The following is a 144,179-nucleotide window of genomic DNA, read 5'->3' as shown; positions in this document are numbered from 1 at the left end:
GTTCCTTGATCAGTCGAGAGCCCCTTGCCCTGTGGGGGTCAGACTGGACAGGCCGGGGCTTGAAGGTTTGGAGAATTCCCCCCACACCAGATCACAGAGATAAACCCCCACCGCCACCCAGGGTTACCCATTCCCGCCGGGCAGATCCCCGCGTGACAGAACAGTTTGATAGAACGAAACGAAACAGCCTTTTCCCGTGGAAGTAAGTAGACAGTTGTAATGCATCTGGCGATTGGGAAAAAATTGTAATGTTGACGCCAGGGTGCATGGGAACGGTCACATGTGTAGAGTTTGGCAGGTGCAGTTCCACTCAGAAATTAATGCAGCTGGACAGTATGCTTTCACATGTGCAGTGGGCACCATATTTTCTCCTTGGCTACCAGCATCTGAAAAGATGTGTCGGATGCACCCAGTAGCATCACATTGCTAATTTACTCCTGTATTATGTTACGGTTTTAAGCAGCGGGGGTTTTTTTAACCAGTTTTAAGTTTATTCGGCAATAAGGCCAGCTATCTGTGGCTCAGTGAAAAGCTGAACTTCCATTCAAATTCAAGCCTTAACTTTATTGGCAGACGATCGCAGGCCATTCTGATGAAGAATATATGTAATGGAAACAAGAATTATACTGACAGCAATATCAGCAATAATAATAAAATTGACATGACATGAGGTCCTGTTTGACTTCTTACTGTCCCTCTGTGGTTCTCTGCCACATAGCAGAGCCCCCCCCCCCCAACATTTTTCTTGCTCAGTGATTAAGTTCCTTCCTTCAGACTGTATGAAAACAGTGTGGGTTCCAGGCTAAGCCAGTCTGTTAAGGTGATTCCGCAGTGCAGTGACACTTAGAAGGGTTTATTATGTGATTGCTAGAGACCCATCCCTAGACTCAAAGATTTAATTGGGGATAAAAGGAACAGTTTATTGCTCAACTTCACCTCTGAAAGACAGGCATTCCATTGTCATTTCAGATGTCACAATTTAGTTGTTTTCTTTGTTATTCAGACTGCAATTAATTTGATAGTATGCCTCTTTATATTCAGTTTAGTTACACGTTGGAATGAGAAAGGGGCAGTTTGTTATGGTTTGGGGTGAGCTCTTTGTAAAATATTATTTATATTGTTCCATACCATTCGGACAGTGGATCGAAGTTATACAAAGTCACTGAGAAGGGAAAATATGTCTGTGTTGTTTTCCTCAATTGTGCTGCCATCTAGTGGCTAAAAACTATACTGACGTCAATATCTCAGTGAAGCTAATTGAAGTACGCCTGGGGCAAGCTTTGCTAAGTTCATTAGTAGCGCAACACCAATTTCAAAAAAAGAAATTTAGCTTGTTGAAGTAAAACCACTTACTTATCTTTTCGTGTCATCGGGAATTCAGACACCGTTTCAGCACCAAGACACTTGCACGAATTACTGCGATAACTGACACGGAAAGACCTACAAAGCTGATCCCAACGTGTCCTGTTCTTTCCTGTTTCCACAACAGCATTCCCACCTTTTTTTTTTTTTTTAAACTTTCCAACCCTGTCAAAAAGAAAAAACACATCTCACTCCAAGACTTGTAAACATTTAATGCTTTTATTAAAAAAGAAGTTATTACAGTTTATTTATACACAACTATTTAAGAGGTTATAATCCTTTAGATAGAGGGCATTCGTCTCCGGTGACAGCCATGCCCACTACATAATCACGATGCAAAGAAACGGGAACAAAACGAAAGAAAGAGGAGGGGGGAGGATGAGCTAAACGCAGGACGGATCAAAACGCCCTTTTCACTTTTCAAGTATCACACGCTAGGTACCAAAGACAGATATTTTTTTTTGTAATGTATTTATTTATTTTTTTTTATCAAAAAATAATGGCTGTTTCCCCCACGCTGCGCCGACCCCTAACGCGGCGCAGGTGTCTTTCGCGGTCGAGAAGCGGAGAAAAGGACACAGAAAGTTTGAACGCGGTTGAGCCTCGACTCCACACCAGACGCATGCACATGCACTGAACCGCGAACCGCGACGTGAAGCCCGGAGCTGCTGACGGAAAAAAACGCTTCCTCTTCCCATCGCCGCAGAAAACGAGAGGCAGCCAAGCCACAGCAATCATGATGGACTCGTGCCGTGTGTATGTGTGTGTGTGTGTATGTGTGTCTGAGGAAGGGGGGCGCGTTTAGGATCTCGGGGGCAGGGGGGGGGGGGGGGTTCACCGACGTCGTTCCTCGGACCCCCCTAATACTTGATGTGGGCCGTAGCCGCGTCGCTGTGTAAAAGCGGGTCGCATCCTTGCTGACCTCTGTTGGTGAAAACAAAATCCGGGAACGGACATTTTAAAATTAATTCTTTATTTCGTTAAGATACAAGGGAAGCACATTTATTTAAATGTCAGAATTTAGGATTCCTGGTAGCTTAAGTCCTAGACTTGAGCGTTAAAAACAAACAAGCAAAAACAAGGTTAGATATATCCGTCCCGTTAATTTGGCTACAAATGTCTGTGTGCGCGCGTGTGTGTGTGTGTTGGAGAGGGTGCAAATGACATGCTGATGACTCATAGATTATAAGGATTGTCCCATATCACTGTTTTAGCGCTATGTGCATGTTATATTGGTCACAGCAACACAGCGTGGTGGAGAGAGGGTTCTCTGTAGTCCGTTGCGGGACACTGACATCGTTGGCAACACACCTGTGATATCATTCGATGGAGTACAATACTGCATAAACTTGAGGAAATAAACACATAAAACCTGCGAGAATACTTTAAAATGTTCTAATTCAATTCAAGTTATAATTCAAGTTTACCCTCCTGCTACGGTACGATCTGAACGATCCCCGAACGCCGGCGTTTAACGATGGCGTGCATAAATGATCAGGTTTGTAAAAAGAAATTGCCACCCTCCACATGGCAGCTCAGGGTACGGTACGATCGGACGCCGACAAGCCGACCGAGCGACGCTGTAACACTGTTCAGCGCTTGCACGCTCCATTGCTCAGACTCTAAAACGTGGGAACCCGCACCAACAGGTTGACCTCATTCTGATCCTGACCCGAGACCAGGCCTCAATATCCAGATGCCTTTATAACGGCCAGGGCTCAGAGAACAGTGAAAACGGGGGGGGCGGGGGGGGGGGGGCCGACGCGTATCTTTTCTCTCGGCGTGGCATTGATCGCAGCGCACGGGTTCAGCTTCCAGCCCCTGCATGTGCGCAGTGCAATCTACTGCACCTTACAGCAGAGCTCCGAAATGCGCTACCTGAAGTTAAAAAGCAGAATTTAAGATGAAAATAGACATGACGTGACCTGTACAAGTCTCGCTGCGATTGCATAAAGGGACAAGCAGTATAAGCTTTGGAATCTTTGGAATATCCTTTGAAAACCCCACAGGAAAGACGAAACGTAAATCTAATGACTGTACCTTCTCCATTACAGGACATTATCTCAGACGAGCCATTTCTTTATGTGATAAAAGCATACGTGAATGCACCACCCAGCAATCTGAGCTACCCCTATGCAAGTCAAACACCAATAATAGTTCAGCACAAGCAACAGGCAATTTCAATAAGGTAAGAGGGACAAGCCAAGTTTAACCCTTCCCCCTCCCCCCACCCCCCTGCAGATATCACCTTCTAGTGAAGCCCCACCAATGCAAACCACTACACTGAACAAACGCAACTCTAGCCTCAAACAGAAGCCACACCAAGCTGCCTTTTCTTTTTTTTTTTTTAAGAGCACTAGCTCAAAGCTCCTACAACTTCACTTCCGTATCATGCCACAATGTACAAAAGGGTGTGTGATGAAGAAGCATGTTTTATGAAAACTCAAAGAGGGGGTGGGGGGGAAGTGGGGGGCCACAGAAAGACTGTTTGCTCATTTCAGTGACACGAAAATCGAGAAACGTCATTGTGCTTTGTGGACGCCAACGAGCAGCCGCTCAGCCTTCTGCTGTCGAAAGAAAGGTAACGGGGGAGCGGGGGGAAGGGGGCTGGCTGCGCAGACACACGCTGCTGTGTCCTAGCCACTGCTCTTGGCTGTGCAGCTGTGCACTGCAGACCTGAGTGGCTAAATGCTGGGAGATGGCCGTTGGGCACAGAGAGAGGACACCGGCCTGCCTTAGCGCCCGCAGAGGTCTACAGTACTCTCCCAACAGCAGGCCCGAGTGCCTGCCGAGTCCAGCAAGGCCAGGGTGTGGCGCTATATACGCTAAGACAACACCCGAAATATTTGCTGTTGTTGTATAGCATTGTATATCATTAATATCGGGTCCAATACAATTTCTCTACTGTCTATAGCGAGAAATAATTTTTACAAAACTATTTCAATGAAAATTAAAAAGCTTTGAACGTCAGTAGATTAACTTCCTTGTCACCCATGGTTTCACTCTAAAAGATCTTCTGGAGAGATCTGTGGATGTTTGATAATGGCTTATGGTCGATAATGCTCCGATAAGAATGGAAATGAATCTGGTGTAGGTGGGTGAACGCTCAAAGTAACAGGCCCCTTCCAGGCCTATCCCAAGGCAGGCAAAGACGCACGTGACAGAATAGGGGGTTCTACCCCCTTCTCTTTTTTTAACGTTTAAAATAGGTAGCCTCCTTACGATGAAACTGAACACCAAGCAGCCACTAATTGCGCTAAAAAACATGACCAAAGTATGAGGTGGGAATGACCAGCGAGCCTGCCAGTGAACAGCGTTTAACACCCAATCCGCTTTTAACAATTCCAGAAAAAAATTTAAAGCCGTATCGCGACTGCCAGCAACTTCCTCGGTTATTCCTGCGTGCGTTGGTCACAACGAGAGGAGGAGGAGGAGGAGGGGAGGCACGCTCCCCGTGGCCTTCCCAAAAGAAGCCTCCGATTTACCCTAGAGTTCACTCACAGGTTTGGTAGACCGTGGAGGGGGTTGGAGGAGGGGAACAGCGATCACATGCATTTGGGCTACGAGGCTACCAAAGTGGAATGTGGCCAGTGCACCTCGGGCGGGGCGGAGAAATGGATCGAGAAATGAGGTGGGAAACACACAGAGGGCGAGATATACAACAACGCTATATCCATAAAAATCCTTGTTTAGTAATAAAAAAAACAAAAACAAAAAAAAAAAACAATCGCCTCGTTTAAATATGAATATTATAAGTCTGCTTCTCGTGGTTAGGAAATCGCATAGTCTCTGTGTTTAGGGGAGGGCGCGCCGCCGCGCGTCACTACAACTCCATGTCCTGCGCCTCGTCTTCCGAGAAATCCGACATGGAGCTCTCCGACGAGGAGTCCCCGGCGCCCTCCTCCTGCTCCTTCAGGGCCTCCTCTGTTGCATATCTCTGGATGTACTCTGCGGGGTGGGGGGGGAGGGGGGAGAAGACAGAGAGTTATCGAGGAGGACAGACATGCCCCTTTCATACATTAACACAGACACACAGAGCAATGCATAGACAAAGATAACAACGATGAGCCTTATACGCCGCACTGTGAAAGCCTCAGACGTTGCAGGTGCGTGCTCTGACGTATAAAGAAACCGAATTCTTGCGTGATTCAGCTTTTTTGTCTTGTTCCTCCTCTCTTACAACATAGATTTCCTCACTGCGACACATCTTTTCAGTGCTGGTTTCTAAAGTGACCTTCGTGCGGTTGATGGATAGACAGTGACATCCGAGCCCCGATGCAGCTCTGTTGGCAGTCCGGCTTTCGCCTTCTCTCCTTTGCTCCGGGACTTGATTTTCAAGGACTGCTCATTCTTGCGGGGCAGTGTTTTTGAGTGCCCCCGGTTCTGGGTTTGCAGTTTATTGGCGACGTTTCTCGGTGCTTGTTGATTACACTCAGGATTACGCTTTAGCCACACCCTGAAAGTCGTGCGATGTGAACGTCTGACCTTCTTAATGCAGTAATTCAGTTCTATAGAAATCTTCTTATGCTTGTAAGAGGATGTGCACATCCGTGTATTTTCAAGTCCTGAACACGCCTGCGATGTCAGAGCGGCTGGCTGTCCCTCTGCTATGTAGCTGTAATCTTACTGTCGCATCCGCTGTCTGTTCTGGCCCTGACATGGAGGAACGAGCCATCACGGTCAGGACATTGGAGTCACCGACCACCTTCCAGACCGGAAACCCAGCTCTTCAGACTGCACCTTGGTTCCCATTGCACACCATAACTCACCTTCTCTGATTTGTGAAGTTTTACTATAGGGTATGTTGTGGCATTACTGTAAGAAATGTAGTTTCACCACAGGGTCCGCACTCATGCATCAAATACACTGCTGTGTATTTGCTACATGTAAGGGACCAATGTATGACTCACTCCTGCATGCCAACTTCACCCACATGCACGGCATGATGGGATTGTCTGTAGGAGACTTTCAGAGACTGACCTTTAATTTTCTGTTTGTACTCCTCTGGCCGGTGGAGGTACATGGCCGCCGCGTCTCCGTTTAGGGGGTCGATGGGGTTGGGGTACGCGAGCAGCTGAGGCAGGAACGATTCGAAAATATTGGTGAGATCTGCCAAGGGAACAGGAGAGAGGAAATCCATTCATTATGTCGGGCTTGACATGAACAGGATGAATGGCTGTAAAAGGGATTTGCAGTGCAAGAAGTGCTCCCCCTCCGAAATTTTTTTGCTAGGCCTAGATAGGCCTCTTTCATGGGTTGTGCATGAATAGCTAATCCCCATCTGTTCAGTACTGCAGACTTCCACCAGGTGTCTCTGTAGAGCAAACGATCCATCTCATACCTGGCTTAGACAAAAGAATATCTGTTACTACCTGCAGGTAGTTGTAGTCCTGATAAAATCAGATACACTACCAATTGATTCAGTTTATACTTCATGTTTTCTACAATGGTAAAATATTAATTCTGTTCTTAATCCAACTTCTCAAAGCCAATTACACTAGCATAAGGGAATATCTATCTTTAAATCTAATGTTCGACTGATGAAAAATTCTAGGGATAAATTGGAACGCTTTCTCTGTGGGGGGGAAACACCTCCAGGACTTTCACAGTATGTGAATTACAATGTATACTGGGGCACCTTCCGTAGCAAAGCTTGAAGATATTAATACTCTGTGATGACCCAAATTTGTGCTGCAAATTATATCTGGTACGTGACCCTTGCAACCAATCTTACAGCCACAGTAAATGTGAATGTGGTATCTGATTTTTCTTGTGCCTAGAGATGGTGGCGTCTTGTTGTCGTGGAAACTGAGTGACAGTAGGAGACAGGGGAATTGGGGGATGAGCAGAGTACGGCGGAGTCCTCTGTACCGCCGGGCCGGGAAGCCTTTGTCACCACTAAAGCGGATCTCCGCCCTCGTCAGGGAGGGCAGGGCTCTGCTGACCTCGATCGCTCGAGGAATTACCTCGTCAGCTTCGGCGTCGGGGCGGTAAGAGGATCAGGTGCGACTGCACCGAGTCTGGGACCAGTGCCGCACCATGCCGCCATCTCGGTATAGCTGCCTAAGACCCGCTCCCTAACGAGTCCGATCAACTCACCGTACAGCGCTGTCCACGTCTGGTTGATCACATCTAGACACACGGTTCCCGACCTGCAACAGACCAGAGGCAGCATTTTACAGGTCTCTCCACCATGACCCGTACCTGTTCCAGGGAGACGTCTGCCCGAGACAGCAGGGTAAACGCAAACAGGTCTAATGAATGGGGATTAAGAGCATGGGACCTCCCGCTGAGACCCCCCCCACACCCTACCCCCCCATCCCCCGTGCTTCCACAGCCCCATCTCCCTGAACACTTGTGTGCTACATCAGCATACTGTATAAGCATACAAGGGTTTCATAAGGGTTTTAGCAGCCTGATAGCATGGAACCTTCGGCACAGATCGGGGGGGGGGGGGGGGGGGGGGGGGGAATCTGAATAGGTTTAAGGCCTGGAGTTATTGGCTGGACCCGACAAACGAAACAGCCAAAGGCAAGTTTCTGTGCCAAGTGGGGCAACAGTTTGGAATGTCCCATCAGGTCAGTGAATAAGGACGTTAAGCACCAGCAAGTGGGTAGGAGAGACAGTGGCAGGCCGCTTTTTTCTGAGCTCAGCTTGTGTGTCAAATTAAATGTGAGCGGCAAATCGGTTTGTACTCTGTGCCTTTCAAGATAATGAACTCAACTTACGCTTCATCGATGTTGGGATGAAAAATTTTATTCATGAATCCTGCAGGGGAACAGAGAACACAAGACAAATCATAACTGACACATAACAGGTGACAGAGCAGAAACAGTTTCTTTATGCAAAATATAAAACTTCCTGCTTTGAGGTAATCATTACCGCTATTCAGACAGTAGCCTTCTATGCATTATCTTGACTTGTTCTGTTACAAATGGAAGACTTCCATGGACTTAAGGTTTGCTGAGTTTGAGTGTGTAATGTTAACTCTTTAGCTTTTCTGAAGGTTCAGTTCCAGCAGTAGGCACTCAATGTCTGAGGCCCTCCTCTTGTTCTTGAATTTGAACAGAGAGTGAACGGGCTGATTAAATGAACGCTTTGACATTCCAGCTAATCATCTATCCCAGCCCCAGTGCTGTGTGGTTCAACCACTCTGGGACCATGCTGAACCAGGTCACCTCCCCACAAATCAAACTGTCGTGCAGCAATGGTGATGGTGGCGGTTTTCCGGAGAGGTGACCTGGTTCACAAAATCACTACCATCACCATTGTGGCACGCTGGTTTAATTTAGCCACTGCTGCAGTGGGAGGGTTATTAAAATCATCCAGGGCAGCTGCTTGCGTCCTGTGCCAGTCACAGCACTGCTTGAATTTAAGGCCCAGAAATCAGCTGTGAAGTCATTTTGATATTAAAGTCCAAACAATGACCGCACCTGCAGATGACAAACATTGTAACCATGCACATTTTACCATGAGATATCAAAACACCTTAAATCCATGTCTTTACCTATAGATGGAGATTTGAACGGGTACTTGTCCGGTAGATCTACTCGAACCTTCCACACGCCTCCTTCATACGGTGCTGCGAAGACAGAGGAGGGGGACACAAGTCAGGGGGTGGACACAAACAGGTGTCTGAAAGGCAGCGGCCTTGATGAGGACATGTAATGGAAAGATGTAAAGACTTACTTCCTTGTGGTCCAAAAAATTTCACTACAAATTCGTTGAGCCCGCTCAGGATTGTGACTTCGTGCTTGCTCTCGATGCTGAGACAACCGGTTAAGGCTCGTCACTTATGTTCGCTTTCATCTGAATAACGAACTCGAAGACCAATTAAGCACAACAAGAGAAAACATTCAAGTCTCTTATTTTCAGGCCTGTGTCTTCAGGGGTACACCAAACGCTTTACTAGGAGCTGGTCTGAAACATCGTTCTGAGTAACAGTTGCAAGATCATATCAAACAGTACATGAAGCAGACACGTTGGTGGCCGGTAAATGTGGATGACTTTATTTTCAGCGTGGCAGGAACTTCCTCAGAGCTGTGAAGAAAATAACATGTAATGGACCCACTTCCTCAGAGACAGAGGGGGATATGCGTCAGACTGTGCTACGGGCATCCTGGTCTACTAAAACCTCCCTCCCATGCGGACAAGCAGTACCATGCATGGCATAGCTTAGCATAGCGAGTTTAGCACTAGAGCAAAGCAAAATGGTGGTTTATTAAAGCCTGATCTTTCACATGAGCTACACGTTCAGAGAGGCAAGAACGACAAGCCAGCCTCTACCAGTAGGTTTCCAACTGCACTGTGAAAATCACAACAAGCTTTGGGCCAGTTCCAGACTTGGTTACTCCAGTCTGGCTAGGTCATCCCAAGCAAAACAAGCCGGAAAATTCAAAAGAGCAGAGCGACAGCTGGTCCTTCACAAACGTTGCCCTTGATGGACCTCACAGTAACGAACTCGTTACACAATGGAGCGGGAGCCACCGGCCTCTCCGCAGCCAGCGAGCTGTACACGCCACCTCAACATACACAACCTGACAGAAAATGTGCATTTGGTGGAGATGAACAGAGACGGCCGGGAGCACAACATTAAACGGACTGCTATCGGCTGGAGATCGCCAATTCTGACACATCATTAGCTACGGCTGCTAGGCTGTCACGTCTTATGCTGTTGATGGTAAAAACAAAGCTCCACTCAGAGTTGCAGCACACTACGAACCAGATCAGGGAAAACCTCAATTTTACTCTATCATAGATGGAATAACTGATTTACTGGGCACTTTCACACATGCCATACAGATCTTAACAGATCTCAACCTTATTTTACTGATTCTGTGGTTCCCTCTTTTGACTGTGGATTTCCACTTCACCAAGTAAAAGGATTCCAAATGTCTTTAGAGTCTTTAAAGCTTGGGAGCCAGTTACCCATACTGCTTCTCAATAATTACTCCTTCCTGAGAAACTGGAAATACCCCCACATTCAGAGTTGGAGGAAAGCAGCTGCCTTGAAAGAAAGTTATTTTCGAAGGGTGACGGTTTTAGCAGCATGTGCGTTTACGGAAGAATACCATTTGTTTGTTATGTACCCAGCTGAAAACAGTAGGATTATGGGATACTTTTTCACTATGTAATTATTACACACATCTGGCGTGTGAGATTATTGACTTCCCACGAGAACCGTGTAATCTTCCCTCTCCCTTGGATCTCGGTGTTCTTGGATGGGTGTCACGACATCCAGTGCCCGAAATTTGAGTTGTTTACCCATAAATAAATTACAGTACAGTCTGCTTTTGGAGAGGCACGTATATTAACCTCTTAAAGTGCAAGTCAGCTTGCGTGGAGAGACACCGAGAACCTAAGTGGAGTAAGTGGTCATGCAGCATTAGGCCTATGCACACACTCCCTGAAGCTCCTCGGAACAGGAGTAAGCCAAGACAAATTCAGCCAAAGTGAAAGGAGACAACTATAAGAAACCATTCACAATATTGGGGTTAACAGGGATTAATATCCTATACGCGTAGCTGCCTAGCTAGGTATCTGTAGCCTTTTTGATTCAGTTGACTTTGTACGTATTCTTTTGCTGTTTAGAGTCCACACATGTGAAACTGAACAAAGCAGCATTCAGAAATTGTGTAAAAATACCAAATTATGCAGAGTACAAGAAACCACAGCAGCTACAAGTCTGTGACAGGACCTTGTCAAGGGCACAGAGACAGTGGCTTTCAAAGAGCCCAATGAAACTGCACTTTTATTTTTAGCAGCGCCCATTTGAGTCATAGCACATGGGAAGCGCATTGCTCATTCTGAAAGGAAGGACGCGTGCCTGGTGACCACTTTTACATTATTCACACCCAAACCGCAGGACCAAATGAACAGTTACGTCAGGCCAAGCCCCGCGCCCGGTTACGACAGTCCGCCCACCTGTAGCACGATGCCCCTGATTCACTGCTGCCGCAAAGACCGAGGGCCCAGTGTTACCGGTATTACCTCCCTCAGCAAGGCATTGTGGGAAGGCGTAGCCTCGGTAAGACAGCCTGGCAGGCTGTGTGAGGGCCAGGTTGAAAGGGGAGAGGCAACCAGAGGCGTTCAAACGCCTCACCTCGGGAATCTCAAAGGCAGGACCACATTACTCCATATTTCATCATCTCCTCCGCGCTAATCGCTTCCTTTCTCATGCCCCTCTAATCCGATACACGTCAAAGCTAAAAAACTAGACATTCTTCTGGTTGTGTTCCGATGCTCTAAAGGAAGGCAGACCTAAACAGCCCTGTACTGCATACTCTACAACACCGCTCAGCCCTTGAGGTGACCGTGTTAGCAAATTACCAGCTGTTACAGATGGGAAACCCAGCAGGTTGGTCAGTGTTATCTAAGCCACAGGAGAGCTACTCAGGTCCACTTTCAGGCAAATTCAACGACGTTGCTGTGGTTTCCTGGGTTACTTGAGCGCAGGGTGTCATTTTACAGAGCGCTACAGTGTCACAGATTTCTGCCATACAAATCATACATAGTGTTGAAAATCTGGCTGAAACGACACTGAACGCTGTGACCGGATCCAGTACCATTATTTCACTGTATTCACTGAGACCACGGGAAAGAAGCGTATGTAACGTAGACTCGCTCCCCCACCCAGCACAGCACAGCACAGCACAGACACGCTGCCACAACGCAAACATTATTTAATGCCCCACTCAATCCCGCCTCATTACGGTTTAGCCATTCATCCAGCTACCAGCAAACAGCCCTGGAAAATATAATTAACCATCGTATGCTGAACACTCAAACAGGTCCCAGATCAGCACAGGCAACTTCTGCCTGGTGCGCGAGAAACTGGCAAACGCTGGGACTTGCAAATGGAAAGAAAGGAATGCACATGCACATGCACCTGTACACTCCGACTCGCACACAAAGGCCTAAGTGAGGGAGGGCCCTGCCCCTCAGAGCTGACACGCTGTAACGCGTCCGTACGCTGCGGCTGGAAGGGTCGCCCCCCAGCCGCACTCCGCTGTCGGCCGCGCGCCCGGCCGTGCTTCGTCGCGCCTGACGTTCGGAGCCGCCGCGCGACGCTCCGCGGGTGATTACATCGACCGCGATCCCTAACGGCGAGGCTTTCGTTAGCGCGCATCTGCACAGGACGTCCCCCGCGCCAGGGCGCTTCCTCCAAAGCCGAGCGCATCCCAGCACAGAAGCCTATTGTGTGTGAGTGTTACGTAAACTTAGCCTTATTGTACAGTGTCTTCGGTTGTTTTCAGTTAGCCGTGTTTTCTAATTCATGGCAAATAAATAATACAGTGAAGTGTTTCTGGTGTAACACTGAGGAAGACATTTTCTCCTTTGTTCGGATTTGACGGCAGTGTTGATGGGAAAGGAGAAGGAAAAGGAAAGAGAGGGAGAAGGAAACAGAGGGAAAAAGGAGGGAGATTGGGAAAGCTACAGAACAGAGGGAAGCTGGCTGAGCTCAGTCAGCCTCTAAGCCTGAAACTGTCACTGGTCTTCATTTTTAGCACAGCGGGCCATATGAAAGTTTTCACAGAAAACCGAAAGTGACACAGAAGGTAAATTAACAGCAGATGCTGTCAGTTACAATTCAAAGCAATTACGTTGGCGGTTATGTAATTCAGCTGTGGTGAAAGTCCTGGCAACAGGTTTAGGGGGCGAGTTCCCAAAGTGGATTTCATAATGAATTTCTGTTTCCATCCCTGATTAAAATTGGGGGAGGGGGGGGTTCCCCGAACACCACCTCCCCCCCCCTTGCAATAGTGATGTTAGAACAAACGGTCCAGGCCGTGGGACGGCTCTGCTGGGACAGCTCTGCTTATGATTCCGTCCTCTCCCCCGAAGCGTCCAGGCTGTCCGTTTCCATTTTAAGCGCTGCCGATGGCCGCGCTGCTCGCCGGCCGTCACCACGCCGCGCTCGGCGCTCGGCGCCCGGCGGAAATCAAAGAGCCCGCAGAGGAAAGGCAGGAAGTGCTGCTGTCGCTCCGCGGGCAGAAATACCGGGCGGCGATGAGGGCACGTTACAACACCGAGGGTGGAGAGCTACCCCGAAATCTCGCCTCCTTATGTGACAAGACAGCCTGAAGGCCTGACCAAGGCCTTTAGCGGGGAAATGAACAAGGGTGTTGGTTCCAGATCCGTGTCTTACTCATCTTAACAAAAGAACGCCACGCTATCCATCTTAGCTGAGACCATCATCTTAACTCCCAGTTCTGATCCTGGCCTTGCTGGGAGAGCACTTCGTCGTGCCAACAAGGCTCACCGCAAGCTCAAAAACAATGGGCAGATAAGAGTAAAGCAAGTGCACGGGTTATCTTGTAAGAAAACTGGCGCGAGTATGATCACACCACGCCCTTGACCAACCTCTGCAGCAGCGTTATCCCCCGTTCTCTTTAATTGGTCAGTAATTAACGTGCTTATTTAATCAGGAATAGACTGGAATGCGTTATCTGCAGTTTCTGCTGGAGGATTGAACAGACGGTTTGTGTAGGAATTAGCAGCCTTGATCTGCACAAAACACATTTGCATTCGCATCCGAGCGGCTGCTAGGGAATTCAGAGCCGACTACACAGCTGTGTCCTTCATTACAGGGCTGTGAAGGGGTTTAACCCCCTGTTCACCTGTACAGTTGCAGCTCAGGTACATTCCTGCATGCAGTTAAGACTCAATGTTCTGTGTCCTGTGTCACCTGTGACCAGGCTTCGTCTATGGAAACCAGACTGTCATCATGAAGAGTGAACCCCCCTACAAATTAAATGACAGGAAAATGTAGCCAGCAGGGTTATTCCAGATGAGTGCATGAACGTTTGCTTAAACCTTATTGGGAGGATCTTCAATGGTTTTTCAGGTCTTTTCCACCAAGCTCATCTCTAATTTTATAAAGTGTATGTGTATATATGTATGTGTAATGGAATTGTAAAAACACATTAAATAATAATAACAATAGATACTTATGGAATTAAAATTTAATGCAACATCCATGAACAACCGCAGTGTCTCCGCACCCAGGCAGTTCCCTGTAGCAGTGGTGAAGATCAGAGTGTACTACAGAGATTCTCTATAGAAGGCTGTGGTGATGGTAATGTTCCGTGACAATGTCATTCCATAGAACAGTCTGTTCTTCAAAGCTACATATGATGAGCTGGAATATGTATCGACAGTGACACTCAAATACCTGCTTCTTTTGAATGTCGCTGGCTAACTGGCATGGAATTCTGTGCATTTATATTTTAACCGTCTGGCTAAACACTTAAATTAGAATGTAGGCGGCGCCTACAACACAGGTCCCGCCTCCCTTCGAAATCTCCGGCGCCTCCCCAGGGATATGCCCTCACCCTCTGAAAACCTCAGTAATACGTCAGTTTGGTGCTCAACCTTACGGAGGACGACGTGGTGTCCTAGCGCTGTTTCAGTACCGTTCCACTCAGTATCACCGAATTCCTGCACAAACCTGGACAGACCAAACAAATGCTTCACACTCTTGGCTGATACTGAAAGAACATTTGCCTTTCTGCTGTTTGCAACCATGCATTATCTTTCACCTTGTGAAAGCAAATTTATTCATGGCTTGCGGTTTCTTGCACATATGTTGTGGCTCAGATACTCACACTTCCATCATATTTTAAGTTTTTGACTGGTGTTGCAGGATTCTTATTAGAGGGTAACAGATTCCCAGAACTGAAATTTCCCACCAACAACTCAAAAGGTGAAGAAAAAGGGCTAATTCTGAGCAATCAGTGTTCTGTTTGAAGCAGGCCCCTCCGGCAGGTCAGACAGTGGCAGGGAGATTAACAATAGTGAAACTGTAGGGGGGGTCAGAGAGCATTGCTGCCTCACCAACAGCCTGCCACAGGCTGACATGTCCGGACCCGTCTCTCTCTGCACCACGCTGGGCTCAGCACCCCCGCCCCACCCCTCTCAACGGGACACAGAGGAGGCAGGAGGCCCCATCTCTGGGACACAACAGAGATAGGCTCGTCCGGAGGCCCCGTGGAGAAATAGTATGTAGCACATGAATGCTTGTGCCCCAGTCCTCCGCTCTCCATTGGACCAGACCCTCACAGGGCCCAAAAAAAGGGGACCTTGGAACCAGAATACAAGCCCAAATCACCTTCAACGGTTCACCAGGACTTTCCCCCAACACCAATACCTACGTCAGCCATGTCTTTTCATTACATTCGGATCAAACCATTCTGTACGAAACGGGACCTGACAAGCAGATTGAGCATCAATTATAAAATGCTCCTCCTGAAAAGCACTCCAACTCTAAACTATAAACAGAGTAATAAAATGTGCCAAATTACAAACACTGGAAATAATGACGGATTCAAATCCGCGAAGTGAGTGACAGAAAGGAACATCGGATCCGGCGTCCTCTTGTCACCGGCGTTTTCTGGAACGTAAATGTTTTCAGATGTCTGCGTTTGTTTAATACGCCTGCCCACAGAACGCAGGGCTTCCCTTTTAATCAGAGGCCTGTAGCTGATGTCATTACCGGCTGGATTAACATGATATTGCAGCGCTGCTGGGCGCGCTAGGGAGGGTCTGCTCAGCAGGACAGAAATCGAGTGGAGCTGGGCCTGCCGTAGCGTTCGGACACTCTTGCCATGTTTGCATACGCCGCGGAGAGCGTCGTGTAGCCCATCGAGTCTGATTAAGTTCCGAGATTAGCATCTGATAAATACACGCCCGCTTGTCATGAGTGTCTGGTAGCTTTATGGTTACTAACATTGATGCTGTAGATAAGGTACATGGTCATCTATGCAAGGAAGCTACAACAATTGCAAATGGAACAGAATGGATGTTATCTGGATGATAACAGGATGATCTGACAATCAGGTGATTGAATATGAACACTGTTGCTTCCCCTGCATAACTTCTGAACAATCTCCCATTTTGGTCTGAGTTTTGGCAATTACTCTGTGTGATTCTGGTATGGACAAAAATGGCTATGTTATAATCAAACTACTGTCAAATTAACTGGCACAAGCAAATATATAATTTGGACATCTGCAATGTATTTTTCTGCTCCTCTATTTCTCTGCCTCAAATGTCCACGATTTATCTGTGAAACAAATTAACAGTAAGTTCCCGTGTTGGTTTTAGAGTTCTGCAACACCCGGCCCAATTACCGCGCATAACCACTGACACAGCAGGGGGACGGTTTGAAACCACGAGCCGAACTCAACCGAGCTACCCTACCATGAAGCAAAAACAAAAAAGAAGCCTGACATCTTGATCCGTGAAAGGAGCTCTACGTCCATCTGTTTTTCAGAGAGAAGGAAGCCAAGCGTGCAGGAAGCCCCACTGTTTTTCCAGAGCTGTGGGGGCCCTAAATCTCCCTCAGTCAGGGGGGAATCAGGTCAGAGAGGGGCAGTCCTGTCATCCCCCCCCCCCCCCTTTTACCCCCCAAAATTTTTTCTGAGCGAATGAGCGAATCACCCTACTTAAGTAAACATGAAGCTGTTTGGCAGCGCCTCTATTTTTTGGGAGGTTGGCCCGCCCTGGCTCGCCCTCCACAGGTGTGAGTGTAGCTGGGTACAGGTTCTGGAGCTCAGCCAGTTCTGATCGCTCCCGCTGGAATATTCCCCCGGTCGCCTTTCGCCTTGCAGCCGAAACGCCAGCCCTCTTTCCCAAAGCCCAGCGGATAAAGCAGGCGGACGGCCTTTTCAGCACGCTGGCGATCTGTTTATTTCGGCTGAACAAAAAGGACATGAACTGACGTGGAGTTGAGCAGGCAGAGCCGGGGGGACAGTTCGTCTAGAGAGACAAAGCCATGCTGATTAACAGCGGATGTCAGAAGTGAGAGGAGGCGGGTGGGGGTGGAGGCTGTGTGGAAGGGGACAGATAAGCCCTGGACTGGTACGCCAGCCAGGGCCTGTCCCAGCTGAAACTTGACACAATGTAACAAGTGCCTGGAGTCTCTGCGTTGCGCCTCTGATGAATTTGTCCTCCGATAACTTCCAGGCCTGCTTCAGCCCGCCCCATCTTGCGTAAAGGGGCTTTTCCATGCCCGGAACCTGAGACGCGGGGAACGGGAACCGCAAGCCGTGTCCTGCAAATCAGAGAGCTGGCAGGGCTCCAGCTGGCCTTTCCACTGGGTTTCCTTACACAATACAACTCGCAGCTGCTCCCGCCCACCGCCAGGCTCGGCCAATCACGGGTGGCTGAGAGGTATCAGTTTCATTTAATGAGATATCGGATAATTGCCAGACAGTGAAAGGGGTAGTGAAGAATTATTGTGGGAAATCTGTGTAAACTCTGGCTGTTAACCATTTTAAATATTTATCCTTGATCTGTCATGAGATTAGCCAGCTAAAATGTGCTTGCTAACACCTTAAAAATGCCTGTTTTCTAAAAGGTTCCTGCTCCCAGAATTTGGACATTTCTCTTGCTGCACAGACGATTCACCACCGACCTTACAGCTGTTACCTTTCTGTCCAACCTGAGCAGCCCGCGAGTGGCTAAAGCAGGTTATAGTGGACTTCTGAGCAAGTAGCTATTTTGAGATTCTGGCAAGCTAAGTGCACATCTTTGATCACGGACACCAAATCAAAGGAAAGCACTCAATACTTCAGCAGCGATGTGGGTCTGCGCTTTGTTCTGTTTGCCAACAGCAGAAAAATTGAGCAAAAGACAGCAACAGAGTTGCACATTTCATGTTCCTGGTTCCAGCTCTGAGAGCAGAACTGGAACTGGGCTTATACAGCATCCCTGATTTTACCACATGAAGCACTGAAATAAAACCACACATCAGACGCAGAGTGAACTGCAGATAAATCTCAGATCAACAAGGGTGCTCACTCTTCACACAATTTATCTAACAGCATATCCTTCAAAATGCTTAATTGCGGAGGGGGAGGAGGTGGCGGACAACTAATGAGTGACCGTTTATGTTCGCGTCAAATTTAGAATGGAAATACTGAGTCGAATATGGCATCAGCAGGGCTTTGAGAAGCGGTGCGCTCCGGGCCGCATGCAAATCTACAGGAGACACCTGGCAACGGACCCGTCCCACACGCCAGACTTAAACAAATGCCTCGAAAGCAGGAAGCGTGTTGGTCCGACGCGTCCACCACAGAAACGCGTCTGTGCCGATACGCCACACAGAAAAGCGCGGAGTAGATGGTAAAGCAAGTGCTGATTCAGCCCACCATCTAAGCTACGGCGGTAACCTGTTGCTAACAATGCATGGCAAACCTTGAAGGTGACAACTCTCGGAAATTCCGACCCAAGAGGTGCCCCTCCCTGTGCAGAGAAATGAGGGGCGCTCCAGAGCACCGTTCTCCGTGACAACCAAGGTGGCCCGTAGCTTCTCAAAAGCCACCACCGGCCAAGCCCACCAATGGGAAAGCTGGGTGTCCGGATGTTGGTCCAGATGTGTTAATTCACATGTATGCCTGTACGCCTCACATCTCTCCAGATAAACTACTGACATGGCTTTCATTACATTACATTATTGGCATTTAGCGGACGCTCCTTATCCAGAGTGACTTACGTCAGTTTTTTGTTTACAGTGTTATCCATTTATACAGCTGGATTTTTACTGAGGCAACTGTGGGTTAAGTACTTTGCTCAAGGGTACAGCAGCAGTGCCCCAGCAGGCAATTGAACCTGTAACCTTTTGATGACAAGTCCTGCTCCTTAACCACTACGCTACGCTCAAGCAATGAAAAAGATGTTTTGGAGCCTGAAAGTTCTTTTGCACGCTAAAACATAATTACTGTTTTGTTTTCAGTTACAACAACAGTCCTGTACCAACCCTCGAGCCCTTGTGGAAGGGAAAGGAACACTTTTGAGAGTTCCCGTTGCCTGAACACGCAAGGCTGGCTGAAACAAAACAATACCAGAGGATTTAATGATAAAACCGCGACAAGATTTCCCTCCATTGAACAAGCATGGCATGTTTATTGTCCGCCTGGCAGTGAAGAGGAGACCTGGAGAAATCCCCTTTTCTCCTCAACACTCCCTGACGTCATAATCGGCGGTCAGCGCTGATTTATACCGGCCTCCGGCGCCCTCGGTGTGCACAATCGCCGCTTATTGTTCGGCACCCGAGGCAAAGGGGGAACTGCGCGAATGGACGCTTTCCGATGAATGAGCGGCTTTACAACGCGGATAATGTTACCAGACGTGCTGCTCAGAATGGCTCTGACTGCAGGGGGGGGGGAAAAAAAACTCCTTTCCCACAGACTGGAACAAAACCAGGTCACGTGACCGCAACGACACCGTGCGTAGAACATTATATAAATGAGCAAATGTTATATGTGTGCAAGTGTTACTCAAGTGGAGTGCAGTATGTACATAACCTGCAGTACAAATATGCAGTCCAAACTCCTATTCTGCGAGTGATCAATGATTACACAATTACCAAAATATAAGACTTCAGCATGCAGACCTGAAAGTGTGGAACACTGGAAAAGTGGATCAAAGAATGATCCGGTTTCTTTTTATTTCAGCATTAGAATTAGCGCAGAACGGCATAATATCAAAAGAAAAATTATTTCAGTAGAGATTAGACAGTTCTGTAATTTAACCCAGAGCTGGGAATGCCCCCGAAAAATCAATCTGTAGACTGACAAAAGGCTTTACAGACATCAGATCTAAACTGCCGCTGCTGAAAGTGTAACCTAATTATGTGGGGAAAGAAAAAATGTTACATAATCCTCAGAGGTCTGAGCCACAAACCATACTTTTACAACCTACAGCTCATCTCATTGTCAGCCGAGACCTGTTTGCTACAGCCTGCTGTGCCGTATTGATACCAGGGGTGTAAAAGTGGCAGATCACTATCTTTCACTGGCTTATCTTACTCCATTGCTGCACACATAAGTCATCCTGACATTCATCACCTGGGTTTCCCCATGAGCACTTCCCATAAATCTCTCCTCTGCCCACAGGAGCGTGAGCTCGGTTGGCGGTATCGCCTCGCCAGAGAGCCGGTCTCTCACGTTGGTATGACTTTCAGGTTCCGGTTACATATTGAAAAGTTGGGATGTGGCGAGCTAAGGGGGCAGAGAGCGTGCTGGTGCAGTCCCAACCCCCACACGCAGCCCCCACACTTACACACACACACACACACACACACACACAAACACACAAACCCCTTATATGTGCCTTCCCTCAACAGCTGGCTTTCCCCAAACCTGCTTCCAGCCATCACTGACAGCAGCAGCTTATGGGAGGTTACAGCTGACTAGACTGTCTCTCACACTGCGGGTCTCAATGGCAACAGGGGGATTTGATGGTGTTCTGCGCTGTGCCACATCTCCCCGTGGCTTTAGACTGAAAGCCAAATAGCGCTTTGGCCAGAGAGAGACCAAATTACACCAATGCCTAGAGAAAGCACACCAGGAGGGGGGCCTCTGGGTTTCAGGACTTACCCCTGTGTGCCTCTCTTTTGCCAGAGCTGCTTGAAATGTCCAGCAACTGAGTGCACGATACAAAGCAAAGCACAATCCCCTTTGGAAAGCCTAGGCAACCTAACTTCACTTACATTCCACATTGTATCCTCATCTTGGTGGAAAACACACCATCGCATGGGCTGCTCATGAAACAAGCATGTTTCTTTTCTGAGAAGCAAAAAGAGGACTGGAATACATATTTGCCACTCTAGTATTTACAATAGCAAGTCTAGTATCCATTTTTAAATCGAGGATCAAATGTCACAATGAGCAAGTGTGACATGTAAACAAATATGCAAGGTTAATCTACCCAAGCTTCCAATTTACAATTCTAAATTACAGACTGCTTAAAAACCTGTGTATGCATTGGGCCTTAACTTGAGACTAAATGTTTTCAGTTATTCTTATTATTACACCTCCAACAACTATTTTCAAAGTATTCAAGAAAAAAAACGAATAAACATAAAACATGTTCTGGGGTAGAGATCTTTGTGGGCAACAGGCTATACTTTAAACTAATTTTTCTAACTAATTTTGTACAGGAGTTAAACTAAGGTATATTCCTGTTAAGTTTACCGATCCCTGACCAGCCACAAATTGCTGCCTGTATGAGCACGTTTTGTTGCAAATCCATCAGCTGTTCATTTAGGCCCACCCTCTACTAGTTTCCGGGTAGTAACAGACCGGCCAATCAGTATGCAAGTTCTCACTGCAAAAGGACGAAAACAAAACAACTTGTTCTCAGCCCTCTGAATCTTCCAGAGAACTTCAGTAACTAGTAACACTGTGTTCAACTTTTTACGTATGAAATCAACCATACGTTGACACACTGTAAAGCCCAAAAAAGAAACCCAATAAGCAATGTTAGGGGATGTGGTTTGTGGACCACTTGATTTAGCCTAGATAATAGCATTTAACCTTGTGTTTTTAACTTTGGTCCCGTTTATTCCAACAAGCTTCCATGTCATTTTAAGTACGCTAATAAGTGACTACAGAGTATACAACAGAGTGACAGGTCGCCATTGATTACCATCAGTTGGAAATAGTTATGGTGCGGGAAAAGGCCTAAGCAGAAATGCTCGCTAAGCTAACGTTGGTTAACTTAAAGTAGCGTTATTGCTAGTGAACAAGCTGACTTTGTCCAAACCAGCCTCGTTAGCTATAATCGTGAGCACATAGTGGAAATAGATCTTCAAATTGCGTAGCTGAGAAGCTGAACAAAAGTTGTCGACCCTTGGTGACCATAAATGGACTTGGTGACCGAAAATAATCGACAAGATACAAATAAAACCCCTCGACGATGGATTCTGGCTAATGTTATTCATTTGACAGGTTACAACGTTTGTAGATCTTCAGAGAACATACATAGCTTGCTAGCGTCGTAAAACTGGGAATATTAGCTGCTAGCGCACTAACGTAAACTTTTGTTAAAAGATTAACAGAATTAGCTAGGCAAACTCACTTACAGGTCTGTTGTAGCTAGCTACGAAAAAAGTGATTCATATGTTATTTGACGTTCTGTATGTGGTGATGTAAGCTGAAAACGTGTATAGGTAGTACAAAAACATTTTAATGTTTTGACGGAAGGTAGTGCAGCACATGAACTGAAAAATGACACTGGTTCTAACGAGTTGGCTAGCTAAGTTACATGATTATATTATTTGCTCTCAGACCAAGAGAGTAATTTGATTTGCACAAACTTTAACTTCCAACGCAAAAACAAGTCGTGGCCAGTTAAAATGTTAGATGGCTGGCTAGCTGATTTTGTTTGTTTGTAGTTGTTGTGGTTCCCACTTCCTACGATTCAACGACAGAAAATAAAACAGGCTGCGATAATGAATACAACATTAGCCAGCTAGATGCTTCTGCAGAAATGTGACAAGTATTGGCCTTTGCTAACATTAACAATATGCCCCATCTAGCAATAAAAAATGTTAGCATGGGTGAAAATAAAATCCAAAAATTGCATGTAATAATCCAATCCCAATAAAAGTCATTTCATAAACTGAATGGCCTCATGGATAGTAAGTATATTTAAACAACACATTGAGTAGTCAACAGCTGAAAATGTCCAAATACAAAGGCCTGACGCTTTAGGTCGTGTTTAGTTTTCCTAGCCAGCCAGCCAGCTTAGAAACTGGTAATCTAAGTTACCTGGCCCTTCAGCTAACTGTCTTAGCCATCTTGCTAATTATGTTCTTTATTATCAACTGTTATGTTTGCATTATTTGCTTTATAATTAATGAGGAATCATAAACAATGTGGCCAGCTACATAGCCAGCTCGCAATACCCCAAATACTGCATCACATAATCAGACAAACTTGCCAGCTTGCTAGCTATAAAATCAATTAATATGATAACACAAACTATACTTGGCCAACTATTGATGAGGCACTTTCCTATCGACTGCTGGTTGTGCTGCAACAATACCTTTAGACAGTCTACTCGGCAAACAAATGACAAAAGCGTTCAAAAATCACATATCTGACGTTGCGATCTCTTACCCAGTCAAGACATTTAAAAGAATATGACCAGGCATCTGAATTAATTAACGTTACACAGCTAACGTTACCTATCATTATGTAGAATCATTGGCGAATATACGAATAGCATTTTTCACTTTTGTTGTCATAATAACCACAGCCACCTCAGTCTAGCTACTGACGTTACTATTTACTCATACAACACATTCAGCCAAACAACTGTCACACATGGATCGTACACGTTAGATCTACCATTTTAACACAGCTGTCAGTACGGGTTCTCGTACACAACAAGATCTTTTTTGTTTCTGTTGTTTATGTTCTGTAAAGGATACAGTTTCACCACGTCGGTATCCATTCGCCTTTTACCCGGACTTGGAGACGACATTTTTATATCTTCTGCAGGATAACAATACAATAATGTCCTCTGTCGGTCGTTCAAACGCTCTGCTTAGGTATTATTTACTATTTTTCATTTGTCTGCCCAAACGCAGACCGTGTCAACCCGTCCAACGTCCCCTCACTTTCTCTCCGCAGCTATTTCTCTATCTGCTTCCTCTGTCTCTCCCCTCTCTGCCCTGAAGCTTCTATCCCTCCGCTGATTACGTCATACATGCGCGCCAGAAGCAGAAAGAGGGCTTGCGTCAAAAGAAAACGCGTGCGTTGATTTGTAGTTTTTATAGTTACGGGGACGGTATACTGTCCGTTAAGTTATGGTTTGGCGAGGCATAATCGATACCCATACAACACCGACAGTTAGGCCCTTTTAGTCGCAATGACCACAATGAGATGTAATTCTGACTCATTACAAACGTTTACTTCTGTCTAATCCCATTTAAACACACAGCATCAGATCAGATACATCTGCTATGACTGCAGAATAAACTTGGTCCAATTTCACTTTCTTGCATATCTTCTTTTTCTCTTCATCTTATTCCTCTGCTTATACATCCAAATTTTCCCTCTACGTTACATTCAAGCAAATGCTCAGCTGCAGTGTGCGTCTCATACAGCATGTAATTGAACGTTGAATGAGCGTCTTTGTTGTCAGTTTTCAGTTCCTATGTGTTTGACTTTGTGTGTACATTTAAGCTTATTAGTTTTTGAGAAGCATGCCATGAAAAGGAAAGCATGCTTTTTCATTATTCAGTTCAGTTTTATCAAAAATCCTGCATCAGGAATAAAAAGGGGTAACCAACGATCAGACGCCCGGACAGTTTAAAAAAGCTAGAATTGGTTATCAGGCAGAAGCACACATGCATATGTCACTTTACTGTAATGACACACAAGTTTTGTGCTAAGGGAAATAAAGTTTATTCTGTGGGGCACAAAGCATCTGTGATGAACAAGCATGTTGCAAAACACATAAAAAGACATTGAACACAATTTGAGAGATACACCAGAATTATGGTTCAGTCCAGATGTAGAAACGGCAGGAGTTAAGTGTCAAATGAAACTGACAAAGAAAGATGGTTGTCATTTATTCTTGACTCTACTGTCACAAGTACGGAGAGTACAAAATTAATTATTTGACACCACTGGCATGTCTTACAAACTGACTGTGCATTGGCATGTCTTTCCCCACAATTCTTCTCTTTCTGTTTGCGTGTCATTTGACTTTTTCCAAGAGTGTTGACCACATTTTCCCAGGGGAGCAGGGAGTAATTTACCAATTTCCCCTAATGACTCTGGGTTTTTTGTTTAGTTCCTCTTTAAAACATGTTGTATACAGCTCAGTGATTACTGGCAATGCTGACTTAAAATGCAATCGAACAAATCCGGGCTTATTTCGTATGGCCTGTAACTTTAGTGGTATGCTTGTACGTGCTGATGTTTAAGCTCCTTCAAAACCTGCATTCCCAGATGTTTTCCATGCATCCAGTGTGCAGCCTCCAACAGCTTATTAAAGAAAGCTCTTACACATCCAAGAATGAGCAAATGATGTAAGAGTTCATACAGCATGCAAATCTAAGAAAGTTGTTTACTTATTAATGTGCCTGTGTGGTATGATTTACATGGGGAAAAAACAGACAATTTAAAACAACAGTGGGGGAAGCTGACAATGTGTACACCCTTTACTTTATGAATTGCCAATTTGGTTTGGTGTAGAAATGAATATATCTGCACACCTTGGTAACACCCAAGTGAACACTTAATTAAATGATTAACATAAATTGTGCTTTGACCTTGGTGGTTTTTATCGGGTTGTAACTTTGATGAAAGTTGCTCTTAGGGCTTCGATGACTATACTCCTAAGTGTAGCTTTTAGGTGAGTATTTTTCCTTGGTTTAACAGCTCAGTGAACAGTATTGTGCTAGAATCATCATGAATACAGGCCAAGATGGTCACATGGTCTAACTGGTTAAATAAGGCCCATGATTTAATCAGTGCTATGATTTCATCATTCCAGCTGCTGCTGTTTAGAATTGTAGCAAAGTGGCCCTCCATCTGTACCTTGTGAGAGGTCTTATGTGGGTTTCCATAGTCTTACACCATCTATCCCCCTATCTGCTAACCATATGAAACTTAGCCAGAAGAGAGCTGCAGGTCTTATTTCCAAAACTAATTACACAACATGACCAGCGGGCAGAGCCTTGAAAGACAAGACTCCCATTGCTGCTGTAGTAGTGCCTAACCTTCAGTAACCTGCATTAATAAACTGGCAGACCAGCCTGATTCCTGAGTCATAGCCATGATATGGTGAGGACTTCACTGTTATTCACAAGTAACTCTTTGTATTATAAATTCTTTCCACCAGATTTCATTAAAGAATCTAGCAAAAGCATCAATCATTTTCATGACCCGTCAGTTATGTGAATTATGCATTATGCTTAGTATTTTCCTCCTTGATCTGAGGTTTCATTGTTAAAATGGTTTATAGTTTAATTCAGCCAGTTATACATTGACCCTGATTAAACTTGATGCAAATGTTGCCCTCATCAGTTGGCAGTCCACAGGGTCAAAAAGAACATACCTTGAAATTCCTGGTCTCTATCTTGAACAACTGTGTGTAGACTCTGATGAAACTTCACACAATTATCCTTGCTGTTATATATCAATTTTTCAGGTCAAAAGATGTAAGATTAAGCCTGCAAAATCTCTTTACAGTTTCATTCTGATATTGCAGTCTCTGACACATAGTTGTATGTTATTCCAGTCTCTGACACATAATTCTATCTGGAAAAAAATAGTATGTACCATTACAGATGAGGCAAGACCCTTTACACCACCGCTGTGTTTCATGACTATGTAGTCTCTTTGAGCTGGTACTTACTGGCATTTGGGAAGAGAACACCATTACATTTCCATTACACCATTACAGTTAGCAATACACTAGTAATGTTCGTATCTCACAAGTATATTTCAGAGCACTAATGTAAATATTATGCATAGCAAATTTCTTTATTATTTTTAAGTGTGTGAAATGAACACATTTTCTTTTACTTGCAGCAATCATTTTGTTTAACACACCGCACTGAAATTTGGCACACTGTTTATGATTTGATGCTGAATAACCTCAAGGCAAATTAGACATGCATATTTGCATATTATTCAAAAATACTGCACATTGATTGGCTCATGGCAGCCATGTTGTTCACTTAAGAATCTAACAGATGGCAGTACATATGTTATGCTTATCAAATTTCTTCTTAATCAGGCCATTTGTTCATAGCCAATATGGCTTAATTCATAAGTATAAATAGTAAAAACTGATTGCACTTTATATGGCAAATATTTGCAAAGCTTCATGACTGATAGACTGAATATTTAAACAAATTTGAATGTTTTGAATGCATAAAAGTATAAGAAATAAGTATATATAATATATAACAAATTACAACATAATCCAGTATGACTGTCAAACTATGAGAGCTATTTAAACAATAGCTATTGTTGGATATTTCCCGTATTAATACATTAAACAAATTATTATTTATGGATTTTCAGTCTGCAATTTGACTAGCCCTAGACGCCGTATTTCCAGATAATAGGGCACTTCGATGACCATTATTTCTGCCAAGTTCTTTGCTGCTTTTTGTGGCTGGGGGTTAGCATGCACTGAAATTCCTGTTGCTGGTGGCTGTAGGTCAGAAACTGTAGCATTCCCTATACAGTATCTGCTCTGTGGACAGTTTTCGTGGCGGTGAGCATGTATGTGGGTTTCCGAGTCCACTTCTGCAGATTGGATACTTTTTGCCTCTTTGGAACACATAGAAGTTAAAATTTGACGTTAACACTATGCGCTGCTGTGGTTTTGTTGTTTTGATACCAGATTTGACGTATCGGTCGCTGCGTCAGCTCATGTGATGCTGTCCCCACTGCTCTGAGGTCAGTGGTTCTCCCTGCAGTTTCCACCGCCAGTCTCGCGGAGCTCTGAAGAACAAACATTGCGATTGGTCGTTTATATTTAAGGCAGACGCGGATTGGCAGACGCTTCTGCCAGGGGGGAGGAGCGAGGTTTCAAGACAGAAATTGGAATGTAAACGCTAATTAAAAGCGTAGCATAGCCAGATGTTTTGGTTCGGCAGTTATAGCCAGCAGGTTAAATTATTTAAGTCGCGCTTTATGTATTTATTTCATATGTGAAGACATGGCTGAAGAAGGCACTGAGAACATTCCCAGGTTTGACCAGCTGAATAAATTCGAGAAGCTGTCAGGGAGGCCTGCCCTCAGAGTATCAGGTCAGTTGCAAACTGCTAGCTAACCATCTGGAAATGTTTTTTGTTTTTAGCCTGGCGAGCCTACGTATCACCATGTAATTCTGTAGTTTGTGCAGAGGTTAGTTAGCACCGATGTAATCCGGCTAGCTATCGTTACATCAGCGATGGTGCAATGCACGGGTAATTTCCTCGTAACTGTCTTTGCTAGCTACCCAGCAGTTAGCTAACTGGAAGGACATTGAACACTGACAGTTTTAGTTTAATGGCTTGCTAGCTGGCTGGCTGAGGTTGCTAAGTTAACGAGCTGGCTAGCTGGCAGGCTTGCTAATCAAAGCCATGGTTAGTTATAGTGAGCTAGCCGCGGCTTGCTGTCCTTGCCACCTTAAATTTGTCATCAGTTGCACAAAATATGCAAGCAGATCGGTTACTTACATGCAACGCTAGCCAACAAATGTTGGGATCCAGACAAATGAAAATCAGTTTCAAAACGAATTTTTTAACAGTCATCTTGAAAGCTAACGTCTTTGATGGAACACATTTGTTGTAGACAGATATGTAGCCATGTGGCTTGCTGTGGGCGTATTCTATTTTGACTGCAGTATGGTCAACCGACCTGTTTCTGTGTGGTCTGAAAGTTAACCGTGTTTGTGGACTGATTTAGACGGTCAAAGTCATTGAGGTGAGCACTACCTTATATCCTGTTTGTTTTTTTTTTATTTGACAACGGTAACGGATCGCACCTGCATTCCCAATAAAATGATTAATACGTACCATGACATGTGTTTGTGGACGTATTTATTTGATCATTGCTGATGAGTGTACTGAACTTAGTTATCCAAGCCCCTTCGGTGTTGCTCATTTGCCTGTCATAACCACCAGGTTGCAAGTTCTATTTTTGGACTGGGATTCTACGTGAGACGCTGCTGCTGTAACTTTGAATGAACGCAGTAGGGCACTGGATGTATAATGCGCAAGCTGTACAACTAGCCCTCGATGCGGAGCTGTGGTATGCAAAGGTATTTTTTGTGTGTGGGGGCGAAAAGTGTGATTGTGTTTGAGAGTGTATGGGATGCTGGGCTTGCTTACCGTTGTTTGTCATTGAATGTGGGTGATCGTTATGTTCATGGTAAATATTTGCGATGCCTTCGTGCACGCCATTTATGTCACTAATTACTATGCTCAGCTGCATAGTTAAGTGATTGTGTGAGTGTTTGAGAGCCCAGGTCTGGAGTCAGCAGTCTCCTTGTCAGCAACCTCGCTGCCTATGCCCTTGAGATGCATACCTCTAATATTTATCAATTTACTCAATCTTTATTTGTGAGTCTAATATTATGACATCAGAAAGCAAACCAAACCCCACTACCAGCTACGCTTGAGATAGTATACAAAAAGCAGGAAGATATGTCCATAGTACTTTTTCATGAAAAATAAAGGCTACTACCCCATATCTACCCCACCTACTAGCCTATTCCTTGTATGTTGTCATTGTGTTCCATAAAGGAAGACTGGCTTTCTTTCACCCGTTAGTTGAGCACAAACTGAGAAAAGAACTGACAAGAAAGCTTGGAAGTGCGCGCCGTGCAATTAATAGTGATCTGATTTTTTGCGTTCTAAACACTTGGGCAACAAACGAAAATGCTGATGTAACCCAAGTGCAAATGCTTTCCAGAGCCCACTGCCATGGGAATAACATGGGAAAGGACCAATTATTACTGATCACACAGCAGGCACTTCTTTTTATCCCTGTTTTGTTTCTTTCGGTTGCCTCAGTCACAAGTATATAACTGATGTTGTACCTCTTGCGTGAAGATGGACCACTGGAGTCACCCAGACATCGTCTCTGCGTCAGCTTTGACCGTCTGAGTGAGACGGCCTTCGCCGATTCCGGCTGCCTCCCTGCAACCCTGTCCGTTCAGCAATTTATGCGACGCCAAAATGGCACCGCATCCCATTCTGTCGCTCAGAACCTGTCTGAAATGAGATATAATGACCTTGCCATATTTTTCGTGTTGGTAATGGGAATTGGATTGCTTGCAGGAGGCGATACGGTCAGATTTTTCAATTTCAATCTGGCTGAGCACATTAATCTAACAAATAACAGAGGCCAGAAGTGATGCTGCAGAATCATTTTCTCAGCTCTGTATTTCGGAGTGCTTTGTCCTCGGTAATCATTGTCGGATGCCCCTCGCAGAAGTGGAACTGACTCACCGGAGCACCCGTGCAGAGGACAGGGAAGGATGGAATATAGTGTGCTGTTGCCTAGTGCGTAGGTTACAGTGATTGAAATGGGCGGTTTGGTAGGCTGTTGAGATTCTGCTTGAGTTCCACAGTTTGAGCCCTGTGCTTTGGACATCGGTGAGTGCTTTGGCTTCCGCTCACGGGCAGGCAGGGATTGCCTGTAAGCGCAGTGAGCCGACACATGGGCTCTCGGTAATCGCCTGCTGGTAGACTGGAGGAGAAACTGGTTTTTCTGGTAGTTACTGCAGGAACGATTTGCATATATGGAGCAGAAATCACGTCACGCTGTCTCGCCGGCCATGTGGAAAGGCACTGTAAACGGATGTGGGTGACAAGTATGTGTGTGTGTGCGCTGATGTTCTCGACTGTAGCCTTGTGGAGGTAAACGCATGGTCCATGTTTGTGGGGGGGGGTTGAGGTACTGCCATGGATACACAATAAATCTGCTTTTTGCACAGTTGTGATCTCGTTTACTTCGTTTTACTGGTATGCCTGTCATTCTCACTGTGTTTGTTTTTTTTATGCATGAAGTGCCATGCAAATTAAGTTTAATTTTTTGAGTTTCTTTTTAAGTTTCTTATTGAGATGGGCAAAATTATAGGCCAAGGTGGGTGGCTAATAAATGGCTCAGTGTTTCTGTTTGTGTGCTCAGAGTGGCTTGGGGAACCAATCAGAGGCCACCGTGGCCTTTACATGCCGCTGCCTGACCAGAGAACCTCAGAACCCCCATGATGGACTGAGCCCATGCTTTACTGACCGATTTCAAGCCAGACGGTCAGTCTGCCTGAAAACTCACTGCATAAGGATGGGGCAAGGGCTGGCCATGTGGAAGTGCCACATACAGTAAATCATTGTTGGGGGGGGGATTACATGCTGTGTCGTAAGTAAGAGATCACTTTTGGCTTTCTTCAGATGCGAAATGTGGAAGCGGATATTCTGTTAGGCATTTTGCCTATTTGCGAAAGTGTGGGCACATTAATCCCGCATAGGCTGACTGGTGGATGGATTAAGGACATTTGTGAAAAATAATTTAAAAAAAAAATCAAATAATAATCAAAGGATGAAATTATTAATCACTGGGAGAGTGAAATGGTGTGTTTGAGTCTGATATTTCCTGTGGAATATGACCTTTATTTCAGTTGCAGACTGCTTTCTTTTTAACTACATGGGTGGGTGGGTGGGGGGGGTTCTTTGCATGAACCTTACTTAAGATTCAAGTCTTTCATGTCATTCTTTGAACCTGTCTCTGAGTTCATCTTTGAGGGGGTTCAGCTGGGTCTTTAGCTTGTCGTCACCTGCTTTCATACTGAATGTCAGGGTTCCCACACAGGGATGTCTGTTGAACACAGTGCTGTGAACACAGGTTATCCGAATCTTACTTGTAGCGAGTAAGGCTGTTTACGTCTGAAAGTAACTTTTGGTAAGAGTGATGGAAGTAATTTTTTATCTGAGTGTTTTTTTTTTTACCAATGAAAGCCTGTGATTTTAAATTTAAACTGTTGATGACTTTAAACAAGATTTTAATGCTGGGTACGGTTTTGGTGTCTGCTTTGGTAGCCCTGTGGATTAACATTCCTCTGTAATCAACATTAATAATCTAATACAAGGTCACAGCGTCCAGTAGGCCACGAATGGTGAATTTGCAAGTGATGGGTCCCCAAAAGCAATGCAGTGCGACTAATGCAAAAGAACTGTCAGCTGCAGCACTTGAAATTGAATTGAAACAGTCCCATTACCAATGACAGGTTCATCTTAGTGTCGGGTCCAGTTCTGTTCCCAGTTCCACACTCGACTGGATACTGTTTGGAAGGGAGCCCTGCGAGGCTGAGACCCCACAGTTCTCACAGCTCCATGCTTTCCTCAGCCTGCAGCTGGGAGACATTTTACCATGTGATCAGACGAGCAGTCTGCAGAGGTCAAGGCAAACCGGGATGACCAAGGCTGGTGGAGGCAGGGGCAAACATGAAGGCCTAATCCAGAAAGACAGTAATAGCACAGCATTTGTGGCCTTAAGTTTACTATACGCTGGCTCCAGTTCAGCTGAACAGGCTTCTCCTTTTCCACCATGATGATTCCTGTCTTTTTACTTCAGCTTAAAATCCATTGTCAGTTGCTACCATGCTTTATGGTTCTGTTTAATTTGCACCCTGGTTATGATCCTGTTGATGAGTTTGCAAGATAGGGTGTCATGATACTAGTTAGTTAGGTAACCAGTCAATCTTGCTTTGGTTGGTCAAGTTGTTCAGTGTAGCCCATAATTCCTTTAGGCGGGACCTAACATGTGATGACACTGATATCAATCCATGCCACCCATGTATTAATATGGGCTTGTTCTGTGGTGTATCGTGGTAGTCCTTACCGTTCTGAGACAGAACTGGCAGTTCTACCTTTATTTTGGTGCAAAGTTTCAGTTCATGACCTGGCTGTTCCCTGTCTGTCGGAATGATCAAGCGCAAACGGCACCAGCAAATGAGCCACCTGGAGCCACCTGGTTTTACCTGTCTCACCGCACCCGGGCACGCTGTGATTGGTCAGGTGCCTGCGGGCTGCGCGGATGTCGTTGTGGTGCGCGGTGTGACCTGTGGTGTGTAAAATACACTCGCACACAGTACACAGCCATCGGAGGACTGCATTCATTTTGCCTTGGCACTCCTGCACAAGTGCAGAGGTTGTCATGGTGAGACGGGCCTAGTATACGGTTTGTGACGTGGGGGGGGGGAGCATTGAAAATCACTGGTGCATGGAGCACCTGTGTTCTGCTTATGATACTGGTATAAAAGTTGTGTGTTACCCATCATGTAAGCCATTTTATTTGTTGTACCAGTTGTATCAGCACACTAGTTTAACTTGGTATGGAACGAACATTGCATAAGTGGTTGTTGTGGAACAAGGTGTATTTTGTAATCTTTAATGGGGGGTATGAAAAAGGAAAGTCTCGGTGGCAGTCCTGTGCTTCCATGATGGCGGAAAAGCAGGCCGCTGCTACAGGCTTGTAAGTTATTGGTTTCTAAGCTGTTTTATTGTGTGCCTCTATCCAGATCTACCAAGGCTCGTCATAGCTCTCCGGCAGCACATTGTTTAACAGTTGATTCAGCCGCCTAATGAAGGTGAATAGTGTGAAAACGAACGGTTTGAAGCCACATTACACAGTGGTGGTATGCAGGGGTTTTAGAACAGTTCATGTGTCCTAGTCCTTGGCTCATTGTATTGATTAAACTGTTTCATGGGAATAAAAGTCTTTGTTCTTTTTCATACTGTGCTGTTCAAAGTGATGGCGAAAGCATTGAATAAAATCCACCATTGTCCTCAGGGACTCATTTCCAGGGCGAAATGGTGTGTGTGTGTGTGTGTGTGTGTGTGTGTGTGTGTGTGTGTGTGTGTGTACTGCATATAGGGCTAGGTGAATATCCCTGTCCTTGTGCCCCTCACCAGCTTGTGAGCAGTGTGTCTTTGAATAGTTTTAGAGATGGCTAAAAGGCCCTCCTCAGGGAGAACTGGAAAAGCATGTAATTAATGGGGCTGATTTCCTTTGAGCAACATGGGAGCTGCACATGGGCAGTTGCAGAAGCCACCGGCTCAGTTGATTAAGGGAAGAGGAAGGCATTCATGTGTGGGGAAAATTTACAGCCTTCTCTGGTTTGAATATCTCCTGTGCAATTTGTATACCGATCGAGTGAGTCTGATGGTGTTCTTCTGTGTGGAGCATTGTCTGGTTTATTTGATGTTAAGTTTCTGAGTTTCTTGAGCTTCTGCAAGTGTCGTTTGCAGACGTTAGTGAAGGAGTGCTTCTTGGGGTTGCTTGGTGTTTAGACGTGTAACACGGTCTCTGTGTGTCACAGCTGGTGCAGCAATTTCAAATCATAAGTGACTAAATAGGTCTAGGGGGACGCATCCTAATAACTGAAATGATGGTGTTAATTCTAGAGTGATTGTTTTTGCCAGCTGTACTGTAACTGCTCTGACCACAAACATTTTTCTAAACCTCCAGATCAGTGGGTCAGAACTTAAAAAGCAATTCTAACCGCATCGTGAAGCTGTATTTCCCATTGGAAAACGCAAGACACTGTTTTATTCCAGTACCCTTGATGTCAGTCAGTCACTTTTAAAGGGTGGCAGCTGAATATGTTGCATCAGTCACCCTGGAGAGATTGTGTGTGTGTGTGTGTGTGTGTGTGTGTGTGCGCGCGCGCGCTGTCCTTTTCTAAACACACGCGCCTTCTCCTCAGGTCACCGCGCCCCCCCTGCCCGGAGCGGACACCGCTGTGTGGCGGACGACGCCAACCTCTACGTCTTCGGAGGCTACAATCCAGACTATGACGAGTCGGGCGGCCCAGAGAACGAGGACTACCCTCTGTTCCGGGAGCTGTGGAGGTACCACTTCGCCACAGGGACCTGGCAGCAGATCCGCACCGAGGGCTACATGCCCACCGAGCTGGCCTCCATGTCAGGTGTGTGTGTGTGTGCATGCGTGTGTGTGTGTGTGTGTCACGTCGTTCACTTGCTATAGTAAATGGCAAGATCAGTCAGTATCAATCTTTGGCTCCTTTTGAAAATCTTCAAAGCGTAAAATAGTCATCTGATGTAGTAATTAGTCAGCCGGGGAAAATCTAATTACTGCTGTCATTATAGGAGCCGTCACCTTCTTTCACACCCACAAGGTCTGTCACTGAACATATGCTGTATAAATGCAAATTCATTCTCAAGGTTCAAGTTGCTCTGTTTTAAAGATCAGAATGGGCATTACAAACAATCTGTTATTTAAAAAAAAGGTGGTATTCTGCTCTGATGCGTTAGTTACAGAACCTGCTGTGGCTTTAGAACTGCTCTTACAGTGTAGCTGCTCCGCACAGGAGTTCACCCTTTAACAGTCGACGCTGTGTCCCTCAGCGGTCTTACACGGAAACAACCTGCTTGTGTTCGGGGGCACCGGCATTCCATTCGGCGAGAACAACGGGAACGACGTCCACGTCTGCAACGTCAAGTACAAGCGCTGGTCTCTGCTCGGCTGCCGAGGGAAGAAGCCCAACCGCATTTACGGACAGGTAAGGAGCAGGTGCTTCCATCGGGCTGTGTCTCCTTCAGTGTTAACTTGTAGGTTGGAAAATAAAGCTCTGTTTCCCAGTTCTGTTTATACCGTTGTCTTACAATGAATTTGAAATTGCTCAACTCAAAAAAAAGAAAAGAAAAGATTAGGGCACAGCAGTTATTTTATTTAATTCACGGACGTGTTTGAGTTGTGTTCGTGCTGCAAACGCCTTATTCTGAATGAAGATGATCCACGCACCACGTTCTCCTTGAACTGTTGGTTCTGCTCGGCTTTGTCCCCTCCAGGCGATGGTCATTATAAATGGCTACCTGTACGTGTTTGGAGGAACGACGGGCTACATCTACAGCACTGACCTGCACCGGTTAGACCTCGCCACCCGCGAGTGGATTCACCTGAAGCCCAACAACCCGCCGGACGACTTCCCAGAGGAGCGGTGAGCGTCGCAGCTGCTCCTGATCGGCCCCGCCCACATTCTGCTAACGCTCCCGCTAACAATCCCGCTAATGAGCTGGTCTCTCCCACACAGATACAGACACGAAATAGCACACGACGGACAGAGGATATACATCTTAGGAGGTGGGACCTCCTGGACCTCCTATCCTTTAGACAAGGTACTGTGGAATAGACTGCAGACACTGTATTTCAAAAAAAACTGGCAGGCAGGTAGAAAGAATTGAAGTCCATAATGAATAATGAAAGCAAGCTGGATCTTTCCAGATTTACCTGTAATATCTGCAATTGATGCGCTAAATATTAAAAGTTGAAGAATCAAAATGAACCCCCTATTTAACTTGGTTATGTTAAAAACTATATTAAATGGACTTGAGAATTATTACTTCAAACAGTAATTATAACTTAAGGGTGTGGTGGTAAGGTAATCAGATGTTGACCACTAGAATAAACATCAGCCTCTATAGTTTCTATCATTAGCTGCTCCTCTGTCCCACATTGTCCTGCTTTTGTAGACCAGCGGAAGTGAAGTATGCAAGCAGAGAGGCTAAAGGTGGGTTAGGCCAGGGTTATAAACTAAATATGTCCGTCTAGTGCGTTAAAAATAGCACGCCCTCCTTCCGTTTGAGCTGCGTGAGGGATGGACGTGTGCGCACCAGATGGAACCATAGCTCTGTAGGGTGAGCCAATATTTTAAGTGGAATACTGTAATGGACGTCATTTTCTAAACACAGCAGCGGTCCACTGATCTGTACGCCTTGCCGATCGACTGCGTTAGCGCAAAGGGATGAGCCGTCCGTTTGATTTTGATTTTAAGATCTGTGAATCAACATGGCCTTTATGCAGCATTGATTCGTAAAAGAAGCCCAATGTTCTAGCAGCTGTTTCTCAGAAGAGGAAGTGAGAGAGTCGTGGGAGGGACAAAATGCTGTGTCAAAACATGAGCACCAAGGAAGGGTTATCTGATGAAGCTTAGGGAACGCCATTTTGGGTGGAAGGCCAGTCCCAATATTGGATGGTACTGAGTTGGGTAAAAAGCGTACTTGAAAATAAGTAAAGAGGTATTGAATTAGTTGGTTTCAGTGGAATGACTTCAAGGATTGGATACTCATTGCTTCATCTGCACCAGTTTTTTCTGAAGTGAATGAGCTCCTCACTCAAGGGCTGACCGGATGGTCAGTGGGAAGATTAGAGCTATAGATCTTTTATTTCTCTCATTTATCTCCTTTCAGATCCACGCGTACAACCTGGCAACCAACTCATGGGAGGAAATCGCAACCAAGCCACATGAAAAAATAGGTTTGTTCCTTTATGTGTGTAGAAGTGGAAAGATAAATAATGTCCATCAAAGTGTGAATACGGTGTATAAAATCTCTAATGAAATGCACCAGAGAAGATGCTGGCTGCTTGAGAAACATGTGTTTCTCAGTTTCTGCTTTGAAGTAAGCTTGGGTGGCAGTTTTCAGAATGCTTTCTGTGATTATGAAAGCTGGGCACAGTCTTTAACAAAGTTTTGTTTTGACAGGGTTCCCAGCTGCGAGGAGGTGTCACAGCTGTGTACAGATAAGAAACAGTGAGTTTTACTGTGATCCCTGGCAACAGCGTTTGCTGAAATTGTTTCCATTCTGCATGTCTAATTGTATTCAGTGGTATGTTCCCTGCAGGAGAACCTGGTGGAGTTCAGTGTGGTGTAAGTGTGGTTTTGGCCATGTGTGATAATTCACCGCGCGTGTCTGATATGCGAAAGGGCTGCTGCTGCTGCTAATGTCTGCCTTTCTCCTGTCAGACGTCTTCATCTGCGGAGGCTACAACGGAGAGCTGATCCTGGACGACCTGTGGAAGATCAACCTGCAGACGTTCGAGTGGACGAAGCTGCCTGCGTCCATGCCGGAGCCGGCGTACTTCCACTGTGCCGCGGTGACTCCGGTCAGTGCGGCCGCGCCTCGCTGGGGTTAACCCTGCGGCTCTCCTTCCTGTGCACTGAACGCCACGCTGCGGAGCTCAGTGTAAAAGGAGAAGCTGATCGAGCCTGCTTACTGTGCCACGCTCTGTTAGTGTTGTCTTTTCTCGGTGTCAAATTCAAATTTAAATGCTTTTATTGGCATGATGAAGTGAATCTCACATTGTCAAAGCATACAGTGACACACAAATTAAGACAAATTTTGTATGTTCATATTTTCAGACATGGTAATAGTAGTGAACTGATAATAAACTATGTATTTTAACTGAGCTCTGAACAATAACTGCTCATCCCTTATTCTTTTTGGGAGGTTGTTGTAAGTAGTGATGCCAATATGTGCTCACTGTCCCCCTCTCTCTTACTCTTTCCCCCTCTCTCCCTCCCTCTTTTTCCTCTGTCTCTCTGCTTCTCTGTCTCCCTCTGCCTCTCCCTCCCTCCCTCTCCCTCCCTCCCCCTCCCTCTCTCTCGTCCCTCTCTCTCCCTCTCTCTCCCTCTCTTCTCCCTCTCTCTCCCTCTCTCTCCATCTCTCTCCCTCTCTCTCGTCCCCCTCTCTCCCTCTCTCTCGTCCCCCTCTCTCCCTCCCTCTCCCTCCCTCCCCCTCCCTCTCTCTCGTCCCTCCCTCTCCCTCTCTTCTCCCTCTCTCTCCCTCTCTCTCCATCTCTCTCCCTCTCCCTCTCTCCCTCCCTCCCTCTCTCCCTCTCCCTCTCTCCCTCCCTCTCCCTCTCTCCCTCCCTCTCCCTCTCTCTCGTCCCTCTCTCTCCCTCCCTCTCCCTCTCTTCTCCCTCTCTCTCTCTCCCTCTCTCTCCCTCCCTCTTCCTCTCTCTCCCTCTGTCTCGTCCCTCTCTCTCCCTCCCTCTCCCTCTCTCTCGTCCCTCTCTCTCCCTCCCTCTCCCTCTCTCCCTCCCTCCCTCTCCCTCCCTCAGGCGGGCTGCATGTACATCCACGGCGGGGTGGTGAACATCCATGAGAACAAGAGGACTGGCTCGCTGTTTAAGATCTGGCTGGTGGTGCCCAGCCTGCTGGAACTGTGCTGGGAGAGGCTGCTGCGCTGCTTCCCCCAGCTGGCCCAGCTACCCACCGTGCAGCTGCTCAACCTGGGCCTGACGCAGGACCTCATCGAGCGCCTGAAATAGCCGCGGGGGGGAGCCCGCCACACGCCCGCCTTACGCCCGCCACGCGGGACGCCTTCTGCTCCCTCAGCACTTTGAATGATTTTAACGAACCGAGCGGAATGTCCGAGTCTGCGTTTCCTCGGGGCCAGGGCGAGGACGCCCCCCCCCCCGCCGTTCGTGGCGAAGGCGGCATTTGCGCCCCGGTACGTCCGTGTGCCCTTATGCGCCGTGCCCATTGTGGCACGGAACGTGGCGGGAGTGGTGTCACACTTTTAAACGCCCCGCTCTTATTTATTTTTAATGGCTTTTATGAGAACTCCACTTGCAATGGACGGGAAAGGCCCTATCCAAGGGCAATCTGCATGCGGATTCTCCTTAAATCTCATCTCGCCTGTCTCATGTGCCGCAGCCCCCGGTTTTTACCTGTTCTTTTAAATGACATCACGAGCCATACAGTGTTCACAGGACGCGCCACCTAACAGTGTCGTTTTGCAAGTCGTAGTTTCTAGGAGTCACGTATGGAAATGACCGGCAGTGTCCAGCGCGCTGCCCCTTTTTGTGCTTTTGGGGCTGCAGTGACTCTTGTGCCAATAACGGTGTCCAGAGACACAACTTGTCCTTTTTCTGCAAGACTTCTCACTGTCTTACTGTCACACTACGTTTCGGCATCTGCTGTGTACAGGGTTTTAAGATTGTCTAACTGATCGTTTGAGATCCTGACTGGAGGTGTTCTGTATGCTGACTGCGTGTAGGGAAGAGAGTAGTTGGGAGGAGCCGTGATTTCTGTTGAATAGCTTTGCACGGAGGAAATGTAGCTTCACAAAGTCTCCATCGAGGCGCTGTGTCCGCGTGGGTCATCTTTGCAGACCAGTGTTGCTGTTTTACCCCGGCAGACGGATGGAAAGTGTATGAGGTCTAATACAGCTCAAAATCCTGACATGGGCATTAAACTGTCCTCCTCTGGTTGAAGCCTATCCTTTCATCTTTGCCTCCGACTTCCTGTCTTCCCTCGTTTCTGCCTTCGACAGCCGTTTGTCCACCAAATTTTATATCACTGTGAAAATGGTGCTTCTTACAGTCTTTAAAATGTGTATTCAAATAAAACATATTTGCTCTTAGTCAGAAACTCTCGAGACTGAAAGCCTTTGCTTTTTTTTGACTTTGTCAATGATTTGCTGCTTTAGGCCTTAAACTGGGAAATTGAAATTTAGTAACTTTTCAACAAAGTTGTTGAAATACTGAAATTATGGATTAGATAGTGAGCTTTTTTAAAACTGTTTTGGCAGTTTTAAGGTGGCTAAAGAGGAGAGAGCTGAATGAAACTTGTTTTAATGTCAAACTTCAAAGTTCCACAAATAACATAAATAATATAATATAATATAATAAGACCTTTACAAATATATGAGTAATATAGTTACTCTATAGTAATATAGAAAATGACTGAGTCAGTGGTTCAGGTTTTTTTTGTCATGTTTTTCATTTTAATGGATATGTAGTTGATACATTATACCATGATACAAAAATCTTAAGAATTACAAAGAGATATTACAAAATTACAAGAATTACAAAATTAAATTACAAAACAAGTTCTCCTGTGTTAGCCCCTCCTGTGCAAGTAAAATTATTCCCTCACAGATATGGCATATAGAATAATACTAATATTACAAGAACAAGGCATGACTCTTAGATCATTGGTTTCACAACAATAAGATAATAATGAATCAGTTGATAAATTCAGCGTATTATGTAATTATACTTAAGAAAATAAATATTTCGGAAAACATGAGATGTCTACATATAAGTATTTTACAGGTATGATCGCTACAAAATGAATATGAATTAAAAATATATTAAAACGAATAAATCTGTGTTTGACAAAGGTTGAATAATACATAATAATGGAGAAACATTTCAGGAGGGAGTTTCTTGCTAACTCCATTTGGTTTCCTGTCGTAGAGCAACTCTTCAGGGTTCTGCCTGATTTTATGAAGCAATCTGTAAAGAGTTAAAGGAGAGAAACGGGTCAGACAATCGTAGGGCACAAAGGGACCAATATACATGTAATACTACAGTCTTGGGCTTCTTAATAAAAGAACTGATTACCTCTCGTAATGGGAACCACTATATCAAGAGACTGTGTGTAATGCATTGTATTTGTACAGTGTATATTAGCAATATGCAGGCAATACTACACTCCTTTTAGAGCTTTATAGTGAAAGCACTAATTATCTCTGTTAATTCAAGCTGCTAATTCTAGGGAAAGTACGTAATATGTTATTTTTGTACAGTGTATATTAACAATATGCAGGGGTAAGCTGTTACCTTATGGCTGTCAGGCAGTGCTTCCAATGAAGAGTGCTTCCCTGATTGGTGGTAAACATGGGCGTGGCTTGGAGGGAGGCGGGGCTTTCAGTCATTCTGATCCTCTACAGTGCCCTGTGCCCAGCTCTGCGTCAGGGTCTCCGCAGCAGCCTCACTGCAGCCAGGGGTGACGCAGTATCTGCTCCAGGGTGGGTCTTGCCTCGGGCTGCTTTTTAAGGAGGCTGCCAAGCAAGTTCAGGCATTCTGAGGGGTCAAGAGAGGAAGACACAGAGCGAGTCAAGAACAGGTAGGAGGAGGGGGTCAAAACTGACTGAACTTGGTTGGCGTATGAAAAGTATGATAAATATGGAATTAATACAGGGAAATTCACTGGTTGGTCATTTATTTGGCCAGTTAAATGACTTCATCTGTTTGGAATGTCCAACCACTTTCTGCCATGCTCCAGTCCTGCTTACCTCCTGACAGCTTCACCCCCATCGCTGGCTTTTTGCGGGTGATCTCCTCCCAGTTGCGGAATGGCATGGCCCTGCAAAGGAGCTGGTAGAGGATGACCCCCAGCTGCCAGACTGTGGAGGATTCAGCCTCTATCTCATTAAACAGGTACCACTCTGGAGGCAGGTACAGGGGGGTGCCTGTGGAATTCAAGTGAGGACAGTGTGAGCAGCAGTGTATGTGGGGTAAGCTGTTGGAAGCTGTTCTGCAATCCTCTTCAAGGTGCTTGAGGGTAAGTGCTTGTTCTTTTCTAAATCATGGTGAATATTCCCGTTGCAAATTTTTGTGGTTGTTTTAGTTTGATGGTGCACACGTTTACAGTAAATGTGTAATGTAAAATCTGTGACATTTTGTGTAGGCATGGCAAAAGCTCTCTCACCACGGAGGCTGCTGTAGGGACTGTCACACAGCATGGAGCCCAAGCCAAAGTCAATGAGGTGGACCTGCACCCTGGAGCCGGACTGAATCAGAACATTTTCTGGCTTCAGGTCCCGGTGAACCACGCCCTTGCTGTGGATCCCCTGCACGGCCTCTACCAGCTGCCTCATGATCACCTACAGAGGGCACCAGTGAGAAACAGCTGATGAAAACATATGCAAAGTAGCTACTGCTGTGGCCAAGCACTCCAGATACTCTGTATGTTCTACAGCAGATCTGAGATCAGTTTATCAATCTCTGATGTTAGCCTCAAACCTTTTGGAGTATGATCCGGGATCAGTTATTAAAAAGAATACATTAGGATGAAAAGGTGAGCTGCCTGTGCTGTTACCTTGGCCTCGCTCTCCTCCAGACGTGCCCCTCTGTGCACCAGGTAGTCCAGGAGGTCCATGCAGGGTACAGGCCTCTCCAGGACCAGCAGCACCTCCTCTGGGAGCTGAAACCACTCGAGGAGGCGCGCGACACCCCTGGAGTCCCCGCTGCCCACAATTTGCAGCAAGGCCGCCTCTAGGGGGAGCTCCTGCTGCCTTCCGTCTCGAACCTGTGAGGCAAATCAAACACGGGTACTTTTATCCTAAATCCAAGACTACATTGTCTGCAGGAGGAGGTGAACACTGATTTTGAAGTAGTCACTGAAATGCTTGATTTAATTTTCTGTTCCCATTAATACAGGACTTTCCAAACGTATAGTTTTCTACGTACAAGAGTAAGACTATTGACACCATCCATACTCTAATGCAACATTTTTCATTATTGATGCTTTATGAAGGCCCACAAACCCATGTTTCAACTTACCACTGTAGTCCAGGCCACTTTCTTCAGCGGAATGTGCTTGACAGCCACCTGGAACACAGATAACAGCATGTGTTTATATTTTAATTATTTTTTTCTTGTGGAAGACACAGCACTGCTATGAGCTTTGACCTGTGTAACAGGTAGTTACTCTGAGCTTGTGTTAGCGAGTGGGAAAGGTGAGTGACGTGTACCGGCAGAAGCCCCTCCCTCCTGTATCCGGCCCACACACTTCCAAAGGCCCCGTTTCCAAGGCAGCGATCCTCCACGTACTTTTCCTCAAAAGCTGTTGGAAGCGATCAGAGAGATGGGAGAATATGAGCTGCTTGATACTGTCATTCATTAGTGAAACACTTGCCAAACTATTTCAGCCTCTTACAATCACATCTTTTCTTGAACTCTAAATTTGATGTCTAACTCATCACACTTGCTTGCAAACTAATTATAGCACTCTTGCATAGTAACTATATTATAAAGCTGTGAGTTGCATGGTTGTGGTGCTTGAGTGCAACTTGTATATTTCTGATGAGGGTTTTACAGTGAATACGGTGCAGTTAGAGGTGCATTGCTGTAATGAGGGGATCTCTTTCTGTGTGTTCTGACCTTTACGTGGGCAGGAAACTGCCGGAGAATCGCAGGCCTCTTTCTCAGCGCTGGGACCTGCGAGCAGCTGCTGGAGGTAGAGGGAGGTGCTTGATATGGGGGATGGGCCGGGGGCGGGGTTTAGGGCGGAGTTTGGTGAAGCACCAGGGGCATCTCCCTTGGGTAGGTGGGGTGTCCTCTCCTCTGTGCTGGGGGAGCAGAGGCCGGCGAATTCCGCAGCAGGAGGGCGTCGAGAGGGTTCAGTCAGGCGCCTCTTCTTAATGGCCCTGCTGGAGGAGCTGGGACAGCTCAGGTCTGGGAGGGGCAGAGTGACCCTCCTCTTCCTGTCCTCTCTGCGGGAGCTGGGGGACGCGCTGGCGGGACTGCGGTCGGACCGCTGCCTCTTCCTGCCGCGCTCCTGGCCCTGTTGGGCTGAGCGGCCGGGCTCTCCATCGTCTCTGCGGCTCCTGTTCCTCTTTGCTCCCTGACGGTCACCGCAGTCGTCTTGTGGAAAACAGCAGCGTAACGGTCAACAACAAAATCCAGCTCTGAGCTGCAGTGCTTTCAAGAGTGCTTTCAGGACTTTAACAGGTCTGCCAGCTCCTCTCACAATCAAGTTTTACCCCCTTTTTATATTCACAGCACTTACGATTGATGTACAACAGGTGGTTTCTTACTAAATGTTTTTATTTGTAAAATATATCTTTTTAAAAACATGTGTGTACCCTTGTAGAAGTATTGTAACAATAAGTAATATAAGTGCACTTATATTGTCTATTAAGGAAGTCTTTGTAAGTCATTGTAATAATAATAATAATAATAACTGATATAAGTGCTTAAACCAATGATTGTTGCCATTTCCTTTGTCATCATTTCCTCTTCAGGTCATATTTTGAAGACGTTATTACCTATTTATTAATTTTTTCACTTGACATTGTTAGTACATACTTGCAACGCCAGTATGGCTGCAAACTTCACCTCACATTTCATAGTAATAACATTGGAGAGTAAAGTCTTGATTGGTTCATACGAAATGAAAAATTGGCAGCACATGGCAGTTCCTTCTCCTATGGAGGTGATGAAGATGCAACACAGAATTCACATTGATCATTCTTACCATGATAGGATCGCAAATGTTCAGATGTGTAGTCCATTGTAGATTAAAATATAAAAAAATTAAAATACAATAAGTAGGCTAAAACAAAATTGCTTCGTAAAGTTTCGTAAATTGTTTCACAAAATTGTCTGCGCTTTCCAATGTGGAATGGGTGTTTTACCATAACTTACAGAATATATAGCATAACTGTAGGCATGTCACAATGCAGAGATGTTCTGTTCTATTATGACGACATCAGCCAAGATGACAAGTAAATACATAGGCTTAGTGCAAGCGTTGTCCTTCTGACTCATCAATGGTAAAGATAATTGTTAATAAATTAGTGATTTATCATTCATTGATAGGTTAAATACCTGTTGAGGAGAACCTGTTTTCTGAACTTAAATTAAGATCGCTAAGACTACTGTGAATAACGAACAGTAGTAATCCCACTTACTAGAGACGTGGGTAGAATTTGCCCAATTTAAAATGGATTTGAACATGCTTTGTAGTGGAAACAGTGAACCAGTTTCTTTACGACTGGCACAATGCTACCCGTTACACAAAGTGGACATATGCCCACAGAGTCCAACACAGACGAGGGCTAGGGGACATAGACAAGAATAACCCAATCCTTATTCACGTTCAACATTTGGAATAATAATAATAATAATAAAAACTCCATTACTTTGATGAAATAGCCATCACTTCCGAATACCCCCATATCTCATTAACGTGTCCCCGGGCGTCGTCGGGACATAAGGGCTACTGAGAGCGAACATGGAGATTTTACCAAGAGAAGATGTGTTGCAGTCAACGTTGCTACTTTCTGTCAAAGTTTGCCACAGCATTCATGAATATGTGAATATTAAATATTCACCTCACGTGAGTGTCTTACATTCCGCTACCGAAGGATTCGACGGCTCCTCGGGTTCCGTAGAGTTTACTATAATAAACTCCCTTACTCCTATAATATTAAAGTTATCTAAAATCAATCAGACTTCTTAGACACTTCAGCACAGCACTGAGACTGGTGTGCGCATCTTTAGTGTAATATGGACCGTTATTTGAGGGGTTAAAAACGGACACATTCGGATATCTTCGCTTGATGACGTCAAGCTCGTCCGTTAGTCTGTCCCGGTGCGCAGCGCTTCATACTCCCAAGAAGGCCATCGCGGCGCTGTCGTAATGTAAGGTGTAGAGGTGGTTGTTCATTTGAAAACTTTTTACACTGCTAGTTTGGCTTCTTGGAGTAACTAAACCGTCGAATACGCTGAAGGTAACGGTAGAGGGCAAGTTACGCCTGTGTGCTGCACCAAACGCCTGTAAGAGCGCTTGTCCTTGCTGGCTGATACTACCCATACTGGCCGCTTACAGGAGGTTGGAGGCGGGTTGTAGAGATACCGATTCACTGATGCTGTTCATGATGCTTTGTTGTATACTGAATTATGCATGTAGCTTAAACCAACGTTTTTATTCCGGATGTTAAACTGGCAAGTTAGTTATTTAGCCGCCTTTGCGAACTCGGTAGACCAGACGCAAGGCCGATGGGCTGCTTTCTGTGTAGGTAGCTTTTGACCTCGCATTTTGTTCCTTGATTTAAAATACAATAAACTCCCTTACTACACCAATAATAAAGTAAAGTTATCTAAAATCGAGCAGGATTCACAGACTCTAGCACCGCATTGAGACTGTTTGAGGGGGAAAAAAACGGACAAACTTCGCTTGATGACGTCAAGCTCGTCCGTTAGTCTGTCCCGGTGCGCAGCGCTTCATACTCCCAAGAAGGCCAACGCGGCGCTGTCGTGATGTAAGATACAGAGCTGGCTGTTCGTTTGAAATCGTTTTATATAACAATAAAGTAAAAAAGCATACAAAGGGTTGGAAGCGAGTCATAGACATAACGATTTTCTGGTACTGTTCATGATGTTTTGTTGTATATTGCATTATGCATCTGTAAATCGACGCCTGTTTTCATTACACATGTTAAACTGGGAAGCTAGTTGTAGCTGCCTTGCCTTAGCCCACTTGGTAGTCTAGACACTAGGCAGATGGACTGCTTGCTGTGTAGGTAGGTTTTGACCTTGTGTTTTATTCCTTGATTAAAATACACTTCGCTCCCGATTAGTACGTGAAGTAATCAAAGGTAATTAAGTCTTTTCTGGTTGGTGCGGTCTTTCGCACACCGGTGGGCCTGTCACTGTGGTTTCGAAATCCTCAGCAGCAGGGCGTTTGTCGAATGGCGCCCTCGGTGCTGAACGGCGAAGCAGCCTGAGCTACAGAAAGAAAATGCCCATGGCGGAGACAACCGACGATATCATTGCTATTAACAATTTGCAAAACAACGTGTAAAAGCTAAAATTCTTTTTTTTTCTTCTTCTTTCTTTCTTTTTTTCCTTCTCTTTACAGAAAGGAGCGCAGCAGGTAGGCCGTTACTGACAACGGAACCACTGTAGGACAAGGATGTGGCAGGTATGCTGATAATTGTGATTTTAAAATTATTCAAGTTTTAGTGATCAGTTTTAAAAGCGAGTATGCTGTTTTACAATCGTACTGAGGAACAGTAAAGGCAGCGACCATTGACCATGACGATTTTTCAGATTTTTTGCTTGATCCGTTTTCATGCGTATTGGTCTTGGCAATTTAGATGGCTCCATTTGGTTAAGTACAGTAGCTGGTTTGCTAGGTAGCAGTGGCTGAAGACTAGCTCGTCAAGGTAATGATTTTTCTTTTTGTAAGGTTCTTACTTGTTTCCTAGGTTTCTTGATTTTCCAGTACAGTTGTGTTGTTAATATGCCTTATGTGTTAAACCACTTTGCTGTAAAGGTTGAAGCTGATTGGCATGCATTCAGAGGTTATGACTGGGTGAGTCGTTGTGTTAGATATGTTTGACATGATGGTACTCTTTTCAGGGAGAAATCAGTTCGGAAGAATGATTGATGAATAGGTGAGAATTTTGTGTGTTCTCTTACTTACTGTAAGTATTGCCAAAACCAGAGATTCATGTGTACCAGTTTCCTGAATGGCCAGATCTTTCCAAATATAACATTACTGTCATCTGAAAATGACATATCACTCAATGTGTAAAGGCTTTGGTGTAATATTTTTATCCAGAGTTGATATGATGATACATTTCTTAACAATCTTTTGATATTTAAAAAACAAGTTGTCATGGGTTGGTTCTTCTTGTACAGACAAACTTATTCCCCTCACAGCTATTTCACATGCAGCAATAATGTTATATACAAGAACAGGACATTATTCTTGGAGTATTAGTTTAATAACAATATGTTAATCATAAATCAGATGAAAAATTCAAACAGCCAACTGTATTTATACTTTAACAAAATATATATTTTCAAGAAAACGTGATGATTCCAAAAGCATGCAAAACATAACGAAATGCCACATTTGTGTTTTGACAGAAATAAAAACTTATATAAAGGACACGTTTCAGGTGCGGGGTTCCTGCTAGCTGCATTTGATCTCCTGTCGTCGAGCCATCCCTTGGGGTTGTACCTGATTTTATGAGGCAGTCTGTAACGAGTGAGAGAGAAACAGGTCAGACGATCTTAGGGCTTAACGGAGAAATATACGAGCAATACAACAATGCTTTAGGGCTAATATAGGAACTGATTATCTCTGATAATATCAACAACTATATGAAGAGGCTGTGTGTAATATGTTATTTTTGTACATTGTGTATAAGCAAAATGCAGGGGTATGATATGTTTTAATAAAACGTTACCTCATGGCTGTCAGGCAGTGCTGCCAAAGGAGAGTGCTTCTCTGATTGGTGGTAGGTCAAAAAGAGGTGGGAGGAGGGGGTCAAGCCTAAGATCCAACTCAGCTGGGGTATAAAAAGGACTATACTTGAGGAAAAAACACAGAGAAAGTGATTGGTTTGACATAAGTTCAGTTAGCTAAATGACTTTTTAACTTCGTCTGCTTGAAACGCCCAACCACTTTCTCCCAAAATTAATTTTTAAAGGCTTCCTTCTCTTTCCACACAGCAGTCCTGGGTGGCCTTTAAAGCTACAGGAGCACCCCATGCGGTCCCAGTCCTGCCTACCTCCCGAAAGCTTCATCCCCGCCACTGGCTTCTTGCAGATGATCTCCTGAGTTGTAGAAGGGAATGGCCCTGCAAAAGAGCTGGTGCATGATGACCCCCAGCTGCCAGACTGGAGGATTCTGCTCCCACACAGCACGGAGCCCAAGCCGAAGTCGATGACGTGGACCTGCACTGGAGCCGGACTGAAAGAGAATATTTTCTGGCTTCACGTCCCGGTGGACCACACCCCTGCTGTAGACCCCCTGCATGGCCTGTATGAGCTGCCTCATGATCACCTGCAGAGGGTGCAGGTGAGAAACAACTGATGAAAATGTATGCAAAGTAGCAACTGCTGTGTGCAAACACTCCAGGTACTCTGCCCTCTACAGCAGATCTGAGATCAGCTTGTTGATCTGTAATCCTAGCCCCTGATCATTTGGAGTATGATGCAAATTCTGATCCAGGTTCAGTTAAGACAATATAAGATGTCTCAAATGAATAAATAATTTAATGCCGTATAGCTGTTTTGACAAAAACTAAATAATTCATAAACAAGGGACACATCTTGAGATTTTGGTTCCTGCTAACTGCATTTGGTCCCCTGTTGTAGAGCAGCACTTTGCTGGTTTTGCCTGATTTTAGGAAACAATTTGTAGAGGTAGAGGAGAGAGAGACAGGTCAGATTACCTTAGGGCACAAAGGGAGAAAAATACAGGCAATACAACAGTCCTTTCAGGGCTTAGCAATAATGGAACTCATTATCACCAGTAACATAAACTGCTATATCGAGTGTACTGACTTCTGTGTATAATGAATATTAGCTACATGCAGGGTATGGTATAGTTTATTAAGATGTTACCTTATGACTGTCAGGCAGTGCTGCCAAAGGAGAGTGCTTCTCTGATTGGTGGTGGACATGGGCGGGGCTTGGTGGGAGGCGGGGCTTTCCAGTCATTCTGAGCCTTTAAATTGCCCTGTACCCAGCTCTGCGTCAGGGTCTCTGCAGCAGCCTCACTGCAGCCAGGGGTGACACAGTATCTGCTCCAGGGTGGGTCTTGCCTCAGGCTGCTTCTTCAGGAGGCTCCCAAGCAAGTTCAGGCACTCTGAGGGGTCAAGAGAGGAAGGTGCAGAACAGAACAAGAAGAGGTAGGAGCAGGGGGTCAAGCCTAAGATCCAATTTAGCTGGAGCATAAGAAGTACCATAAATGAGGAAAAAACACAGGGAAAGACTTAAGTTCAGCTAGCTAAATGACTTTTTAACTTCGTCTGCTTGAAACGCCCAACCACTTTCTCCCAAAATTAATTTTTAAAGGCTTCCTTCTCTTTCCACACAGCAGTCCTGGGTGGCCTTTAAAGCGACAGGAGCACCCCATGCGGTCCCATGCTGCCTACCTCCCGACAGCTTCACCCCCACTGCTGGCTTCTTGCAGATGATCTCCTGAGTTGTAGAAGGGCATAGCCCTGCAAAGGAGCTGGTACATGATGACCCCCAGCTGCCAGACTGGAGGATTCTGCTCCCACACAGCACGGAGCCCAAGCCGAAGTCGATGACGTGGACCTGCACTGGAGCCGGACTGAAAGAGAATATTTTCTGGCTTCACGTCCCGGTGGACCACACCCCTGCTGTAGACCCCCTGCATGGCCTGTATGAGCTGCCTCATGATCACCTACAGAGGGCGCAGGTGAGAAACAACTGATGAGAACGTATGCAATGTGGTTACTGCTGTGTGCAAACACTCCAGGTACTCTACCCTCTACAGCATATCTGAGATCAGCTTGTTGATCTGTAATCCTAGCCCCTGACCATTTGGAGCATAATTCAAATACTGATCCAGGGTCAGTTATGAACAGTACGGAATGGTAAGACAGTGTTGGACATTTATTCTAGTTCTGCTTGACCTGTTTTTAATGCATACTGGTCGTGGCAGTTTAGATGCATCCATTTGGTTATATAAAGTGGATGGTTTGATGGGTAGAGCTGGATGTAATTTGGGGTGTCCAGGCCTCCATGACAATTATCTTTTTCTTAATTATTTCCTAGGTTTCTTGATTTTGTAGTGCAGTTGTGTTGTTAATGTGTCCAGTTTGTTAAACCGGTTTGTGGCAGGTTGGACTATGATCATACAGAATAGGTAATTGATAGGCATGAGACAACATGTTCTATTTTCAAATTTTGTGAAATTTGAATTTGGTGGTCATGAGAACACACCTCAGAATCAAGTAACCATGTGCCTTCTATTAAAACTGGCTAGAGCGTAATTCAATTTTTCCCAAAAATGTAATATCAGTAGAATTTTGACTTGCTTTACTTGTTCTTTCCTTCATTCCTCAGTAGTGTTTTGACAAAAAAAAAACATTTACAAGTTTACAATATTCATCCATAAACAACAGGTAAATAGCATTTTCATATATCATTGCAAATTGACAACCGTAAATATTGTAACTGGTCCATTCCACAGAACTAAAATTTACTGAAGATTTTCCATCTCTTTTGAGAAATAGTTTTTTGGTGAGCGAGCAACTAAAGTCTACTCTGTAATATTAATAGTCTCCAAAAAGGTCTCTCTTTAAAAGCTGGTGCATGAGCTTTTTAGCCAGCTCATTCACCAGCTAGCTAGCAAATCCAGCAGCACCATTTAGGTATTGTTAGTTTATAAAATTATTGAAACAAGGTATGTTCTACTTTTCATTGGCGGTTTCATGTAATCAGTACAGCTTGCTAATTTCGGTCTCTCTTACTTCATGTAGACCCTAGGTACGTAGAATTTGGCCAAATATGGATTCATTTTATATAAGCAATATATCACTATATAAACATTGCAAATAATGATGGAAGGAGTGGATGTCCTTATAATAAAGGTAACGAAAACTATCAGCTGCTATATACAGTGATTATTAGCAATAATCGCTGTATTTGGTGGTAAACGTGGGCGGGGCTTGGAGGGAGGCGGGGTTTTCAGTCATTCTGATCCTCTACAGTGCCCTGTGGCCAGCTCTGCGTCAGGGTCTCCGCAGCAGCCTCACTGCAGCCAGGGGTGACGCAGTATCTGCTCCAGGGTGGGTCTTGCCTCGGGCTGCTTTTTGAGGAGGCTCCCAAGCAAGTTCAGGCACTCTGAGGGGTCAAGAGAGGAAGGTGCAGAGCGTGTCAAGAACAGGTAGGAGGAGGGGGTCAAAACTCTGAGACTGAACTTGGTTGGAGTATGAAAGTATGATAAATATGGAATTAATACAGGGAAATTCACTGGTTGGTCATTTATTTGGCCAGTTAAATGACTTCATCTGTTTGAAATGTCCAACCACTTTCTGCCATGCTCCAGTCCTGCTTACCTCCTGACAGCTTCACCCCCATCACTGGCTTTTTGTGGGTGATCTCCTCTGAGTTGTAGAAGGGCAAGGTTCTACAGAGGAGCTGGTAGAGGATGACCCCCAGCTGCCAGACTGTGGAGGATTCAGCCTCTATCTCATTAAACAGGTACCACTCTGGAGGCAGGTACAGGGGTGTGCCTGTGGAATTCAAGTGAGGACAGTGTGAGCAGCAGTGTATGTGGGGGTAATCTGTTGGAAGCTGTTCTGCAATCCTCTTCAAGGTGCTTGAGGGTAAGTGCTTGTTCTTTTCTAAATCATGGTGAATATTCCTGTTGCAAATTTTTGTGGTTGTTTTAGTTTGATGGTGCACACGTTTACAGTAAATGTGTAATGTAAAATCTGTGACATTTTGTGTAGGCATGGCAAAAGCTCTCTCACCACGGAGGCTGCTGTAGGGACTGTCACACAGCATGGAGCCCAAGCCAAAGTCAATGAGGTGGACCTGCACCCTGGAGCCGGACTGAATCAGAACATTTTCTGGCTTCAGGTCCCGGTGAACCACGCCCTTGCTGTGGATCCCTTGCACGGCCTCTACCAGCTGCCTCATGATCACCTACAGAGGATGCCAATGAGAAACAGCTGATTAGGATGTTGGCTATAGCTGTGTTCAAACACTCTACCCTCTACAGCAGATCTGATAACAGTTTGTCGTTCCCTTACTCTAACCCCTGACCATTGGGAGCATGATTGAGATTATGATCCAGGATCAGTTATTAAAAGAATGTACATTAATATGAAAAGGTGAGCTGTCTGTGCTGTTACCTTGGCCTCGCTCTCCTCCAGATATGCCCTTTTGTATACCAGGTAGTCCAGAAGGTCCATGCAGGGTACAGGCCTCTCCAGGACCAGCAGCACCTCCTCTGGGAGCTGAAACCACTCGAGGAGGCGCGTGACACCCCTGGAGCCCCCGCTGCCCACAATTTGCAGCAAGGCCGCCTCTAGGGGGAGCTCCTGCTGCCTTCCGTCTCGAACCTGTGAGGCGAATCATAAGTGTTGTGATTGGTTCATCCCAAATCCTAGACTAGAGTTTCTACAGAACGAGGGGAACACTGACTTTGAAATTTTCACTGAAATGTTGGATTTTCTTTTCTCTTCCTATTAATACAAGACATTCCAAATGTATATTTTACTAGGTAAGAGAGTAAGATGATATTTACAAATCCAAGTGTTGTACTCCAATGAAACATTTTTCATTTGTGATGCTTTATGAAGGCCCACAAACCCATGTTTCAACTTACCACTGTAGTCCAGGCCACCTTCCTCAGTGGTATGTGCTTTATAGCCACCTAGAGCAGAAATTCAAGCACTTGTTAATATTTCAGTTCATGTTTTCTTGTGGAAGACACAGCACTGCTATGACCTTTGACCTGTGTAACAGGTAGTTACTCTGAGCTTGTGTTAGCGAGTGGGAAAGGTGAGTGACGTGTACCGGCAGTAGCCCCTCTCTCCTGTATCCGGCCCACACACTTCCAAAGGCCCCGTTTCCAAGGCAGCGATCCTCCACATACTTTTCCTCAAAAGCTGTTGGAAATGATCAGAGAGGTGGGAGAATATGAGCTGCTTGATATTGTCATTCATTAGTGAAACACTTGCCAAACTATTTCAGCCTCTTACAAACACATCTTTTCTTGAACTCTAAATTTGATCTCTAACTCATCACACTTGCTTGCAAACTAATTATAGCACTCTTGCATAGTAACTATATTATAAAGCTGTGAGTTGCATGGTTGTCGTGCTTGAGTGCAACTTGTATATTTCTGATGAGGGTTTTACAGTGAATACGGTGCAGTTAGAGGTGCATTGCTGTAATGAGGGGATCTCTTTCTGTGTGTTCTGACCTTTACGTGGGCAGGAAACTGCCGGAGAATCGCAGGCCTCTTTCTCAGTGCTGGGACCCGCCAGCAGCTGCTGGAGGTAGAGGGAGGTGCTTGATATGGGGGATGGACCGGGGGCGGGGTTAGGTGAGGCCCCAACGGTGTCCTCTTTGGGTAGGGGTGTCCCCTTCCTGTCAGTTTTGAGGGAGCAGATGCCGGCGAATTCCGCAGCAGGAGGGCGTCGAGAGGGTTCAGTCAGACGCCTCTTCTTAATGGCCCTGCTGGAGGAGCTGGGACAGCTCAGGTCTGGGAGGGGCAGAGTGACCCTCCTCTTCCTGTCCTCTCTGCGGGAGCTGGGAGACGCGCTGGCGGGACTGCGGTCGGACCGCTGCCTCTTCCTGCCGCGTTCCTGGCCCTGTTGGGCTGAGCGGCCGGGCTCTCCATCGTCTCTGCGGCTCCTGTTCCTCTTTGCTCCCTGACGGTCACCGCAGTCGTCTTGTGGAAAACAGCAGCGTAACGGTGAACAACAAAATCCAGCTCTGAGCTGCAGTGCTTTCAAGAGCACTGAGCCACTCAGGACTTTAACAGGTCTGCCAGCTCCTCTCACAATTAAGTTTTACCCCCTTTTTGTATTCACACTGCTTACTTTTGATGTACAACAGGCCTTTTTTTACTACATGTTCTCACTTGTGATTTTTAAAATGTATTTAAAATCTCTAGGTGAACATTCATGTATCATTACAGAAGTAAAGGAAATCACTGTATTAATAAGTGATACACTTAATAAGTCCTAAAAGGAAGCACTTATGTTACTTAAAGTCATTGTAAAAAAAAATACTGTGAATACAAGTGCTGAAACCAATGACTTGTCATTTCCTCTTTTCATTTTGTATTTGAGTTATCCACTGAAGACGTTATTACCTATTTATTAATGTAATCGCTTGGCAGACATTGTTATTACAGATTTACAACGCTATTATGGCGGCAGACTTCACCTCGCATTTCACAGTATAAACATTGAAGAGTGAAGTATTGATTGGCTGATAGGAATTTAGAAATTTTCAGTTCCACCCATTATGGAAGAGATGGAGACGCATTTTCTCAACACAATTCACGTTGATCACTCTTACCATAATATGATCGCAGATGTTCAGATTTGTAGTCCATTGTAGATTAATTAAAATACAATTAGTACGCGAATGCAAAATCGTTTCGTAAAGATGTGATTGCTTTGCGCTTTCCAATGTGGAATGAGTGTTTTACCATAATTTACAGAATATATAACATAACTGTCGGCATGTCACAAAGCGGATGTTCTGTTCTATTATGACGACATAAGACAACCCAACATAACCAGTAAATACAGTGTAAGCGTTGTCCTTCTGATTCACGTCGTATAATGTTAAAATTAATTAGTATTATGAATAAATTGATCATTATTCATTAGCAGGTTAAAGACCTGTTGAGGATAACATGTTTTGTAAGAACAGTTATTGCTGACATAGCTGAATAAGAACAAACACCATCACTTGTGAGGGGAAAAACACTTGTGCATATCCCAGATATCGTCATTTTAATTACGTATAATTTGACCCAACACATTCGGCGTCTTTACCTTTAACGTGTCCTGGTGCGTCGATCGGTCAGAACGGCATGAGGGTTTTATGATTAGAGTCGATGTGCTTCAGGCAATAGTGCGCCTTTCTGCAAAAGTTTTCCCACACCATTTTTAAATACGTTAACACTAAATATTCACTTCGTGAAAGTTATTTAAAATCAAGCAGACTTCTCAGATGCTTTAGCATCACGCTGAGATTGGTGTGTGTGCACACCCTTGGTCTACTCAAAACGTGATTTGAGAAAAACACATTTAGATGTCTTTGGTTGATGACGTCAAACTCTTCCGTTATGTTGGCCAGCGCTTCATAATCCCAAGCAGGCCAATGCGGCTCTTCCGTAATATGAGCTGTAGATGAGGTGGCTGTTTGAAAACGTATTTCATCACTAGCTTGTCTGCACATCTGAACGATCTTTTGTTTGAGTAACTAAACTGTCGAATATGCTACACCTGTGTGCGACACCAAACACCTGTTAGAGCACTTATGCTTGCTGGCTAATACTGGCCGCATAAGGGAGACTGGAAGCAAGTTACAGATATAACGGTTCACTGGTACTATTCATGATGCTTTGTTGTGTACTGCACTATGCATGTAGCTTAAACCAACGTTTGTTGTCTTTCCAGATGTTAAACTGGCAAGCTAATTATAGCTGGCTTTGCCAACTTGGTAAACTGGAAACTATGCAGACAGATTACTTGCTGTGCACGTAGCTAGCTACCTCCTGTTTTTGTTCCTTGATTTCAAACACACCTGACTCCTAAGTAACATCTGAACCAACCTGCGGCGAGTGCGTCTTTTCAGAAATAAGAATGGGTGCTCTCTTTTTAAGAGGTAGACCGTTTTTAGCCTTTTTTCAGCGTTTTGTTCTCATCTTCATCGTCAGGTTCGCCTCCTGTTCTCCGTGCAAGCCTTTTGGCTGATACTTCATGCTTATCTATTTGTAACTCAGTATTACCTAAAGAACAGCAATTTTATTCAACAATGTGCATTTGTGAAGTTAATGTATATTTCCTGCAATATTCTGTGTGACCACTGGAGGTCCCCATTTAACAGGGCTCGCCTTTCATTGAGCACGGCGTGACCGTTTCTCCTCGCTGCCGTGGTCCCGGGGCAAGATAAATGCCCCTTCACCTTTGTTCTTGACCAAACAGGTGATACGGTACAGTTGCATCAAAAATACAAACATTTATCTAAGAGAATGATAGACTGATATAGAGAAGAATTTTCTTAAACTTGATTAGTTTGTTCTCATATGGAAGATAAAAGTTACCTTAATGCACAGGGAAGGCAAATCGGTAATAGAAGGGTGTCCAGGTCTGGCTATTAAATTTGAATGTGCCGAATAGGGGATATGCCAAGTATAACTCCACTGTGATTACCACAGGGGAGATAGTGGAAATGGGAGTCAGAAAGGCAGCCCAGAAAGAAGTTGCTGTTACAAGTAAAAAATGACAAATATGAATTTTATTTTCATTTAATATTGTTGTGTTACCTTTGCTTTATAATAAAGTTTCAGAAAACATACCAAAGAATTGCATACTCTTTTTTAATAGTTCATTTACACTTGCCTGTCCACAGTGAACGTTATTTAAATTAAACAAGCGATTGGTTCTTAGCCACTACATCCCACTGCATTTGTAATCGTGATGTTGGTCAGTTCAGCCTGGAAAGGAAGACCAAGAGGAAGATTAAACTGTTTAAAACAAAACAGCTCTTCTGTGCCCACCTGAACACCTGAACCACTACCACCTAAAGCAATTTCTTATATCTTAATCTTTGTTTTCCTTATATAAAAATTCAAATCTTTCGTTTTATGCACTCATATCTCGTACCAGCTAGCTGGTACCTTGTGTGTATGAGTAATTTTTGGCAGCTGCGTGAAGCCATTAACCCATCCAGCACTGCTAAAAAGGAAGTAAAATGGTTAACAGATTAGAAATGTAAAGTTATCTGTTTAAACATGCTGTGACACTGCATGGTTCACCGTAAACACTGGATAAAGAGATGGAACCCCAAGGGACGATGAGTCATGTTCAAGCTTTAAAACTGGCTGTCACAACAAAGAGCCAGATTACAAGTGCTTAACGTCTTTTATTATTGTTATTATTAAATCACATGCATGTAGCACTTTATGTTGATGTAAAATGTATAATTCATCATAAGGAACAAACAGGGGTTTTATTATGCTTAAACATCAATGTTCAACTGATTATTACATTGCACACAAAGACGTGGTGTTTAATAAAGTTGAGGAACCGTAACCTTATAGTGGAAAAAGGCTTTTGCAATGATTGGTACTGCACCGTCTGCTAATGAGCAGCTAGTTATGAGAAGCAACATTGTTCCCTTCTCTTTGTCTCTGTTTTACCCTGTACTTCTGTCAGACATCTCTCTGTCTGCCTGATGGTGGCCTTCATCCTGTCCATGTCCTTCCTCCTCTGTTTGTTCCATTTTTTCCACAATCATCTCGTCCGCCTCTGGCTTTGTGTGGTGTGTCCTCTCCGTGTTGCACTGGTTGTCTTTTTTTCTCCGTCTCTTTCTCAGTTTTTCCGTTACTCTCCAGCTCCATCACCATCTCCACGGCCCCTTCTTTCGTCCTTGCCCCCTCTTCTCCCATCTCTGTGTCCTCGGTCCTCTGCACCTCTTCCTGCATTGCTTCTGGTGATTCTTTGTCCTCCTCCCTAACTCTCTCTTCGTCTTTCACCATCTCGTCTTTCCCCTCCCTAACTCTCTCCTCCTCTCTCACCATCCCCACTTTCTCCTCTTCTGTAACACTGTCCTTCTCTTTCAACATCTCTTCTTTCTCCACCTCCTTATCGCTCTCCTCCTCTCTTAACTTCTCCTCTGTCTCCTCCTCGCTGAATCTCTCCTCCTCTCTTGCCATCTCCTCTTTCTCACCCGGTGTAATGCTGTCCTCATTCACGACCTCTTCTTTCTCCTCCTCCATAACACTGTCCTCTTCTTTCAGTGCCTCCTCTTTGTTATCCACTGTAACTCTCTCCTCTTGCACAACTTCCTCTTTCTCCTCCTCCATAACACTATCCTTCTCTGTAATTATCTCCTCTTTCTCCACTCTCTCCTCATCACTTAACTCCTCTTCTTTGTCCTCTTCCCTAAATTTCTCCTCCTCTTTCACCACCTCTTCTTTCGCCTCCTCTTTCACCACCTCTTCTTTCTCTCCCGCCCTGAGCTTCTGTTTCTCTCTCTCTATCTCCTCTCTCTCTACCCTCATCCTCTCCCTCTCCACCTTCATCTCTTCCTTCATCCTCTCGATTGCTTTCTTCTCCACCCTCAGCTTCGCGCGCTCCCTCTCCATCCTCACCGCCTCCTCCCTCATGCTCTCCCACTCGAGCCACATCTCTCGCCTCTCCCTGCTCCCCTCCAGCCGCTCGATCTTCCTCCTCCACTCGCTCCTCTCCCGGTTCCACACATCCTTGATGGTCTCTATCTCTATGTCCACCATCTCCATCATCCTCAGCCACTCGCTGGCGTCCTGCCTCTTCCTCTCCAGCTCCCTCCGCGTCTCGTTCTGGTTGAAGTTCTCGATGAAGTTGCGGTTGAAGCTCAGAAACCCTCTCACCAGCTCCTCCTTCTCCTCCCGCATCCTCTCCCTCTCCCTCTCCATCTCCTCCCTCATCCGCTCCACCACCTCTCTCTCCCTCCTCCTCTCCAGCTCCCTCTTTATCGCCTGCTCTCGTTTGCTCTCCTCGAACTTCTGGCTCTTCCTCTTCCACGCCTCTCTCTCCCTCATCCATTCCGCTGTCAGCTTGTCCAGCTCGATCTCCACCAGCTCCATCAGGCTGGACCACTCCTCCACCTCCTGCTTCATCGTCTCCAGCTCCTCCTCCGTGGCCGCCTTCTCCCCCATCACTCTCTCCAGCTCTCTCTCCACAGCCCCTCTCTCCATCCTCATCCTCTCCATCTTGTTCTCCGCCTCCTTCTTTTCACCAACACTTTGATTGGTCACAGTGACCTCTGCCACGCCCCCTCCCTCCATTCCTCTCACTTCGCACATAGTCTCTGAGTCTGCCTCCATCTCTTCCTTCTGCTTCCACCTTTATGTAGAGTGATGTGTTTTCCCCAGTTTTTAATGCAGTTGCTGTAATAGATATCCTCCAGATTCTCTGCCTGATGAAGATCTGCAAAGAGAAGAAGAGAACCTGCCTGGTTTGTGTGCAATAAAGTTGCTTGTTTGGGTGCTAGACTGCCTGAAGTCCTGCTGTTTCTATTTCTACTTTGCACATCAACCTTTCTAATCATGATAACGTTTGTGCCAGAGAGCGTGTGGTGTAAATCACTCAAATTTTATTTGCTGTAAACGGACTGTCACAAAGCGCTTTTCACAGCACAGCACAGAAGCGTTAATGAGGCAAAACATGCCGCTGTAACTCAATTACTGAAGTAAGATAACTGGTACCTCCATATTGTGGTGAATACACGCCTACAGGAAAGCCGGAATAATACAAACAATAGAAAAGCTAAATTGCATTGTATGTGTTCATTAAAGGAATGTCTTTCTTTCACAGCAGGTTTTTCTGCTGGTTCAGGTGCAGGTCAGGATCCACAGGTGTGAGAAAACACACAGCAGACCTTGTTAATTCAGTTTTATTTGTGCACGGCTTTCAGGTAATAGCCACACTTACAGCAGGCAATTACCTGTCAACAACAGGCCACACCGATTGAAAAAAAAATGTTTTTAAGTATTTGTGACGTCATATTCCACGTTCACGTTGCCATGGTTTTTCCACCACGACTAAAAAACATGACTCAAAGGAGTAACGTTTGCTGTAACCTCATGCAGCAACTGTACGAAAAATATGTAAACTTATTAGTACTGTTATTATTTAAACTATATAGCTATGTAGATAGCCAAGGATATATATTGATTGAATATAGGTTCAGCCAAGATGATTTCACGTTACCATGGATTCTCAGCATCGCTGTATTGCTAACATGTGAAACAAATGAAAATGTAGTTTATAGGCGTAAAATGACGATACAATATTGCGTGCTGTATGTCCTTTTGCCTACTTACCAACAAATCATACCGCTTTAATAGACTTTATTGAAGAATCTGCAGATTCGATCCAAAAGCAGGGGTTAATAATGCGCACACCAGACTGGCCTCCAAAGTTCTGTTCGCACAAACAGCGAACTTAGCAACGTATTGCATTTTTTCTGTCAAATGACGCTAATGCCTATGGAGATGTTTTGGATTGGTTTTGAAGCCTTAGTGTAATCGTGTTCCATATCATTCTGTTGCCATGGATCATATAAAACCACACTAAACGCCATTTAAGACAAGTAATAGAATATATTGATTAATCAATCGATCAGTAAAATGTATTGCACGTGCATTTTAGAATTCTATTATTTCAAAACGCTGAGAAGAATATGCTGTCTTGAGAGTTAAAAATGAAAATCCAAGGTGAATTGGGGAAAAATTATTCTACGATTCCCTGGCGGTAGTATTAGGGCGGGTGTTGACCAGAAACCAAAAATGCTTTGTTTAGGGAACGTTAAGGCTTACATCCAAACCGGTAGTGTGACAGCAAGTACGGCGGCAATGAGAGACTTGAGAAATGTCTTACACTGGTCAACACAGTGCATTGGCTGCATTGGAGTGTAAATGCCACGATGCACTGCTGTACTTTCGACACCAGATGGCGCTAAAGTTCCCCAGCTTCCCAGCAATCCATCTTCTGGAGGCACAAAAGGAAATTATTATATCCGTTTTTCTCTAAGCGCAAGTATTTAAAACCAGACTTGGGTTATAATGACATCTTCTGCTCCATTATGGCTTTGAAAAGTAATTCCATTATAAAACCTCCCCTGCATATAATCATTTATTGAAAAGTAGGCTGTCCTTTGTAAATTCCACAACAAAAATGTGGTCTATTTACTATGTTTTGTTCCTTCCTTTGGAAGCTTCGTCTCCTACAAGCATGTTTTTATTATGTTAGTTTCAAGTTCATACAGTGTAATAATGCGTTTTTAAACTGCTATATGTCGAAATTTTATTATTTGTGATAATATAATAGTGATCCTTTCATGACGATGTAATATATGCATTTAACCACTAGATGGCACTCGGATTAGTTTATGCCCATGCAATGCAAACACGTCAGCACTAGATGGCACTAGTCTATTACTTAAGCAGAAAGGGTGTTCATTTGCTATGAATTCCCGAACCTGTTTTTTCCCCCTGAAATTAACATGACAATTTCAAGTTGGAATCACTCTTTAGCAGTTAATTCCTTTTTACTTGATTGCATTTCTGCTACCATTACCTTTTATGCACTTATACTCATACTTACGATGAAAACACTGACCGTGAGTTAAAAAAAATGGTGTAATTAAAATGAATGTGACTTCTGTTCCAATTCTGAATTCTGTACACTCTGGAACGCACAGGGCAAACTTGTTTCTCCCTCCTTCTGTGGTTTATTCTGTCAACAGCTGGAGTAATGCAGAATATGGTCGCGACAGGCAGAGTCACAGCGTTGTAGGCTTTAAACCTGGTCGGGACACATCCATTGAACCAAAGTACCAACTTAAACTGCCGTCATAAATATGTAGGCTAACTGAGCAAATGGATAATATACAAAGCAATTGAAGGATACTGCTGAATAGGGGCCGAATGAATTAGGCTATGTGATATAAAAGAAGACAAACGCCGTCATAGGAGTAGAACATTCTCCAAAATACTGCAATATACCTCTATAACGCAGCGTGCTGTGTATTTTCGGGGTGTCTGACATGCGACTCCACATGACAGACGTGACAGCCCAGGTGCTGGTGATTAAATTTTCCATTCAATCAATGCTAAGCCGACCCGAACGGCGTCACCAGGCATCTCCGCTCCAACTGCTGAAGGTGTATCGTTTTAACACGCCTATTCAATTTGGGCATGGAATTAATTCAGATTTTTTTCCCCCTGAAATATTTTGGAAATAAACCTCAGGGAAATTATTACTGAGCTGGGCACACACAGCAAGTCAATCGCTAGTAAAAGGCAGGCCTATAAATGACTGGAGAGTCCAAAAATATTTCGTTAATTCGCACGCGAATGCTTGGCAAACATCTTTGCACTCTAAATGAGAGTTGTTTGGTTATAAATGCTAAGTGTTGGTTATTATATAAATACATCCAGAACGGGTTTTTTTCTGAAGTGGTTTTCAGTCAATCACAAACTTTAAACCAACAAGGTGGAGAACAAACAGCTGTTTTTCATTAGAATGAAGTCAGTCATTGTGCAAAAGTTCACTTGCCTACACTGTTTTCTTCCTCTACTGGATTGATTTTTTAAAGTTTGAAGTTGTCGGGGATATGTATTTATCCTTGCTTGATTGAGAAATGATAAAGGATTCAATATCAGCTTGCTGGAATAGTTTGTGGGTAACATGATGAATGTGGCAATTGGAGAACTTCAAGGAACCTCAACAGATAGGTGGAAAAGGAATCTTTCTAAACAGCTGTTTTCCTTTCCTGTCTCTCTCTCTCTCTCTCTCTGTCTGTCTGGCTGTTTCTCTTTCTCTGTCTCTCTCTCTCTGCACTAGAGATTAATTGTCTTGATTCCCTTGTTGAGATGGCGTCTCCATGCTTCCTTGATCTCCATTGTGTCAGAGGGCTCACACTTAATTTGAACAGAGAGAGAGAGGGAGAGAGAAGGAACCGAGCTTAATTAGAGAGTGAGTCTGGGAGAGAGAATCGCTGGGGGGTGCGGGTCGATATCGAACAGGGACACAATCAGCGCTTATCAGCCAGAGTGAATTCCCTCAGTCTAAATTTAGCGGGGTTTTCAGGCGGGGGTAATGCGGTTTTAACCTGAGGAGAGACCTGCGAGACCCCCACAGCCCCTTCCACCAGGAGGGTATGTCCAGTGTGGTCAAACTGGGCCGAACATGATCCCAGTTTCTGAGCTAGTGACCTGTCATACTGGGAGGGCCTGATAAAACACTCCATTGGGGAACAGGAGGGTGGACTCTGTCCTCAGTATAGATAGAGACGGCAGTATAATGCACATCACCAGAAACAATGATACACAGGGAGTCTGTCTCAGCTGGGTGCCGGACTTTGGGCCCTCATTAGCAGATAGGCTAAGATGGTGGTGTGTGAAGGTTCTAAGGGACCTGAAAACGGGTGTTTGGTAGATGTTTAATTTTTCACACTCAAGTGTTATTCTAATTGTCCATTTTGGCTTGAGAGGCACAAAACAGTAAGTGTTAAGTTGTGTTTTGCTGTTTAAAACACACATGCACACAAACCGTCTAGTTGAGCTCAAAGCAGGGAGCTGATTACCACCACTGAGAATTACAGGGGAAGTAATGGGTCTGGACTTGATGATAATGTAAGTACATAACGAGGTCTGCGTGCTAGACATTATCGACCCTGCGCTTGAGAAATTGTAAGCGCTTCTATGAAGGCTACAGAACAGGTGCGTATCTGCCGAGCACTGTGTGACCACCCTGAAATAGCTTGGGGACTGCTCACGTGAGTAACGCGGAACTCCCCCACCCCCGCTAATGTGTGGCCCAGGCCCTGAGACATTTGATCTCATCAAAGGCCGCCATATAAATGATAATACGATAATACGATAATATGATATGATACGTCATAATTCTTTTTTAGTGTACGCTTGGGCCAAAGTCAATTTCTGTCACTGCAATGTTGATGCATCCGCAAACCCGGCTCCGCATCAGTTCTTATAATTATTGCATTCATGATATTATTTCTGATCTTCGAACTTGTGACAGGCAAGCCGGATTTAGAGAAGCCTCAAATCAGGTACAGTCTGATTGGCTCGTATTGAATCAGCGCGCTCATATGGAGAACGCCTGGGCTCTGCTCTTTTGTGAAGCGCTCCTAGCCCACCGCCTCTTTGATCTCTAACAAAGCGTCTTTTTGACCGAATGGGATTGCATGCTAGGCTGACATGTGTTCGAATCAATGCATTTGGCTGGCATTTACAAAGGCGAAGAAGGAAAACAGCGCTACAGCTATATTGGGAGCGATTTCCAGGACTGGAGCGCGCAAAGTAACGCTGAGTTGCGGCTTCGGGATCATCTGAATGTCAACATCTAAAGATAGCCTGCCATCCTAACCCACAATATGTGTCCAGAAAGATACAACATACGTCCACTGCCGAGAAACTGGCACCTGAAATTGAATTTCCAGATTGTTCTTTGAACAGAAGAAGGGATAAAGAGAAACTATGTGGACATTTGATTTAGTTCATTTGTAATTTATATATGTTTAATAAAAACTGTGCTGAATATCACAGAATTCAGTGAACATCATAAATTCCAGAAAGGATGTATAATGTGTACATGAGAGATTGATAGATAAAACCTTATTCACTCAAGCTATTTTGGAAAATTTTGTAAATAAAATAAAATAAATTAATTGATCTGAACAAATAGTAACTGTCTCTCCCGCCCCCTCTATTTTGAGAAAAGGAAGGGCGACGTCCAGCGGTTGGAATCAATTTATACTCTCCTCAACTCTGGCACACTTTTGATGTAAATAAACCCCAGTAAACAGGACAACACTTTTAACAATATTTTTATTTTCACTTATTTTTCCAAATCTTCCAGTACGAACAATTTAGAAACAGCTAATTTCAAAATGAAACGTATGTAAATATATTATAGCTATTACACTACCCCGGTAATTTAACCGTTGTAATTATTCTTGGGGCAGAGTGTGTTTTATATTTTTTCTCGTCAAGAACAAGTCTTGTTCAACTAATTAGTTATCTTTGATTGAATTAACTTTTTCAAGGTCTACACAGTGCACGATTGACAAAAAAATACATAACATAACATTTAATAATAGTAGTAGTTTGTGATGGCGAGATGCATTTATAATTGGATTATTATAATGATTCCTCTGAACAATGACAGCAATAATAATGGTGATTATGCTGATAATGATGAAAACAGCCTAAACTCAGCCAGCGTTCGTCGTTCCTGGGCTCTGAAATCCCCCTCGGATTGATCACTTCATTCCTCCGTCCAGCGAGCGACGGTGACGCTGGGTTTGTTATGAAGTGACATCACCCCCCTCCGCTCCTTAGCTTCGCAGCAATCTCTCTCCTCCACACATGCAATAGTGGCCGTACGCGCTGCAGCTCCAACTTCTTGACGCTAATTTACTGGGGGCTGGACGAAAAAAAAAAAAACCATTCTGCACGATGAACAACAGCTTCCTGAATATGGCGTCCATAGGCGACTTCGACCCGCTCAGCGCCAATATCCCTGCCACGAAAGTTGAAATCACAGTGTCGTGCAGGTAAGGAAACGGCTCTATTTAAACCTATTTTTGGCCAGTCGCTGTCACTGCGTCCACGGTGGAGCTGAGTACGTGCTGTTACCCAGAAACACGCTTAGCACAGAGTGTAGTCTAACTCCGAAACTCCGTAATTGTAACCTTAATCTTTTCTGGCAAGGGGATACCTACGAAAACAAACACTACAGATGTTTGTCATAAACACATAAATGACAAACATCAATTGCATTAGAAATGGGCTCGGTAGCAAGCATGGCAGAGCGGTGGTTTAGTCTTGTGGCAAGATAAAGGGGGCGTTTGCCTCTGCTTTCTCGGGAAAACGAACAAAATACAACAAATACGAAACTCGTCACGGGAAATCGTGGGTGACGCTTTCGTTTTTAGAGCGCCCTTAACTACCTGTTGTAAGTTCCTTATAACCGAATGAACATGTTACTAACCAGGAATTCTTTGTTCATATTTCTGGGCACATCGTGTTTCTCAACTTTCCCCTGGATTGTCCCGAATTGCGTAACATTTCCTATTATTATGCTCACCGTTTAAATGTCTGGGAACCTTAGCTGCGAATGTTGATCATTTTTATGTTTACTCAAAAAGCATTACTATTGTTCAAAATATCTCATGGCATTACAATGGCTAAGACAGACGAATAGGCAAACTTCACAAACTGTATATAAAGGTACATTTGATCTGTAACGCGTTTTGGGAAGAGCTGTTCTTAGAAATAAACAGCTGTCTGAATTTCCACTTTGACAGCCTTGATTCGTTTAGAGCATGTAATTTTTAACTGCCGCGTGGAAACTTAATCGAACTTACTGAGCTTGCCGGTTACAAAGTTCAATTTCTTGATCTATATTTAAATAATTATATACATAAATATTAAGTGCATGTAAGATTGTATTTTGGCTGACGGTCTGATGACAGAGGCGATTCTGAGTAGCATTTTTCCTCCCTCACTGACAGGGGTTATTGCCGCGCGGTGTGTAAATGGCGTGTTTATGCGATGTGACAGTAAACTAGAGAGAATGCGAAGGCTCCGATGATTCATGGGCGTTTTATCGTAATGTCCCTCGAGATTACGAGGGAGCATCAGCTGTGTTCGGCTCACGCGGCCACGTGCGCCCCCCCCCCCAGTCCCCCGGGTCGCGCGGGTCTCCCCACGACCAGTGCGAGGTGATGCTCCCCCGTGGGATTTTCAGCCAAGCACACTGCCAAGACGCTGGTGTGTTGCAGCGTTACGGGTCCAAATTGATTGCAACTGATTGCAGCTGATTACTCATAAAATATTTTTGCTTATCCATACAGACAGCTAAGTACGTTGGAATGCATGTGTCATGGAGCCTCAGTCCAATGTACCGTATGCCCATTGATAGAGAATCCATTTCCTGATCTTGTAGAAAAAACAACGCTTCTCTTGCGTAATTTATTGGCCTTTGAAGAGTTAGTACATGATGAGTAGTTGGGGTATCGGGAGAGCAGAAGGCGGGACACTTGCATTTCTGGGGATTCCCTCACATTCCCACTGTGTGAATGTGCGGTCTGGAGGCGCCGTGGTTACAGCATGGGGGGTCTGCCTGTAAGAGGGGTACACAATCACCCTGGTTACAGTGAGGGGGTCCAGCCTATAAGAGGGGTACAGAGTCGCCATGGTTACAGTGAGTGAGAGGGGTACACGGTCACTATGGTTACGGTCAGGTGGTCAGCCTGTGTTATAGAAGCCTCCTTAGTCACCATGGTCACTGTCTGGGGGTCTGTGAAAGACAGAAAAAGAGCGGAGTGGAGCGTTACCATACAGCATCTGTAAAATGTTTTCCATGGGGAAAATAGGGAGCCGTTTGTGTGTGTGTGTGTGTGTGCGTGTGTGCGCAGCTATGCTTTTGTTACTGATACTGTGTAATCATTTTAAGTTAATGATTATAAACTTTAGTGACCGTAAATTTTTCATTGATGAATCACGTGTCCTCCTAATAGTACTCGATAAGTGTTTGCAGTTATGAACCTGAGGGAGTATCACCCATGTAACATTGTATGTACAGTGGGGTGCATGCTTTTGAAACTGTAAAAGGACCCTTGTTTCATTGTATCAGTGTTTTTCCGTGGCGCCTCATAAAAGGATCCTTTGTGATGGCGTTCCAGTGCGCGGGCGCCTTCTGATGATGTAAGGCCCACGATCCTTAGTCAAACAGCAGGGGCATTGAGCGGAGAGCATTCCGTCAGTGAACGGGATTACTTAGCCGGTGACCTTAGCCCGGGCTGCCCAGGGTGCCGCCGGTCAATGCGCAAAAACTCAAACATTGACGAAATTCTCAGCAGGCCCTGTTTTGTTCAAATTCTGAGAAGTTTATCGCGGGCGAAACCAATATGCCAGAGAGTTTGAACCTTGTTCTTCTGGTGTGTCAAACAGACAGCGAGCATCCTCTTTCCGCTGATGGGCTGCTGTCGAAATGAAGTTACAGACGCTCCTCTGACTCAAATGTGATTGATTGGGGACCCAGGCTATCGCCCCTAATCAATAACCCAGTCTCTGTGGTAAAAAGCCGACTCAGGTGGAGGAAAAGAGAATTTCATTTGGACAGACAGTGACACAGCCACTCAAAGTCAGTGTGTTTATTTGACCCGTAAAGACATCATGTCACCTAACCATGTTTGTGACAGGCCAGTTACAATTCTTTAGTTGTTGACAGTGCGGTTTCAAACACTTGAAGTGTTTTGTGTTGGCTGTGGGGGGGAAGTGTAATTTCCCTTCTGTTTTGGAGACAAACTGTATCGCTGTAGAAAGTTATTCCATTTTTCTCCTGTGGTCTTTAGCGAAAACCCGAGTCATAAATCAGTCATCGGTCATAAATAATTCACGGCACTATTCGAGGGGCGAGTATTGAATATGTAATTATTTGTTTCTCACTTTGCTCTTTTCAGACTGGGGTTTAAGAATTCATTGGCCCGTGGTCGTGTTTTGCTCCGGCTGTCTGCGTGAACAGTGTGTAGGTGTCTCCGGCTCTCGGAGATGCAGCAAGGCTGGTCTATTTACCGGGAGGAAATGCCAGAATTCCCAGAGTTCCCCCTTCTGTAAATGCCAATCAACAACCAGCTGGCAACGTAACCTTTTCTGAGCACTTTTATCAGCAAAGTGCAGGCGCGAGCGTGAGAGACTGTTATTACTGATAAGATAAACTGTCTTGTCACTGTAGAGGTGGTTAGCTGAAGTGCAATTAAAAGAAACCCAGGGCTGTTCTGTTGTTGTAAAAAAATTATCAGCTAGTTGTCTTATATTGTCCTCCAATTATGATGTGGAATGTGTGTCTAATTAGAGCTGGGGCACATTTGAGCTGAAGTAGATTTGATAATGATCCCCACGTGAAAGCAACTAGCTGGCTATACCAAGCACACGCGGGAGGCTGAAACGAGGTTGATTTATATTTACTGAAACATGTCCAAACAAGCACTTTCCCTGGGGTCTGTACGAATATAAACCAACGTTATCCCTGCGGTCTGTGGGAACATAAAGACCAGGAGAAATGTTTGGTTGGATTTAAAAAGCGCACACTAGGCGTATGTTTTCTTAGGATAATTTACACTTAATGCGGCCAATTGAAAACTTTCCGCGAGGTTTGTGGGAGTGTAAGGGCAGCTTAATGACACTGAATTGATTATCATGAGAAGGTTACTATAGGCGCAGCTATGGAGGGACATCTTTAAGGGAATGATTAGAGTGCTGAGGCAGTCCAATGCTAAACACTACCTGGAGTCCCGGTCAACTCTGGCATTCAGAGCAGCTGATTCCAGGCACTCCATTTTAATTAATTAGAGCAAATTCTTTAATGCAGAGCTAAATGGTAATGATTAAAAATGCCCTTTGAGTTCCTGTTTCGGTGCCATGAAGCCAATTGCAAAAAAGGATTTATGGAGGAAAAGGATGTGGTGGCCAGGGGTTAGATGAATACTGTATATCTGAGTCCAGGGTTCTGGGATCAGTGCCACTGTGTTGCTCCTCTTGAAGCTTGTTAATGCTGCCTCCCTTGGCTGTAATGGGGTTTGGCTGTAACAGATTAGACAGCTGTTCGCTAATGGAATGCATAGGGAGCTGGTTACAGGATTTGGGGGGGTTTTTAGTTGGACGGGTGTGTTGCCATGAGAGTGGGTACACCTGGGTCCAGGTGCGGGCTGGTTTTGTGGTGGGATGAGATGGGGTGGGGGAGTCAGAGGAGGTCCACGGTGCCTCCCCGTGGAGGTGGCTGTGAGGTTCAAGGGACAACATTTGAGTCCGAAATGGGCGCATTAGTCCAAATCAAATTAGGTCGCCATGGAGGCACTGCCGCTGGTGGCCAATGAGACACAGCCGTTCTCTGCACAGCTGCCTGGTCTGCCTTTCAGCACAGGAAGTAAATCAAACCCCAAGGCATGGCTGTTATGCCCTCTTTCCTTTGTTGTGGCCTGTGACGTGTGAGACACACAGCCATAACCCAGACATTTAGCTCACAGGCAGCAATGTAGGTTACAATGTGGAATAGCTCTCGGCACACTTGACTCATAACTGTAGGGTTGCAAGTTCAAATCCTGTGCGGGAGACAAGGGTTGGGTGTAATTATTGCTCTTATAATTTTTCACCAAGATGCCGTCAAAAATGCATGCATAAATTAATTTTTTTCTGTTTATCATAGTAAACAGCAATATGCAATTAACTTTTGCACAGGCTGTGAATTATTGGTAGGAACAGTGGTATTTTTGTGTATGTTGTATTTGCCTTGGCTAATAATGCTGAAAGCAGCACTTGTTTTCTACTGGATTCAACAGCTGAGGGTGGGAGAGAGGTGCATGGAATTGCTAATGTTTATGGCCACATGTAACCAGCGGGGGAAAGGGGGATGAAATTACACTGCAGTCGCTTGCTATTCTGTTACAACAGAGGGAGGGAGTGTGGGAATTGCAAGAGTTGGGGTTTTGTGTGTAGATTCGGCTGGGAGTAGATGAAAGAGTGGATAATCACATACCAAAAACAAAAACAAGAAACACCACTGGTGCGGCCATTTTGCGATTTTTTTTTTTTTTTTTGCAAGGAAGAGATGACTTGTTTACCTGACAATTTACAGGAAGCAAGTTTCATCAAACTACCTTGCTTTGCGCTTGAGAGTTCATCAGTCCACTCAGCATTTATACTGCAGTGCTGTATACAGCAGCCTTCTCAGCATGATAAATGAGCGGGCAGAACTGGCAGCTATTTAAGAGTAAAACTTTACAAAAATGTGTTCAGATTCATCTTTCTTTAGTGCCAGGCTAGTCAAGCCTCAGTGTAAATAATTTAATAATTTAGTGAAATGTGCTCGGGCCTATGGCGAAGTTTTATACCCGACCACCAAAGACGAGAGCAGCATTTGATGCTAGTAGTTGTTTTCCCAGGACAGTGTGACAACAGGAAACGTTTCGGTAGCCCCCTAGCCCAGCAGTGTTCAGCTGTTGTGCACCTGAGCAGAGCACTTTTCCTCGGTGAACGTTGGCTAACCATATGAAACAATTAAAGCGAGTCAATAACGTAACGTGAGCTGAATCTCCCTGACGTGATCTTTCCTCTCTCCCAGAAGCTGGGAGAACTCGTCCTTCTTGTGTCAAAATTCGCGAGTGTGGAAGGTTTCTCACCTCCAGCTCAACCCCACCAGAACCCCCCCCCCCCACCCCCTCCCGTCCCCATGCCAGCGTGATCCCCCTATCAGCATGCGACCTGTCGCTCCTGTGTGGGGCCGTGGCGAATAAGTTATTCCACAGGTGTTCCGGTGCGTTCGCGGCAGGGCTCATTTCATCTGTGATTGAGGTGGAGAGGGGCAGTGTTGTCAAGGATCCAGATGGGGCCCCTCTCTCTCTCCCTCCTCCCTCCTTCTCTCTCTCTCCTCTCTCTCTCTCTCGTGTGGGTGTGGAGAAGATGCTCTCTGAATAGGGCCCTTGTACAGGGGGCTGTGTCAGGGATAGGATGTTATTCAGAGGACAGGAGTAGAAGGCTGTTTAGTCTGTCATTCATTCGATTGGTGAACCTCTACCCCCCCTCCACAGTTAATGTGTTTGGGTCTCGGCCATCCCTGCGGCCTTGTGTGCTTCTGAGGTGATCTATGTTATGTTTTCGGTGGTGTGGTAGCCTCGGTAACCCATTGTCCGTCTTGTGTACAGAGGGCGTCCCTTGCTAAGGAACTAAGGACTAAGGAACACTCTTTTTTTTAAACCATTTGAAGGTAGAATAATTTTAACCGATTTATGAACCCGTTCCCTGGCAGATATTTTGGTCAGAAACCTTTTTATTTTGCTTTTGTACGCCGTGGAGGAGAGCTGTTGTTTGTATGCTTGCCACAAAAGACGTGCTGTAGTTTCCTGTTGCGAAATCCCGAGCTTTGTCCAATGATTCATGTTGTTGCCTGTTATCGCGATCGGAATAACTCTGAGGGATTTCTTGTGAATGTGTGAGAACTAATGGGCTTCCCAGCAAAGGCCTTCTGAATGGTGCCACATTTGTGTGACTCATGACACATGACCATTACAATGAACATGCCCCCTGTGCAGAGTTACGGCAGCGCTGAGAGGGACACCCTGCCTCTGACCAAACAGGTGCAGTCTGTCTGGTAGCATAAAATGACGTGTAGCAACTAACCACCCAGCCAGAGGAGCGGTGTGGATAATACACGGCATTGGAAGGGATTTGTTGAGGCTCTAGCCGTTTCTGTGGTTAGACGAGGAAGGAGCGTAGGGAAGCAATCCCGCAATGCACGAGGTGGGATTAGAGAGGTTTTACCTTGTGTAGATTGTATCTCATTTCCCTCTGTGTTCAGAGGGATGAAGCAGATAAAAGGCCCTCCCTGAATTGCCTGCCGTCTGACGTGGCGTAGATCGGAGACAAGCACGACAAAGGAGAGCGGTAAACCCCGCTTGTTTGGTGACTCACGTCACATGTTGACTCTGGTGCCCTGTTCACTCTCAGGGCATCATGGGAAATGAGTGCTGCCATTACCGTGATGCGGTACACGGCGGGTCGCTCGCCCTGTCCATCACGCTGATATCATCACAGGGGTCAGGGGTCGTCCTGAACAAAACAGCTGATCACGTGATGACGCCCGTACGCCGCAGATACAATCAGTCCCCCTCAAACATTGAGCATATTGACCCTAGCTAAATCTGAGGGTCACAAAAGAGCGTTTCATTGTGATAAAGAAACCCAGGGAAAGTGCGCATTTGGACGCATCCCAGCATTCATAAATCAGCCTTGAAAGGGCTGTTGAGTCATTGTGTTCTTTCTTAGTCCAGCTGAACACTTGCCCTGGGGTTCATCTTTAAATACATATTGACTTTTTTTAAAGGAAGCAAAAACAATTTGTTTTCGTCGGACATTCAGCATTAATATTAAATGTTTGTTCCAAGTCAAAAGTAATGTTTTTTTTTTTTCTCCCCTAAAGTTCCAAGTCCAAGACGCCACTTAATTCTTCTTTTAAAACTGTCACAGAATACAAATGGGCTGCCTTCAGGACACACAGTCAACGCAGCCAGTCTGTGAGGGACGCTCCTCAACGAATGCGCTTGTTTAACAGGCTGCCAAAAATGCAGCGTTAGGTTTATTTTTCGCAGGGAGTCTGTGTGGGCTGGGGCGGGGGGGGAAGAAAGAGCGAGAGAGAGAGAGAGAGCATGGTGAAACTCCATTGATCTCTGACCCCCCCCCCCCCCCCCCTTCAAAAAAAAAAAAAAGGGGGGGAGGGAGCGGCAAGCAGAAATTGCGGAGTGATTTCTCTCTGTCACATTTTGAGAAGATTGTGGGAATTATTGTCTGATAAGTGGAGATATGAAATGACCTGCGGAGATGAAGAGCGGTCACATCACGGGGTCGGAGAGCGGCACCGCCAGAAGTCTGCTCCTCCGCTCTCATCCATTCTGCCTATTGGACGCGGTAACCTATACAATTGACCTTTAGGCCCATAAAGAGGCTCATAATGGCTTCTCTTGGGGGGGGGGGGATGACAAGTGTGTCTGTGTGTATTGAACCGAGAAGCGCGCCTGTTGAGTGTCAGGTCAATTGGAGAGGAGAGAAAGCACGAAAGAGGAGCTCGGCAGAATGGAGTGAATAAAGACAGGAAAAAAGAACAGTAATCTTCAAGCAGATCATTTCTATCTGCTCTGTGTGTGTGTGTGTGTGTGTGTGTGTGTGCATGCTCACTTGCACATTGCATTACATTATTATCATTTAGCAGATGCTCTTATCTGGAGTGACTTACAGATTACAATTATGTCCATTTATACAACCTAATGCATGTGCATTTGTGAGTGTGTATGTGTGTGTGCCTGTGCCTGTGTGTGTGTGTAATTGTGTGTGCCTGTGCGTGTGTGTGTAATTGTGTGTGTGTGTGTGTGTGTGTGTGTATGTGTGTGTGTGTATGTGTGTGTGGTATTTTAATACAGAAGAACCACACTGTGGACGCAGAGCTGTGGTCTGTGGTTCTGGTGCCGGTGGCAGCTCTCTGAAACATACGACCTGTGCCTCACCGCGGTAACAGGAGGTCTCAAACCCGCACAGAGCCGGGAGCCCGAACGGAAACTGGGGTCAGGGCTCGAAAATGAACCGTGCAAAAGTGTTTAATTAGATACGCTCTGATGTTCCGGGCAGGTTACCGAGGTATCGCCGAGATCTTGCAGGGTCGGCAGCGTCTGCAACCAGGACCGGTTATAGCTGGATAAAGACGTGCCTGTGTGGGCTGTTCAGATGAGATGTGCAGGCGAGATAACACACACCAGTGTGTTAAAAGTTCCATTTTACGCACTGAGGCAGACGCGTGAAAAAGACTCTTTGCATTCCACTGCAGAGTTTTACCTTGAGAGGGACTGTAAAAGTGTCAGGCAGTGTGAGTTATGGCGGCAGTTCTGTACAGCTGTGCCAAAGGCAATGGTATCGACTGGCTTTCCTCCCCAGAGCCTCTTATGCAGATTACATTGCGCATATTGTGCATTTATATACAATTATTAAATGTTGCATTTCAGAGGAAGAACATTTCCTAAGATTGCAAAAAGGAGTGTCCAGCCAGATGTGTCAACCAACAACTTTCTGATTGAATTACAAGTCTGGCTCTCTGTGTGCTGAGCCACACTGAATTCTGAGTGGGTCGCTTTTTGTCCCATGAGTCCAAAAATGGGTGGTATTGAATGAGAGCAGCACGGGGGCTGTGATGAGTCGTGTTTGCGGTGACACCGTGTCCCCTGAGCTGTCGCTTCCGTTAGACTCCGGACATGCGGAGGCCGCCACCTCTTTTCGCCAAGTGGAAGTTTTCCGCAGCCCGTCGGTTGAATCTCACGTTTCTTGACAGACGTCGCGCTCTGAGCAATGCAGAAATGTCTTGTTGGTTTGTTGGCTCGAAAACTAGGGATTATCCCTCATACACCCACACACACACACACACACACACACACACACGTACACAGTCATACGGCAGTCTCAAGGCTCTGAAGGTTAACATGTACCCTTCTGTGGCTTTGATATTCACTAAGCGTTCCACCACTGATGGGTGACCTGTTAAGGACTGTCGTTTAAATGCTCTTAAACTGACGCATCCCCCATGTGAAATTCATGCACCGCCGACACCCTGAGCGTAGCCCTTTCTTTAATTAATCTTCTGACAGCCCCACTATCAGGAAACGACACTAAAGCCCTAAATACTTCATGAATGCATCAATAATGATAATTGCGTTTCCCGTTGTAGCCGGCGTCCGCAGCGCTTACAATAAAGAGCTTTTACCGCTGCCTGGCTGGATGCGTTTTTCCTTCAGTGATGGATCCCGGTATCGATTTCTTTCTCCAGATCTCACAGTTATAAGGTTAGCGTTTGCTCCGTTCCAAAGTCTTTGCTACATCCAATTTATTTCCTACATGGAAGAAAAATATAACATAAAACATAATTTCCCTCTGTATCTGTGCAGGAAAATGCATAAAATAAATAAAGACTCCAAATTATGTGCATTGCGTGTGTGTATATATATATATATATATATATAATATACTGTATGCATACAATAATATATGCATTCATGCATTTTTTTTTTGCAAGAGAAGTCATTTTGTATTTTGTGTATGATGTGTTCTCAGATGGAATTAAATGCAGCGGAGGGGGAATTTAAAAATAGGCTGCCATAGGCTGTTTCTGCTGGCTGGAAATTTTCTCATCTCCAGGGCAGCGTAATCACTGGACTTTACAGTATGCAGCGGGGGTGGGATAGAGCGAGAGAAGGAGGTGCCCGCCCCTGGCCCCGCCCGCTTAGCCCTGCCACCTGTCTGTCACTTCCAGGAGAAGGAGATTCTCACTGGCAGACTGCTTGAGAGGCAAATGTGCATGACTACACCTGTTTGTCTCCCCCTCTCGTGCTTTCTGTGGATGCTTGTGTGTGTGTGTGCGTGCGTGTTCATGTCTGCCTATAACGAATGTGTATTCTTATCTGGCATGTACGTTTTTTTCCCTTATCTGTCTTATTGCTTTGCTTTTCTTCAAACAAAATAAGATAGGCCTCTGTCATTAATTTGATTCAAACACTCCTTGATTGGAACGGTCACCCGCTCCTACTTAGAACGTAATGAGTCACATAGCTCTGGTAGTTAATATTCCGCTGGGCATGCCCGCAACATAACTGCGGCGGGAAATTTCCTGTCTTCAATCTGACCTGCTCCCCAGGGTGTTTCCACGGGAATATCAAACACGGCGTGATTGGCATGGCAGAGGTCCGCTGAGAAACCGCAGCGGTGCTCATGAGAGCATGGCCAATGGTTAGATTCTACTATCAGTCTCTTATCATTATTATTATGATTGTTATTATTAGTAATGCATTGCGGTTTTAGGACAGTATGGATGATGACTTAAGGAAAGAAAGTCAGGAATGAATGATGTTGAATGTTGACTGGCGGTTCCTTATGGAGCTGTTAGCCTCTGCTAGGCTCAGTTGAGGTCATCCCGAAGCTTTTGTCTCTGGAACAGGCCTCTATTGATGTGGGAATGCCTGTGGGGGGCTAACAAGTTCACATGCGTGATTTACTCGGGGGAAGTGTATGTGAGAAAGAGCGTGGAGCTTTTTTTTGTGTGGGCATGCTCGTGTGTGTGTGTGTGTGTGTGTGTGTGCCAGCACATGCTACAGCGGATATCTCTGTTTCCCCAGCCCCTGTCAGGAAAAATTAGGACAGCCTTGTCTTGAGGAAGACCCTGCGTATGTTGCCTTTACGAACAACCGCCACGACTCCCGTGGTGCGTGACATCAGCGCTCTGGCGAGGGCCCTACCTGCGAAATCCCATCATGCCTCGGGGCTGGTGTCATGCCACTGCTGAAGAAGCCGGCTTGTTTCACATCTCTTTTTCCCATCAGTCTTTGCCCTCCTCAGGCCAATGCCACGTGAAACGGCGCTTTGCTTGTGGCCTCTTCGAGTATCGGGATGTTACACTTTGTTAAAGGACACCTTAGGATGTTCTGAGGAGAAAGTCATAAATAAAACCTAGGGTAAGTGTTTAGTTGGACGTGCCAGGCATTCATAAATCAGCCTTGTTTGTCCTGGTCTGTGCTGGAGGCGTCCAAACACTCTCCCCAAGTAGTTCATTTTGCCAAATGCTGATTTTTTTCTGGAAAACTAAAGCCAATATCAGGCTCCTATGGAATATACAGATCACATTGATCAGTGATTACAAGGTTCAGAGAACAGCCATATTATGTTCTTTCTCAGGATTCATATTGATGAAATTGGCACCAGCATATCTCAGGATAATGTGTCAGGGGATTTCCAAGGTTTGGTGTCATGTTATGCGTGCTCATATTCATGCGTGGTGTGGCCTTCCTTTGAGCAGCGTTCGCACAGTCCAGGATCCTCTCAGCTTTGCGGGCGGTATTGATTGTTTGAGCTCTGTGCTGAAACGCTGTGAGTCACATTAGTGGTTTTACCGTCACCTTCAGTCGGAGATGGATTCCAGGCCTCGGCCATCACGTGGTGCCGGATAGAGGGCTTCGGTTCTGCTGTGGACCCGGAATCTAGTTCAGTGAGATGCCGCGCTCGTCTCTGAGGAGAAATTATCCAGGTCATGGTACAGGAAAAGCCAGAGCTGGAAAGAACCGTCTGGGATCTCACTGCGGTCTTAACAACAACCCCACCCCCCTCTTCCTGGGGGGAGAGAGGAGAAACTAGACGCACCCTTTCCTGTCTCTGTGTGTGTCTGTGCAAGCCTTGCGCCTCCTCTCCTCTCTCTGCACCTCCTCTAGTCTGTCTGTAGCTCTCCTCCTCTCTCTTTTCCTGTCCTCTGTCTGGAGCTCACCTCCTTTCTCAGCACCTCCTCTGCTCTCCCTAAACCTCTCCTCTCACCGGCCTTCTCTTTTGGTCTTCTTTTCCCAGTTTTGACCTTGCACCTCCTTTCATCCCTCTGCAACTCCATCCTTCTCTCCATGCCTCACCTGCTCCTCACTATCCACTCTCTGTGTCTTTTTCTGGCACCTCCCTCGCCTGCTCCACCCCTCTCCCTCTCTCCCTCTCCACCTGCACTGTTTTTTCCTCACCCCTTTGTCTCGTACCTCTGTCTCCCTCCTGTCTTCCTCTCCTCCTCCTTTTCTCACTCTCTTCTCCGCTCCCCCCTTTCATCGCTCCTTCCAGGGCTGCCTCTCTGCCTCCTCTCTCTCTCTCTGTCTGAGCAGGGCAACCCCTCGCTCACAGATCCATGACCGCGGGGACAGAAATAACCCAGAATAAGTCTGCTGCTTGGCATTCAGCGTCAGGATGCCGACCCCGCCTTCGCACCAGTGGCGGTCCGCCGCTCGGCTCGGCGAGAAACCCAATTTATTTCGCAGGCGCGGCGAAGGACAGCTCGTTTTTGCCGCTCCCTGGGGGGGGGGAGGCTTCGCGCGGCTGTTGATGAAGTCCTTTTAGAGTCTCGGCTCGTTGCCGCGGCAACTCTCATCATAAACACGCAGCTGTCACCTATAGGCTATGGGCCAAGCACAGAAGCATACTTGGGTCACTCATTAAATGAACACCTCAGCATGGATAGAGAGATAACACAGTGGCAGGAGAAGGGCAGTATGCATGGGTGGATTCTCCAGGTCAGGATATTCTCACGAGCGGATCAGGGCCGTGATCTGATGTCATTCAGGTGCTCTCAGGGGGAAATAATGCCAAGGAACCTGGGGGGAAAGAAAAAAAGAGCAGCCGTCAGTCAAGCCGTCAGCCGCCCTCTCCCATTGGCCGGCGGTTGCCGGGGAAACCGTTGCTGGAAAACGCTCAGCCGGATTGGCCGGGTCCTGCTGGGACCGGGTGACCGGAGGCGCCGTGAGTGACACATCGCTGCCCCCGGTGGTGCCCGCGCGGCGTCGCACATGAATGAAGTTTTAAAAGTCATTTAAGCTAATTAGAGGCTGTCAGTTTCGTCACTTCAAGAGGAGCTGGGGGGGGGGGGGGGGGGTTCGCACTCGTCCGTCTGTGTCATCCCCCCTCCCTGTCTTCACCTCTCTTTCTCTCTCTCCCTCTCCTCTGTCAGAGATCTGAACGGATTGGGTGCAAACGTGTCGACAATGTGAGCATGGCTTTTCTGTCTTAGAAACACAGGGTGCTACGTATAGATGGATACAGTTTACTGAGTCCCTTATCGAATTGCTCATCAGAGACATTTTGCCCCCTGTGCTACATAATAGGCAGTCTGATTCCAGTCCTGCAACAGAGGGAATTTTCCCTCCTGTCTTATTTGCCTGTGTCTCCCATACAGTCAGTGAAAAGGCGGCGCTGTAATTAAAAAGCTCCCAGCGTTCCTGCGGAGGTGCGCCGGGGCTCGCCGCGTCCCCCCGCGCCTCTCGGAGGGCTGACGAATCGATTCCCCTCTGCCTCCGCCGCGGGCCCCGGGAGAGGACCCGGATGATTAAAGCGCGGCGGCATTCCCCGTGGACTGTGCCTAATGCTGTTAAGCTGTGTTTTCCGTGACGCACAGAGCGAACGTGAGCGAGACACGGGAAGCTGCTCACCACTGTAGGCCCAGATTCAGTCCAACTACAGTATCCACTTAGCCATTTAGCATGCGCGGACCAGGTACTATGGACTACAATTTATTGGCAGGAACCTAATCTAGAACCCCAGATTTTCTGTTGTCGTACTGAGGAGAGAACTCTCTCTGACTGACTCTCTGACTCCCCTGATATCAGCCAGTACCCCCATTTCCTCTTAGCTCGAATTCTGATAGCGCATAAGGGGATGTCCGCATCCTGTCTTTGACTTATGAATTTTCTTACCAAAATAATTTCATAAACACTGGTTATTAATGTGTAAAAGAGCATGATGGGAGTTTTGCACTTTGGCATTTGCAGTCAAAGACAGTAACGCAGGTGAGAACTTCCCCTATTCCTGACACGTTATTGATGTACTGGATGAGTGAAGATAGCCCAGCATCGCCAAGGGAGTACCATGCAGATTTAACACCTGGCCGTGTCTGTACTTTGCTGGTTATTATTCATTATAATAAGCCATTAGTTATAATTCGTATTTCACTTGTTGCCGTGAAGGATCGGCGCTGCGCTCATCTGTTATTGGTAATTGCGTACGACCCCTTGCCTGTGCCGAAATCCCTGGCGTCCCTGGTGTCTCTTATAAGAGAGGCTGTGTGTGGCGTACATTGGCGGCTAGAGAGGAGCTTCTGGGTAAAGCCCTGACTGATTCCTGGAATTGAGGAGACCGGATAGGTGTCTCTCTGGTGCTCTCTGCTGGCTCCCGTGGGAGGTGGGACGCGGGGTTTTTCATCCCCGCGGCTTAGCGGTGGCGGATGGGCTTGGTTTGGCACTGGCGGTGGGTCGGCGGGGCTTGGCGGAACGGCCTTTATCCCGACTTTAAAAAGCGCTAAGCCTCCAGGGGCGCAGCGGCGTGCCGGAACGCCACTCGAGCGAATCATACGCAGCCACGGTCCCTGCCAGTTTGGGCCAGTTAGCTTGGGTTTAAACTGGATTAACACCACTCATGTCATTAAAGCTGTGCTAAACAGTTTCTGTTTGCTGTGCCACCAGTGAGTTGTTGATGGAGCTCAGAGGTTGGGAACCGTGGGTCCTCAAGGTCTTTAGTCCTTTGTACGTTAAACTGACTTGCAGACCAATTAACACCTGGTGCCATGGGTGACCTCTTATGCAGTTAACGACGCCAGTTTAACTAACAGGAGCCAAGGCTGAATGCGAGCCAATGCCTGAACGCCTTCCCGATCCAGAGATTTCCCAAGCCGTGAGCGATGCTGAATTCAGATAAATATTTAAAAGTGGAGAGAAGGAATCTCTCGCCCGCGCCACAGTGTTCGCACAATGCTTTCCCAACAATGAAAGCTCAGCCGTAGCATCACGGCTATTCTCCTGTCTCGTGAATAAGAAATGTCGCCTGTTTTCACAGGGTTTCGCTGCTCTTGTGAGAACCCCTCCCCCCTCCCTCCCTCGCCGCCCCCCAGGGTCATGAATGGTTTATGAATTGAGTGAGAGATCTGTCAGAGCTGGAGGCGGTGGGACACTTTGAGGGAGTCTGCGCTGGGCACGCTCAAGGAGTCTTCTCCCGCTGTCGCTCCTCCTACGGGGCTCCTATAGGGCTGTTCGGCCCTTTATCTTTATGTGGTGCGTTTGAACCTGTGAGCATAGGAAATAACTTTAACTGATGCGTCATTTTTAGCTTCTGTCTACCCCGGTCACGTTCCAAGCTGACCCCACGCCAAATCGTGCTCTACCACCCGAGTGAGGGGGAGGCTGATATTTAGATATTTTAAACTGACCTACAATAGTTGGGTGGCAGTGTGGCTTTGTTGTGAGGAGCAGGGCTCGTATCCAAAAGGTTGCTGGTTTAATTCCCCACTGGGGTGCTGCTGTACCCTTGAGCAAGGTACTTAACCCAGAATCGTCTTAGTAAATATCCAGCTTTATAAATGGATAACGTATAAAGTTATGACCTATGTAAGTCACTCTGGATAAGATTGTCTATAAAATGACAATAATAATATTGTCTAATATTGTTGATTCTGTATGGTTTTTCGCTTGTGTTGTATTGTACCTCACTTGTAAGTCACTTTGGATAAAAGCATCTGCCAAATGAATAAATGTAAATATAATGTATAATGTAAATTTTGCTTATGTAAATTAATTTAGTTTTCATTGTCTTTTCAGCTTAATCATGGAGCAATGTTTCACGGGTATATTCCTCTCTGATGGTGGCTGTCACTGTTCCCTGATAGAGCCGGTCTCTTTGTTAAATAGTGGGTTGTTGTGGGATTCCCGAGCGGGCTGTCATTGGCGGAGTGTTCTGTGCACTCACAGAGAGTTGAACTGTGTTAATGGGTTTATCAGTGAAGCATGATGGCGTGCGGAAGAGGACCAGATAAAAGCAGCTAACCTCAGACACCTGTGTGTGTGTGTGTGTGTGTGCGCGGATTTATGTGTGTCTGTATGTGTGTGTGTGTGTGTGTGTGTGTGTGTGTAGGTGCGTGTGTGTGTGTGTGTGTGTGTGTTTGTGTGTCTGTGTGTGCATGTCTGTGTGCACATGTGTCTGCACCTGTGTGTGTTTACGTGTGTGTGTGTGTATGTGTGTGTGTATGCATGTATGTGTGTCTGTATGTGTGTGTGTGTGTGTGTGTGTAGGTGCGTGTGTGTGTGTGTTTGTGTGTCTGTGTGTGCATGTCTGTGTGCACACGTGTCTGCACCTGTGTGTGTTTACATGTGTGTGTGTATGCATGTATGTGTGTCTGCATGCACATGTGCATCTGTGAGTGTTCGCTTGTGCACGCATGTGTGTGGACGTGCATCTGCTGTGTATGAGTGTGTGTGCATGTGCATGTATGTGTGTCTGCGTGCACACGTGTGCATCTGTGTGTTTGTTTGCTCATGCACGTGTGTCTGTTGTGTGTGTGTGTGTGTGTGTGTGTGTGTGTGTGTGTGTGGCCGTTCCCCCCCTGCCGCAAAGTGCCGGTGGCACCTTGCTCCTCTGACTCTGTCAGTGTGTGTTACATGCCTGTCGCTCCATCGCCGGCTCTCCCGGAATGCCAAGGAAAGTAGAACCTGATGATTTCATGCTTGCGGGAGAGAAAAAACGCCGCATTTGCAAGCTCATTTCCTAATCAGTCAAAGCATGAATGAGACGTTACGCTGGAGATCTGTTAGTCACCTCATCTGTATTTCTCATGATGTGCTACTGAGATTACTAAATGTTAATCTCCCTCTCACATTAAGCGCGTGACCGTGAATATATGAAATTAATGAGTTGATTTAATGTATGAAATGTTATATGTTTTGGTAATCATTTGCTTTCCTTCTTTCTTTCAGAAATCTGTTGGACATGGACACGTTTTCCAAATCTGACCCAAGTAAGATGTTTTTTCTTTCATTGCTGTCCATCTGGAGGTCTATTTTTATGTCTTATTTCTGGGTGAAAGCGGTTGGGGAGGGGCTTTCACCACTGACCCCTCCCCCAAGTAACTCTCATTTGTCACTCACCCTGTCCGTCCCTAAGCCCCTTCCTTTGGTTCTCCCTCACCCTATTTTTATTCTTCTGCCTCTCTTTACAGCATATCTGAAATCAGCTTGCTCAAACCCAGTCCTACCCCCTGTCATGCATTGTGAATTTTTGATTCTGATCCAGGATCAGTTGATAAGGCAGAAAGTTCCCACACCTCCTCCTCGCCGCGCCCGGGGGTCGCCGACGGGGGCCGGTTTGGAGCAAGATGGAATATGAGAGCGCGGTTTGTTTGGTGTGTCCCTTTCACGAGGTGTCCCTTCACATCAGCGTCTCCCGAAAGATCGGCGCGCCGGTGATCTCTGTGGCAGTCACTCGCGAGGGGCGCGTCTCCTCGAAAGACGCGGCGGCCGTTTCGGCAGTAAATAAACCCTAGAGGAAGAGTGCGGCCTAATGCATGGACCATTTTAGACTCAGCCCTTTATGGACTGGCATATCGTATTGGTCATTGACTTGGTGTGCGGGACACAAAACCGAACATGTTACCTGGTGTTCATTTTGAATTACGTTTTGAATTACTTGAATTATACACACACACACAATGTGTACACCCTAGAGAAAGTGTGTGGTCTAAAGTATGGGCCAGCACCTCTTATTGGTCGTTGACTTGGTGCGTGGGACATAAAACCAAACACGTTGTCTGGTGTTCGATTTTGAATGCCTTTTTTCTCCAGAAAAAGCATATTATTACACTTTGAAATGGCAATTTAAACAGCTAGTTTAGCGAATTTAGAGAAACCCCTTGTCTTTTTAACGTTCTGTCACGTTTTAGTCTGAGTTTGGAATCCTCGGATAAGCTCGGACACAGCCGGCAGCTATTTTTCGCACTGCAGGTCGCACGGCAACCCCACAGTGGGACGCACACCAATAGGAGGATGTGTGGAATAGGCGAGACAGGGGAGCATCGCTGACACACCCACCCCGACTGCTGGCAGAATGGGGCCCAGTTTTGCTCTCCGTTTTCCATTACTAAAACCTCAGAGAACAGAGAAGCCTACTCCCCATCCGTTATACTGAGCTGTGGGCAAAAGTGTGACACGGCAATAAAAGGCCTAGTTCTGTACCAGAAGGGTTGCGAGTTCAAATCCCGGGGCGCTTCTGTTTTCCCTGTGGGGCAAGGAAACTTGACCCAAATTTCTTCAGTAAATATCTGGCTGTTTACATGGAGAATATGTTAAAGTGGAGCATGCTGTGTTATTCGTCCTGGATAATATAAGCAAACAGTAACACTTCTGAACCTGTTCTCTGTAATAGGTTCCAGAATATTCCTCCCTGTGTTCCCAAGAATAAAGAACTTAATTAACTTATTGATAAATAAGTGGGGGGGAACAACATATAAGCCCTTAAATTACATACTTAGCAACTGTTCGATTCCCTGTGTACATTTTTACACTTTTTCTCGTGTGAAGGTTACCTGCAGCACAAATGACTAATCTCCATTTATGCGCAGTTAGGATTCAGATATAGAACATAAAGTAGGCGGTGGTTTTATTAAAACTGTTGCACATCTATCAACCGAACAGCAAGGAGTCGTAATAAGGGATTAGCAGGGAAACCGCAATATTTCTTTTCTGCCATTGCGGGTATCTGGAAGGGTCCTCCCATGCTGAATTATGTAATTGTTCAATATTGCTATGGTTTCTGGGTACAGTGCCAAGAAACAATAACAAAGTAGAGAGGGAAAAAGTGAATGTCTGTGTTTGGCTGTAATTACAAAGCTGGATAAAATGTTTTTCTAAAAAAATGTGACATCCGTGACTTGGGTTTGGATGGAAAGCACCAGACTGACTGCTTTCAGATCGTCCTCTGACTTTCAGTCTGCAGTGTTAGAAGATGGGGGGATGTTTGTAGAACCAGGGGCAGAATAATCCAGAGAATACAGACTCAATATTGTCTCAATAAACCTGAGCAGCTGGGAAACGGAAATGGCGGCAGGCATATCCGTATCGTCAGGCTGTAAGCTTTTGTTGTTTGCCCAGTTCATCATTGCTGATTCATTACGCTGGTCTAATCTGCTGCATGTTGACATGAGTCCATTGAAACTGGGAGAGTGGGGAAATGGCTGAATGCCCATGAGAGTGGAGTCTGCCTCTCCTGCTGGTGGCTGGGTTCATCTTTACTGCGGATCTGTGTGCCGATCGGTGTGTGTGAGAGAGAAAGAAAGCTTGTGTTTACAGGTGTGTGTGTGTGTGTGTGTGTGTGTGTGTGTGAGAGAGAGAGAGAGAAAGAGAGAGAGAGAGTTTGTTGGCAGCAGTATATCTTCCACTGTGTGGGTATAAGAACAGGGGCAATCCCACAATGCCCTGAGGCACCGGGGCTTTCCATCACCTGACAGGGGTGCCACAGTTCCATCTACAAAGCCACGCCCACATCTCCGGACTGGAGATCACCCACTGAGAGTGAACTCAAACAAGCGCGGCCTCATTTCTCCTTATTTACACCACATACTGCAGCTAACGTGGGCGACCGCTAAAGTCAGGCTGTTGTGTTAGTAACGGGAGGGGGAAAAGATGCAAAGCCTCAACGTAAATTAGTCTGTCAAAACTACAGATGAAGCCCAGCGCCGCGGGTCTGAATAGCCCCCTCTTTGATAGACACCCATATAAATGTTGTCTGCAGTGCCTTATGCCTCCGGGTCGAGTTTCACGGTGTAATCAATATTCACTTACTGTTTAACCTAATCAGTCATCACCATCCCATGAATCAGTGCGTTTATTTATTGATTTTTTCCTCTCTCTGTGAAGTGGTCTTTCTGCTGGTCCTCTGGTGAAGCCTGTCATGCTTTCCTCAGCTGTTTTCCCTCCTCGTGTTCTCCTCTTGTATGCACGAGTGTCTGATCCGCTCACGAGGAACCGAATAAGTGATCGCTTGGATTTTTTTGTTTGTTTGTTTCTGTTTGGAACGCGTCTTGCCCTGCTCTCTTCTTGCGTGTGTGCAGACCCTGGCCTCTTTCCTGTCTTCCTTTTATTTATCTTTTCTACTTTTTCTTCCTTCCCTTCATTGTCCTTTTATTTCCCTTATCTCCGTGCTACCGTGTGACTGTGAGCACTGGATTATGGGATCATCCTCCTCTGAAGTATCATTAGTCACTGGTGTGAACTGGCTCATGTCTCAAGCCTGGCCTTGTAAAAAATGAGCAGTGGGCCACTGAACCGTAGCATTATCATTTAACCCTTCTGTCCAGTTTGAATGTGGAGCTGATTTGAAGCTGTCTGGAAAAATTCAGTAAATAGATACTTGCAATCAAACGCTAGTGTGGCATGTGTTTAGATGGACATTCCACCCACGCGCAAGTCTAGAGTCTTTACTGTGCTGGTTTATACGTGTAGCCAAACACTCTCTGAAACACCTTCACTTACAGATGTACTTGAGTTATGCATCATCATGTTTCAGGTCTCTGCAGTTAATAGTGGATGTATAGAATGCTAGAAGAACATTAGCCATGTGTTATATAGTGAGTGGCTTGGCTGCTGAAACTAGCTAGGGGTAGGGAGAGGGTTCATGAGTCCTTTGGGTGGAGTTTTTTGTACACTGTGATTTCGGCAAATCAGAGGGTTCTGTTCTGGTTCGCAAATGGTTTTGATTGGTCAATCATTCAAGGATTTTATAGCAAATTGCTCCAGGGTTTTACAGCTACACCCATCTGTGTGCCCATAAAGAATAGCACAGAGAACAATACAGTGAGACAGAGAGAACATGAGAGAATGAGAGAGAGGGTGAGAGGGAGAGAGGGAGACGGAAACCCGATACCCGTGTTTTTAAAGAACATCAGCTGCTGTGGAGGGGGCAGCGGGAATCTGTCTCACGCCCATCCGAGACGGCGCTCCCGCTGACTCTGTGTCTTCCCCCCGCCGACGTCGCGCACGCAGTCCCTCAGGATTAACCCGCTTCAGTGCACAATCAAACAGGCTCAAGCGCTCGCAAATCCAAATTATCAGCGCTGCCGGGCTTGGCGTACCTCCTCATCCAGCACAGAGCACAAAGGCAGCCATTTCCATATTTTCCATTTACACGGCCGCCTATTTACCGGACAGGTGAAGCAGGAAGAGATAAGCTCTCTTTGGAGCAACCTGGGATTTTAACCTGTTACTTTCCTGGCCGCTAAGTTGTGTTACCGCAGCGTCACACTGCAGCCCCAGATGTAATCTATATGAAACAATATGTTTTGTCAGATGAAATTACTGTTACGAGAAATTCTGGTGAGGCTCACCTCAGCGGCATGTGATTTCTAGGTCCCTTCTCAATGGCATGTCGGTGCATGTGAGAGACAGTGTGTGAGTTAGTGTATTTGTGTGTGTGTGTGTTACTTTATTAGTGCATGTGTGCGCGTATTTTTTGTGAATATGTATGTGCATTAGCTAATTAGCACATGCATGTATGAGACAGAATGTGTCTGTATTACTTTATCAGTGCGTGTGGTTGTGAGAGACAGAGAGTGTGTATGTATATTACTTTATCAGTGCGTGTGGTTGTGAGAGACAGAGAATGTGTATGTATATTAGTTTATCAGTGCGTGTGATTGTGAGAGACAGAGAATGTGTATGTATATTAGTTTATCAGTGCGTGTGCTTGTGAGAGACAGAGAGTGTGTATGTATATTAGTTTTGCAGTGCGTGTGGTTGTGAGAGACAGAGAGTGTGTATGTATATTAGTTTATCAGTGCGTGTGGTTGTGAGAGACAGAGAATGTGTATGTATATTAGTTTATCAGTGCGTGTGCTTGTGAGAGACAGAGTGTGTATGTATATTAGTTTATCAGTGCGTGTGGTTGTGAGAGACAGAGAGTGTGTATGTATATTAGTTTATCAGTGCGTGTGGTTGTGAGAGACAGAGAGTGTGTATGTATATTAGTTTATCAGTGCGTGTGGTTGTGAGAGACAGAGAGTGTGTATGTATATTAGTTTATCAGTGCGTGTGGTTGTGAGAGACAGAGAGTGTGTATGTATATTAGTTTATCAGTGCGTGTGGTTGTGAGAGACAGAGAGTGTGTATGTATATTAGTTTATCAGTGCGTGTGGTTGTGAGAGACAGAGAGTGTGTATGTATATTAGTTTTGCAGTGCGTGTGGTTGTGAGCGTGTCGGGCACTCCCTGATGCGGAGGTGACAGAGTGTGTCGCCTCTGTGCACACATACAGCGCTGAGCTCCTTCATTAGGCCATCAGCCCGGGGACATGTCCCCCCACACACACATCACTGGGAAGACCTCGGTCCGTCCTGCCCACTCAGGCCGTGACATCATGCAGCAAGCCACGCCCACCCCCTGCATGCAGAGTGCAGTTAGCTTTTGTGCAGGCCCGGGTTTTGATCTGACGAGGGGAATCCCGGCTTGCAGCTGTTGTGACATTTGATGAGGAGAGGAAGTGTGTGCGGATGAGTTATTCCGTACCGCTGCGTGTGCAGAGAGCGTCAGGAGAAGCACATTCACTCCACTTATATTCAGACGCCTTTAGGAAAGTCACGCTTTGCTTTGAGGTCTGGAATATGAATTAGCATCAGGTTATGCTCAAAAACAAAGAGTCTTTTCTATCTAACCACAAAGCAAAAGGCCCTGGGGATTTCTTAAAATGTGCATGCAAAATTCACAAAATAATACATTGGGAATATATTTTAGAGAAAATACTTTTAACTAATAAAAAAATGTAAATTAATGCCGTTTGAGTGTATTGTAATAATATTCATATTGGTATGCAACATAATAATACAATAATGCTTTGAATTAATATATTTTACATGTGTTTGCAAGGTTGGATAACATAGTACACATTACACATTACATATATTACATATTACAATATATTGCATTTCCACAGGGGTAAAGTTACTTTACTTTTACTGTCAATGTAACTAAACTGTTGGGTTGGGGCTTTTGGTGTGCGGTCTGGTTTGATGCAGCTGCTGTCTCTCTGTCTTTCGCAGTCTGTGTGCTGTATACCCAAGGAATCGGCAGCAAGGAATGGAGGGAGGTAAGCACGGGACACCCGCCGAGGGGCATCTGACAGGATGGTCTCCTCGGCATCACATTCGGTTTCTACGTATTTAACCAAATGCGGCAAATCCCCGTTTTACAGCTGAGAATGTCGCTTGAAATATTCGGCATGCCATTTTTTCCATTCTCACATTTGACTTCCTCGCCGAAGACGGAAATGTCAGTTATTATCATGCGGTCGGTGTCATTATGAGAGTGTGCATTAATTCATTGCAGTCCCCCGATTGAAGATGAACTGTAAGGGAATCACATTATTGCAGATTCTAATTGTTCACTCCCGACATATCATATAAACACGTAATATGCAGGATATTATTTGAACGCTGCTGGAAAATGACCTGTGTGAATGGCTTTGCTTCTTCAAGTTCTGGCCTATGCCTTATGCTTTCTTCTGCCTCTCTCCTCTCTCAGTTTGGGAGAACTGAAGTCATCGACAACACCTTGAACCCTGACTTTGTGCGCAAATTCATGCTGGACTATTTCTTCGAGGAGAGGCAGAATCTGCGCTTTGATCTGTAAGTAAAATGTGTTTGCGTGCGTGTGCATATGCGTGTATGCGTGTGTGTGTGTATCTACGCATGTGTGTGGTTGTGTGTGCCTACACCTATGTGTGTGTTTGTGTGAATGTGTGTTTGCATATGGCATATGTATGTCTGTGTGTGTATGCATATGTACATGTGTGTGTGCCTCTGAATGAGTGTGTGTGTGTGTATGTGCATGTATATGTTTGTGTATGTGGGTGCATGTATGTGTATGCCTGTGTGTGTGTGTGTGTGTGTGTGTGTGTGTGTTTCTTGCATCCTGACTTGGTGCCAGCTTGCTGTCAGTGCTGGTATTTAAACCTCGCAAAGACATGGGAGGAGTCGCGGGGGTCAGACGGCGGTCCCCCCCCCCCCCCCCCCCAGCCCCCAGAGACGAGGGAGAAACCCAAGTGCAGCTCGCCCCGTCGCCATGGCGACTGCCGAGAATTAAAAGCAGATTGTTTTACACCTGCTGGAATGATTAATCCCTGCTCCTTTCCTGGGAGAGTGGTTCACTGAAAGCATGAGGTGGGGGGGGAAAGAAAACCCACCGACATTTGCACATAGACTGGAAAATTAAGGACTAATGAGCAGAGAGTGCACCCCTTAGTGCTCAAAGGTGAGCGTGTGTTACAGATTTCCAAAGCAAGCCGCTTCGGCGGAGTCGTCCCCCAACATGCAAAGCTTTGGTGAGGACCCGGTGTGTGAGGCATGACTCCACAGTAGTATTCGGTCAGCGCGTCTTCTAGCTTTGGCCTTGGTAGCTGTCCTCATCTAGATAAGCATGTCAGCTTCCATTCACTGCGTCCGCTGAGGTCAGACTGTCGAAACACCAACCATTACACCTCCCTTCTGCTTCCATGAAACATTAGCATGACAGTGCTTAGCTTCGATTGACTTATTCAAATTAAGAATGTAAGAATGTAAATGTAAGAAACAAGCGTGAGCCGTCTCTGTGGGTAAATTTTTCTCGAACATGATGCAAGGTTTGATACGCCCCTCTTTGGTCATTATTATGACCGTGACGATTATGATCATGCTCTTTTGTTTTTATTACTTTTGTCATTCAGCAGATGGCTGGATCCGCTGGGCTGCTCAAAATGCAGGGCATTATTACCATGGCAAATTCAATATTAGGTGTCTGCAATGCGGGATAGAGGATGGAGCTGGAGTAATCAGACTTTACAGATGTTAAAATGGAGATTCGGTGAATGAGGGTGTCACACAATGCAGATTGGTTTGGAAACAGGCCAACACGTGTTTTGGGGGAGGATTCATTCATTGCAAGATGAGTGGAAGTGTGGGTTTGCTACGTGATGAGGAATGGAGAACGTTTCTGGCTCCGAACAGCATGTGGAATCAGGCCTGAATGGCAGCATAATGCAGTGTGGAAGAGTGTCTTCAGCAGGCCCCTGAGGGACGGTAACAAACGGCAGCACAGTAATTTCCCAAATTTCAGAATGGCAAAGGTTATGTAATTATTTATCATTTTGCGTTGTGTCCCGGGGAGCTTTGACCGCAGAGGCATCGTCGGCTTTTCAGCTTCAGATTCCCGCGCAGTAACAGTAGGAAATATGCTTGCATTTTTGTTTTGTTTTGGGGGTTTTCTGCTTTGTTTCATAGAGGCGGTGCTCTGAGCGCACCCCCCCAAGAAGGTGCCTTTTTTATTTGCTCTCTTTTTGTCTGTATTTTATTCATGGTGGGGAAATGATGATGGAGACGCGTGAACGCTTGACATGCTATAAATAGAGGGAGAGGGCCTAATGTAGCCCTGTGAGAGAGAAGGAGTGTAAATGGGCTTTGCCCCCCCCCCCCGGCTCGGTGCGGTGTGTGTGGGCGGACATCAGGCCGTATTACACTCCACCAGGATAGCTGAGTTCTGCTCCTGTCACGGAGTCCGCTGCCGAGACGTCACCTGCTCGCTGCCTCTCTCTCTGCTCTGTCTCTCCCTCCCTCCCTCCCCCCCCCCCCCCTCTCTCTCTCTCTCTCTTTCTCTCTCTCTTCCTCATCTGTTGTATTGCTCCCATACTCTCTGTCTCTCTCTCTCTCCATTGGTATGACAAACAAGCGTTCATGCGGTCGAGGCACGGACCACCACAGACAGAGCAACACACAGGAAATGACGGTATCTCTCTGTCTGTGAAGGAGTGTTATCTCTCAGTTTGTCTCTCCCACACATAGCCTGTCTGTCTCTCTCTCTCTCACACACACACACACACACACACACACACACACACACACACACACTAAATATGCAGATGCTGTTTGTCCTTAGAGTCATAAGACCCACCTGTTCTTTTTATCGAGTGTAACAAGAGAGCAATGAACCCCAGCTTCCCCACATCTCTACAGCTATGTGGCATGAATATACGCATGTTTTGCTTAGAAGTGGTCTGTTTAGTGTTGGGAAAGAGGAGGTGTGTGAGTTCAGAAAACGCCTCTTTTGTGTGTGTCTGTATTTCAGTGTGTATGTCTGTGTGTCTGTGTGTGTGTGTGTGTGTGCATGTCTGTCTGTATGTATGTTCCTTTGACTGTATGTATATGTGTTAGTGCATGTTTGTGCATGTATGTGTGTGTGTGTGTGCGTGTGCGCGCATGCAGGAGGCATGTGCCTGAGGAGACATGTGCATGAAGCCATGCCTGAGAAAGTGCATGTGACATGTTCTTAGAGAGTGGCTGTGTTTCCATCAGAATAATGTTCTATTTATGAATGTAAGTGGCTGTATGTGTCACATCCAAATGGAACATGGGGCTGCTTTTGATTTGGAGTTTTGATGGGTTATATAATAGGATTTCTACACTATTTATATTTCCTCTTTCTGGGGGTTTTTCTTAATTTTTCATCAGCGACCGTGGTCAGGCAGGCTCTCATGGTGTCGTCTCTTTTTAGCGCCTGACATCTCTCCTGCTTTAATGTGACAGAGAATGCACTATCCCAGCATGCTGTGTGAAAGGGGGAAGAGCAGCGAGAGGGGCAGGGAAATGCAGAGAGGTGCTTAGAAAAACTGACAGGGTCACAGGTTTGAATCCTGAATGTGCCAATGCTGTGGCACCCATTAACTAATTAGCCCATAAGGTAATAAGCCCAAAGTATTTCTGTAAATATGCACTGACTAAAATGTAAAATGCAACCTGTTAAAGTCATCTTGATAATTCCAGTGTTGTTCCTACCGGTAGTATGAGTAGCGATGCTGCTATTATTTTCATCGATGGCATTGTTTGCGAAGATAGTTTTGCTTTGAAAGATGCGGCAGGTTCAAAGCGTGGGCCTCACTTTCATCTGCTTGCCGCCGATTAGGAGCGCCGCATTACAGAAACGGATATGCATATACGATCGTTAAAAGCAGGTGCACGCAATTTTAAAAATGATCTCGTAATGTGTCCTGTCAGCAAATACCCGAACATAGCCGCGATGGCGCCGCGTCCTCCCAACAAAAATCCTTTCATCAGTCACCACTTAAGGCATTGTGTGATCTTTGCTTCTCATTATCATTCAGGAAGATCATATACACCAGTGCCAGTCTTAATGGAGGCAAGTCAGGAAGGGGAGCGCTCGAAAATCATCTGTAGAACACCGCCTGTGTATTTCTGCACTTAATTACACTCGATTCTCTGTCAGTTTTTAAAGGGAATCTTAATAAGTAGCTCTTTAAAATGTGATGGTTTTTAACATGTTTTTTAATGTGTCCTTAACTTGCTTGATGGCACGCTCTGGATCGCTTCCTGTAAGCCTGAAAGCTGAGCCTCTCTCCTTCGTTTGATGACACACGGTGGACCCGCTACCAGTCAGAGTGTTTGGTTAGAGTCAATGGAGGCGTACTTTGTGAAACACTGGTGAAAAAGATGCTTTTTTTCTGCATGAAGACCCTACAGTAACCGTGACACTATAAAGGAGTACAGAAAAAAGCAACTACTGCTCATATATCAACCTGAGGGTTCTGTGTGCCGACACTTTAATTGTTTATAAATAGTTTGGAAAGGGAGGCATCCAGAACGAAACCAGAAGTCAGCCACTCAAAGGAAGACGAATCGCCGAAACCGTCGAATCGTGGCCGTGCTCGCTCATGAGGAATTCTTCAGCGTGGTCCTTGACGGCTTTGAATGATCAGAGAGGTGGCGGGGATTTTTTTGGCACTGCTTCATCTTTCTCTGTAATGAAGAGTTATACCGTGGCGGTTAGGCTGGCTTACGTCACTGATCGCTGCAGGACGGCAGCCAGGGTATTGGGTTACAGGACATGCTTGGGAACGTTCAGCCATTCAAATGGGCTAGCAACTGAAAGCCCGCTGGTTCAATTCCCCACTGGGGCACTACTGCTGTACCTTTGGGCAAAGTACTTAACCCAGAATTGCCTCAGTAAATATCCAGCTCTATAAATGGATCAAATTATAACCGATGTAAGCTGCTCTGGATGAAAGCGTCTGCTAAATGGCAGTAATGTAAATATTCAGTACATACCGTAAAACTTTAATTTAATTGATTGAAAGACATCATGAGCTGTGCTGTCCATTCCTTCAGCTGGATATTCACGGGAGAATTTTAGGTTAAACTCATTGCTTCAGGGCACTCAGCTGCGCTCTGTTTAAGGCTTTTAAGCCTGCAACTTTTTTTGGAGAGAAGCCGTGGTCCCCGACCACTGCTCCACACAGCTGCTACAGATGTGAAGTGTTGTGTCAGCTGAAATCTTCAGCTCTGTGCTCATGTGCGTGTTATGAAGCACTCTGGTTAGCTAATGAGCAAATGTTAGGAACCGGATCACAGTAGCCACGACCCGCCTCCTAGCCCCACCTCCCAGAGACACCATGCAAATCTTCCATGACCGTGTTGTTCACATTCATGAATGGAGTTCTCAGAACTTTACAGGAGTGTTGCATCACAAAAGCACAAAATCACTTTGAAATGATAATGTGTGACACCCCCCTCCCCGCCATTGTAATCACTAACATAAACACTCAGAGGCCACTGCGGACAGGGGAAGTTGTTTTGATGCCATATCCCTCTTGACCGCCTGTCTTTTCCTGTCCCTCTCCAGGTACGATGTCGACTCCAAGAGCGCCAACCTGTCCAAACACGTGAGTTCCTTTCCATCTCTTCTTATCACACGTCTTCAGTTTTCTGTCCACATTCGTAGCACTTATGGATCCAGCCACATGACTGGACTTGCCAGCCTCCTGGTGTCTTATACTGTGGCACCAGAGTGGCATACTACTGGCTTACTGGGATTGTGAACAGCAATACTGCTCTTAAGGTTAACAAGGGTTGTAGGCCAAACGTCACAGAGTCTCCTCTGGAGTGAGTCAGCCCAGTCAGACCCTAGAGTAAAGAACTTATCCTGAATCCTATTACTAAGTAGCTGTACAAATGGATGACATAGCACATGAATAATCAGACAGTGTCCTGAGATGAGGGTGTCTGTCTGTCTGGCTGGCTGTCTGTTTAGGTTATCTGAGGTCATACCACTGCCATGTTCAGATTTAACTGTGATTCCTTTCTGCTGTTGTCAGCTGATCCTGAACTGAGCATCATGTGTGCCTCCAGTCATGGGAGTACCACTCAGTAAAGACAAACAGTGCTTGCTAGCACAGGGACCGGTGTCATTTGGGATGTCGAACCACCCCTTCGTTTCATTGTGAGGCAGCAGTGCCCTCTCCCGCCCCCCTGTGTCTGTAATTAACTATAAATAACAGCCCACAAACACCACGCGTCGATGCTCGCCACCAATCGCCAACTTCATGTTCAGAGTCGCCGCGGGCCTCTGTTTAAATGACTACTGGCATTTAGATCTAATAGATCTGGAAGCGGGAGACGGACCTTATTTATCGAAATGATCTCTAATTAGATGTGACTGAGATTCATTACAGGCAAAACTGGAGAACCTCCCTCGCACGCAGGTGTCTGGGCTATTATGTAAGACCTGGGTCACATTCTACACGGTTTCCTCCCCAGTCGCCCATCCCCCTGATCTGAGATCAGTGTTCCTGCGGGCGGAAGGTGGTGCAGTAGTGGTTTAGAACGCAGCTTTCTCCGTAGTGCTGAGATCATGGGAATGTGTCACCCCGGGCGAACAGCCTGGGTGCGTGCGTGACATGACAAGTGACGCAATGGGGTGGGGGTTATGCTTGGAAAGACTTGGCTGAACTCCGCCGAGGAGTCACGCGCCCACCCCTGAGGCATGGCCTCAGGACGTCATGACAACCGCTGCCGTTCCCATCCGTGCTGGTGCGAGGCCGCCTCCCTGTCTGACCTGTCGAAAGCGCACATCCAGCGTAAATATACTCACGGCCATTTGGTCACACGGCAGTTGAAAGGAATTATGGGAATTCACTGCATTGGCTACAAGGCTGTTTTTCCCTCTGTTCCACCTTCTCGATTCCCACTGCTTCATTCAGAGTCCTTCTCTTCTCAAGCTTCTCAAACCTTCCAGTTTGCTCCTCTAATTGAGTGCTTTCATGTGTCGAGTGCTTACAATTACAGGTTTCTACCCGACGTTGCTGTCAAAAATGAGTTATTAACATTAGAAGGCTCTTTGTAATGTGTCTTTGCCTTACAATCGCTTAACCCCCCTGAAATGGCTTCTAAAAGCATGTTAAAACTTACATCAGTTGCAGTAAGGTGTGATATGAAGTGAGATTTGAAAACTTAAAAAAAAACCGTGATACCTCAGAAGCAGACCTGGAATTACCTCAACCTTGTAAAACTAGTCTGTCCACAGACTCCGCTGGAATGCTTTGCCTCAGTTTGTTTCATAAACAAATAATGCTGAAGGTTTCGCTTTGCTTAAAGTGGAATGCTCCAGGCCATTTAAAAGTAAAATATAAGAGAAAATGAAGGTAGGGCTACAGTTGGTTTTCGGTTGGGGCGGGGTGCGTTTTTTCTTACAAACGCGCTGCTTTTTTTGCATTCATCTTTTCACGTGGTGATGAAAATATTCCACAGAGAAAGAGAGCGCCTGCACACCTCTTAGCGTGTTGGGAGTGTTGTGTAATTCCCTCCCTCTGTAGTCTGTATTGGAATCTGGGCCTGGAACTGGAAGTATACACACGATAGTCACCACTATCAGCACATTCTAGTCAATACTGAAAGTGAGTCCTCATTAGAAAGCAAGTGCGCTCTCTTGGCAGGATGCACCTTTTATGTGTGCTGAAAGGAGAGGTCCTTGTTTTATTTGTCGTTTTAACAGAGATAATGACACTGTTCTTTTAATGTCAGATGAGGAGAGCTGTGTTTTGTTTTGCGCATTAAAAGGAGAGGAAGTAGTCAGCTTGCCCACGCATTCAAAGAAGATCTTACCATTTGCGTGACAACAGCACAAGATCTTGCCGTTAAACATGTTTTCATTAAAGCAGAGAGGGGCTCTTCGTCCTGTGAGTGTCAGGTTGTGTAGCGCAGAACAGCAGGGTGGTGAACACACAGGCTCTTTGAGCAGCTATCCGCCCTTGGCGATGGCACCGTTCACACGGCAAGCACATGATCCACCAAATGGGCCAATAAATAGATGCCGTTAGAGCCACTTCGAACGGTGCAGATTGAAATCCAAACAGTCAAACTGCCTCAGACCGTGTCTCGCACCGACACTGAGTCTGCGCTCTCTATGTCAGGAAATTCAAAAAAAAGCGGAGGCTCTGAGGGTCCCTGAAATACAATTGAAAATTTGCATCAGCCGGAAAAAGGCGCAACACCAATTTACTTCCCTCTGCGGGGTTGCGGAGACTGGCGCTGCCAGTTGGAGTTTCAATGCTCTCTATCTCATGCCCAACGGTGGGTGGGTGGGGGGGGGCGGCAGCCTGCCCGTCGTCAATGAGACCCCCAGTGGAAATACCCAGACGGGCCAAGGGCATCAGTACCTTCATCGCATGCGAGGCAGGCGTGGTGGCGGGTACGGGGAGGGGGGGAAGAGGGGTTTCGCCTGCCGTTTTCACATGCCGTTTCATCGTATTATATCCTTTTTTATTTCACACCGTTGTGTTGAAGTGTTGACAGCATGCACGGGCGCACCCCTCATCTCCCAGCACTTCACATAGCCCTGCAGTTTATTGTGCCTCAAATGCTTTCAGAATTCATTTGGAATGTAGTCACATTCATCACTGAGAGAGATATGAGTCTGAAACCATCTGCAGTGCAGCATTCAGTGCTAAACCTGAGGTACCTCTGTGGCATAACATGTCCCATAAACACTGTTACAAATGGCAGGGTTGTAAGGAGCAGGGAACTAGACTTGTAAGAGGGTTTCCTGTTCAAATCCTGAGCTTGGTACTGTTTTTGTACCCCTGAGCAGGGTACTGTTGCTTCAGTAAATATGATACGCATCTATGTATATATCAATATGTAAAATGAAAAAAGTATATATAAAAGTATATATTTTTAAATTGTAGATAGCAAGCAGACAGATTTCCACACTCTCTCTAGAAAATGAATAGAAAGAATAATGGAAATATTTACATTGAACACACAAGGAAGCACTGGTCCATGGGAATACTTATAATTATGATTATATTGACTTCCTAGGGGTTGCAGGTGACCACACTGCTTTAAGAGATGAATATCTGGTGACTTTAAAGCTTTGGCAAAGAGAAGATACAGAGCCCATGCTGGGGAAATGTTGCCTGATATTTAGATGAATTAGCGGTTAGCGGTTTTGGAACCATAATTGGCGGGTCTTGCCACGACAGAGGGATCGTACATGCACAGACCTTGTCCAATAACCTTGTGCCAAACATGAGATGAACAAGGGAGTGCCGTTTGAAGCCAGTGACTCGTGAACAATGCATTTGGCTGCCGTAATGAGGCACGGCCCTTTGATATTGGACAAGCTACACGCGACAGGCTTGCGAAACCAGGCAGTGCTCTTTTTTTTTTTTTTTCAAAAAACTCTTTCCCTGGGGTTCGTAAACACATAAAAACTTGGATTGGGTCAAGAGTTAATCAAGAAATAAAGAAAATACGGCACAGAAAGAAGTGTCTCTCAAGCCTGTTTGGCTTGACGGCCTCACAAGGCTTCATTGGTACAAACAGTACCAATGATTAGGATTAGAAACCGGTACCACATGGAAAGATGCAAAATGAGCTCCAGCCACAGTGTACACTGTGCTCCGGGATGGATGATTTTCATCAGTTATATAATTCACCACAATTAGAGTTAGTGACCCTGTTCATTACTGGCTCTCGTATATTCAGGCTCTAAATTTATACCATTCAGAAATAATTCTGGGAATAAATAATTGTAGAGAAACACGCTTTTTCCTATACTTTGCTTCCTCCACCTGACCCCTGCCTTCCTCGACTCTTATAACTGCTGGAAAATAATTGCAGCCCGACTCAAAGTCAGTAATGCCTCATTAGCTTTATGTGATTAGCACTGTAGCATGATTTTATTGTGGGATTGCTGTTCTGTTTATCAGCACATTCTCATTTGCAAAGACACGCATTCACAGTCGCTACAGTGTGGAGGGAGTTGGTGAGACTTGTGTGGCCAAAACACGAATATCGAATATGTTTGCTATTGCATTCATTCTGTTATTGTGTTCACAAAAAAAGGGTTAACTCTCATCTGTATGTGTACGGGGTACGCCTTGCCAGCCCTTAATTTTGCCAATGGCATACCTGCTGTCTCGGTATCCGATGTCTGACTTCGCTGCTTGTAAAGAGGCGGGACTCAGGGGGGAGGGTCAATGGGGGACGGGATCAGGTGTGAAGGATGCTGGGAGTTTGAGTCTTTTTTTCTCACGGCGTGTCTTGTCACTGCAGGACTTCCTGGGCCAGGCCTTCTGCACCCTCGGGGAGGTGGTGGGGTCTCTGGGGAGCCGGCTGGAAAAGCCCCTGGTGTAAGTAACCCTCATCCTTCCTTCTCACAGCCCAGAGGGGCATCCGCAGCACCTCCCTCTCCCGCGTCGCGCTGCCACCTGTTGGCTCGACTGACCACATCCGTTAGTCACCGTGACTAACGGACACGGCTGGGTAAAAACAAGACGTCCGCCCACAGATTAGATCACCGTCACGTCTATGCTGTCAGGTCAGTGGGGCGCCAATGGTGCGGAGGCAAGGAGGGTGTAACCGAAGCTTCGCCTGTCCAATTACCATGTGGTGCAACTGCTGAAGCGCGGCTGAGCGGGTCGAGATATGGTGCTTAACTCGGGAAATACCCGCGTCTGGGTGGGAGCGTCTGCCGGGCAGATGATGCAGTGTAATGGTGGGATGCTCCTACAAAGGGCATGGCTATTACAGCGTGAGGTCATGCAGCCTTATCGCCTGCTATTCTGGGGAGAAATCTCTTGTTGTTTGAAATGTATCTCTGACAGATATATGTTGACCCGCTGAATGGAGAGTGTCATTCAGGCTCCTTGTATTGTGTGGTTTCACAGCGTGAATTTCTCCTCAGCTACACCAACAGGGAAGTCTGTGCGGCTGGGTAGGTGCTGTGTAGCCACTACTGTCAGCGTAGACAGGGTGTCAGTTCTAAGTAGTCTTTACTCAACACAGCAAAGGTGTAAATTCTGCGTACAGTACGGTGAGGGCGTAAATTCTGTGTAGAGCATGTGGTGAGGGTGTAGATTCTGCGTAGAGCACGGTCAGAGCATAAATTCCATGCATAGCATGGTGAGTGCGTAAATTCCACGTACAGCCTGGTGAGGGCGTAGATTCTGTGTAGAGCACGCAGTGAGGGCATAGATTCTGTGTAGAGCGTGCGGTGAGGGCGTAGGTTCTGTGTAGAGCGTGCGGTGAGGGCGTAGGTTCTGTGTAGAGCGTGCAGTGAGGGCGTAGGTTCTGTGTAGAGCGTGCGGTGAGGGCGTAGATTCTGTGTAGAGCGTGCGGTGAGGGCGTAGGTTCTGTGTAGAGCGTGCGGTGAGGGCGTAGGTTCTGTGTAGAGCGTGCGGTGAGGGCGTAGGTTCTGTGTAGAGCGTGCGGTGAGGGCGTAGGTTCTGCGCAGCCTCTGCTCCGAGTGCGGTGCGGGTGTGAATCCTGTCAGGAGCTCCGGCGCGCCGCGCCTCTAATGAGCTGTTTACCTCTCCGTGTCCCTCATTAGAGGCAGCCCCTTCACTCGCGGGTGCTCGTTACGCGGGGCCCGAGCTGTCGTTTCATCTCCCCGCCGTGTTGGTGCGCCACGCGCCGCGAGCGTCGCTTACCGAGCAAGCCTCCCCGGAGGCCTCCGAGGGCTCTCCCCTCCTTGCCCCAAAACAAAAACCAAACCCAGGGAACGGATTTGGTTTGCTGCACTTAAGTGGGCAGTCAGTCTGCAATATGTAAAAAAGGCAGTCTGCTTATTCTGTCCAAAGTCTTTCCCTGGGGTTCATAAGCACGGACTCGGTTTGGGTATTTAAGGAAAACAAGAATTCAAAAAAACGAACTACTTACTCTCATGTAATATGAAAATAGCAATTGTACAGTGGATTAGTGATAAGAGCAAAGAGAAGTCCCTCATACGAGTCGTACTTAAAGGGACTTTTTTTTCCAAAGGACTAGCAGTGATGGAAGGTATGGTCACTTCTTGCTTTGACCTAAAATTTCACGGCCGCCTCATTATAATGACCCTAAAGGGACTACGGGGCTGTTAGTCTCTGACTAATCCTCTCTTTCGATTAGTAAGCGCTGGCGTTGAGTCATGCTCTGTCTTTCCGAGCGAGGGTTGAGTTACACGTTGGTTTAGAGAGATGAGAGAAGATGACCCCGAGCTCATTCTGTCTGTGCTCTGACATGGTCTCGGTGACCCTCGGTGGTCCTCCGTCACTTAAAGCTGCGGTTTATGGGCGGAGGAGAGTGACAGTCCAGCGGAGACGCTTGGCGCTGTGGGGGGGGGGGGGGGGGGTTGGATGAGGGGACAGTGAAAAGACGGGAGCGGTGGCATCTCCGTGCACCTCGCCACCGGCGAGTGTGATCAGGACCGGACGTGTCAGGCTGGGACACACACATGTGTGAGCTCTGAACAACTGTGAGAGACAGGCATGCATGCACACACACAGGCACACACATTCACACACACAGTCTCTATCTCATACACTCAAATGCAGTTCCTCTCTCTCTCTCTCTCTCTCTCTATTACAAACACACATACATACACACATACATACACACACACACACACACACATACACAGTCTCTCACATGCACACGCATACACACAGTCTCTCACACACGCATACAAACACACTCGCAAACATACAGCACCTCTCAAACATGTCCACAAGGTTGTGTTTCCATACCAAACCTGCAGAAGTTGTACAAAAAATTTTTACATTACATTACATTACATGTATTTAGCAGACGCTCTCATCCAGAGCGACATCCATTTTAATGCAACAGAAACTGCATGAAGCCGACACACAGAAGAAAGGCAGTCACATGGTGCTGGCACAGGTGGCTTGTAAGACAAAATTCACTATAATGGAATGCAACTGTGGTTTTTTTACCTGAAAATATTTGCCCATTAATGTGTAAAGCATGTCAATGTGCTCCATTTGGGCATCTCCTTGTGTCTAAACAAGCATAGATTGATCGCACCTGATTGATTCTATTTTTATCCCTCGAGTAGATTTCTTCTCTGTTGCTATAGCATCGTGGCTTTCCTCTAAGTTATATCTGCTTCGGCTTCTGTTGTTTATGAAACACGCTCGGCGAAGAGCTTTCTGACAGTTGTTCAGAGTGCTATTAATCCATATTTGTTATTTCATAATTTCTCTAATTAATGCAAAATGTGGAAGGGGAGTGATCAAATCTACTGCAAAGCCTTTAGTTTTTTTTTTAGCACAGACTTTTTTTCAGTGGTTGTAATAGAAATCTTGGCAGAGTTACTGTAGCAACAGTAACCATGGAGGACAGATCTCCATAGAAAGGTCAATTAGTCAATTGATGGAAAGAGGAGAAATTCTTCGTGAAATCAGGGAAAAACCTCAGCTGGTCTGACTGGAAAAGCCCAATCTGGCAACTCAGACAATCTGGCTGGTATGAAAAGACAAATCTGGCAACTCTATCCCATGTGTGGGTCCAAATCTCCCATTCTTTGGGCACCCATCCGATTGCTGCAAGATGTGTTGAAATAAGCTCAAATGTCACAGTTCACAGATGGAATGTCTTTTTTATGCCTTGTACCACACATTTTTATTACCTTAACAATATGACTTAACTGTCTGTAGTGTAAAGTTATTTACATGACATTATATTATATTACATTTATTTAGGTGATGCTCTTATCCAGAAGGACTTCCAGCACTAGAGAACAGAATTGCATCCATACATGTTGAATGAGCAACAGTGTCAGACCAGGCTAACAACACTCCCAGACCAGTGAGTGTGTGCACAGCACCACTCAAGCACTACCACAAGTTAAGATGTGCTAATCTGAAACTAGACATCTTAGAAAATAAAGGGAACTCAAGTGCATATGTAATGTATTAGTCTTGTAAATGTAACCTTACATCATCGTATGAACAGAGAGTTTGTGTCTGTGGAGACTGATGGCTGCGTGAGGACTCTCAGGTAGCAGAAAGCATCGCAACACTGGCTGAGGTTCAAAGTAACCAGGGAAACTAGGTGCTGTGCAGATTTGTGTATTTGATTCAGTGTGTTTCACATTTGTCACAGGGAAACACGGCACCTTGGATGTTAGCCTGTAACCAACACTGTTTGGCTTCTGGACTGCCCCAAGAATCATTGTGCAGCCCCCCTCATCCCCCAACCCCCCTCCCCACCCGAATTGTTGCCCCCAGTGCAAAATCTCGGCTCCCTTCAGTCACGGCACGCCCAGGTAGAGAGGAGGGTGCTGCCGCTATCTGTTGATGATTTTAAGGTGCTCTCTCCCCTGAAGTGCACATTCTGCCCCGCGCCTCGTTCCTGGCCCGCCCGCCGTGCAGCGATTCGCCGGAGGGAGTGGGGTTGGGGGGGGGCCTCGTCAGGAGCTGCGCCGCCAATCTCACGCAAGCCACTCGCACCTGCGCCGGAGCGCGGGCACAGAGGAGGCCCTTGACGACTTTAATGAGCACTAATTGCAGCTAATTACACAGTTCAGGCACCAGCCACGAATGGCTTTCGGGCTTTTCTCCGGATGAGATGAGCTCCGCGCTTCGTGTTGCTTGTGTTTTTATTTATTATTTTTTTTTTTTTTTCTTCCCCCCCCCCCCCCCCCCTCGCCACTTTATTCAGAGCAGGTAAAAGCCACTCGGAATGGTGGACGGGTTCCATCTGGGCCACGGGTCATGTGACCTGCTCGGCCTCTGAGCACGGCGTCGCGGTGCGGGATGGGGTGTGTCCGCTGCCTGTTCGGGAATTTGCCAGCGTGAGTGAGGGGCGGCGAGGCTGTGGGCTGACTTTATGTGGAGGAGGCGTGACCGATGAAGCATCCGCGTAACGAATATCTCAGAGGCGTGTCTGCGCGCGCACGCGCCTGTTGCTCTCGTCTCCAGTGACAACATAGTGTTGCTCCCTCTAAGCACAGGGGGATGCTTTTGAATAGAGAAACTGTGGCGTTGGCAGAAATGATGAACCTGATGTTAAGTCACATGAGTCAGTACAGCGCTTCTTATAGACTGCGCTCGGCTAATGACACTACAAATGCCTGAGCCCACTCTCCCTCCCTCTCTCACTCTGTTACAATCTCTCTCCCTCTTTTCTCTCTCTTCACATCCTCATCTTAGTGTCTCTTTCTGCCTTTGTCATTATCTCTCTATCTGAAATTCATATTCGAATCATCTTTATTGGCACAACTGAGACAATGCATGGTATTGCCATAGTATTACGTATGTAATGAAAAATGGCATAATCAGTAGCGGGGAAGGAAAGGAGTAAATAATGAATACATTTATGTAAAAAATGATGTTACTGACAATAACAATATTGATAATAGCAGCAGTCATAAATAATCTATGTTGTCCTAGTTGCTTACTCTCTATCCCGCGGGCTGTGGCACTCTGCCATCTGCCAAGCAGCCAATGGCTCTGTGTGTCCCTCCCCGACTGGGACTGACAGATAGACTCTCTCTGTCATTTCGCTGAATCGCGGGAGGCATCATTGAAATTTATCAAAATAGTAATTCTTTATTTTTAAATATTGCAGAGCTCACAGAAAGTAATTGATGTGACTCCCTGTTTCTCTCCTCTATCTCCCTGTCACCCTTTTCCTCTCTGCCTTTGAGCCTCCTGTTTCTCTCTCTTTCTCTCTTCCTCACCCTCCGTCACTCTTTTCTTGTGTCTTTCAGTCTCCCCTGTCTCTCCCGCTCTGTCACTATCTTCCTTTCAGTCTCCCCCCCCCCTTCCTCTCCATCTCCGTCACTCTTTTCCTCTCTGCCTTTCACTCCCCCCCCATCTCTGTTATTCTCACTCCCCCCCCATGCCTTACACCCAGGTGGTTGGCTCATTCCAGAGAGTGCCTCTCACCAGGGCAAAAGGCAGCCCCAGCCTCTTACGGGATTAAAGGAACCACTTTAATTACCAATCGATTTCTGCAGACATTTCCCCCCCTGTAAACTACAGTACGCGGCATAACAAATTCCTACTTAGCAAAATTGAAACATCCACTTGAGATGAAATTTATTGCTGCCAAAGCATCTGCAGTCATTCATTCATACGAATGGCTTCAAAAACAGTTAAGCACTGGTTTCAAATGATCCCTAAAGCCTGCAAGATGGCCGTTATACAGGCACGGGTTTGACAGCTCCAAGTAAATACAGGGAAAAGACAGGATGAAAGGGTCCTTTATCACCAGGTACTGTGTGTTCCCCAACAACTGCCTTCAGACAATAATTATGGCTTTGCATCTGTTATATCTTGCTCCAGGAACATTTGAATTGTAGATAGATATTAGAGCCCGGGTTTGTCAACTGAGTTCATAATGAGTACAATGCAGCCGCTGTCAATGGAGATGAATAGGTGTAATATATTTGCCCCTGTTTGTAAGATTAAGGTCAGACAAGCACTCCCTTTTAACAGGGAAAAAAAAGAACCGGCGCTTGGCTTGGATGCGCACAGGCTGGTGTGTGCTCCGCGGATAATTGTCATTTCATTCATGTCTCCCTCTTGCCTGTGTGGCGGTAATTACAAATGATACCCATGCAAACGCCGGCACTTAATTACCTCGCGCTCTCCTGACGCTGATTGCAAATCAATGCGCCTTGATTAGACGTTTTCAGAGCCCGAGAGCTTTCCTCCGAAAGCCGAGCGGGGAAGAAGGTGGCCCGCAGGGGCACGTTTGCGCATCCGAGTGAACGCCGCCCGCTGCGCTGCGCTGAGGTGAAACCGGCGGCGCCTCCAAAACAAGTGCCCCGCTCCCAACAGCTGTTCGCATTTACCACCTTTTTTGCAGTTTATGTAACGTGGTTGCTTTCAGACCGACGCGAGGAGCCGGGGTCGTTCTGACAAAATTGCTCCGCCGCGTGATCTTAAACGGTGCTCCATCCTTCACACGTAGTGGATGCTGAATTATGCATAAAAGTAGCGGTGTAACTTTTAACTAAGAGGTTGCATGTTTGAGGACGCTACTGTGGGAGAAGCACTTTGCCTGAATTCCCTCCCCCCCGAAAACCCAGCTGTACAAACGTATCTCGAAAATGCAAACCGAGAAAGTTGCCTCAGACAGGCAAACGCAGTGTAAAAATCTGAGCAAAAAATATGAAAGATTTTATGCTGCAGCAGACAGCCAGCACTGCCTCGCGTGAGACCTTATTATAGATTATTCCTGAACATGAAAGCCCCCGCCGCTCATCTTCCCCCATGTTCAGCGACGACGCGTGCCTATTTGCCAGCCTGTTTAAGGATGATTGAGACGGATGGCTGCATCGAGCGTCGACCACGGATAAAATTGAAACGTTCCCGCTTCGAAAATGCGCGGGTCTGATGGCGCCGTTTTCGGCTGGGGTTGTTTGAGATATGCAAAAAAGAAGACTCGGTCTGAGTCGCGATGAGCAGGGAAGAGTATTCAGGTTCCCGTCTCCTCCGGCCTGTCGTGGTTGTCATGGAGATGCAGGTGCTTGGCGTTCGGGTCGCATTTTCTGGGTCAGCGTCATGTGCAGGAATGCGCCCCCGGTCCCGGTGGCTCTATATTTGGTCTCCGTGCTTACCTTTGGGGGTGTTTCCCTCCCCGCTTTCAGGAGGGCACATCGTCGTTTTACCCTGTTTCACCCTATTTTACCAAGTCTGCTCGCGTGCCTTACTTAGGTGGCACCTGCCAATAGCAGGGACTGTGGCAGGTGGTGCTTTTTGTGTGGTTAAAACTGGAAAGAATATGTTTTGTTATGGACACAATTACCTTCTCCACTGGCGCTGTAGCGTAGCCCACATGAGGCTACATAATGAATTTTATTAACTTTCACAAGATGACGCAACCGCTTTTGGAAGCCACGAATTGCCTGGGAGGGATATTCCGTTTAACAGCTGAAGTGCTTCATCCTTACTCTGACTAATGAGTGGTCCTTAAAAGTGATGAATGAGTTAATCAAGCTTCAGCTTTTTGAAATTAGAAATTTTGAAATTTTTTTATCAACATCATCATTATCCTCACCGTCGTCATCACTGAAATTAAAATAAATATAATACATACGTAATAAATTTTGAACACATATTGTTTATTCATTCAGTATATTATACAAGAATCAATAAAATGCAACAGCTACTTAAATTTGTTATAATTTAATCCCGTAAGAAAAGGACAAAGCACCAAAATGCCTAGTGTAGTCTGAATGCCCCCCTCCCCTCTGTTCACTTAAGATGTGATACTAGTATTTATTACTACTTATGAATTCCTTTGCATGTTTCTGCATAACTTATAATGTTATATAATCTATTCTTGTGCTTATGGAGGTGTTATGTATGTCAGGCTTTGACAGGTTTTGCTGTACAGATTATTAGTAGTGTTGTAGTATTTGAGTTGCAGAATGTTTTTCTCTTACTGGTTTAAGTGTCTTTCTCATACAATTCTTATTCACCAAGCAGTGCCTGTCCAGCACTGAATGCAAGATAGGCAAGTAAAAAGCCATCACGGATTTATCACGATGATATTAGTGTTGATGAATCAGTTAATTAATCAGTTTTTCAATCACTAATGAACTGCTCGGCGGATGCACCCCCTTAAGGTCTCGGATACATTTCTACAATGTTTGTTAGGCCTCTGGCCTGCTGAGCTTTCCTTTGGTCCAAAAGATGCAAGTACAAATCTGCCTGATGTAGATATGAGAGCAAAATTAATCTTGTTTGATAATTAAAGTGTTTAACATTTTAATTAACAGTCCCAAAATGGGTCAAAGTTAGTTTGGTGGCAGGGTGCAGTACCAGAGATTAAATGAAGAAGCAGATAATTAAATTTTCTTCAAACTCGAGTTGGATGAGGTCATCCACAAAAGTATGAACGAACCAGCTGCTGAAGGAGTGTTACTCTCCACCCACAGGTGACGATCTTAACCATGATAAACCAACCATATTCAATGGATTGGTTTGAATGCCAGGTTTGAGTTAATGGTGGGTGCTCATATGTGCTGAATAATTTGTCACTCTGCTGCTACTTGTATTTTTTTTTTTGTTTTACACACCTTCCTACTTGATACAGGCCGACATACCTTTAATGGTTTGTTGTGACCACTGTGGTTCCCCTAAAAAGTCAGCCAAAGGAGCTGAGATCTTTAAATGACCGATAACAGATGAGGTTTTTGGTTGTGCATTCAAGTCTGTTTGTGTCCAAGTTTACATAATTAAAAACATATTTATTTATGCTTGGAAAACACTATCTTAGTGATTACATGCCTTGATTGGTGGATGTAGCAAAATCATGGAGTGAGTTGTTTCAGTAGGAGCCAGGGCAGCTCTGGTTCCTGCCAGAGCAAGATACCCGTGTCAGAGTGGCTGGGGTGTGAAGCGAACCTTAGCTGTGGTGTGAACAGGGCCCGCCTGTCTGAGCCTGAGCCTTCCAGCTCACCTCAGCTCACCGCAGCCAGTCGGGGCTCGGCGGTCAACTCGCCAACCTTAAAATGGCCTGGGACGTGTTTACCCGGTGGGTTTAACACACGGTTGGCTTCCCCGTCCTCTCTGTGAGGGCCAGCCCTGGTCTCGCCCCCTCCGTCCAGTCTGCACCCCCTCTCAAAGTGGCTTATTTGTGGGAGGGGTGGAGCTGCGGGCCGCCGCCCTGTGGAGACTTATTTTGGTGAGCCAATTACCTTATGAGGTTTATTTAGAATCTGAAAGGGGGCGATTCTATGTATTGGTGAGCTCCAGTAAAGCGAGCTTTTGTTGCCCGTTGTTCTGTGTGTGTGCACAGTCATTTCGTGTTGGCAGGCCGGTCGGCAACAAACCCCAACTGCCGAGCAATCAGGTGATCTAATTTGATGGCATTTGGCTCCAGCTGAAATCCTTCCATTTATAGCGAGCGCGGCGCTTCAAGGTTACGGCACTCTGCAGTCAAGAAATGGAAATGAGCTGGACGGAGATTGTGTGTCACCTCACCCCCCCCCCACACACACACACCCTCCCCGACAGCTTCTCAAGGAGTCTGAGGTTTAACTGTGGAAAACCTGTGTGCTCACTCATCCATATTCCCCAACCACACACAGGCGCGTGCACACACACACGCACAGCCCACCTCATAGACTATCATCTACGAATCCTCCAGCAAACACTTACAGTATGTACAAGCCCTGAGGGGATTTTCCACTGCTGAAACTGGTACCAGGGACTAGATCCTTCAGAACTCTGGTTCTGCCCTCCACAATCTTCCCTGTCGGGCCAAAGCGAAATCATGCACAGCTTCACACTGCTGCTTCGAAGAGAACTACCAACTAAGAGAAAGCATGACTGTTCCCCCAGCACAAGACTGCACTCAGGATAAAGATTCCACCCTGTGCCTTGGACCGCACAGGCCGTGACAGGTGAGGAAAGCTTCATGACTGCAGCCTGCACGCTGAATGGCCGACGCGGTGCGTGTAATGGTTGCTGCAGCCACTCTCCATCGATTTGTCCATACGGATGCCGGGAAATGTTATTTGTTAAGAATTACTGGCAGGAAAAAAATGGATGGCATATCCTGAGTGGGGCTGTCACTCAAACAAATAAGATATCTTGAAACTGCCCATACCAATCTCAGCATGGAGCCTGTGTCCTCTCAGGGAGATTGTTCTGAAATGACTTCCTCTTGGCTGCAAATATCAGTGTAATGTAGTGTGTGTGTGTGTGTGTGTGGGGGGGGGGGGGGGGGGGGGGATTAAAGTGGTTTCCATATGCAATTAGGGTAATTCTCCTTTCATAAAAAAACTGGAAGGTGGTTAAAAGCCTAATCAGGGGCTGTATCCACTAAACTGGAAACGGTGAATCCTCCAACAATTTCTGACATATATAAATGGATGAGAAATGACACAGAAGAGATTGAGCCGGGTTTTTTATTATGGGCATGGAAGCAATTGGGAAATTGATTAAGCTATTTTTTCTCCACGATCTTAGAAAAGCCACGCTCTTTCTCTGCCAGCAATTTTCCCAGCATCCTCAGCAAAGCATCAGGATTCAGGCCTAAAGTGGACTCCTTTGCTTATCATATCATCTCCTGCTGTGAGACACAGAAGCGCATTACAAACAGAGATGCCCGAAAAGGCCGTCTTCATTTTGAATGGGATCCTCTCGGGGGGCTGTTTGAACCCTGCGGTTTTTTTTTATTAGCGGACATTACTGAAATGAGTGTGCCAGGGGACCTGCGAAAAAGTTTTTTTTTTTTTTTTGCTAAAATGCTCTTTTAAACGTGTATTTCTAATTGGAGCTTGAAATCAATCGTAGGTTTTCTGTAAAATGTCAGTGAGCATTTTGTCATGAACCCCAGGGAACCCTTGGACCTGCCAAGCAAACCACCAAATCAGTGGCCCTTACAAAGGCTGATTTAAAAATTCTTGAAATGTCCATCCATGTACATTTCCTAACTTTTCTTTTCCTTATATAAATATATAGTGCCTTTTAAATTGCCTATACCAAGCAGCGATCTTTGCGACCTTTTCTTAAGCTATTTTAGGTAGCGCTCTCAGACACTTGGACTGTTTACTGTTTTAGACTGTAAATATTGAGGCAATGAAGGGTGGTCTGTGGTCAGTGACTCATCTATTTCTGCCTCCTCGCAGGGTTTCAGGGGCTGAGCCCAGCTGATCTGGAGCTCTTAATAAAAAAAAACCTTAGCAGTGCAATAATCAAGCCATATAATGAGGGACGGAGTCCAAAAATGAGGGTTATTTTTGCTTAATTGTCAAAGCTGTCAGTGGTCACATTGCTCAGTTCACTGTGTAAAAAGTGCCACTGCTAGAGAGAAAGAGAGCAAGAGAGACACAGAGGCGTTTCTGGGATCTTTGTCCAATTAGAGCAGGGCTACAGCGTTCGATCAAAGGCCCCCCTTCTTCTGTGTGCTTCCAGGTGTGTTTCACAGTCTGCCACCAGCTCTTAATCTCTCGGGAGGCTTCCCGTTCCCCGTCCTCGCGCTGACGGAGGGGGCGGATGAGAGCTTTGGAGGGGAGCGCCCCCGCCTGCCGGGGTCCGTCTCGTGGTTTTGACGCACGGGGCGGCGGATTGGGTCGCGGCGACGCCCGGTGCGCGTTGACGAGCGCGTTGACGAGCGCGGTGACGAGCGCGTTGACGAGCGCGTTGACGAGCGCGTTGACGAGCGGTAACGAGTGTCCCGTCTGCTCTTCCCGCAGGGGGATTCCCGGGAAGAGATGCGGCACCATCATCGTGAAAGCTGAAGAAGTGGGAAACTGCAGGGTAAGTCTGGTCTCATCCTTTAAATGGGCGCAGAACATTATACGGGTGGCGTCTGTACTTTGTACAGGTAGAGACAGCGCAGCATACAGCTGGGGTTTTAACAGTGTGCAGGTGGAGCTTATACAGGTGGAGTTTGTACTTAATACAGATGGGGATTGTACTTTATACAGGTGTGGGTTACTTTATACGAGTGGAGTTTGTATATTGCACAAGAAGAGCCCCCCTCTTCACGTCCAGTATGTCTCTCCCATGGGGCTGGAACACATGACATAGTGGAGCAAGGCCCCACCCCCTGATTTAACTTTGCCCCTTACTCCTATAGATGCAAAGCCGGCTGTGTTTGAGCAGGAGAGAGGCAGGGGCAGTGCTGTATCTATCCTCTCTGTGCTGTAGGGCAATCTTCACAGGACACCACAGTGCTAGACCCAGTACAGACGCCGTCTCCACCTGTTCACAGACCGCTGCGTGTCATCCTATGAGTTTTCCCATGAGTGCACAACATAAGCATGTCAACAGTGTTACATGCAACCACAGGGCTAATGCTGTGGTTACATTGAAATATACTTTATATATCCAGCACCAGTAGGACAGGAAACACAGCCCCCTGAGAAATTCGCTGACATGATCGGTGTAATGAATCATATGCTGGGCTTATAAAGCATTAATTAAAGCTTTAATATTTCATATGGAATGAGCTCTGCGCTTTATCTTGAGATCAGACAGACACGTTTGTGCGTGTGTGTCAGAGTGTTGTAATTAGGGGTTAAAAGCTGAGAAGTGTTGAGAGGAGCCGTTGTCTGTCCCCTGTGCTCTGTCTCCGTCCCCTCAAACCGAAGCGCAGAGGACAGAGCCCACCTCAGTCCCCCTGTGCTGACACCTGCCCTCTGCCCCAAACAGAGAGGGAGTGTAACAGGGCTGCATATTACCTAACATTCCCCTGGGCTAGGAGTCACACACACACACACACACACACACACACACACACACACACACACACACATACACACACGCGCGGTCTCCGTGGCCAGGCCACAGCGGGGTGCCTGCCACTGTGGTGCCGAGATAATTGTGACATCTGTTTCCGAGAGCGGATTTCGGGCAGCGGCCGGTCGGCTGAACCCCCGGCCCCCGGCAGAGCGGGAGAGTGGAGACGCCGCGCTGCCGGGACCCGGCCGCGCCCCCTGCCACCTGGACGCACATTTCAGCCGTCTGATCCCGCCGGCCAGGCTGCCAGAACCCCCCCCCCCCCCCCCCCCACCCCCCACCCCCGTGCGCGGCTGTGCTTCATCAGCTTAGAAAATGCATTTACCATAAATCTGTGATCGGGCGCCAGGGCCCGTAAGTGGGGAAAATAAATGAAATGACAAATTAGCGTGCCTCCTGAGTGCTTCTGGGCACCACGCGCCCCGGTTCTGGCAGCGGCGCTGGTTTTCCCACGCGCCGCTTGGGCCGAGCTGTCTGAAACGACGCCCGCGTGTCTTCCAGGAGTCGGTGATGATGCAGTTCTGCGGGAACAAGCTGGACAAGAAGGACTTCTTCGGGAAGTCGGACCCCTTCCTGGTCTTCTACCGGAGCAACGAGGATGGGACGTGAGTACTGCAGCAGGCAACCGCCGTGTCATCGAACGCCAGTCATCAAACACCACTCATAAAACGCCGGTCATCAACTGCCAGTCATCACCTGCCAGCCGTCTGGTTTGTTGAAACGACGGTCTGATCCGTGGGAAATTTCTTTCACTGAGTTTCTGACGTCAGATAAACCTATGCAGGTCGTAACAGAGCACCACCTAAGGGTGCCACCCGATGCAAGACAAGTCATAGAAGGGCCCTCCCCTCGCCACATGACTGCATTCCTGCCCTTCCCGCATCGACAAGGCTTTCAGCAGGGCCAGCCCGCCTGCTCTTGCGCCCTGAGTTATGACTGACATGCGGGAGATCAATCGCTTTTGCTCTCTCGATCTAATTTCCTAATGGATGCTAGTTTTGTAAAAGGCTTTTGGTGTAGAATAAATGATTGATTGATCAGCATACATACAACATAAAGTGAATTGAATTGCATCGTTTCAAATGATGATCAGGTTTTGCTCAAAATGAATATGGCATAATATTTCAATAAGCCATACATATAAGTTGTATAAATGTACATTATATATACTGTATATAACTGAATGTGCTGCAACATTGGGCTTATGTGAGTAGTTAGTAATCAGCATTCCATGAAACTTTTAAGCATAAAAATAAAACTTTTATTTTGTAGCTGCTTTTATTAAAATTCGGGGGAGATTTGTTTCAGCCAAGCAGCGTGTATCGGGCTGCAGCAGCGGATTCGGGGGCTTACGACTCGGCGGAAACGGGTTTACACGTTTCCAATAAAACCCGAAAGGAGAGATAACGCGGCAATCTGAGCAGGGCGAAGACGGCCCCCGAATTTGTCACGGCGCGTGATATCAGGCGCCCTCTCTCATTACGCGCGCCCCTCCGCAACCGGCTGGGACCGGCGCGCGAAGAGAGAGAGAGGGGAGATAATAAGATTTTTATTGTTTCATCAAGCTGTCTGAAGTGCCTCTCCAAAGTGCCGTAATTGCGTATCGCTTCTCGTAGCTGGAGAAATAATATAAAAAAAGAGAGAGAAAAATTCCCTGCGGATCTCAGACAACTTTAAAATATTGAAGTTCACTCCCTGCTGGAAGTAAGTTTTCTTTGCACGGGGGGGTCAGAAATGGGGTCTCCTTATCCAACTGTGATCTGAACGGAGCAGCACATTACAGTGCAGAGAAATACTCCTTGCGTGCAGTACATCTGAGATTAACACTCTCACCGCAATTTAGTACAGAAGAGTTTAATACTTCTCACCTACAGTACAGTATGTCTGAAATGAGCACTCCTTACCTACAGTATAATATGTCTGAGATTAACTCTTCTCACCTACAGTACAGTATGTCTGAGACTTAACACTCTATACCTACAGTACAGTATGTCTGAGATTAACACTCTATACCTACAGTACAGTATGTCTGAGACTTAACACTCCATACCAACAGAAGAACACAGTGCATTTCTCACTGCATAATTCAGGTGTTATGTATATTTCCTCTTAGCTGCATTCTCTCTCAACTTTGCACACACTCTTGTGTGGAGATTTATTGTAAGGCTTGCTAATTAGACATGGCCTTCATGTGATTATGTACCACTTTGCTGCTAATTAGCTGATTAGCGAGTCACACTTCCTTTGCGTGCATTCTTATTTGTGACAGGTTCACAATCTGCCACAAGACCGAGGTGGTGAAGAACACTCTGAACCCCGTGTGGCAGGCCTTCAAGATCCCCGTGAGAGCGCTCTGCAACGGAGACTACGACAGGTGAGTGAATGCGGGCGGGGCCTCCATAGGGGAGGCCGTAACAGGTGAGCAGAGCGGTGGGACCGCTTTAACAGGGGCCAGATCATGTGAGGGGAGGGGGTGGCTCCTCCGTAACTGAAACTATGACAGAGGAGGGAAGGGGAGGGGGCCACTGTAGTGGAGGCTATTAACACTCCTCATCTACAGTGAGTGGGAGGGGGCAGGGCCTGTATAATAGAGACTATGACAGGTGGGGGAAGGAGGCGGAGGCTCTGTAATAGAGACTATGACAGTTAAGGGAAAGGGTGGGGTTTCTATAATGAGCGTATTACAAGTGAGTGGAAGGGGGCGGGGCCTCTGTAATAGAGGGTACAGAAGGTGAGGGGGGAGAGGTGGGACCTGAGAAAAAGGATAGATTACACCAGCGGGAAGCCTGTGGAACAGTCACTGCGATAAGTCGGGGCAGAGAGAGTGGGGTGGAGTTTCAAAAGTGAGGAGGCGGGCTGTATGCGGCGGCGGGAGAGGATTGCGAGTTAGGGGAGGGGGGCGTTTGTCAGTCAGTCGAAGCTTTCGACAGGTGCGCTGACGGATTTGACAGGTTGGAGGAGTGCTTTGGCAAAGCCGCCTGACAGGTGAGGTTTTTGATTTGCTGGGGGACTTTAACACATGAGTGGCACGTTGACAAGGGAGGTGAGACGGGAGGGGGGGCTTTTATTTGACAGCTGAATGGGCCTTGTGAAAGAATGCCTTCTGTTAAGACTCCTTTGTGCTATTGTTGCCTTTTAAGGTTCGCCGTTGGTTGCCATGGCACGTTTAACACATTTGAAAAGCTGTTTTTAGTTAAGGTAAGAGGCAATAAATCACACAGAGGATGACAATATCGCCGAAGAGAGAGTCTCGCATGCGGAATATGAATTCCAGGCCTATGGTATAGTCTCACTCATTACGGGCTCCCTGTATTTCAGCACAGGGGTTTAAATAATAAGCTAGCTTGATTGACAGGTGCCATGTGTTACCGGGCGGAGATGGGACATGAGTGGGAGGCATGTAATTATATTTACGGGGCGCCAAATCCAGTCAGAGGCGACGCGGCCTGTGGCAGCGGCTCCAGCGAATCCGCCGAGCGCAAGTCAAAAAGAGTGTCAGCAGGGCTTGTTAACTGGCGATAAGGGACGGAGTGGTAATTGGGAGGTTTCCGCTCGTTGGGGGTATTGATTTGCGGCGGGACACACTCTCGGAGGCGGTTGGGGTGGGTTTATCCGTGATTAAAGGTGGGCGGCAGGGGACAGCGCCGGGGGTTGTCGTCTCCGTAGGGCCTGGGGAGGGAGATAAGGAGGCGCTGCCCTCCCGTCGCAGGGAGCAGGGGGGGGACATGGGGGGCTCCAGCACCCTGCGAAACGCTTGCCTCCAAGGAGACCCCCCACCCCCACCCTGAAGAGCCGCCCTCCTTAAACCCTGCACCCAGCCTGCATGGATTAAAGCAGAGAAAATCCGCCACTGTTCTCTCCTCTCACGGCCTGTCCTTCACCGCGGGAAAATTGGCTTTCCGCTGTCCGTAACCATAAATTACTTATTAGCGCGGAGGGGCTTTTTCAACATTATGTCTAGTTGAAATTTATTAGGCTGGGTGTCTGTCTTCTGAAGCACTGTATCAAAGGATTTTTCCGGTGCTTGAATCATCTCAAATTGATTGCTGCCTCCCAAACTCCAGCATGCCATATATTTTGTACAGACTGAAAAAAACATTAGGTAAGAGATGTAAAAACTACTGACAGATTACACATGATACTTTGGATCCAGTAGCGAAGGTGTCTGTCGGTATGGACTGTAGGGACATCGGTCGTGTCAGGTCCGGAGCGGCACTTCACTTGGGTTAATAAAGCAGAGAAATTCTCCCGCTTGTGAGACACGGTGATGCTTTATTCCCCACAGGTGACAGGAACAGCGGTTCACCCCTTCATTACATGGCTCTGTTGAAGTAAGCAGAAAGCGGGCTGTCAGAGACAGACGCGTACAGGTTGTAATGTAATCTCAGCAGCCAGCGTTTGACGAAACCTGCTCCCCTCCTGTCAGGACGCCTACTTCCTGCCTCTTTCAACACGCAGCCAAATCTCAGGGGATAACATCACTGCTGTGGGGACTGGCTGGCTGACTGCCTGAGTAACTGACCTGAGTAACTAACCTACCTGAGTAACTGACTGCCACACTAACTGTCTGACAGTCTGAATGACTGACTGACTGACAGACAGTCTGAATGACTGAATGCCTTATAAACTGCCTGCCAGACTAACTGTCTGACAGTCTGAATGACTGACTGACTGACAGACAGTCTGAATGACTGAATGCCTTATAAACTGCCTGCCACACTAACTGTCTGACAGTCTGAATGACTGACTGCCTGTCTGGATGCCTGACTGTCTGACAGTCTAAATGACTGACTGCCTGTCTGACTGCCTGACTGCGTGACAGTCTGAATGACTGACTGCCTGTCTGACTGACAGTCTGCGTGTGCTTAGCCTTGATGGGGAATTACGAACAGGGTGGAAACATTCCTGTTGCGGCTCTGATCTGATCTTAAAGTAGGAGAGCGAGCTCATCTACACGTTGGCAGTGTGAATCTCTCAGCCACTGTGACAGGAACCGGCCTCTCATCGGGGGATAAACGAGGCTTCAGCTGGAGAGGGCCAATCAAAAGCTGTGGGGAGATAGCAGCACTCTGTCTCTGTCTATCAGCACCTCTCTCTCTCTCTCTCTGTCTCTCTCTCTGTCTCTCTCTCTCTGTCTCTCTCTCTCTCTCTCCATGATCGTAATATACCTCTTTACTGCCAAGACACAAATGGGGTAATATTCATGAGGAAAACCACTGTACTGCATCAGCACCAAACGGGAGCCTTGCAGTCGATGTGTCTGGTCTCCCTCATCTATCTCCCTGTTTCAGCCTGGTGGTGAGCAGTACAGATTTATGATGAACTGAGCAACCCTTCATCTAACCCTAGGTTTTCCATTGCACCCCCACAGAACTATCAAGGTCGAGGTGTACGACTGGGACAGAGACGGCAGGTAGGGGGCGCTCACCTTTTCCCACCACCTGCAATGCGTCAGTCATTTGCATCAAGGAAGACTCGCACCTGTTAGTACTAAATAAGACGCACACATGAGATGGAGCTCAGACTGACACACTGTTATTCCATTCTGTTGTATCACTGTATACTCTATAAAACCATCCTGAGTGCTCACTGCTGTCAGCACAGGGTACTGTTAGTAGCTGTTTTACATTGTGAGGCAGAACAGTAGCTCTTCAGGATGTGGGTTTGTAACCAGAATGTTGCAGGTTTTCAGTTCCTGGGTTGGACACAGCTGTTGTGCGCTGAAGCTGAAAAGTTTCTGAACATATCCTGCTGTATTATTGTGGACATCCTGCTGTAAAAATGTTTGAAATGCAAACATCTTATGTGCATAACTGTCATACATAATGTGTGTAAAGGTATACATTGAGGAAGGTTGTAGGGGCGCTTTGGTGTTTCTCTCAAAGAGAAAAGGCAACAGTGACCAAACCGCTCAGTTTCTTCTTTTGAGTGTCATTAAGGCAGGGGAGTTTTTTGCTGTGATAAAAAGGTTACAGGATGTGTCTAAATATGGCATGAATCTGTCACGCAGTTGTATGTATATGCCCCACTCTATGTGCTGCATAGTATAGTTCACGTATGTGTAAGTCAAGATGAGGTGCTATGATCAATGGAAAACTTGTTGCTCGTATGTGTGTCTGCAGCCACGACTTCATCGGAGAGTTCACCACCAGCTACAGAGAGCTGTCCCGGGGTCAGTCCCAGTTCAACGTGTATGAGGTGAGAGGGATCCCCAGCTGATCCAGGAATCATTTCTGCGCTGCCCTACCACCCACAAGCATGTCTTACGTGTGCACAAATGCACACACGGAGGCAATGCATGCATTTGCACACACGCTCACTACATGTGTGCGCACATACACTCGAAACACAAGTACAGAAACAGTACAAAACACAAGTCACCACAAACACATGAATTCTACTACCCATACACACACACACACACACCCGCACTTACACACATGAAAACATACACACATTTAGGCACATGCAAAAACGCATATACTGTATGAACATGCACGACCACACAGGCAGACAGGCACGCACACGTATGCGCACACACACACACACACTCTCAAGCGCGCACAAAGTGTCATCAGAGACGGCCGTTTGGCGGTGATTGACGACTGATCTTCGCGGGAACGCGAAAGAACATTTGTTAATTAAGACGCGACATTCAGAGGGGAAACAACATGGGCGGGGAGTTATTTTCAGCAGCTGGCGTTTGCTTAGCGCGGCTGGCGATATCGCGCGCCGTCGTTAGAGACGGGAGCCACCACTGGAGCGAGGGAGAATCTGTCATCCTCTTCCCCGTGCCTCTCTGGCAGACTCCAGCTCACGCTCCTCTGCCCCTGCCTGGCTTTTCCCTCCGTGTTCAACAGTTTAGCCTGAGAGAGGAGCACGGCTCTGCCGGCTAATTATACTCTGTGTGTACGTGCGTGCGTGCCTGTTCATAGGAGATGTGTGTGCCTGTGTGTGCACGCGTAGGTGCATGTGTAACTTTCAGTAGCCCTCAGATTCAGACCTACAAGCTGCAATCATGACCTCCGGTACAAAAGCGAGATTTTTTTTTTTTCTAACGCCATCCCGTGCAAGGTTACCCAGGCTATACATCTCACCTCTGATCTTAAAAGAGCTATATCTTCTCCATATCTCACCGACGTGACCTCGTGTCACTTTGTCCCGCTTTAAAGGCCTCTTTGTCGGCTTAATGCGGCCGTGGCATGAATTCTGGAAGGCGAGAGTCAGGGATGACAGCTTTTACAGCCCCGGGAAGAGGAACATGGGGAGAAATGACAGCTCGTGCCGTTAAACACAGACACGCACAAACATCTTTGATTTACAGATGCTGTATGCGTTTTATATTGCGTGTTTGTGCGCAGCGCTCTGGTCACAACAGCCGCACTTGGGCGGGGTTGTTCCTCTGTCCCGGGAGGCGGGAAACGCCGGCCCTGGAACAACAGAGGCACTTCTCATTTAGGCTCCACCTGAACCCTTAATTAGTCGCTCGTTTAACTTGAATGGATACACTTATGCTCTATTGTGCTGAGGGTCGCTCTGGATAAGAGCGTTTGCTAAATGCATGTAACGTAACAAAATAATGTAATGTAACTAATCGGATCAATTACCAGGTGAAAGGTGACCGTGTGCTCAGGGCATGCTGTGTTTTACGTCACAGAGGGACCGCAGAAACAGGGCTGAATGTTCGGAATTTAACTGCAGCAGTTCATTAGGAAAGTAGTACTAAACAAAAACATGCTGTTCCCACAGGTGTTAAATCCCAAGAAGAAAGCGAAGAAGAAAAAATACCTGAATTCTGGAACGGTAAGCGAATGACATCACCTTCTTCTCTGCACACCTTGTGTAGAACACCTGTTCAGTAATGCGAAGACAACCTTTGTTCGCTTTGCTGCTCTTTCAAGATACCGTTTCATGTCATCCTCTGTTTTTCTGCCTGAGCTATTTTTGGTCATGCTACCGCTTCTGCTGTTGTGTGCTTGCACATTTGTTTATGGGGAAAAAAAAGCACTGTCTTGGCAGTGAAATTGCCTGCTAATTACAGATAACTGAACAGTAATTGGTCAAAAGTCACTTCTGCACCTTTGCTTATTGTTATTTCCATAATGAGCACGTGCAGTTCACGTGGATGTGAAGCCTCTTCTTTTGCGGGTGTAGTGCTGTGATTGACAGTTACCCACAATGCTTTGCTGAGAATTTGGCTCAACAAATGGTAAATAATGTGTGGTAGACAGTGTTGCTAGGCGTCTTCTGTGTCACATCCTTAAGCGGTGAAGTTTGACTGATTTCTTGCCTCAGGCTCTAACTATTATTTAATAAGAGCTGTTTATTTTTTTGCTCCTAAAATTCTGAAATGTGTGTATAGGTGTTTACTTCTGCAAAGTAAATATTATTTTCAGCTATATTTTCTGTAGCCGTTTGCCCTAGATTTAGTCTCTGCAAATCTGAGTAATGTATTTAATCAAGTGTTGCATTTTTTCACTCAACACTCTGCATCTTATGTTCTGCCAAACAACTGCCAAAGATGCAAAACTGCCAAAAAACACTTCATAAGTCAAAGTTACGGATGTGTCTGCTGCGGTTAGATTGAGCGTGCCCCTGTAACTCAGGCAAAAGTGCTTTAATTAGGAGAAGCTGTTTGGTGAAGTACGCCATCTGATCTCAAATTGTGCAGATATAATAGTTTTTAATTACTCGTGTGCATTTTCTCCAGTTTAAAAAGGCACCGTTAGTGCAATGGAAAATTAACTCAAGGTGTTAGCTATGACTTTGTGAATAAATTACAAGGATGCGCGGTTTTTGTGTTGTTTTTTTTCCTGTGCCAGTTAAACACAAGATTAAATTGGGTTAGTTTAAACAAACAATGATTACCCATAATGAACAAAACGCTGTCATCTACTGAGACTAAAATGGAATTAAAAAGATTGAGAGATGATTCACATGAATACATCAACAGCTCACAAATATTCAAGTTACTTCTCATTTTCTTGGCACAGATGTATGCGCTTACAATGAGTTTGGAAGCTGCATCTCAATCATTGTTTGGTTGCCTGTTATTCGTCTTAATTTTAAATTACTCTACAGGTAGCTGTTTGAAATGAGAAACAGTTATTTTTTTCCCATGTCAGGCACGGTGACAGTATTGTGCTTTGTGGGGTATAAGGCTGTCAAATGTGGTTGGTTTCTCATTGGTCAATATCAGAGGCAAGCCCCTCCCCTCAACTTTACCTGTCTCTGTAGGTAACACTTCTGTCTTTCCTTGTTGACACTGAGGTCACCTTCCTGGACTACATCAAAGGCGGGTGAGTGACGGACCATCTACCTTCAAATTTCTTTTTGTATTAAGCATTTCTAATTTGGGTGACGCGTTCATTAAAGGGACTTACACAAGAATATCATAATGCCTTCATAAATACTACATAAACTCTTATAGACATGTACATCTAACATGAACTGTCATAGGGCTTGTGGTCCAATTGTTCATGGTAATTATGGCTTTACCATTGTGTATCAAATCAGACTGTCATAGCGGCGTCACTTGTGATAGTGACATAGCACACCTGTGATAGTCTTATGAAGATGTTATGTACGAGCTTTCACAGGAAGTCTTATGTTTATGCTAAAAAAAAATGAGAAGACAAATAGGCATCAGGCCCTGTGTCAGCTGAAGAATGTTCGGTAATACTTCTGCTGCAATACTACTGCAATGTTTGTTAATGAAAGTGTACAGGACAATAACAGCTATCCCTGGTATGTGGCGTTAGTTTGATGTTTTTCTGCCCCGGAAGCATTTCACTGAACTTGTGCTTGTGCACTGAGGTGTGCTCCCACCTCAGGTATGACTAAAGGGAAAAAATACAGGAAGAAACCTAACGCCACATTCCGCTGTTATTGCGCTACATTCAGCTGTTATTGCGCTAAAAATAGCTATCCAATATATCGCGACGGATATAACGGCCAGCCCTAGAAAACATTGATAAATCAAAAGAGTGCGGAAGGTGTCCATAGTGAAGACAGCAACTTCTCAGTACCCCCCCCCCGCCTCCCCACTCACACATACAGACACAAAAACAGACACAAAAACACACACACAAACACACACACAAACACACACACAAACACATACAGGAGGAGCCTTGTGGAGCCTAAACACTGGGAGAGAGAAAGAATAAGAGTAGAACAGGGGAGATGAAGGAGGGGTAGGTGACATGAAAGGTGAAGGAATGCCATGGCGACGGGGAGGGCGTGTATTCACGAGAGAGCGCACCTCCGCATCGGTGGTCCCTGAGCCGCGTCTCACAGGGAGAACTGCCAGCTGGACTGAGCTGGAATCAGGTCTATATCGGGAAAGCCTTTGAACTCACAGGTGATAATTACTGTGTGGAGCGAATGAGCAGGCCGCCCCTGATCTGGGGTCAGCTTCCCCTCTCCACCCTGCGGTGTGTACCCCGGGGGCAACCGCGTTGGGCCTGGTGGAGCGTGCCCGACCGCACACCCACTCCCCTCATTAAAAACAGGGCGTGGACCCCTCCCCTGCGGCTCCTCGGCGGAATCGATTCGCCTCTGAAAATAAAAGGTCATTTTAGTGGGTTTAGGGGAGGCCATTTTTTTTTTGCACCCCACTCCAGCGCTCCTGGTTTGGTGAGAATCTCAGGCATGCGAGGGCCCTCGCAGGGCGGAGAAGGGTTTGCTGGGAATCAATACTCTGCTTCCTGTTCTGCCGCGGCAGTTTGCACCCAGTCCTCAGCCTCATCAAATATTGATAGGGGTCCCTGGTCTTCTCCCGGCAACGGCGGAGCACCAATGCTGTGAAAAGGGGCCTCTTTTCGGCGGATGCGAACTTCCCTCTCTCGGGAGGTTGTCTGAAGTGTGACTGGGTGTGTTTGTGTGAGTGAAGAAGTGTCTGTGTGTCTTTGAGTGTGTGCCAAGAGCATGTGTCCATGTGTTTGTGTGTGTGCTTGCGTGTGCGCGTGTGTACAAATGTGCCACATGTGAATGTGTGTGGGTCTGTAGTATGTGTGAACATGAGCGCATGCATGTTTGAGTACGGGCATGTGAGTGCGTGCGTGTGTTTGGGGGGTGTTTGACTGTGTGCATGTGCCTCTGTGCACCTGTGAATGCAATTACATTTGTGTGTGTGTGTGTGTATGTGTCTATATGTATAGTGTATGTGTGTGTTTGTGTGTGTGCCGTTTACCGCAGCTCCCGCGACTGTCAGCACTCCTGTGATACTGACAGCAACTCGGGCTGTGGATATCAAGGCTCCGCTCTCACCAGCACAGAGACGGGGGCGGATTCTTAATGGGACCCAGACAAACAGACGCTCAGATGAGAAGGGGGGGGGGGACTGACAGACAGCTGTCAGCCCAAAAAGAGGGCCCCCGCGGCCTCGTCCCTTTTCACAGTCAGTCAGTGCGCGAAGAGTCCCCACTCGTCGGCCGCTGACAGCCACTGACAGTTTCCGGAGAGAGCCGTGCGCTCTCCTCACTGGAAGCGTCGTCGTGGTAACTCAGGGGAGCGTTCTAGAACATGAAGCTTTGGTACTGCAGACAGAGCACAGAGCAAAATACATTGGGGCCAAATTATATCTTAACACAGTGTGAGTAGCCTTTATGTTTTAATCACAAAACATTCAGTGAAGGTTACTTTTGTTCTATGAGATGTTGAGAATGCAGGCATTCCCCCTTAAATTCTGAACTAACTTGGAGGGAATTTCTCTTGATGTTTCAGACTTTGGAGCAGCTACACTTTTTTTCTCGCACCAGGCAGCATGACAGACACCCATTAACCAGGCCCCACCCTTCAGTGCTGAATGTGTGGAATGCCTCCGTAATACATACCTCATATGCGTTATTGACAGAAGTCCAAGGATGCCGCAGGCCTGCTCCTGTATACGCCTGTGTTTCATGGTAACTGTGCTTTGCACCTGTACCTTTTCTGCAGTAAAGAGCCTGCTCACCTGCAGTGGACAGCCGCGTGGGCCATGATTACCACGTCACAACGGGAAATGTCTGATCAGCAGTGCATGCATTAATTCCTGACAGTGACAGGAAGCTCTTGTCTTTGCAGAGGAAGTGCTATTAGATGCATTCTCCCTCATACCCACTTCTTTACCCTATAAATGGGAAGCACCACGCAGTGCTGGTTATCATTAGGCTGTACTGCACTCTATTGATTCATTTCTATTGCTGTTGTCAAGCGGCGGTGTTCTGAAACAAAGTCGGATTGCATTCGCTCGGGGCGCATCATTGGATCATCGCAGTCATTATTGGAGTCAGATATCCGGTGCATTAGTGTGCGTTGCCAGACAACAAGCGTAAAACGGCAGCCAAGTGCCAGCATTGGTTTCGGTGCCCCGCCCCCACCCCCATTCTTATTAAACAGAAGCCAGAAAATTGGTGGAAAAATGCTGTCATTTTGCTGGACGCGGGCACAATGTACATACAGCTCACACGCTACGCCACCTCCTCCCCCTCCTCTCTCTCTCTCTCTCTCCGTAAGACATTCGTCGGACTGTGATTGGCACTTTGATTGACGCCGTGATTGGCGCTCCGGCGCCGCGCATCGCGACGAGTGATCAGGTCACGTGACGCCGTGTAAACGGCACTCTCTGTCAGGAGCACAATAGGGCTGGTTAATTGTAATTGACGAACACTTCGAGCGCCGCAGGGACCGGTGGGAAAAATTGGAACACAGAGGGCAGCCTCAAGTATTGCACTCAACATCTGGAGCTGTGCGGGATCTCTACCTGATTACGTCTGTTTGGTGAACATAGTTAACAGTTTCAAGGTCTGCAAGGAGTTATTACTGAGAAAAGGAGTCATGCTTTCTCATTAATGGAACAGGAAGAGCCCTTAAGATATTTAGCTTGATATTTAAAGAAAAATTGACATTTGCTTGTGCCTTGGTACCATTTTAAGGGATGGCATATCTGTAAGATAGCCCGAACACTTCTTATTGTAGATGAAAAGTACTTTAAACTGGTCTGCCACCGTTATCATTTCCTCTCCAGATGGTCCGAGTTGTAGCTGAGGTCTGTACAGCTTAGCTTCAAAGGTTCCCCGTGGCCTGGCGTGCCGGAAGCTGATTGGTCAGCGGGGGGGGGGGGGGCCCGCTGCCAGAAAGCTAAAGTCTCCGTGTCGGCTCGGCGCGGACCACAGCTCCTGAGAGCAGCAGATGCTCAGTGGTGGGAAGGGTTTCACAATGCATTTACCAGGGTTTACCTGATTGGCTGGCGTTAGAGCACAACGATTTGGGGGGATTTGAAACATGTTCAACAAAATTTGAAAGAGAATTAAAAAAAAAAAAACGAATTTGAAAAGATCCCTAATTAATCACGTTCCATCTTCACAGCAGTGGGTCACAGCAGCTGGGCTCCCGCCCAAGTCGTAGGAGCAGCTCGCCCAGCCTGCCCGGATCGGCTTCAGGGGTTCGATCCTGACCGGGCATGCTGCGTGCCAGAATGGGTGTGTTGTGTCTGTACCCCCCCCCCCCCCCCCCCCCCCCCCACTCCACATGATGGAGTGAAGCTGGAATGGGATGGAGAGGAATTGATTTGGGAAGGGTATTGTGTTTGCTTCCAGAGGGGGCAGCGGGTTTCTTGGGAGTCTGAGATGGAGCCGGTTCTCATTTCTCTCCCTGATTAACGCTCGCACGCCCCCCCCCCAGCAGAAACACGATGAAGCTCCGTGCTCTCAATGGGATCCGGCCCCCTCTAAGTGCCTATCGACCGGAATGTTACTCCCAATCTGCGGGAAATGGATCTGCCGTGGCGTTTAACAGAATATTGTTCTGCTTCCATCTTCGTAAAGCTGGCCTCCTTTCAGAGACGGATGTATTATTTCCTGAGCGCGGCGCTGGGCCGATTGCCTTTTTCCCCCTCGCCCTGGAAGTGATTGTTAAGATGAATGAGGCGATGTGGGGGGAGTGGAGATAGGATACGCCCCGGGGTCATACTATCAGATGGAGATTAAGGTGTAAAGCAAGGTGTGTGTGTGTGTGTGTGTGTGCACATGTGAGAGAGAGAGAGTGTGTGTGTGTGTGTGTGTGCACATGTGAGAGAGAGAGAGTGTGTGTGTGTGTGTGTGTGTGTGCACATGTGAGAGAGAGTGAGTGTGTATGTGTGTGTGTGTGTGTGTATGCATGTGTGTGTGTGCGTGCGCTCACGCATGTGAGAGAGAGAGAGAGTGTGTGTGTGTGTGTGTGTGTGTGTGTGTGCGCGCACACATGTGAGAGAGACAGAGAGAGTGTGTGTGTGTGTGTGTATGCATGTGTGTGTGTGTGTGTGCGCACGCATGCGTGTAACTGTTTTTCGAAGCCTCTATTCGCATGTGTGTGTCTTCATTGCTATTGTTCCGTTTGGCGTTCCCTGTTCTCTGCTTCTGTTTTAAGCTGTGGGGTGCACAGATAAAGGTTTGTCATTAGCGAGATCTGATGGAGGCACAGATGCCTTCGTGTGGCCATGCATGAACACGTACGCGCTGGGAGTGTCCCTGCTCTCCGCTGGCATTTAATTTCAAAGGCGGTAAACGCCGGTCCGAAACGCCCCAGTTCCCGATTCATATGTCATTAAAACCCTGCATGAAAGGACATCTCCACGCCGCCGGCACTAACAGTCAGCACCTGGAGGTAAGCACGTGGACCAGCCTGAGCTTTCCGTTTGAGTTTAGCTTCCTTTGTCTTCGCCTTCGCTCCTGGGAAAAAGTACAGGCGAGCACGCCGGCTGGGCATTGTTACTGGCTGTTGGCTGTGTCATTTACATGCTTGGCTTAATTGGCTATTTTAATTGGCCTGTATCAGCGCTTGTCCCGTCCTGTCTGTCTGCCTTATATCAATGGCAGGACTGGAGGTGTATTCTTAAAAATTGACCTATAATGAGCTCATAACAAGTGAAGAGATCTTTCACAAGCAACCTGGCAGTTTTAAACACAGCCCATACTCATCAGCGTTTCTGTGTGTGTCTGCAGCTCTGTGTAATTGTGTGCCTCTGTGTATTGATGAGTTTGTGTGAGTACTCTGAGTCTAACTGTGCCCGTCTCTCTGTCTCTCTGAAGATTGACACAGACTCACTGTTGGCTAAAGCGAAGAGCATTGAGATGTTATGACACTTGCGGTGCTACCGAACGCCTCTCTGAGAAGAGTTTTCCCCTGTAATTTAATGCCGTTCTTTCGAATTTTGATCGGCTGCCATCCGTTTTAAAAGGCATTCTTTACCGCAGCCTTTGAGACGTCGGCTGGGCGTTCTCCCTGGAGATTTTTTTAAAGCTGTTAAAAACTAAACTAGATCAGAGAACATGGCGCAGATTCACGATTCCTTATGCTATATATAGTCCATACAGCCTCAAATTTAATGTAACAGTAAATGAGTGGATGCACTGGCGGAATCATACTCTCTCTTCGCCATGGCAACCATCCATTCGGACCTAGTCTATCGGGATTGGCACCGTTCTGATGGCAGATAATGTGTCGCACTTTCAGCCTGCGCGAATGCTTAAAAAAAAAAAGGAAGAAGGTATTTCGGATATTATGAGAGAGGGAGGTGTGAAATGACCACCTCTAACGCTCCTCTGATGAAACGGCAACCTCCTTGCCAACCCCCCCCCCCCCAACCAGCTCAAGCTGGGGTGCGCCCCAAGGGGTTTCGAGGTAACAGCTCCAGAGAATTTCGGATCTTTTTTTTTTTGAGGACGGAAATGCCACAGTTGTATCTGACAACGGGAGTTCCTCCAGAGACCGCAGAGGAGATTGGATGCCGTGCTTTGATCTCTGACAGGTATCGCGGAGCGCGTCGCTGGTCAGAGGTCGGACACCGTGTAGCGGAATCGCTTCTCTCTTTCTGAGAAATGCGAGCTCGAGTGCGACTGGCTCAGGTGTGTCACATGGCCGTACTGGGCTGCTGGAGGAGAATGTGTGTTAGGTGCCCATAGAGGAACAGCTGAATGATACCATCTCCTCAGATACTGCAGGTTCAGACAGCGGTCATTGAACTCCAATATGAATTCCGCATAATTTAACTGCAACCTTTCAGTCATTTTTGTGTTGTTCCCGCTCACCAGTTGTAAGCAACAGCAGAGGGGGAGAGAGAGAGAGAGAGAGAGTTGGTGTGTGTGTATGCCATAAATCTGTCTGCATGTATGGCTATATGTATGAGTAACTGTATTTGTGTGTGTGTGTGTGTGTATGCCATAAATCTGTCTGCATGTATGGCTATATGTATGAGTAACTGTATTTGTGTGTGAGTGTGAGTATGTATGTGTGTATGTGTATGTGTGTGTGTGTGTGTGTGTGTGTGCTCAGTATGCAGTGTGTCTTCCAGTCTCATGGTGCACCAGTGCACTGTGCATTGGTCCTGACCCCTGTTCAGCTCTGCTCAGCAGAGTCTGTCTGGCCTGCTGTAAGGTTTGGGACAGAGTGTTTCGGCGGCATACACACTCCAATTCTGTCCAGACTGCGCACATTACCGCGCCAGATGGCGGGTGTGGGGGGGAGTGGCGCTCTTCGCCTTGTGGAACATATCGGAACATCTTTTTGCCCTAATCGTGTCGCGTCTGTTCACCTGTCGTGCCAGACTATCAGCTGGGCCGCTCTGTTGGTACCAAAGTTCTCTGTGAAGCTGTGACACTTTCCCGGCCCCGCCCCTGGCCCCGCCCCTGGCAGCTGCTCCAAGCGTCCCCCCTCCCTACACACACACTCATATATACACGCATGATGTGGAATCTCTTGGCGTGTCTGGGGATGGGATGCACAATTCAGCATTCTTCAAACGGCTAATCCGCCTCCCTCCCCACACACATACACACACACACACACACACACACACACGCAGGCGCACATACACATGCGCACAAACACACACACTCACACTCGCTTCTCGTTCACAGAGCCAAGATGGGTCAAACGCCTCATTCTGCTCACGCCCCTTCATGAAAAACATCCCTCTCTCCCACCCATCTCCCCCCCATTCCCCTATTCCCCCCATCCCCCCCCTTACCCCCACGTCCCATCCACTTACCACTGGGCTTTGCTACAAATGTTCATTTTAAATATTTAGCGAAACCCTGTCTCTGAATGAATTATCCAGTGGAACGTACCGCAAAGAATAAGACTCCGTTCTGAGGGAGTGCACATTGAATCAGCGCACGTACTGGTTTTAAATGCGTGCTTTGAACCTCACGAGGGAGCGGAGGCTAGTGGTGTCTCCATTGAGACTGCTGAAATGGTCTGAGGCATTCAGATGGGGGCTGAAAGGGGAACGATGCGCCCCTCTTTGCAGGATTCTCATTTGAATGTTGCGCTTGTGCGTGAGGCTTAAAAGGGATGGATCATGTGCAGAATATAATGGGAACAGTCTGTATCAGATGAAGGTTGCATTTGTGAAGGAAAATGTGTGTGAGTACAGGGTACAGCTCGAGCTGAAAGCTGAAATGAAACGTGTATCGTGGCCAGTGTTGCTGTAGTATAGATTTTAGTGCCATTCAAGTCTGCGAGTTTCACTCCTGTTTTGTAGTGAAAATGAGGGATTTTTTTTAACATGGGAAAGTCTGTTCCACACACACACACACACACAGACTCACACCTTTCACGGATGAAGTGAGGGAATACCGTATGAAAAGAGAGGCCTCTCTGTCTCTGTCTCTAACTTTCTCCCTCTATCTCACAATCTCTTTCTCACTCTCTCGCTATCTCAATCAGCCTCACCCTCTCACACTCCGTTGTGCTCTCTCTCTCTCTCTCTCTCTCCCTCCCTCTCTCTCACACTCTCACACCATCTCTCTATTTCTCTTACTCTCCCTCTCCCTTTCTCTCTCTCACTTTCTCCATCTCTCCCTCTCTCAGTCAGCCTCACATTCTCTCACTCCCCTGTTCTTACTCTCCCTCTCTCTCTCTCTCTCCCTCTCTCTCACGTTCTCACCATCGCCCGCTCTCCCTCTCTGCCTACCTCAGCTGGGACCGTGGTGATACCTCTTGCCTAACGTGAGCTGACAGCCGAGCACTAGAGGCAACGGGCTCTTCCCCCGTATCCTATCCGAGCCCAGTCATTTGTAATGGGATGGCGGTGGGCGGGCGCCATGCCTCCTGCCTCTGCTCTCTGCTCATACCTGAGAGATGGAGGTGGAGAGAGACAGAGGCAAAGGCAGTGAGACAGAGAGAGAAAGACATGACACAGAGGGGAAAAGAGTGGTAGTGAGAGAGCGGTAGAGAAAAGAGAGTAGGATGGATACTGAAAGGGAACCCCCATGTCTATCCTAACCGGTTTAAAAAGCAGACCTGCTCTTCCAGCTGCTGTGTTTCAGCCTCTCTCTACTTGGACTACATGTGTGTCCCTGAACCCTCTCCAAGCCTGGAAGGCTAACTGGTCAGTGTGTCCCCGCATTGCTTCACTGAGCACGCTAATCTAAGCCAGTGGCTCATTTCCAGTCGGCTGCTGAAACCAAGGAACAGGGAGTCCCTGCTTTCACAACGCGGTTCCTTCCTGAGAAACGCTCCTGTGAAGCAGATTTTTCAGAAAGGAGGCTAGATAAAGGGGTTGAGGTGAATGTTATGCTGTTAATACTGCATAAATATTTGTACGCATAAATCAACTTAGACAGGAAATGCAAAATAAATATTCGGAAAAGTGACACGCAGCAAATGATCTTTGGTAATGGCAGAACAGAGACAATAGCAAGACTAGGTGCACGGTCTATGGGCGAACAGGGCATTACAAACACAGGGGGTCACAAAGTCTACCTCCTGGCGGGGGGGGGGGGGGGGGGGTCAGAGGCCTCCTCTAAAAGACAGCTGGAGCTGAGGGTTGAGCAAATGAAAATCAAAATGAAGGAAAAAAAAAACGTTCCCAGGGAAAGTGGTCAGTCGCACAAGCTTTGCCGACATAAACCATCTCTTATACGTCAAACTCTTCACCGTGGTAATCATTTTTCTGAGGACAGCACAGAGGCAAAGAAAACAACGATGCGATTAAGGGCTTTCTTCCCCTGTGCGTGCCGTTCTTACAGTGTCGCCTGTGGCTCGTTACACAAGGAAAAAAACAAGTCATAAAAATACTTCTTTTTTTTTTTTGCTTTTGTTTTCGCAGAACACAGATTAATTTCACCGTGGCGATTGATTTCACTGCATCCAATGGTGAGTGCTGCAGATTTCTTTAAAGCTAAATTCATAATGAGGATTATTAATATCTCTCCAGATGGGGAATCAAGCCTTGTGTAATCACATCCCTCACCGTTTGTGCAAAACAGACCCTGAAAGTAAAGCAGTAATAACAATGATTATGATCATGATCTGAACACAATAATTTGTTTAGCGTTGTTTTCATGTTAGCGGTGCCAGCACTGGGAAAGCTTTCATTTCTTGGCTGCTATTATGCCAATACTTTGACCTGCCCGCTAGTCAGGAAATACTATTACCAGCTGCTTCTTTTCAGATGTTATGCTGTTAAAATGCTGTCGTTGCAATTTATCACGGGCTTATCTGTTCATATTTGTTTTTTTTTTTGTTGAGACAGTTTGAGTTCATTCCCTCAAGGGTTATTTATAAGACAGTGGAAAAATGAATGCAGTTTTTCTCTTTCATAAAAAAATAAAAATAAAAAATAAAAAAAACACATTGTAGAATGTGGCCATTTGTTTGTGTTTCAGAGATGTGTCCTGTGCATACTCACCTACACCTATATAATCACCTGTGTGAACTCTATAGAATGCAGTATTACAGTTTCGTCTCTTGTAGCTTTTAGAGTTACAGATTACAGATTTGCAGTCTCCCATAGACTGCATCTTTACAGATTAGCCCAGTTTACAGTGTCCTATAGACTGCATCTTTACAGATTAGCCCAGTTTATGGTCTCCCATAGACTATATCTTTACAGATGGACCCATTCAAGTTTCCAGTCTCATACAGACTGCAGACTGACCCAGTTTGCAGTACTGTTGACTGTGTTGACACAGATTAGCCCAGTATAAAGTCTGCTGTATCTTTCAGAGTGACTATCCCAGCGCCCAGTCTCCTGTAGACTGTTGTGTAAATCCTGTGTGAAAGCCATCTAATTCACATCCCAACTGCAACTTCTATCTTAAACTAAACTGTGACAGGTGTTCTGCGTGCTGTCAGCTACTGTTTTGGCTGCCCTGGTCGGAGGCATCACCAGTGTGGCAGGCATGCAGTCTTCAGCAGTGTTGTGTAGTATGTCACAGTGTCTCGTCTCTGTCCAGGTAACCCGTCCCAGCCCACGTCCCTGCACTACATGAATCCGTACCAGCTGAACGCCTACGCCATGGCGCTGAAGGCCGTGGGCGAGATCATCCAGGACTACGACAGCGACAAGATGTTCCCTGCGCTGGGCTTCGGCGCCAAGCTGCCCCCCGACGGCAGGGTGTCGCACGAGTTCGCCCTGGTGAGCAACCTTCTTACCCACGATCCTCTTGGCCAGCTGTTGCATTTCTTTTACCACCCCCGTGCATTTACATTTGTCTTTCAGCAAGACGTTTAGCTGAGGTCCTTACTCTCTGTGTCCGTTAAAGATCCCACGGCACTTCTTGCAAAGAGTAGGGGGTTCCCTGGTGTTCTGTGTAAGTTCCCAATCCAGACCTTTCACCCTGACCATTTAACAGTCCCCCGGTGTAACTGCCTAAATAACTCCCCCTCTCTCCACCTCATCTAGTGTGCGGTGAGTGCTCTGATGCAGAATGGCTCTTGTGCATCACACGGGTGGGTGCCACACATTAATGGTGGTTGAGGCGAGTCACCCCACAGTAAAGTGCTTCGAGAAACCTGAAGGACTGAAAGGCGCTATATATGCTGAATGAGGGTTAGTGGTCCTTTGTTTAAATGAAGCAGCTTTTTTCCCAAGATGGACAATTTTATATTATTATTATTATTATTATTGTTGTTGTTGCCCTGCCCAGATGCAGCGTCTCAGCCGTTCATCCCCTCTGCTCTCTAGTTGGTCACAGACCGCCCAGGGGAGCTGAAGCTGTGCCCAGGCTCCCTGTAGCCTCAGCTTAAGCATTAACAATGCAGAGCAACTCACTGGCAGACTCTGAGCAGGCTTTAAGACACTCACACAAATTACAAACAAAAAAGATGCTTGCTCGGCAGAAACAATTGTCCTCGCAATTACGAATGCCCAAGCGTCTTTTGGGAGACAGGGTGGTGAGATAACAGCTGCTTGGCTGGCACTGCAGACAGTAAAGGGAAGCCGTATCTCTCCCACTAGAGACAAAGTGTTGCTGCTTCCCATTTAGTCAGTACAGGGAGAATCTCGCATCTTTAATTAAACTGAAGCAACAGGAACTGCTTCACATAATCACCCTGAACCCCTTGTACCCTCTCAGTACAAATAAAATATCTGTCTCGGGGGAAGAATTCTGATATATGGACATTGTTGTAATCCCACTGTAGCCACAGAATTTGTCCTAGTGTAAGAGCCCCTTTACATAGCATATTACCTGTAGAAGGCCCAAAGAAGCGTTTCATGGCCAGTCAGGAGCTTTCTGACGACAGACCCAAGTCCCTCTGTGTGTGGATCTGCCCCAAAGCCTTCTCAAAACACAGGAGCCTCTTTAAGCACGTTGAGTCATTTTTTTTCTTTTGTAACATGAGGGCAGGGGGGCAGAGTTCGCCCAGAGGACCACGACGGCAACCCGAAAAGGGAAAAGAGAGCAGCCTTTATGTTTTGCATTCGGCATTTGTGTCCCGCGAGCAGTACTCGTGAGATAATCGACAGACCAGAAGAGCTTCACCTGCACTCGGGCGGATGCGCACAGCACGGTTCGTACTTGAGGACCAGCTGCTGAGGAGGCTTGTCATGCCGGCAGCGCCTGAACGGGTGAGCCCGCTTCGTTTTGTCACCGATCCTGCGAGCGCTGTTCGAGCGAGAGGACGGGGGAGGACCCGTGCACCTGTGCAGTCAGCACTGAGCACGATCCCGCTGCAGACACAAAGGTCACTGGGTGCTCCGCCGGCTTTCCATCCCCTCCTCTGAGCGTTTAGTTATGCCTGCCGGGTTTTAGTGCTGATGAGAAATGACCGGGCCGTTGCGCGGAGTTAGGGGAGCTTTATGGAGCGGGTAATGGGACCGCCGTCGCCGGGACACGGAGAGGACGGGCCGGCTGAGTTACGGCCGCCGCCGCCGCCGCCGTCTCCCGGCAGAGCGGGGCCATCGATCTCGTGCCGGCTCCGTGTGCTCAGCGGGCGGCAGTAAATAGTGGAGTCCCATCTTCACAGTGGTACAGCCCCATGGCGCGCCCGGAGCGGGTTTTATATTTATCTCCTAGAGTGTGTGATGAAGTATTGATGAGCTTTTATCTTTATTTTTTTGTTGCTGTTGCTGCAGAATGGAAACCCTCAGAACCCTTACTGCACCGGGATTGACGGGGTGATGGAGGCCTACTACCAGAGCCTCAAATCTGTCCACCTGTACGGCCCCACCAACTTCTCACCCGTCATCAACCACGTGGCCAGGTAGGCGGGTCGGGGCAGGTCACGTGACCGCGGTGTGGTGGTGAATGTGCCACAGCCTTGTGGGCTGGCTAAGGTGCGGGAGATGGAACTAAAAGCTCTTCAGATTTTATTCATCATCATTATGTATGTATTCCTCTTTTATTTGATCCCTGTCTGATTGAATTTGAGTGTCTGTTTTTCAAGAACAATATTTTAGCACCTATGTATGTACATGTATATGCGTGTATGCATGTATACATATACATTCATATGTATGTATTTAAATTACAGACATACAAGGATATAAATTCTATAAGAAAATATAAGAAATACAAGTGTTAACTGACCAACACACTAGGTTAAAAGCATGTAGATTGTGAATTGTAAGAAAATGTGAGCACGCAGGTGCAGCTGACTCAGAACTTAAGAAAGCGAAGTGTTCCGGCTTGCTGCCTTCCTCGGGGTAAATCTATTCCATTTACTAATCACCAATCTATCTCTTCATGTTTCCTCTTCAAAAGTCTTCTCTGGAGGGCCCCTGAGTGGCTCAGTCAGCGTAAGAGGTAGTTCTGAGTGCAGACTGAGCCCTACAGCACAAGCTTAATCCGATGAATGGAAGTGTATAGGGGGATTGCACTCACTGGGTGCCTGCGTGAATGCAGTGGTTACTTGGTTACTGCAGGAGGAGTGAGCCTAATGTATGTGTGCAAATGGTGGTAATAAAGTTTGGGTGCAGGCTTTAAAGGGGGGGGGGGGATGTCTCTTACAGAGCGATCAACAATTCTGCATGTACAGATAGCAGTCAGATGCAGAACAGTAACGTGCTGTTAGGTTTAAGAGTGCCCGGCGCTACCTTTGGTGGTCGTCACCGGTGGCATACGTGGGTCAAAGAGCAACCCAGTGCATTGTGCGGAGTGAATAGGACATACAGTACCAGTCAAAAGTTTGGACACACTTCATTAAGGTAATGGGAAGTATGCACTCAAAGACATTTTCATCTAAAGACTTATGCGTAAATGCTTGATGTTTGTTTCTTAGGCAAATATAAATAGTCAAGTTGATGCCTATGCATGAATTTCTTTCCAAAAAAATTTATTTGGCTATTTTGAAGAATTTAAAATATAAGCAAATATAAAAAATATACATCTTCATTTGTTTATAACACTTTTTGTTCACTGCATAAGTCCATTTGTGTTATTTTATAGTTTGATGGTTATACTATTATTCAAAAATGTGGAAAATTGTAAAAATAAAGAAATGTGTGTCCAAACGTTTGACTGGTACTGTATATGTTGTGGTGAAATCAAGCTTTGGAGTCTTCATTCAATCCTATCTTCCATATGTCAGGGGTGACAAAGTGGATCTGCCCCATGGCCTGCTGGGATAGCAAAGATTGTGTCAAATACAATAGCTATGCTAAGAGCTGGGTTCATAATCAATACCAACTTTAATGGCTTGAATGTATGTATTGATCGCTCCTGCCTTTTGGAAGTAAGGCGTCCTTTGTGCTATTTTGTCTTTGTTAACGCTGAGGCAGATCAGTGTGCTGGAGAAGCTGGAGACAGAAGTATGATTTTTAATGATGTCACGGAGAGAGAAAAAAAAAAAACAAACAGACTACGGTACATATTGTGCACACACTGAACCATAAGCTGGATCATCAACACTCCCGAAATCGCAAGGTTTAGATGCATATTTACAGCAGGCAGAGGTGTAATGAGATGGAGGAATGGCTCTAACACAAGTCTGCTGGTGCTGTGGGAGTCGTAATTGGTGGATTAACAGCAAAGCAAACAAAGTGTGAAACGTGGCTTTCGTGACCATCGCAAAGTTAACCTCTTCTTGTTAGAATGTGGCGTTCTCCAGGCCACCAGCTTGCAGACTTCTTAGTGAGAGGGACTGGAGTTCAGGTTATTAATAAAGTAAAGATGTGGCAAACCTCCCCCCCAACACACACACACACACACACCGATGGGGCCCCCACTGTCACAGCAAGCTCCCATAATCCACTTCAGGCTCTAGCATTCTCTCCGAGCATCTGCCGCCCACGCTCTTTAATAAGGAGTGTTAAAACGGTTAAAGCGTAACTCCAAGCCGCTCGGCTGACAGACTCCTCCATGCGGAGTGCCGTGCGTGCTCTGTGTGTGCTGCGTTTGATAAGGCAACAATGAGAAACGTGTCGAAGTCGAGTCTGCTGGCTGCGGCCCAGATTCTAAAACCGTCCTTGTTTGTCATCAAACACAAAATGGGCGCTCCCCCCCCCATGTTGCTGTGATGGAAACTCGGGCTACAATTTCACTTTATGAGGGAAAAACATACAATTCAGGATATTTCTGTTAAGGGCACTAATAGAAATGCAATTATGGCTTATCGCTGGCGTACATTATAGTAGTACAAGCCTTATGTTTATTCAGTTCTAGATTTTGTGTTTGGGTGGTATAATTACCCCTTCAGGAGCCACCAATCTCATAAGAGCCTTTTTGCCCCCTGCAAATCAGGGGTATGTCACCTTTTCGTCTTAGTTATTACATCTTCATGCCGCTCTTTCCAGCTGTGCTGGCCTTGCACACCACTGTGTTCAATCTGAAGCAGAGGAGTATATGTGTGTGTAATGGCCCTGACGGAATGCACTACACATAAAACACACAGGAGGAGGGACGCGCTGTAAAAATCTAATTTCTTTCAAAAGTACAACCAACCAGACCAGCCTTAGTGCACAGCCAGAGCAAAATCCACTGCTGGAAAGTGACTTTCTGACAGCAGCCACACACCTGTATTTAACAAGCCTCTAATTAGGCAGGTGGGGCTCGTTAGCCAATGGCTGGTCTAATTAAACACGGTGACAATTACGATGACAATTAACCTGTTTGAAACTAAACTGGTGAATGCCGATCTGCTATGGGCAGGTTTGAATTAACGGTTTAGACAGGGGAACCCACAAAAAAACGTCTGACAGCGTGAAACAGCTATTCGACATTACCTGAAGCGTTTTACTTGGTTTTGGGGACAGGTGAAGGCTCTCCTTCACAGCGTGTGTGTGTGTGTGTGTGTGTGTGTGTGTGTGTGTGTGTGTGTGAGTGGGTGTGAGACCTGTGCATTGATGTGTGCTGTCTCCTCCCCCCTGCACAGATATGCCGCGTCAGTGAAAGACGGCTCACAGTACTTCATCCTCCTCATCATCACTGACGGGGTGATCTCAGATATGGCACAGACCAAGGAGTCCATCGTCAATGTAAGAGCTTCCAAACACCCCTATATTTACATGCGTGACATTATCATGCAAGAGTTTCCTAACCCTAAAGTGTCTTTACATGTTACATATATTAACACAGAAGAGCTTCAAAACCCACATACATATATTTGCTTGACTTGTAATAACATACAGGAGCTCTCAAACCTCTGTATATCCATATAAGTACCTGAATTCGTACATCTGCATTATAATGAAGACATAGTGGGATGAGTTCCTTGACTAATGGTGCAACAGAGATTTGAGCCAGCAACCTTCTGGTGACATATACAGTTCCAAAGCCATCACGCCACCCAAACCCATCCACCCCCACCTCCACCTCCCCATCCCGGAAATGATCCAGAGCGCACACCATGTTCATAGCATTTGTCATTGCCGTAATGCTGCCGGCAGCAGCAGGGGCTCGGTGTGTATACAGTACTACCAGGAACGGGAAAACCAGTTAAGAGCTTCTGACAAGTTCATCAGTCATTCACTCTCCCCCTGGCAGGGTGCCAGAGAAACGTAATTAACAAAACAAAGAAAAGCGGAGTGGATGGATGAATTCGGCTTCCCCCCGGCCCTTTGAATAAAAGCCATTTATAATCTGTCAGGAGGCCCGAGTTTTAGTCAGAAGTATTTATGTGTTCATGCCAAAGTCAGAGAGAGATGGTCATGCATACAACCCTCTGACCGGTGGTGTGATTATATTATGCAGTCAGATTTTTGACCTAATTTATGAGCATATTACGTTCACTTCTGAAACCCTGACCGCCTCTGTGAGTGTAACTCTAAACTGGCTCTGTGAGTATAGTACAGTCAAATCTGTGAGCATAGTACAGTCAGATCTAAGGTTAAGATTTCACTTTATTGTCAGATTGTTCTGAAATTTGTCTTGCGTCCCATGGCATCAAAAGTTTCACATAGATAACAGACATATATAACAAAAACATAACATTTAAACACATCAACAACGACAAATATTGCCACATTAAACATCCTAAAGTGGCTGTAGTGCATCACGAGGTCAATTTCATGAAATTTCGCCTTCAATATCCCGTGCTCAGTCCATCCATGAACCTTACCTCTTACTTACAGCCCAGATGCCGATTAGCCCTAATCTGAAACTCCAGACTGGCTCTGTGAACGTAGCATAGTTACATCTGAATTGATATGAGTCTAATACTGTAAAATCTGAATCTCTTACTGAATTTAAAAGTATATATATCTGTTTTTCTGAAAAGGTCTGTGGTCTTTTCAGTTTAACCTCAGTGCAATTTGTCCTTAACTTTGCCTAACTGAAAGCAAGTGATATAATTGTGAAATTGGTATGAGCTGAAATTTGCAGAAAATGTGACAAAAACTTTATTTGTAATTATTTGCTAATATTTGTGAAATACAATGTTTCATACAAAGCTCTTTATGGTTAGATTCAAACAATGGCCTATCGCTATGTATAATCATAGTCAAATTGGCATCTTTGGTAGGCTGTATGATTATGTAATAGAACAGCCAGACCTAAATATTATTTGTAATGCATAAACCAGTGTACTTACATGCTTATTAACTTTATGATTGTTATACCTGTCAGTGCTGAAAGGGAATAACACATCCTAATAGTTTTTTATTCTTTTTAGGCTGCCTGCCTTCCCATGTCAATCATAATTGTGGGCGTTGGACCTGCCGAGTTTGACGGTAAGCTGAAATTTAGCTTGACCCTCTCGATCTGTTCCGAGTAGAGAGTGTGAAGAGAGCGCGCTGTCGAGCTAAAGGACACCTCTGCCTCGGAGTTATCTGTGGACCGCCTGTGTGTGAGGAGGGAACGCAATTGAATGCGATTGAATTGAGGGCGGGAGAGCGAGCGAGAGAGGTGAGAGAGACAGAGGGGCCGGCTTGTTATCAGTGCCTCCACACAGACAGGATGATAAGGCAGAAAGTGGGGTGAGAGAGGCACTAATGCTGGTTACAGACGAGAGTTCAGTCGGGGATTTTCGGTGTAGCGCCCGTTAGTGATCCCTGTCGTTGGATTTATAGAGAGGTCACCGCGGCTGTAGAGCCCGAGGCAGCCATAAGGGAATGTCAAGTTTACGGTCCTTTTCTTCTCCTCCTCGTCTCTCATCTCCCTCCCTCTCCCCCTGCTTCTTCTGTCCTCCCCCTCTCCCTCCCTCCTTCTTTCATCCCCTCCTCTCCTCCCTTTCCGACTTGGTCCCACGTTTCTTCCCACTTCCTGTCCTCCCGCACTTTCTTGTTCATAGTGAGAGGTTCAAGCGCAACATCGTAACCACATGTCCGTTAATCATATTCGTATCGTAATGGATCTTAATTGCTTTTAATAAATCCGTCATATTCCGTCATCCGTCTTCATCATTTGAGACCTGTCTGGGTTGAGAGTGTTAATGTGTGTTTATATAACCTATCACTCCTTATAAACAGTGGCATTATAAAGATGTACATCAAACAATGCAGGAATCTGGAGATTCTGACATATCAGTAGCAGCTGAAATGCATTTCCTACAAACCAATAACCAATAACCTGACTCATGGAAAAAGTAATTTGTGCAACCTGTGCCTTCTAATCTCATTTAAACGTTTGAAATTTGGAGACAGTCTCATACAGACACACATCAAAGGCCCATACATGGATCATCTTCACTTTCTTCTTTATCATCTTCCTTCTGTCTCTCCATCTTGACTTTTCTGCCACATTGCATCATTGAAAATGTCCCAGAGCCCCAATGTGTAAATTATTTTGGTTTCTCCTCAGCCATGATCGAGCTGGACGGGGATGAGGTCAGGATTTCGTCAAGAGGACGATACGCAGAGAGGGACATCGTCCAGGTAAGATGTGCTCCTTGTCCGTGTCACTTCCCCCTGAAGAAGAATCCAGAATTTTTTTTCTACTACTTTCTCATTCAAAATGACAAAACAGAACCTTGCAAATGAGAGTCAATACCAGAAAGAAGTTGTTTGACACATGTGTTCAGTGGTGAAAAAAATGTTCTCTGATCTGACTGCTAACAAACAGCAAACCGTTATGGTTTATAGTTATCGTTGTCGTTCTCAGGGTTAAGGTTAGGGTGTGGGACATCTCTTTTCACGGAAAAATAAACAGATCAGCTCGTCTTCCTACTATTCTCACCCCTTTTCCACGAGGACAACACCCTGAGGTGTTTGGGAACATCCTGAGATGGAGACAGCTGCTGGAACTGATTGCATCGTAAGCAGTCTCCAGGGATTATTTAACTGCCACCAATTATGTCATAAAATCACGCTTTCAGGGCATGAGATCTCAAAAGTTGAGTCTCCTCAGTGAGATAATCTTTTTTTATTTTAAGTGTGATGAAAGATTGCCGTGGGTATGTGTCCCATCTTGGTGCCAGACACAATATCTCTGCTGAGACACTGAGGGAAGGGAGACAGGGAGCACTTAATGTGTAGGTATGTGTGTGTGTGTGTGGTTTGTGGTGTGTGGTGTGTGTGTGTGTGGTTTGTGGTGTGTGGTGTGTGTGTGTGTGTGTGTGTGTGTGTGTGTGGTTTGTGGTGTGTGGTGTGGTGTGTGTGTGTGGTTTGTGGTGGGTGGTGTGTGATGTGGTGTGTGTGTGTGTGTGTGTGTGTGTGTGTGTGTGTGTGTGTGTGTGTGTGTGTGATGGCCGGTTTTACTCCCGTTCCTCCGAGGCGTCTCTGCAGCAGTTTTTCCAGCCGCAGCGTGGTGAAGGAGCTCAGTGCAGGAGCAGCAGGAGGTGCCGAGCTCGGGGAGAATGAGCATCTTGTTAGCGCCTGACGGTGTGGGAGAGTGACAGGGAGGGTGTGCAGGGGCGCGTTGCCGGGGTCGCTGAGTCACGCTCAGGCAGAAGAGTGCCTCAGCAAGACCTTACACAGATGGACAGACAGATACATCCACTAAGGCCCACGTAACAGACAGACAGACAGACACATCCACTAAAGCCCAGGTAACATTCACATACACATACAGGCAGGCAGACAGACAGACACATCCACTAAAGCCCAGGTAACATTCACATACACATACATGCTCCGAGCCCAGGTAGCCTTCGCAGGCAGACAGGCAGACAGACATGCTCACCTACACTGATTCCTGGGTCACCCTGTGATCATGACCCCGTCCCTCCTCTGTCAGGGACTCTCTCAGAGCCCCCGTCCTTCCATCTCGACCAGAGGTCATTATCCAATCAGCTTCCCCGACCCTCTTTTCAAGTCAGTCATGGTCAACATGAGAAGAGCATGATGGTTCTGTGCCTGGGGCCTCTCAGTACAGTGGACAGGGGTGTGCTGAGCAGTTGAGAGCTCTCATGTCGTGAATCCTGAAGAACTGCTCCACCCTGTGCAGGAAATGAAGCAGATCAAACCTGCTGACTGGAAATGTTTTCGGTTACTTCACGCAGTCAGTAAGCGTGATATACATGCCGCGCTGATTCAGACGGCACCCTCCGCTCTGGGATCGTAATGATGGCATATGTGCCGTGACTTCTGGGAAACCCAGCTTCCGTGACTCACGACCCCTGAGAATCTGGATACCGGCAACATCGCCACGTGCATTCCGGCCAGAGATTCAGCCGGCTTCCCCGCAGTCCGTAACCCCCCGTTTTTTTTTTTTCTGTCCGTGTTTTCCAGTTTGTCCCGTTCCGGGACTATGTGGACCGGACCGGGAACCATATCCTCAGCATGGCCCGGCTGGCCAAGGACGTCCTGGCCGAAATCCCCGACCAGTTCCTGTCTTACATGAGGACCAGAGGGATCAAACCGCTGCCGGCGCCGCCTCCCTACACCCCACCGGGACACTCCCTGCAGACGCAGATCTGACGGACGCCCCCCCCTCCCCCCCGGAGCACACACACAAACACACACGAGCATGCACACACACTTCTTTGGAGTGGAGTCCGGGGGGGGTGGGGGTAGGCTCCTCCTCCCCCCACTCCTGTCTTGTTGCACTATGGAGACTCTGAGCGGGTGGAGCCTTTAAGGCATTTTTGCTTCCATTTAAAGCGTTCCCCTGTCGGGACTCTCGCCGCCAGAGCTGGGCAGGTCCTCCTGTACGCCTTCGGAAAGCGACGCGCCGGGGCGATCGCGGGCCCTCCCTGGCGAAGGAGGGGGGGGCCCGCAGGGGAGGGACAGTTCCAGGGGGCCCAGTCTTACCAACAGCAGCAGTAGGAAATGGCTCAAAACACCTCCAGTACCAGAATCCCTCGGCTGTTGTAAATAACTTCCGAAATGTGTCTCCTCTCTCTCTCTCTCTCTCTTTCTCTCTTTCTCCCTCTCTCTTTGTCTTTCTGTCCTCCTCAATCTCACTCTTTATCCCTCTCCTCTCTGTTTCTCTCACACTTATGGTCTTCTCTCCTCTCTCCCTCTGTCACTCCTCCTCTCTCACTGTCTCACTCTTTCACTGTCTTTTCCTCTCTCTCTCTCCCCCCTCTCTGTCCACCTCTTTTTCTCCCTCTCTCCCTAACTTTGTAGATCCCTATCTCTCCTCTTTTCTCTCTCCTAGTCTGTCTGTTTTGATTACTTTCTCTCTGTCTCTCTCTCTCTGTCTCTCTCTCTCTCTCTCTCTCTCTCTTTCTCTCTTTCTCCCTCTCTCTTTGTCTTTCTGTCCTCCTCAATCTCACTCTTTATCCCTCTCCTCTCTGTTTCTCTCACACTTATGGTCTTCTCTCCTCTCTCCCTCTGTCACTCCTCCTCTCTCACTGTCTCACTCTTTCACTGTCTTTTCCTCTCTCTCTCTCCCCCCTCTCTGTCCACCTCTTTTTCTCCCTCTCTCCCTAACTTTGTAGATCCCTATCTCTCCTCTTTTCTCTCTCCTAGTCTGTCTGTTTTGATTACTTTCTCTCTGTCTCTCTCTCTCTCTCTCTCTCTCTCTCTCTCTCAATGTTTACATGTTTATGATGATTTCTACGGTTGAATACTTTTATAAGTCTACTTAAAAATACTAACTTTGGGACTAACTATACTTCTGGTATGTCGCCTCTGCAGCAGGTGACAGGTAGCAGTGGTTTTTACCAGCCGTAAAAAAAAAAATAATAATAATAAAAAAAAAAATACCATCTCGCTTCTGTGGAGTGTGGAAACGAAGCATGCGCGGTCGTCTTGCACTCGCAGACAGTCGTGTTCTTTCAGCCTCGCGGTGCGTTGTTTAACCACGTTAAAAAAAAAAGAAGCTTTCTTTCTTTACTGTTTTCAACTGCCTTGACATGAAGGTGACATGCTCATGGGGAATCTCTCTTCATCAGACACAACAGACTCGGCTAGCCTTATTTAACTCG

At 46.4% G+C, this 144,179-nt stretch overlaps 3 protein-coding genes across 3 annotated transcripts; 2 read left to right on the top strand and 1 right to left on the bottom strand.

The window, feature by feature from the left end:
• Window positions 1–3,113: 3,113 nt before the first annotated feature.
• On the bottom strand, window positions 3,114–23,831 carry LOC118772154 (ubiquitin-conjugating enzyme E2 H-like). The gene is made up of 7 exons (XM_036520438.1): window positions 23,585–23,831; window positions 9,052–9,128; window positions 8,870–8,944; window positions 8,091–8,130; window positions 7,462–7,514; window positions 6,343–6,471; window positions 3,114–5,310 (listed from the first exon to the last, which is right to left on the bottom strand). The coding sequence occupies exons 1-7, from the start codon at window positions 23,635–23,637 to the stop codon at window positions 5,186–5,188; spliced, it is 552 nt and encodes a 183-aa protein (XP_036376331.1). The 5' UTR covers window positions 23,638–23,831; the 3' UTR covers window positions 3,114–5,185.
• A 3,882-nt stretch (window positions 23,832–27,713) lies between these two features.
• LOC118772148 (kelch domain-containing protein 10-like) lies at window positions 27,714–38,879 on the top strand. Its single transcript, XM_036520432.1, has 9 exons — window positions 27,714–27,931; window positions 34,375–34,596; window positions 35,036–35,190; window positions 35,480–35,628; window positions 35,722–35,806; window positions 36,878–36,944; window positions 37,171–37,218; window positions 37,432–37,571; window positions 38,529–38,879. Exons 1-9 carry the CDS (start codon window positions 27,841–27,843, stop codon window positions 38,736–38,738), a joined length of 1,167 nt encoding a protein of 388 aa, XP_036376325.1. The 5' UTR covers window positions 27,714–27,840; the 3' UTR covers window positions 38,739–38,879.
• A 26,462-nt stretch (window positions 38,880–65,341) lies between these two features.
• On the top strand, window positions 65,342–143,198 carry LOC118771879 (copine-8). The gene is made up of 20 exons (XM_036520013.1): window positions 65,342–65,582; window positions 82,872–82,912; window positions 88,978–89,024; window positions 89,459–89,562; window positions 94,601–94,640; window positions 99,313–99,389; window positions 111,197–111,260; window positions 112,746–112,849; window positions 114,514–114,618; window positions 117,616–117,657; window positions 118,367–118,442; window positions 119,994–120,047; window positions 121,482–121,543; window positions 131,317–131,363; window positions 132,446–132,627; window positions 134,569–134,696; window positions 137,805–137,907; window positions 139,542–139,599; window positions 140,669–140,742; window positions 142,537–143,198. Exons 1-20 carry the CDS (start codon window positions 65,485–65,487, stop codon window positions 142,723–142,725), a joined length of 1,695 nt encoding a protein of 564 aa, XP_036375906.1. The 5' UTR covers window positions 65,342–65,484; the 3' UTR covers window positions 142,726–143,198.
• The last annotated feature ends 981 nt before the right edge of the window (window positions 143,199–144,179 follow it).

Source organism: Megalops cyprinoides, chromosome 25 (assembly GCF_013368585.1).
Source record: "Megalops cyprinoides isolate fMegCyp1 chromosome 25, fMegCyp1.pri, whole genome shotgun sequence".
NCBI lineage: Eukaryota > Metazoa > Chordata > Actinopteri > Elopiformes > Megalopidae > Megalops > Megalops cyprinoides.
This window is presented reverse-complemented; position numbering and strand designations above follow the sequence as displayed.

Coding starts and splice junctions, on each gene's coding strand:
- LOC118772154 (XM_036520438.1), bottom strand. CDS start 23,637: ATGTCGTCTCCAAGTCCGGGTAAAAGGCGAATGGATACCGACGTGGTG. Junction 8,945..9,051: donor ATTTTTTGGACCACAAGGAA/GTAAGTCTTTAC, acceptor CTGTCTTCGCAG/CACCGTATGAAGGAGGCGTG. Junction 6,472..7,461: donor GACGTGGACAGCGCTGTACG/GTGAGTTGATCG, acceptor TTCCCTTGGCAG/ATCTCACCAATATTTTCGAA.
- LOC118772148 (XM_036520432.1), top strand. CDS start 27,841: ATGGCTGAAGAAGGCACTGAGAACATTCCCAGGTTTGACCAGCTGAAT. Junction 35,807..36,877: donor CCTCCTATCCTTTAGACAAG/GTACTGTGGAAT, acceptor ATCTCCTTTCAG/ATCCACGCGTACAACCTGGC. Junction 36,945..37,170: donor CAAGCCACATGAAAAAATAG/GTTTGTTCCTTT, acceptor TTGTTTTGACAG/GGTTCCCAGCTGCGAGGAGG.
- LOC118771879 (XM_036520013.1), top strand. CDS start 65,485: ATGAACAACAGCTTCCTGAATATGGCGTCCATAGGCGACTTCGACCCG. Junction 114,619..117,615: donor TGCAACGGAGACTACGACAG/GTGAGTGAATGC, acceptor GCACCCCCACAG/AACTATCAAGGTCGAGGTGT. Junction 134,697..137,804: donor GTCATCAACCACGTGGCCAG/GTAGGCGGGTCG, acceptor CCCCCTGCACAG/ATATGCCGCGTCAGTGAAAG.